The 144,179-nt window shown below is 38.4% G+C and overlaps 2 protein-coding genes and 2 long non-coding RNA genes across 7 annotated transcripts; 2 read left to right on the forward strand and 2 right to left on the reverse strand.

Annotated features, from left to right (window-relative positions):
• Window positions 1–2,449: 2,449 nt before the first annotated feature.
• Window positions 2,450–91,762, reverse strand: DENND5A (DENN domain containing 5A). Of its 3 annotated transcripts, none has more exons than XM_081266379.1 (23): window positions 91,496–91,762; window positions 61,139–61,210; window positions 60,272–60,381; window positions 57,187–57,844; window positions 46,480–46,667; window positions 35,865–36,182; window positions 34,410–34,625; window positions 33,226–33,460; window positions 28,411–28,561; window positions 27,279–27,372; window positions 24,604–24,735; window positions 22,079–22,231; window positions 16,799–16,883; window positions 14,435–14,519; window positions 13,851–13,979; window positions 9,428–9,549; window positions 8,355–8,500; window positions 7,478–7,596; window positions 6,913–7,094; window positions 6,261–6,343; window positions 5,587–5,710; window positions 4,865–4,999; window positions 2,450–3,390 (listed from the first exon to the last, which is right to left on the reverse strand). In XM_081266379.1, the coding sequence occupies exons 1-23, from the start codon at window positions 91,605–91,607 to the stop codon at window positions 3,311–3,313; spliced, it is 3,729 nt and encodes a 1,242-aa protein (XP_081122505.1). In that variant the 5' UTR covers window positions 91,608–91,762; the 3' UTR covers window positions 2,450–3,310. The 3 variants fall into 3 exon arrangements, with proteins under 3 accessions (XP_081122505.1, XP_081122503.1, XP_081122504.1); XM_081266377.1 differs by having other exon boundaries at window positions 4,831–4,999; XM_081266378.1 differs by lacking the exons at window positions 57,187–57,844; window positions 60,272–60,381; window positions 61,139–61,210 and having other exon boundaries at window positions 4,831–4,999.
• Window positions 91,763–105,566: 13,804 nt separating this feature from the next.
• Window positions 105,567–107,665, forward strand: LOC308638330. The gene is made up of 2 exons (XR_014019821.1): window positions 105,567–107,272; window positions 107,312–107,665. It is a non-coding gene; the product is annotated as an uncharacterized lncRNA (long non-coding RNA).
• Window positions 107,323–133,536, reverse strand: TMEM41B (transmembrane protein 41B). Of its 2 annotated transcripts, XM_081275648.1 has the most exons (8): window positions 133,472–133,536; window positions 133,225–133,350; window positions 123,795–123,912; window positions 119,913–120,041; window positions 113,980–114,073; window positions 113,378–113,482; window positions 111,022–111,160; window positions 107,323–108,498 (listed from the first exon to the last, which is right to left on the reverse strand). In XM_081275648.1, exons 2-8 carry the CDS (start codon window positions 133,343–133,345, stop codon window positions 108,329–108,331), a joined length of 876 nt encoding a protein of 291 aa, XP_081131774.1. In that variant the 5' UTR covers window positions 133,346–133,350; window positions 133,472–133,536; the 3' UTR covers window positions 107,323–108,328. The 2 variants fall into 2 exon arrangements, with proteins under 2 accessions (XP_081131774.1, XP_081131773.1); XM_081275647.1 differs by lacking the exon at window positions 133,472–133,536 and having other exon boundaries at window positions 133,225–133,465.
• An 87-nt stretch (window positions 133,537–133,623) lies between these two features.
• On the forward strand, window positions 133,624–142,200 carry LOC308638323. The gene is made up of 3 exons (XR_014019820.1): window positions 133,624–133,782; window positions 139,755–139,848; window positions 141,821–142,200. It is a non-coding gene; the product is annotated as an uncharacterized lncRNA (long non-coding RNA).
• Window positions 142,201–144,179: the final 1,979 nt, after the last annotated feature.

Genomic DNA, 144,179 nt, shown 5'->3' on the forward strand with positions numbered 1-144,179 from the left:
CATGGGGTCTAAGGATACGCTAATGCCATATACTGGTAACATGGTTTAGATTTTTTTTTTTTTTTTTTGCCCGGAGCATGTGTTTATTCATTGTCAGTGCACATCTCCTGAGCACCTGTGTAAGGCCCCTCAAAACCTCTGTCTCTCATCTTGTGGATATGAGGCCTGCAAACCTGTACATCTCCCCAGCTCAGATTCTACTCTGGATTTCCCTAAGCTTCACAACCTGCAGTTACTTTCATATTTCAGGCCTTTGCTCATGCTATTTTCTCAACTGGCAATGTTCACTATTGGAGAGGCCTGACAAGGTCCCACATGGAAGGATGCAGCTGACTCAAGTTCTGTTCCACCCTGAACAGAACTCATCATGGTCAAGACCTCCCTGGTGCCATACTCCCCTATAGCATTTGCCTCTGTGTTCCCTGAGGATGGCGGTCAGGGTCTGGGTCTGAGTCAACTCTATACCAGGACCTGACACAATAGGGTAAAAACTGACACTTTTAGAGCACTTACACACCTGACATGTCCTATCTAGGCAGTTTAATTCTTACAACATCCTTAGGATGCAGGCACTATTATCAACCTCATTGTCAAGTTTGAGGAAGTTATGTAGCTTGCCCTGGCATGTCATAGTAACAGAATAAGGATTTAACCTAAGTGTATAATCTTAACTACTGTCAATTAATTCATTTACTATTACAGGCAGTGGTTTACCATGTGTGACAGACACTATTTAGTGAACAAAGTGGACAAAAGTCTCACCTTTGAAACACATTTGGAATGAACAAATAATTAGTGTAATGCCTGTTAAGTATTCAGGATTAAAACATAATAAAGGAATAACAAGAAACTGATGGGGCCTAGGGACATAACTCAGTGATATAATTCTTGTCTAGCATGTGCAAGGCCCTGGGTTCAATCCCCAGCACCTTAAAAAAAAAAACAAGAGTGACTGATGGGAATCACTTGGTCTTTTTGAGTGGTTAGGTTAAGGTCTCCAAGCATATCTGAGCAGAGACCTGAATCAAATAAATGAGTAGTGGTCAATGGAAAAGCCACAGGCTTGGAGTAAAAATGTTCTGGTAACTGTAAACTGTTGTGTTGCTTTGGACAAGTAGCTAAAATTCTCTGAGCCTCAATTACCTCACTTAGACTATCTAGGATAATTTATACTTACCTTATATAGTTGTAAAGAAAAGGGAGAGGTGAGTCTTAAAGCTCCTGGTTTAAGGTAAGCCCAGACCTAGGCCCACAATATACACAGAGACAGCTAAGCCCCATACTGACCTACCTGCCCAGTCAGGAATCTCCCCTTCCTGCTCCAGAAGCACAGTCCACCCTGTCTTACCCAGTGGTCTGCAATCTCCAAATGAACTGAAGACTGTGTGGCCTTAAGGTAGCTGGCTCACGCCCCCTGCTGACAGGATGTTGCATTGCAGCTCCCCTTGGGCCTCCCTTTTCTCATCTCTTCCAAGAGCCTTCAATGGGTATTCATCACCTGCCAGGCACTGGGATAGATAGAGAAGGACTAGAGGTTCTTTCTTCCCTGTAGGAGTTCACAGTCTATGGGGGAACCCAAAACGAGGCAGTCAAAAGGAGGTGCTAGCATGTAAGAAATTGCAGGACCATAGTGAGGGAGGGGGTTCAGGAAGATTTCATAGTGGGTGACTCCTAAAGTAAACCTTGAACAAAGTTCAGGAAGTTGGTGAGAACAAATTCCAGCAATGAACAGTACATGCAAAACCAGGGATGCACACAAGAAGACACTGAATGGTTTGAGGAGCTCTACTTGGTCATGCTATATTTCTGAAGCTTTCTGTCAAAGCAGCTTGGATGAATATAAATGAAGGAAGCCGATTCCCAGGACCCTCATAAAGCTCTTCTACCTGCTATCCCTAGAAAAGCAAACCCTTCTCTCAAGAAAGGGTGTAAACCTTATCCCACCTCCCAATCCAGGGTAGAGAGGATTCCCTTGTCCTATGTTCCTACATATGGTCTCCTTCGCCCTCTCAAGAAATGGCACATCCTGTTTTGATCAAGTAACAATCTTCATAACCCTGGCCAGGTCTTTTCTCTTCTGTGCCTCAGTCTCCTCCCCTATGATGTGGGAAAAGAACCTTATCCATATCCTTCTCAATTAGCCATTTGAATTAACAGCTATGAAAGCTCCTGACACTGCAGGGGGAAGGACTCAAGAGATGTCAGGCCCTTGGGAGCATCCTGGCCTCAAGTCAACTAGTGAAGAGAGGTGATGCACAGGCTAGTCTTCTAAAGCAAATCAAACTGCACCAATCTGCCCATCCACTGCTCACAAACCCCCATAAAAGTCAGCAATCCATGCCGTTTTATTTCAGGTGTTTTATTAAGTGGGCCATACTGTAGCTGGTTTCTAAGTTGCAAAACAACATAAATTTAACAGTTATAACATAGCCAGTTAGACGGTGACAAGTTTTTCTTTCCTTAAAAAAAAAAAAAAAGAAAAAGAAATACTTAAACACACAATGAAGGGTTAAATAAATAAAGCATAAGAAAAAAGAAAGACTTGTTAAAACATGCTTTTGTTTACTTCTGTGCAACTGTGTGCCAACCAGAAACGTGATTTTCCGCACGATGATAGCACGAAGACACGTTCCGGCATGTCTCCTTCCCAAATAATACTGACAAAAAAAACCCCCAAAAAACATAAAACGGTGGGATTGACTCCTCAGTGCTTGCTTAGAGGCACTACTAAAAATCCCTTTGATTGGAGCATGGGGCTTCCTGCTCAGCACACCTTTGTGTGGCCCACGAAATCCAAATATCCATAATAATGTTAATATAGAAAACATTAGTTTAAAAACGATGTAGAATGGCCTCATTAACGCGGCAGGGCAAGGAAGCAGAACACCCTGCACATGCGCCGGCTCAGTCCAGGAGGCCACAGGCTCCCAGTGCGTGGCCACGCGAGGGAGGGTACCAGCTTCAAAATAAGCAGCACCAACCTCGCTCTCTCCCCCTATCACTCTTTCACATGAAAGTGTGTAAAAAGCAAATCAGCAAATAAACTCTAAAATAGATTATTTTTTTCCAAAAATCCTCTAGTTTTCTTTTTACAGTAAGTGTACATCTCTCTGACCCTACACAACTTGCTTAGGTCCCTTTGGGAAGAAGAGACAAAGCTGCAGGGAGAGTCTTTCCTGGTCCTGCTGCTGGCTGGTGCTGAAAGGTCAGATGTCAATGCCCTTGATGAGGGAGGTCTCCAGCGTGATGTTGAACTCCTGCAACGTCTGCAGCACGCGGATCAAGGAATTGACAAGTGTGTGGTCTTTGATCAGTGCCACATCCTCATACATGTGTGCCGTGATGGGACAATCAGCCAGCAGGGCAATCCAATGGTGCAGGAGGTGATCTCTGGTGGGCAGGAGTGGTCCAGATGGTCAGAGAAGAAAGAGAAATGGAAGAAAGATGGTGGAAGGCCAACGAGGAACCTTGACAAGTCTGAAGCTGGAGAAGCTGATGGCTCCCCACAGCTCCTTTCTCCTCCCTAATAAGGCTTGCTCCACCCGGGGGTTGCCCAGCCCTGGGGTTAACAATCCAATATGACCCAAATTAGCCTTATCATCTGCTCCACCTCCTCTACTTCCCACCTCTCCCTAGAGAACCCCAACAGCAACCAGACACCAGGTTGCAGTCAATACTACTCCCTCCATCTCAGAGCAATCTCTACCAGAACAACTTTCATCCCCACAGCTACCATCATGGGCCACGCGAGGGAGAGTACCAGCACTTGGCATGTGCCAGCACTGTTATGAGAGATTTAACCTTCATGACACTCTAGGACATTGTACCCACTTTACAGATAAAGAAACTGAGGTACAGAGGTTAAATAGCTTGTCCAGTAGTTGATAAGTGTCTGTCCTGAGATGTGAACCTGGTAACTTTGGTTCTGGTTGACAGGTTGGCCTCAAGCAATCCTCCTTCCTCAGCCTCCCAAGTAGTTAGGACTAGAAGCATGTGCCATCATGTCTGGCTTAGTCTATTTTTAACCACTGTGTCAACTTCCTCTTTATGTGGCCTGAACTATGGTCTCAGATTCATTTGGGTTTCATGCTCTCTTACCTGATCTACTGGAATAGCCCTTCACAATCCTGTCCACTACCATATACTCCATCTATGACATCAGACTCATTATTTCAGAGTATATCATTATTTTCAGAGTATATCAAGGGCCACATAATATACTCCCCTGATTAAACAATGCTTCCTAACATAGGGAGAATATTTCTATGTCCCAGGTCCTCACTGCCTCTAGCCTCCTTTCCACTTTTCTATTACTGCCTTTCCCACATTCTACCTGTTATTTCCTTCCACTAAAGGTGCACCTCAAATATTGACTCCTCCATGAATCTGCCTCTAATCTTTCTCCTCTATATAAGCATACCCTAAGTGGGTACTTCTTTTTTGGATTCTCACAACCTTCTGCTTTTTAAAATTAGGAAAAATGAACTTGCAAATGGCAGAGACCTTGCTTGATTCAGCTTTCTTCCACCACTTTCCATAAGACCTAACACATTAAAATGTTTACTGAAAGAAAGTACATATATTCTGCTTCAAATGTCCCCAGTGGAGTTTTTTTGAGCCTTTTTTCCCCCTACCTTCCCTAATTACACATACTCTCTCCTCCACAGATCCCTACACATACACAGGATACATGAAGGAAATGAATGGCCTTTAGGAAGTTCTCCAATGCAACCTGGGCCCAAGGGTACTCGGGCACTAGCTATTGCCCACCCTCCTGTACCACCTCCAAGGCTGGCTTCTGTGCACTCTGAACCCCTGGGGCTGCAGTACCTGGCTCCCAAGCACACCAGCATCTGAAACTTGCCATCCTTGCCGATGTTCCGGGGAGTATTATTGATTGCAGTGACAAATCGACAGAAGTTCCGGGCCCTTGTATGCCAGTTTTCCTCAGGGACTACTTCATTCTGCTCCAATGTCTCATAATAGGTTTGTGCTTTTTCTGTGAAGAGGAGAAAAGTTTTCCAATGATAATGATTATCAAAACATATCAAAATATCTTTGTTCTACAGGCCCTCTAAGACAAGTAACTTCGTGAGAACAATGAATGCTCTGATATCACTGATTACATTTCAAAATGATCCTCATTTTTAAAATTTATTTATGTGGTCCTTGATACAAAGATGATCTTTTCCCTAGACTGAAGATAGAACAAAGCTCCAAGGATGGTTTCTTGCATGAAAATTCTCCAAGTAGGCACCACACAGAGTTTAGGCTCCAATGCTTTCAACTGGCCCTTTGTATTTAAAGGAGAAAATATGAGAACTCAGAACTAAACCCATACTAAATAACAGATATCTAGAAAGGATCTTCTGTCTAGTTCTCAGGATACACAAGTTCATGAGGAGGGAAGAGGGATGATGTCACGCTCATCAAGAAAAACCAAGGCACACAAACCGATTGAATTACAGAGTGGCCTGATTTGGGTTCTGCATCCAGACCCCAGAGGTCAGCACCTATGCTATGTTAGTAAGCAAAGCCCTCCTTCTCTGCAGGTTTTCCTTACTCTCATACCCTAACCCAACTCACCCAGGAAATCCCAAATGAAGACATTTTTGAAGAGCCGAGGTGATTTAAATCCATGCTGGAAAGCTTGTTCCAGGGCCGAGACAAGGCCACACTCTCCACAAAGTAATAATGTCAGACTGCCTCGCTAGGTAAGAAAACAGGGGTGAACAATAGGCTGATCTCATCTGAACTTCCCTCCCATCACCACCACATCTGCAAACCTACAGCCCAGAGCCAGGAGGGAGACAAGAACTCTGTCTGTTCCCCCAGCACCTGGCACAGTGCCTGGCTCAGGGCAGCTCTCAGTGAACACTGTTGAAGGAACAAATGAAAAAAAGGACAATGGATCTGGGTCACACACAAGGAGATTCCCCAATTGGAGGACAAAGCCAGTGTAGTCATCATTTGGGGAGATCCAGGTCAATCCAGAGGCAGACAGGAATAGGCACGGTTTATTAGGGGACCTCAGAGACTCCACTGGGTCATCAGAGTAGAGGGAGAGAAAGAACAACCAGAGGCAAGAACCCCAAAGGAAGGAGTCTGCTGCAGCCCAAACTAGCTTAGACACATATTCTTATAAAACTATGCTATCTATAGCATATGGATCTAGAAGAGCACTACAAGATAACTGCAAAATCAAGATGATTCCATCTTACTCGACATAAAGCCCTGGGGTGAAGGGTAGGAAGGCTCACCTCTTTCTCAGGCTTATGGAAGTGCTTCACAATGCCATTGACTGCCTCCCCGATGGACTCCTGGATCTGCCCAGTGTTGAGCTCTGATAAAAATCAAGCAGACATCCCTAACGAATCTCAGAGGCTGACAGTGTCTTAGCTGACTGAGCAGGAGACTGAGGACATAGGGAGGAGGGCCCATGGGAGAGGCAGGGCAACTGGATCCTGGGAAGCAGACTCTTGCCCACCCAACTTTACTAAGCTAGCTATTTCCAAAATCTTGGAGAAATCGCTAAAGCTAACACCTTAGAGTTCAGTAACCTATGAAATCTGGTAAAGTTTAATTCCATTTTACCTTGGGATTTTGGGCAACTAAAAGAGGGCTAAGACTTGGCTGTGTAGCCTAGAAACTATGAAAAGTAGACCCTTCTTCCTCTACAGATCACACACAAATAGTACAGAGCACTCAGAATGGATTCATGAGCTTTCTCTACGCTTTCCAAGCCTCTAAGGACAATGCCACATACCCCGACAGATTCATGAGAGAAGGGTACCAAAGTTTTGAGGCAGGTTTGTCAGCAGAGGTGGTTCCAGAGGCAGCCACATAAGCTCCCAGAGATCTGCCCATTCCCAGGTTGGGTAGCATGAGGGCTTAGCCCCTCCTCTTACTTACTGGGCTTGTTGTTGGGTGAGATGGTAACAAGCCTCCGGATGACACTGGGGGACTGCTGCAGCGGTGGGGTCCTACATGGCCTCTCATCCACCTCGGGTAGAGATGTGAGTAGCTCTCCAACTAGGACCCGTTCCAGGCTTCCATCGTCCATGCCCTTCCCCAACCACCGGCCACACGGGAACCTGAAGGTCAGGCAATGCCTGTCAGAGCTGCCAGCTCCTCCAGTGTCCTTTCCTTTGCTGATTAGCAAGAGCCATCAACAAAGCTGATTCCTAGAGAAAAGCTATGAACCCAAGCTGGAGAAACCCCCAAGGCCCTGGGGTGTCATCAGAGAAATCACTCGAGTGGCAGAGGTAGCCTGGAACTTGTGGATAGCAATACCATATACTTTCACTTGGAAATCCTCCTTCTGCCTCAAGTACCCGAGACAAAGCCAACAAAAGTTGCCTTGGCCTATCACAATCTCTCAAGGCTCCTTGAGAATGCACATACCCAAGCATCAGAGATAGCCCCTGGTGGTCCACCTTGCTCCACCAGTGCAAGGCAGAGCTGAAGGAACACTTACTTGTAAGTATGTCCTGTGGTCTCATTCCTGACCATCACAAACTCCACTAGCCATTTGGCATACAGCCCAGAATTATCATGACCAATCTGGACAGTAGTGAGCTTCCCCAAGTTCTGGTACTGTGAAAGAATAGAAAAGATGAAACACGTTAGAAAAATAGAAGGAAAAGTGGCAATTCTCAGAGGCACAGATCTGACTGGCTGCCTGCCCCCTCATCATTTGGAGGGGCAGAGTTCATGGATTCACCTACTGCCTGGTCTGGAAGTACAGTATTATCTCTTGGGTAGCCCATGGCTAAGAAAGAAGATGTTGCCACTTATAAGAACAACAGGGCTCAGAAGGCTCTTTTTTGTTTGTTTTGTCTTGGTACCAGAGATTGAACCCAAGAGCGCTTAACCATTGAGCCACATCTCTGGTCCTTTTTTATTTTTTATTTTGAGACAGGGTCTCACCGAGTTGTTTAGGTCCTGAGGCTAGACTCAAACTTGTAATCGTCCTGCCTCAGCCTCCCAAACTGCTGGGATTACAGGCACGTGCCACCACACACAGCTTGGAAGTAGGTTCTGAGGTCTCTTGAAACATGGGCTCAACAGCTGAAGAACCTGGGGATTTCTTGACATATCAGCCACAGGGAAGTAGGCAAATCCAGACAAATAAACACATCCTAGTCAGAGACTGTATGGGCAGGGCATGCTCCCTTTTCTCAGGGCCAACTCTTGATTCCAGCATGAGTTCATCTCAGGATACAGAAGCTGTGCTAATGTGTAAGATTGCAGAGCAGGGCCTCCACAAAACCCTGTAGAAAATACTCCAAAGCAGCTCCTGCAAACCCAGATCTCCATAGAACCTGGGACTGTGGACCCCAGATAGCACATACCTCAAAGGTCATCTCTAACACGTTCCTGGGAATCTGTAAGATCTGTGTCTCACCCAGTTCTCCTGAGATACAGATCCATGGATTGGCGGTGAACATGGAGCCCCCCAGCTTCTTGCTTGGTACAATCAGAATGTGGTATGGGATCACTGTATAGGCAAAGTCACAAAGGCATTGAAGGGGATCAGAAATCCCTCCCAGAACACTTCTTAATCTTTCATGAACCCTATAACAAACATAACAATCTTAGGAGAGGCCACACTGATATTGTATCCCTTTCCCAAGGCAGAGAGGGAAAGAGTTTGCCTCTGGTATTCTAAATTCCAATCTGGTGCTACTTTTGCTAAGCCCACAGTCCTACTCTCTGAGAAGGAAGAGGCAATGGAAACAAGAGTGTGTACTATTGAGGCAGCCAAGGGGCAGGCCAAAGAACTAGCCATGATGCAAATTCAAAGACTACCCCCACCTAGGGAAGAATCCTGGTTTCAGACAGAAAAGGTTCAGAGAGTCTTAAACCATATTGAACTCTTTTCTTTAATCTGAAAATAGGTAGACTGATGTCCACAGCAGGGATGCTGGTCCACCATCTCTGCTCACAGACACATAATGAATTAGGGGCAGAGCCAGCCCATACCTAATGTCCCACTGCCATTTGGATTCCTTCTATTACCTTGGAAAGAGATCTTTCTCTTGGACCTGCTCTAAAATCTGTGATGCTAAGTGGCCTCTCAGGCCAGAAATAAAGGGAGACTCTTCATAGTTATGTATGTAAGGTAGGAGGTAACCTGTACCTCCCACCTCACCCCACTCTACTTTCATTGCCATAGGCTCCCAGAGCAGTGCCAGGAACAACACTGACCACATGATTACCAAAAGCACTGCCCTTCTTGGTTCACGACAAGAACAAGAAGCTTTAGAGAAAGCATAACCTCCAAGAAAGGAGCCGCTCCTCCTAGCAAAAGGCATATAAAAAGTGCAAGGGAAAATATTTCCTTAAAGGAGAGGATAGTGAATATCCAGGGCCAGTGCATAAAAACTGCCTTGAGAAGGCCAATGGGGTTCATAGGGCTACTCACGGATCGTTGTGAAGACATTGGTGAAGCAGAAGTAATCAACAGCATTGAAAGAGAGCAGGTGATAGAGGAACTGCTCCTTCTCATCATCACAGCGCAGGAAGGCATAGCGCTTATACAACTTTCTGTTGGAGAGGAGACAGCACATCAGTCCCCAGCCAAAAGAAGGGAAAAGAAGCTAGAATTATTCAGTTCTAGAAACAGTTAAGGGAAGCATATGGTGTCAAGCCTCAAGTTTCTTAGGGTTACTCTATAAAGTTACAAAGTTAGCTGCTTTGTGGAGAGAGTGCTAGAAATAAAGAAAATTAAACACTACCTGTGCCTAAGGGTTGATGTTATAGTGTCAAAAATGACAGGTCTTGGAACTCCCCTTCCTTAACTGAGGGCTAGAATAAAATTCCATCAGGGAGGACAAGGTCCTCTCAGGCTTCTAGTTAAGCTGTCACTCCGATGTATGGCATTCGAGTAGCAACAGCACAGCAAGAGGTCTGTGATCATCATTCATTACCAGACCTACTCAAACCCTCAGCAGACTTGAGAACCATAACTCAGAACACTACTCTGAATGTGGATGAAAGGCCAGGTCACAGGTGTTAAAGAGCTGTGCAGATCATGTTCTTCTCCACTTTTCAAGCTTTCTCCTTTCATCCACTGCCTATTTACCAAAGGCTACCCTTTGCCTAACATTCCAGGCCTCCTGCAGTTGCAAAGCATAATATCCTCCCCAAGTAAAGGGGACACTGAGAGCCAAATGTGCAGACTCTCATTAAAGAGAAATACACAGAGAACAAAGTAGACAACTGTCCTGATTGCCCAGACTGCAATCACCAAGGCCAGAGATGTATGGGGTTCAGAAGACCTGTGAGAGTCTGATAGATTTATAAAGCACCTTCAACAGGTAATTCACCATTCAAGGGCTATTTATTACATAGAGGAAGTACCTGCCCTCCAATACAGTCTAAATAAATAAACTGGTAGCCACCATGGTATAAGATTACCCATAATGAGTAACCAAATAAAAGGCTCTTTCTGGGAATTTAAAGAATCATGAGGCCTGGGGTTATAGCTCAGTGGAGAGCATTTGCTTAGCACATGTGAGGCACTGGGTTCCATCATGAGCACCACATAAAAATAAATAAATAAAATAAAGGTACTGCTTCCATCTACAACTAAAAAACAAACACAACACACAACAATAACAAAAAACACCATGAACTTCAATAGTCAGTCCTGAAAGACTTTCTGGAACAAGAGGGACCTGAGAGACAGTACACATTTATACAGGTATTATTGTACAGGATGAAGGACAGGTATGGAACCAGTTTGGCTAGAGTTGAGGGTTTAGGGATGTGATCTGTTAGCAGTAAAGCTGAAAAGTTAAGCTATGGTCAAATGAAGAGTCTAAATTTTCAGGCTAAAGACTTTGCAATTTGCTGTTTAGTAATGGGGTTTCTGCAATTTTCCCTAGACAGTAAAGGGAGAGCCATGATCAACTTTAGGAAGTTTGTTCAGGTAAAGGATGAAAAAAAGCATAAAAGGATAAAATAAGGCATTGCAGAGGCTAAGTCCTGGAGACCTGTATGTGAAAGGTAAAAACAAAGTCAAAAACTGACTCCAAATTTGGAATTTATGTAGGGAGGAGTCGGGGAAGAAAGTTCAGAAAGGAGAGTGATGATATTAACAAAAATTGGAGAGAAAAGCAGTTACAGTGAATCTTGCTTTTGTTCTGAGCCACAACCAAGATATCTGAATGGAAATAAAAGCAGGATTGGAGCCAGGTGTGGTATACATGCCTGTAATCCCAGCTACCTGTCTGAGGCCAGCCTGGGCAATTTAGTGAGACCCTGTTTCAAAATAAAAGACAAAAAAGGGCTAGAGTTATAGCTCAGTGGTAGAGTGCCCCTGGGTTCAATCCCCAGTACTGAAAGGCTAAGGGTGGGAGAAGGACTGACACTCCAAATAATCATCAGAAATAGAAGTTTCAGAAGTGGTAGTCACCCGCTTAGAGGTGACAGAAGTGATGAGAACAGGTGAGATCACCAAGTGAGAGAGTGCACACAAGTGAGTCAGTGACAAAGAAAGGGCATGTGTGCAGAGACTGGAGGACTATGGAAGCCAACACCCTGGAAAGAGTAAGGTGAGAAAAGGCTGAAGATTTAAGCAAACTCAGGTGAAAAGTGAGAGAATACAGGACAGAGGATGCTATGTGTATGGATATGGTCTGAGTGTGTCTCCTAAAGTTTCATGTGTTGGAATCTTGATCCCCAGTGTGGTGATGCCAATGTGGCACAATCTTTAACAGACAGGGCTTAATGGAAGGTAATCAGGTCACAGGGGCATCAACCTCAGAAGGGATTAATACTGGTCTCATGAAGGAAGTAAGTTCTCATGAGAGCGGAAGGTTATAAAGCAAGTCTATCCCATGCACTGCATCCCTTCTACATGCAGCCATTTCCTTTTCCATTTTTCCACCATGTTATGACACAGCCAGGGAAGCCCTTACACAGAACAGGCCTCCTGATCTTGGACTCTTAGCTTCCCAAACTATGAGCTAAATAAACCTCTTTTTATGAAATATCTAGGGTCAAATATTCTGTGCCTTTTCTCTCTCCTTGTCCCCCAAAGATACTATGTATTGCATTAAGTGCAGACTTATCTCCCCTGACAGCTACAGCAAAAAAAAAAAAAAAAAACTTCCTTGCCAAAGTCTGCACTCAGCTTCCTGTTGATGAGATCCTTAAGTTCATAGCCCTGGACCTATCCATGTCTGGCCTTCATAAAGTTCTTGTGCTTGACCCCCTCCCAGTTGTCTCTTTGCCCCATCCTCCTGCTGACTACAGTTTTCCCAATAGACAACTCCCACACTGGTCTACAGTAATGACTCCCTATCTGGCCCTGGTGCCTACATGACTACAATGGCAGATCTTCCCCAGGACACAAACTGTCTTCTAGAATCTGGTGTGCAAACATTTCCCTTCCAAATGGTAAGCTTACCTGTTCACTTGTTTTCTCTCAGTTGTCCTCCTGATCTTCAAAATTCTTATTTTTATTTATTTATTTGGTACTAGGGATTATTTATTTATTATTTTGGTACCAGGGATTGATCCCGACCCTTCTTATTTTATTTTGAGACAGGGTCTTGCTAAGTTGCTTAGGCCCTTACTAAGTTGCTGAGGCTGGCCTCAAACTTGCAATCCTCCTGCCTCAGCCTTTTGAGCCACTGGGATTATAGTCATGCACCACCATATCCAGTCCAATCTTCAAAATTTATTCCTAAACATTATTTTGTCCCTTTAGAGAGTCAAAAGAATTGCTCCTTCCCAACTTAACCTATCAAAGTTTTAAACCTGGTTTCTTTCAATGATTTACACACATAATAAACAGTTCAAGATATATTATTCATTTAATAAAACAGATCTTCAAATTTAATCAATTTGCTTACACAAAATTTCTCCAAGATCTACTCCTCTGCGATATCGTTCATAAAAATCACATGATAAAGGACACCTTGAGAGGATGCTTAAGGGGGAAAAAAAAAAGACCCAAAAGGCTTGCCAATGAAAAAGAGCCAAATATATCTAGAAATCAGGGATGATGAAACCAGTGAGACGGTCATCAAGGAAAGATGGAGGGGCTGGGGATGTGGCTCAAGTGGTAGCGCGCTCGCCTGGCATGCGTGAGGCCCGGGTTCGATCCTCAGCACTACATACAAACGAAGATGTTGTGTCCGCCAAAAACTAAAAAATAAATGTAAAAAAAAAAAAGAAAGATGGAAAAGGAAGGACAGCCTTTCTCCCCTCTTCCTCTAATATCTAGGGTATAGGGGGAAAAAATGCAGGGGATTAAAAAAGAAAATCAAAAGAAAGAACTGCAGGTTTAATTGCTCCTGGGAAAGTGAGAGCCTTGGTCACCCTCCCTCTTTCTGGGTAGAAGCTGTGGAGGAAGAAGTTCCCGAGTGTTATCTGAAAGTCCCTTCTAAGCTCCTGCAAGACTCAGAAACCAAACAGGAAGAACAAAGAACTGGTTGCTTTGGGCTGACCTTGGGCTCAGGACAGAACAAGAGATAAGAGAAGTTTCCTTTTAATTCTCTAATCCTTTGCTCTTCAGGACAGAAGACAAAGGAAAAAACCTTATATTAAGAGTTAATACAGGTCACCTGAAGAAAGAAGAATACCTCATTCTTTTTGTTACCTCTTTAAGAAAGCTAGTTGTAGGCATGAAGATTGAGAATAAAGGGAAAAGAGAGCAGAAATACTTTTCTACAGATAAAGATGGAGAAGAATAATGCAAAAATTTCATAGGCAAGCCGAGTTTAGCTGAATGCAGCAGAAATGACATATTGAACACTCCCCTGTTCCATAGTGGGGTTTCCAATCTTTCCCACTTTTCCTGGTTAATCTGGTTCTATTCTGTGGAGTGACCTTACTTGGTGAGCTCGTGGTCTGAAAGAAGCTGTTTCAGGTGTCTGGAAAGTAATTTTTTTTCCATGGACAGTCGCACCCATGCTCTGGCCTTTCCCACATCAGTCTTGATTTCTCCAATGTTCTGGATGTGCCTAAAGGGGAAATAAAAAAAGGAAGTGGAGGGTGGAGCAGGAGATGGACTCACTGCCAATATCTCACATGTAAAGCCAAAGGATTCTGGTAAGGAAGCTTTATCCCATCCCAGGAGACTCCATCTCTCTTATTCTTCAAATTGGAGCAACCATGTGGATTTACCAGGCAGGATCATCATAATTTTGTGGGGAAAAAAGAGAATAGCCCTCAACAAAAAGGGGTGGGGGGTAACCCTGGAACCTTGACATACTCTCATGCACCTGGAATAGTTCTCCAAAAATGCCAGAAAACCAAACAGTTCAAATGTATCATGAAGCACAAGATCAATAAGGAGGGCTTCCTGGATAGCTGAGATGCTATAATAGCCACTGAGATTCTGTTATCTAAGGTGGACACCTAAGCAACAACTGAAAACAGGATTTTAGTGGCTTATTACATGTGAGCCCAGACTGACCTCATATCCTGAATCAGGGAGATTCTCAGGGGAGACATGACTGAGCTGGCATCAGACTTCCTCCGTTCTGAATCAAGAAGTATTCCTAGAACAACAAAGTTGGTTATGTCCAAAGACATCTGAATATCCAAATAGGTAAATTATTCTCCTTCATCTCAAATCACAAATTAATCTTTCTTTTTTTCTTTTATTTTTTGTACTGGAGATTGAACCCAGGGTGTTTTACCACTGAGCTAAATCTCCAGCTCTTTTTTTTTTTTTTTTTTTTTTTTTGAGACAGCATCTTGCTAAATCACTAAGGGTCTGGCTAAGTTGCTGAAGCTAACCTCAAACTTGGGATCTTCCTGCCTCAAGCCTCCTGAGTTGTTGGATTACAGGTATAAACCACTTTGTCTGGCTCAAACCACAAATTTCTATGGGAAACAGATGGTTAATTGGTAATGCCTTAAGAAATCATTTCACCTTAAATGACAAATTGTTTTGACCAGACAAAAATGTGTCTAATAAATTGCCTCCATCATTCTTTTGGGGGAAAAAAGAGCTCATAAATATTTGTTAGGTTCCCACTAGAGATCAGATTTTATATTTTATGCATATTATTCAATTCTCTATTAACTAATAATACAGCCAAGGAAGATATCACAATTTCCCTACTAAATAGCGGAAGAAACTAAAATTCAGAGAAGTTAGCTGCTTTGCCTCGGTCACCAAGTCACAAAGTCAGGATTGGAACACACATCTCCTGGCTCCTAATCACTCATCATAATCCATGGAAGCAGTGCTTCCACTTGAAGCTACCACTCATGTCATGTTCTGGCTTCAAAATACAGCCAAGAGAAGGTGTCAAACACCTGTTGCCAAATATTTATGCCCTCTAGGAGAAGAGAAGCTACAACACCTTCATGTTTGACCCAGTGTTTAAAACTTAGTGGGGTTTCCTTTTCTTCTTCCTTCCCTTCCTCCTTCTCTCACTTCCTTCTTTTCTTTCTTCCTGTCTTTTCTGTACTAGGGCTTGAACCCAGGGGCACTCCACCACTGTGCTACTTCCTTATTCCCAGTACTTATTATTTTGAGACAGAGTTTCACTAAAATGGCCACTAGCTAAATCTCAGTATGGGTATACTGTATGAGTATACTGTATCTTGTTAAATTACTGAGGGTCTCACCAAGTTGCTGAGGTTAGCCTCCAAGTTGGGATCCTCCTGCCTCAGTCCCGAGTCACTGGGATTATAGATGTGTGTCACCACACCCAGCTAAAAATTAGTGTTTTCATCACCAAATTGTTCAGAACTTTTGGCTATAGTTTATACCTCAGCAATAACTTGTACGGCTTTCCTGAGATGACTCTTTGCTCTCATATCCAGAAAGCAGACCAAAAAAAAATTCTCATAAGGCTACCTAGGGAACTCTTGTTCCTGGTTTTCAGTCAATTATCTGCCCACATTCAGTTCAAGGGTGAAGAGTTGTCCATTTCTCACCCCATTTAACTGATCTTTATCATTAAATTAAGAATAACAAAGAAAAGTAAAGAAACTCTAGTGAAAGAGGGGAAAAAAAACATAGTGCCAAGGTGACATGCATCCAAGAAGTAAAAGAAGGAGGGAAACTGTTCTGGAAGAGGTACTGTAGGATGATATAAAGAACACTAGACCAGAAAACAAGAGGTCTGGCTCCTAATCTGGCCTCTTCTATTAATTTACTGCATGATCTTAAGTAAACTCAATTCCCTTCGGGACCCCATTTTTTTCTCATAAAATAAAAGGCCTGGACTATATGATGTCTATAGTCCCTACAAACTTGACATTTTTATTAAACTAGAAACAGAAAGGAAGAATAAAAGATTATGTACACCAGGGTGTTGACTTTCAGTTCTAAGGAAGGACACTGACTTAATAGGAATGATAATCTCAATGTACATGTCAGAGAAATAAAAGACTCTAAAAACCACTTCCTCCAAATATAGGACACCAGCACTTCAGTAAAACCTCAATTCATTCTAAGCCTGGCTTCTTGCTGTTTAATTTTTCTGTCGCTGATCAAAAGGGTGTAGAAGACCTGGGGCTATAGCTCAGTAGCAGAGCACTTGCTTAGCATGTATGAGGCACTGGGTTCAATCCTTAGCTCCACATAAAAATAAATAAATTTAAAAAATTAATTTTTTAAAAAGGGTATAGGAACATACAATGAAAGCAAACCCCATGGCTTTGGTATGTTCTGTGGTTCTGGGAAGTCTGATGGCTCCATATAAAAAGAGCAAAGGCTTCACTGGCCTTAAACAGTTGGCTACAGATGATCGATCACTCCAGTGAGGGGTCGGAAAGTGGATGAAGAGATTTCACCACAATGGTGCAGAGAACAACTTACCTGAGGTACTGAGGCTTCCTGATGTGAGTTTTCTCTGCCGATTTTCCTGATAATGTAACAGGTGAGACCATAATGCTGATTTTCCCTGGAATTAATGTAAGGGACCTGTTAGTTCAGTTTTTAGAGGTTGAGGCTCCCAACATATACATTCAGGCTTTTGCTAAAAAGGATCTGTACAGCGCTGGGTGTGGTGATGGACACCTGTAACTCCAGCTAAAATGGAGATTAAGGCAGGAGGATAGCAAGCTCAAAGCCAACCTCAGCAGCTTGGCAAGACCTTCTCCCAAAATGAAAATTAAAAAGGGTATACATCAGTGGTAGAATGTCCCTGAGTTCAATCCCCAGTATTGGGAGTTGGGGGGATATCTGTACTATTTCTTGTTTCAAATCCCAATATCCCCAAACACAATGTATATACATATATCCCCTTACTAAAAACCCAGGAGAAACAAAAGAATAAAAGTGAACAGAAAAAGGAAACTCCCCCATTAAGAACAGAAAGGAAATGCCCAAGAGAGCCTGGGAAGGGACCAGTGGATAAGAAAGAAAATAAAAAGGTTAATAACCTGTGAACCTCTAAATGATTTCTTAGTTGAAGGTCAGCCTGGGCAGAGCATGATGGTTTATGCACAGAACATACATCCAGAGAATGAGATTTTGTGATAGCTTCTGAATTTCCTGTCCTTACTGCAGACTGGAGATAATAAGTCACCACTATGATGAGGATTTACTATTGAAGGTATAGTTGAAGAAATTTGCAGGAAGGTAGGCTAGCTCTTAAGTGCAAGGTTGAAATCAACTATGATTAATATAATGATTCCTCAGGTTCCCAAGTAGCTGGAATTACAGGCATGTATCACTACATCTGGCTTTTTTTCCCCCCTTTTGTAAAGGGGTTGCTGGAGACTTCAAGGTTCAATACAGCCTGATTGTTGTAGGAATATGGCCATGCATTATACAGCACAAGACTCTTTAAAAAAGAGTTCCTTAAGCACGAAAAGATGAGAACCCTTTTGCATAGATCAGTTCCCAGCAGCTACAAATGACAGCAGCTACAAAAACCAGTTTGAAAAACCAAACTTCACCTCCAATTGCCAGAAAAACACACTAGAGATGGAAGCTCATCTCTTTCACTAAAAGACAAGAGAGTGGTGAGGATAACAGAGGTTTTATGAGATTTGCTGCAGGCACCACTGCATGCAAGCAGACAAGGCTGATAATGAAATTTTAAGAGATCAGCAGTAAACATTACTATTTGGGTTCTCTACTTTCTCAGCAGGTAATATGCGTAATTGCTCAGTAAGATGCCCCCAAACAGATCACCCTCTAAGACTGAATTTAGTCATCATCTGGATGCATGATGGAGGAGAGAAAGGAATAGGATGTGACCTCTGGACCAGAACATGAGTGAAGAATGCTTTAGCAGGAGGAAGGTGGTCTATACACAGGCTAGCAAAATAAAGAACTAAGGAGAGCACGTTGGTACAAATCCAACAGAGTAAATCTCCAGCTGAACAATTATCACTGAGAACATAAATGTCCTCCCAGCAAGCACAAACCACCACTTTCCTCTGGTAGTAGCGTCATTGCTTCATGTTTGGAATTCTAGGGCTAGGACTCAACAAAATGGAACCACAACTATAAAGTCCCTATTATTTTGCATTTGTTTTCTTACCATCTACCAAAATGAGAGAGGAATCAAAAGGATTCCAAAAGAAATGAGTAATGCTATGAGAATTCTTGCAGAATATGCTACAAAGCCTCAGAGGACAGATTTAGAACAAGTAGTGATAAGGTACTATTTCCCCCTCCTTTTTTTTTTTTTTTTTTTTTTGTATCAGGGATTGAACCAAGGGGTGCTTAACCATTAAACCACATCCCCAACCCTTTTTTATATTTTATTTAGAGACAGGGTCTCGCTGAGTCACTAAGTGCCTCACTAAGCTGCTGAGGCTGGCTTTGAACTCTTAATCTTCCTGCCTCAACCTCCCAAGTTGCTAAGATTACAGGTGTTTGCCACCACACCTAGCTTGATAAAGTACTGTTTTCTAAAATGTAGGAAAAAGCCTAACTCCCTAGAGATTTTTATGGTAAATATTAAAAGTTTTTGAGGTTATATGTTTTATTAAAAATCTGGAAGAGATGAAAATAAAAGGATTATATGTACTCTACTCACTTGTTACAGAAGAAAAAAACCAAATGCTTCATAACAACAGCTATCATGTGTAGCATACTCATCACAGGCCAGGTTCTTATTTTTTATTACATATAATTATCACAACAACCCTGGAAGGCAGGTTTTGTTAACTATATACCTCTTGGGGGTTTGGAGAAGAAGCTTACAAATTGCATATCACTTACTTAAAGTCATTTAGTCAATCTACGATTCAAACCAAAGCCTTACTGACTCAATTGTTCAAATTGTCACTACTATACTACAAGAACCCTCAAAATTTTAGGAATTCACTACACAGTTTTTTTAATATTTAAAAAATTCCATGATCACAATATTACCTATAATACTGAAAAAAAAAAAACGGAAAAAAAATTAAATGACCAACAATGGATAGAGAGTAATTAAAACAGACTTTAGAATAACTAAAACATTTTCAGAGAACCTCCCAGAGTTCAGTGCCTCTTTTTTTTTTTTAAGATGTTGATGGACCTTTATTTTATTCATTTATTTATATGCAGTGCTGAGAATTGAACCCAGTGCTCATACATACTAGGCAAGTGCTCTACCACTGAGCCACAACCCTAACCCTGAGCTTAGTGCTTTTTAATTACCTTATCAAATCCCTATAAGAACCCTACAAAGGTGGGCATTTTTAAAACTCTATTGCATATAAGAGAAAATAGGCTTAGAGAATTTAGGTACCTTGCTCAGTTTCATAAAGTATTAAGTAGGAATTATACTTCAAACCCAGATCTGATTTATTGTCTTAAATATAGCTCTTAAATACATAATTATCACCTAAAAATGGTTGGGATGTGGTAAAGATATGAGGTGAAAAAAAAATCAAGTATAAAACATTAGGGCCAGGCAAGGTGGCACACGCCTAAAATCCCAGCAACTCAGGAGGCTGAGGCAGGAGGATCACAGGTTTGAGGCCAGGCTCAGCACTTAGCAAAGTCCTAAGCAACTTAGCAAGACCCTGTCTCAAATAAAAAATAAAAAGGGCTGAGGATGTGGCTCCATGGTTAAACAACCCTGGGTTCAATCTCTGCTACCGAAAACAAAACAAAACACAGTAGGTACAGTATGATCCCATTTGAATTTTTTTAAAACAGCTTTACTGAGTCATAATTCACATTACCATAAAATTCATACTTTTAAAAATGTGCCAATTTCTGCACACACAAAAAATCTGGTTTTTAGTATATTCACATTGTCCAACCATCACCACTATCTAATTTTAGAAAATTTCATCACCCCCAAAAGAAAACCATCTACCTTAGCAGTCACTCCCCATTCTTCCCCTCCTCTAAGTCTCTAGAAATGCTTTATCTATTTTCTATCAAGGATTTGCCTGTTTTGGGTATCTGATATACAGGTTATACCATATATTTGTACTTCATTCCATTTAACTGCTGAATAACATCCCCTTATATGGGATATATCACTTTTATTCACTCACCAGCTGATAAACAGTTGGGTTGTTTCCACTCTTTGGCCATGATGAATAATACTGCTATCAGCATTTGTGTATAAGTGTTTGTGTAGACATTATGTTTTCACTTCTCTTGAGTACATATCTGGAAGTGGACTTGCTGTGTCATATGATGACCATCTTAACATTCTGAGGAACTGCCAGACTTCTAAAGTAGCTGCGCCATTTTACATTCCCACCAGAACTGTACAAAGGTTCCAAATTCTCCACATATTTGATAACATTTGTTACTATATTTTTTACTTTAATAAATGATAATGGTAGGCATGAAATTATGGTCCATTGGATAAGTATACTGCTGCATGTGGATAGGCATTTGAGCACAGAGAAATGTTTTAAAGGACAGATAGGACACACTGTGGCCATATCCATGAGAACAGAAACTCCATGAAGACAGATCTTCTACTTTGTTCACTTGAAAGGTTAATAAAATAGGTACTTGTCACTCTGTTTTTCTATATGCTTAACAAAACACTGTTGAAATCTTGTTCCCAGGATGTACTATCCCCAACTGTGAACTGTTTGCTAATCTTGTTCCCAGAATGTGCTGTCCCCAACTGCCAAACTGCAGGATACACTCCCTCACTCAGTTGCAGGCAAACGGCCCACTCGCCCTGACCCGTCAATGAACTTCCCTCCCTGCCTTCTTCAAGGAAAGTATATAAGCTCTGCTTAAGCTGTTCTCAGGGCTCTCTCTCTTTGCTCTAGTGAGCTCTGAGCCCCAGCATGCTGGTCCCCAAATAAACCCTTTTGCTGTTGCATGAGGCAGTCTCTTGGTGGTCTCTTCCTCCGACGTTTCGCGGGTCCCTTACACACTGAAGTATCTCATGTGCCTACAACAATGTCTGTAAGATCTGAATAAATAGTTTCTAGATACTAAAATTTATTTTCTAACTTTTTCATGATAAATGTGCTTTATGAAAATGTTCAAGCTCCTTTCAAATTTAAAAATAAAAGATAAGCATCTTTTTAAAAAATTTTTAGTTATAGATGGACACAATATCTTCATTTTGCTTATTTTTATGTGGTGCTAAGGATCAAACTCAGTGTTTCACATGTGCAAGGCAAGTGCTCTACCACTGAGCCACAACCCCAATCCAAAGCATCTTGATTAGCAGTTGAAAGTATAGTATTTTGAAATAAGGAAATTCTCTGGGTATTAAGTGGTAAAAATCAAACATTCAACTTCTCTCAAATCTTAACTGGTTAAATCATCTACTTATAAAAGAAATGTTAATTACAAACCTTTTTCCACTGGGAATGTATAATTAGTGAAAGATCCTTAGAGTATGTTTGATACTTTCTGAGCTCCAAGTTCTTTCTCTACCTCCAGGCAAGTACCACTGCTAAACAGGAGCTAACAGATTGGCCTTCACCTTTACTCCCATGCCACTTTTAATGAATGACAAACACAGATTTTTGAAGTTTACTTTTTTAAAAAAAAGTTTGGATCACATTTGTTTGTTCAGCTATTTCATGTCTCATTCCATAAGCAGTATGCACCACTCTTCAAAGCCAGTCAGCTGGAGAAAAGGAGTTTGGAGAGAGGCTAGCAAATAAAGTCAGGAAGATAGTTTGCTCAACAGAAGAGGTTACACACATCCATTACCTGTTTCACTTGTAGCCCATGACTCCAAATCCTCTCCAGGAGGTCACAGAGGCTAGCAATCAAGGTGTTTTCTTCCACCCCAGTGATGTTCACCTCCCCATGTCCTAGCTCCACAGCCTCGCGACCCATCTTCTCCACCAGCATTCTCTTGGTCTAGGAATCAGTTAGTAGGATAGATAATCACAATGAGCAGGATCATGTACAACTAGAGAGACCTGTGGCAGCCTGCACAGTATGCCCACTAGTCTGGGAGGGACAAAATAAATAAGCCTAAGGGACACAGTATACCCATACATGTCAGGTTGCAGGGAGTGCATACTTTAAAAGTTTAGTTAAGAAAAAAAATGAGAACATAGCAATCACCATAGGATCCTCAGCAAGTGATTTCATCACTCTGGATTCAGCTTTTGCATTTATAAAATGGAAAGAATCAAATAAAATCTTTCAGTCATACTCACCTCTCACATCCTGATTCTATTTACATAACCTTAAACAAAACTTCAAGCATACATATAACCTAGAAATATATCTGAAATAACTGTCAAGAGGATTAAAAAATGAGGATAATTAATAAAAATCCTCAAATGCTTATTATAAAACTATACCCCCAAAAAAATCTGTGTAATGATAATCACAATTTTTATTAAATATGTGTTAGGTGCTATAGTAAGCATTACATTATCTTATTTAAGCCTCTCAACAATTTCAAAAGATAACTATTATCATTCTCAATTTACTGATGTATAAATTGCCAGAAAATTTAAGCTACTTGTCCAAAGTCACACAGTAAAGGAGTAGGAGATCTGGCTTTTGAACCCAAATCTGCCTGAATCTTGAGTCCAAGTTCTTAAGTAATATTTAATTATGCTATAAATTTGTAACATCTAAAAATCTAAAAAGCAGGGAAAATAAACACCCCTCAAACTACCCTGAAGAAGCAACAACTCTTAATATTTTGTCATTTCTTTCCAGTGTTACTCATTTTTTATTGTAAAATATATTGTGGGTGTTTATGTGTTAAAACACCCAGGTTAAAAAATAAAACAGTCTTCCAATCACCTTTTCACCCTTGAAGTGACAACTTATACAATGAAACTAAACAAAATTAAGGAAATAATTGCCATGTATATGGGAATCCCTGAACAATATAATTTAGTTTTGCCTGTATTTTTCTTTTATGATTTGGTTTTTCATTCAACTTTGGGTTTATGAAATTCATCCAAGTTGATGGGTATAAATGTCACCTGGTTCTACTGCTGTATAGCATGTATTGAATGAAAAAGCCACAAATCATTTATTAATTGTCCTAATGATTGGCCTTTGTTTTTGTTTTTGTTTTTTTTTTTCCAAGTTTGGGACTATTACAAAGAATGGTGCTCTAAACTTCTTATACCTATCTCCCAGGACACACTGCAAGAGTTTCTCCAGGCAATATACCTAAGAGAAGAATTACTACATAATGTTAGGCTATTTTCCAAAGTGACCGTATCAATTTGTACTTCCAACGAAGATTGCACCTGCTGTTTCACATGCTTGCCAAAACTTGATAGTGTTAAGACTGTTTACTATATTTCTTCAATTCTAAGCACCACATTTTCCCACATAGTACTATGTCTGAAAATGGCATGCCTTTCACAGTCATCATTTATCCAGGCAGTGGACACATAAAGCTGTCACTGCCTGGACTTGCATCTCAAAACTTGCGAATGAGTTTCAGAGACAATGAAGGAACACTCTTTCAAGAAATGTAGCATTACCAATGTTTTGATGGCAGGAAAGATAACATTGCATGGAAAGTCTCAGATATCTGCCAGCATGGTGTCACATGCTTGTAATCCCAGAGACCCTGAAGGCTGGGACAGGAGGATCACAAGTTCAAGGCCAGCCTCAGCAATTTAGTGAAACCCTTGACAACTTAGCAAGATCCTGTCTCAAAAAAAAAAAAAAAAAAAAAAAAAAAAGACTGGGGGTGTAGCTCAGTGATAAAGTACCTGAACTCAATCCCCAATACCAAAATAATAAATAAATAAAAAGACCCTACATCTATCTTTCAATTTTTAAAATTATATATTAAGCTAATATCATGCAAAGCATATTTCCCTCAATGGTATTATGCTATTTAAAACAATACAATTAATTCCAGGTTAACAGGATCTTACAATTAGTTTTTTTTTTATTACAATTAGTTTTATCCCATTGTATAACAGTATTTTTTAAATCAAGAAGGAGTGGTCAGCTAGGCATGGTGGCACATGCCTGTAATCCCAGCGGCTCAGGAGGCTGAGACAGAAGGATCAGAATTCAAAGCTAGCCTCAGCAAAGTGAAGTGCCAAGCAACTCAGTGAGACCCTGTCTCTAAATAAAATACAAAATAGGGCTGGGAATGTGGCTCAGTAGTTGAGTGCCCCTGAATTCAATCCCTAGTATCAAAAAAAAAAAAAAAGAAAGGCAGTGGTCAAAGCCAAGCAATGGTCTCCTTTTGTTGCTAAGGGAAACGACATGCATGCAGAAGCACCAAAGCTCACCTTATTGCGGCACTCCTTCAGCAAGCCCTCTACAAACTTCCAGTTGGTTTGGGCAATGACTGATGGAGAGAGGTTGGACAGTTTGGGCTGGCGGATGGTGCTGCCCATATTTCTGGCTTCCTGGATATACTTCTACATCAAACAGAAAAATAAAAAGCTCATAAGTGACCAACAATGATGGGTGCCTGAAGAGGGCACTATCACCTCACATTTTCTTGCTCCCTCTTCTTGGTTCAGATAAGGTCAGGAGCAGAAAGTTTAAAAGGCAATTCTTGTAACAAATGGAAAAACTGAGATAATACGATTTCTATTTTTGCTGATAAAGAACTACATGAGTACTATATCTGTGATTTAAAGATATAAGAGGCAAAAAAAAAAAAAAAAAAAACATGGCTACAGCATGCCTAGCTCAATGTGCAAATCCAATCAAATCTCAGAATACCTTGAGAAAATCATTTTTTCCATCAAGTTGAGAGAAATTACTCTTCTGCCCATACCAAAGATATCTACTCTTTCTAACCTTCCTAAATTAGGGCCTGTGGGCAGAAAATATAGCTTATTAGTAGAGTGCTTACTAATAGCATGTGTGATGCCCTGGGTTCATCCCTAGTACTCCATATGCTCAAATAAATAAAAAATAAAAATAATAAGTTAAGGCATGAGAAAATAAGACTATACACTCAAAACAACTACTTTTCTACAATATACTGGTGATTTTCCATGTGTTATTTGTTTGGACATAAAATCCACATCAATACAGTAAACTACACAATTACATCTCCTTAGTAACTTCCCAGGTTCACAACCAACATTTTTACCCTATACTTCTCTTCTCCCTTCCCTCATATTTTTCTCTAGCTGCACAATTCTGTCCACTCTGTGTTGTAGCCCCTTAATCTGCCACTATCATCAACCCCCCAAGGTTTGAATTTAATTCCTATCATCTGGACTATTGCTATCCATCTCCTAACTTGCTAGCTATCTTCTGTACCTCTCCCCTCCAAAATATGTGCCCAAAATATTCATACACCAAGCTTTAGAGCCTGTCATTTACTCTTCTCTTCTAACAAGTCTATCAATCTCCAAGGCTTAGAGGTTGATGTAGAAACAGATGCTGGCTCCCACTGCAAGCAGTTTTGTTAGTTGATTACTTGACTTTCCCCCTTAATAAACTGACATTCTCTGAGGCCAAGGCTACCTCCTTGTCATCTTTATATTTCAAAGTGCTTACCTCAAGTGATTTTGACCAAAAAGCACATTCAAATAAATACTGCTGAAAAGAGTAATACAGAGGTGAGATGGAAGACACAGAAGTTTCTGTTTTTTTCTTTTTCTTTTCTCCCTCTTTTTTTTTAATTGACATGTTGAATTCTCAACTGTACCAACAGGGGTCAGTTTTTTTTTTTTTTTTTTTTTTTTCACTTTCACTTTTTTTTTTTTTTTTATTGATTATTTATCGCATTACATAGTTCATGATATATCCTCTTTCATACATTAGACTCAAATTGTGCTTTGAGGGGTCAGTTTTAAAACAACACCAATACTAACATTTCTTATGCCACCTTTACGAAAAAATCTAAGCAAGACTATATCCTGTAGTTCAACAGTTAAACATTCATATTCAAACCTTCCAGTTATCATCTATTCCTTTAAGAAATAGTAAAAGCAGCCATGTGCAGTGGTGCTCACCTATAATACCAGCAGCTTGAGACTGAGGCGAGAGGATCACAAGTTCAAGACCAGCCTTAGCAACTTAGCAAGGCCCTAAGCAACTTAGAAAGACCTTGTCTCTAAATAAAAATATTAAAAGGGCTGGGGATGTGGCTCAGTGGTTAAGTGCCCTAGGTTCAATCCCTGGTAGCAAAAAAAGGAAAAGAAACAGCAAAGGCAAAACATTGTTTTCCTACTCATTGAAGTGACAGACACATGTGAAAACCATATGCTTTATTGGGTTATATCTGTGTAAGATAAAAATTATAGGGTTTTCTCTCAAAAAGAAGTTCCTTGAAATAGGCTTCTAAGGTAAAGCCCCATTTTCACAACTTCTCTGCAACTATGAAGGCAGGCTCTCCACCCTGAAGTTTAGAACTAGAAACTTTATTAGAAACAAATTATAGTAGAGCAGAGAAACCCAGCTTGCAAGCAATGAGGATTCAAGAGGTAAATTTGAGAATCCTCAGTCCCCAAGCACATCATCCCCCTCTTTCAGTCCCCTAAGAAAAAAGGTCAAGATTAACCATTTTAAATTAAGATATCAAAAAAATAGGAACAAGTGCCCTTGCTCCTCAGATTCAGAGATTCGCAGCATTAATCCAAGTTCACTTTCCTCATTTTCACTTTAATAAAATTAACTCCTTTCCTACCACAAAATCAAAAAATGCCTTACCAACTTTAAAAATTTCTTCCCAACCAGTGAGTTTGTATCATGCACAAGTATGGAGAGGATCCACAAGGTCAGTGGCTAGTTGCCATTTACACAACATCCTCCATCCTGAATTATCATAACTTAGGACCAGTATCACATATCAAGAACTAGACCTATTATTAACCTTTCTTTAGGGGAAGAGGTTACTACTAGGATAAATGAATCAGACCAGAGACCAAAGAAGTGATAAAAGAGAAGGTGTGTACAGCAAAATAATAGGGTCATTCTTTGTCATTCTTAAGTATCTTACCTCTCTCTGGTCATTATCTAAACGTAGGTGTTCTGTGTGCTGCTTCTGCCGATCTTTCCGCCTCCACTGGGCAGGGGCATTCCTTTTTGTCCACCTGACAGAATCAAAGCAGGCAATTAACAACATTCCACTATGGGCTGTGGTTGTAACTCAGTGACAGAGTGCCTGCCTAGCCTGTGCAACTCCAGCACCAAAAACCAAAAACAAACACACAAACAAAACACTAAAAAGGAGTAAGGTCAATTGACAGGAGAAAACCTGAATGTCTAGGAGGCCAATGCTGGGTACAGGAAACCACCAAGAAGTCACCAGAGACAGGTCAGAGATAAAAGCAACAACTAATATACAGAAATGTCACAATAAATCCCATTAATTTATATAATTAATATGTTTCTTATTTTAAAAGGACCCAGAAATTACAGATATTTTCTCAGAATAAAGAAATTATACTCAGGAATGGTAGCCTGGAGAATTTGGGAGAATGTTGGTAGCTAATGAGTCAATTTATTACTGAAGATCTCTTTAAAGTAAGATTTCTCTAAGAGCTGACATTTTGGACTTTCTGCTATGTGTTAACTACACATGTGATTACTGTTAAATTGAAAACAGCCTTTATTTTTCTGATAGAACAAAAAAAGGAAGAACCAAGGGAAAGGAAAAAAGCAGTAACTGAATGAGAGAACATCCCAAGGAACACACTTATTTATATTGAAACATCTACAAAAAACTATAGATCCAAAACTACAATCATTCAACTCACACATACTCATCTCTAGAAGTACAGTAATTCAGCTGTTATCTTTTTCAGTTCAGGCTCCAATTATTTCAACCACCACTTATTGAAAACTATATATGTAATCCAGGCATGAGATTATTATAAACCATCTGCAGCCTGGGTTTTTGTGGGTTCTGGACATGTACAGCTATTTCAATTTGCACAGTGGAGACAGGAGCTGACAGACTCTGTCACCTATCTTCTTATTCAAACAAATGAACAACCTACATAGTCCGGTCTTCTCCATATTTGCTTTATAAAATTCTGAGGTCTTTGGAATAGCTCCAGCTCAGATATGAATGACCCTCACTTCTGTGGCTTGGAAGCTAGGTTAGGGAATTTCTGGGGTTGACTCACTTGTTGCTGGTTGGCCCAGTAGAAAGTACATCAGACTGCAGCTTAGGGAAAAAGCCTGGTTCATACTTCCCTTGTCCAATCTTCATGTCAAGTAAGTGTGGGTGAATCGCAGTATGGTCAATTTTTGCCAGACGTAGCTCAATTGCTTTCTCTGGATTAAAATATTTTTTAAAAAAGTCAAGTCAAATATTTTTTTTTTAGAAAGAGTTACTCTTCCACTTCAGCCAAGATGTAGTAAAAAGGAATGATTTTACCCTCCTTCCTAAAATAACAGGAAAAAAGAAACCAGGCAAAATACATGAAAAAATGAATTTCAAAACATTGGGCAGTGCTCCCTGACAAACAGGAAATAAACGAGGTAACTCTTAAAACTGCCCCAGTTAATTGCCTTGACAGTGTTTTCAAGCTGTGGAATAGGAAGGGGAAAATTAGACAAGAGTCTAGTGGTCTCCTTGAGTTAAAGAGACCAAGGTAGCTAGAGTTAACAAGAAATGGTAGCAGAGAGGAGAGAGAACCCAGATCTGCAGGGGGTCCCCCACTTGAGTATTCAGTAGGTTAACTGATTAGTTCAAACAAGTAAAGCAACTACTCAAGGACGGGAAAAGAATCACCTGAAAGTTTAGAAGGAATAATATATACAGTTCATATCCAGAGCTAGAAAACCAGTCTTTAAAACCTCATCATAGGTCTTTAAATCATCTTTAAATAGATCTTTAAGCTATCATTCATAGGTCTTTAAACAGAGTACTAAGAAGAGTCTTGCTTCAGTAGAGGAAAATAATTAGCCACAGACTAAAGGATTCTCTAGTTCTACCAAATAAATATCTAAAGGAAAGCCCAAAAGAATCAAACTATTTCCAAATAAATTATATCCCAGAACAATAATCAAGAATATTTGGGGCTGGGGATGTGGTTCAAGTGGTAATGTGCTCACCTATCATGCGTGAGGCACTGGGTTTGATCCTCAGCACCATATAAAAATAAAATAAAGATATTGTGTCCAACTAAAACTAAAAAATAAATATTTTTAAAAAAAGAATATTTATAGGAAAACAAAGTATCCAGGACTCAAAACTGTAAAATCATCTAATCAAAGATTACCAGGTGTTTTGGTTAAATATTAGGTGTCCCCCAAAACCTCATGTGTAGGGCAATGCAAGAAAGCTAGGAGACGGGATGACTTGATTATGAGAGCTGGCCTTCTATGGACTGACCTCTGAAACCATGAGCCCCCCAAAATAAGCTTTTCCTCCTCTGATTTTTCTTGTTTGGTCTCTTGCTTATAGCACTGAAAAAGCTGCCTAAAACATCACCAGGTGAGCAAAGAAGCCAGATAATGTAACAAATGATAGAAAAAAAACTAGTCATGATTGAAACCAAGACAGAACTGACACAACTGTCAGAATTAGCAGAATTAGAGATATTAACAGTTATGTTAACTGTATTCAACTATGTCACAACATTGTTTAAAAATCAAAAATTACAAAGTGACCTGAGGAAACTTTTTTTTTTTTTTTGAGAGAGAGAGAGAGAAGAGAAGAGAAGAGAGAGGAAGAGGAGAGAGGAGAGAGAGGGAGAGGATTTTTTTAATATTTATTTTTTAGTTTTCGGTGGACACAACATCTTTGTTTGTATGTGGTGCTGAGGATCGAACCCCGGCCGCATGCATGCCAGGCAAGCGCACTACTGCTTGAGCCACATCCCCAGCCCCCTGAGGAAACTTTTGAGGATAATAAGTATGTCCACCAGTTCTTGATGCAAGTGTAAGCATATGCCAGCACTTTGTGTACCAATTATATCTCAAAACTTTCAAAGAGTAAAAATTTAAAAAGCTGGGATAGTAGAGGATAGGAAAGGTATCAGAATACAACAGTTACTAATAGGGCATTATGTAAAATTGTGGATGTGTAACCGACGTGATTCTGCAATCTGCATTTGGGGTAAAAATTGGGAGTTCATAATCCACTTGAATCTAACGTATGAAATATGATATGTCAAGAGCTTTGTAATGTTGTGAAAAAACAATAAAAAATGATAAAAAAAAATTTTAAAAAGCTAATAACTCTCCCAGCATTTTCTAGAGTCATGTAAGAAGAACACCTCAACTTTGGCCTTGCTATGTGTTCTAGGTCAAGTCATCTTCTATCTGGGCCTTCTTTACTTCCCCTTTCCCTTTTCTCTTATTCAACAAAACTTTGAATGGATCATAAAATGAAACATTTTAAAGGATCTCCAATAAGATGTCTTTAGTTATGTTATTACCATTTTCCAATCAAACTGGTTCAAGAAGCTAAGATGTGGGATGGGATAAGATAGCTGTACTACTACTCAAGGTTAAGGATCTGAGGCCAGTGGCAAGAAGCCTGCTCAAGCATATTTCAAGTGTGTATATCTGGTTCATACCTAAGAGATATACCAATGACAAGGATAGACCCAGGATTTCCGGAAGCAAAGTAGATAGCTGCCTAAAGCATCTCTGGGACACCCATTTTTCTGAAATAAGCCTTACAAATGAGGGTTAGTTAACTCTGCATTCCATATTCCAAAATCCACATTCTTTTTCTTTTTATTATTTTTTTAGATGTTAATGGACTTTTATTTTATTCATTTATTTATATTCGATGCTGAGAATTGAACCCAGTGCCTCATACATGTTAGGCAAGTGCTCTGCCACACCCCCAGCCCCCAAAACCCACATTCTAACAAACCCATGACACTAAATGCTCTGGCCACAACTGAGAGTAGAGTGATTCAAATCAGTATGTTGCAGTGTTCAGTGCATAACAGAAGGATTACAAAAGGGATAAGAGGGATGGGGCTGTAGCTCAGTGGCAGAGAACTTGCCCAGCATGCATGGGGCACTGGGTTCGATCTGCAGCATCACATAAAAATAAACAAATAAAATAAAAGCATTCTGTCCATCTACAACTACAAAAAAAATTCTTTTTAATTCAAAAAAGGGGGCGGGGGGGGGGATAAGAACTGATTGCCTCAACCCTATGGCAGATGAGTAGGGCCTCAACTGACTACAGCATCTGTCCTTACAGTGTCTAGCTATAAGCAGATGCCTCACTCTACTCTAGTGTGTCATACTCAAAATACTGTCATTTTCAGTGTACCACAAAATGAAAGGGATTGGAGCCTGATTTGCACTATGATTTAGGAAATGGTATGCTAAATCCAGTTTTTAAAAAAATCTTCATTAAGCTGCTCAGGACCAAAGCCTTAGGCAGGGTTTAGTCTACTTATATGGGTAATGTGCCAAGAGTCATCTTAAATGAAAAACCTGGGAGAGAAGCTATTCAGTAAAGACAGAAAGCTAAAAAATGTAAGGTTGAGCTAGGCATGGTGGTACATGCCTATAATCCCAGCTACTCAGGAAGATGAGGCAAGAAGATCACAAGTTCAAAGCCAGCCTTGGCAACTTAGTGAGATGCTGTCTCAAAATAAAAAGTAAAATGGACTGAGAATGTAGCTAATTGGTAGAACAATCTGGGATCAATCCTCAGTATTATAAGAAAAGAGAAGGGAAGGGAAGGGGAGGGAAGGGAGAGAGGGTGGAGGTAAGGTTGATGAAGGCAGCAAGACTTTGTTCAAACTGTTATCACTTGTATCCTCAAAACCTAAAAACAAAACAAACAAACAACAACAACAACAAACTCAAAGCCTGGCGTATCCATTCATTTGGCAAATATTTGTTGAGCAATTAGCATATGTTAAGCATATATATGGTGGTAGTTATATGGTAAATGAATCAACAAAAATATACAAAAATACAGTAAAGAAACTGATCATCCCATAAGGAAGTGAACCTTAGAGGATAGCTGAGACCATCCTCTAAGTTGATCGAGATGCTGACTCTGTGAACAGAAAGGCATATTCAATCATTTGTGTAGTTCACAACTGTTCATATCCATGTGTGCCAGGCACAATGCTGGAGGACTAAGGTTAAGAAAATGAATAAATATGGTCTCCACACTTAAGCTGTTCCCTAATAATTATAGAACAAAACAAAAAAAGGAAAGAAAGAAAATAAAAAAGAAACTATAGAGTAAAGGGAAGGACAAAGCATCAAAGGGCACAGAGGAAGAATCAACCGACACATCCTAGGGCATCACAGAAGGCTTCAGAGAGAAGGATGTAGGCTAGTTTTGTGACAAATATCAACTTCTTACTCATTCACCCCTTCTTTCTTGATTATAGAACTTCAGTATTGTCAGGGTAACATTACTCTCAGTTCAGTGTTCACTTTCACAGCCTTCCTTGCACTTAAAGGCAGTTAAAAACATGACTCTGGCCTATGACTCAAAAGAGCTTATCAAGAATTTCCAGGAAAACTTTTGTTTTCTGATGAAAGGGGGAAAACACAGCTGTTATCAACTTTTCCCTCTTGTTGGCTTGCATGTGAATATAAAAAGCCTCTTATAACCATGAGGTTATCAGCATAAATCATAAAAGCCACATGCTAAGGAAAGCTGAATAAAATGATAGAATCTCAGTTCTGAGCAGCTGAACACACACCAGCAACCACCAATTTTGAACTTCTTGCTAATTTAAGAAAAATAACCTCCTGCTTAACCCACTGTTGATTAGGTTCTCTATCTCTTACAGCAGGACCCATTCCCAATGGACAGAAGTGTTAAAGGATGACAAGAAGATTGCTAGGCAAAAACAACAAGGAAAACAAACATTGCAGGCAATGGTAAAAACATATGCAGAGGCAGAAACAGAGGAAGAGGCGGGCTGTTTAGGAACCAAGACCTGTTGATGACATAGTCCAAGAGACTAAAATGTATAGCTCCCAGGAGGCCTTACCTGCTTCGTCCACAGTGGTACACTTCTGGTACATGGATGTTCGGAGAGTAGGCGTCCGAACATTCAACAGCCTGATCTTGTCCACCCGAGAATCAAATACCCGGAGAACAGGGTCTTTATCATCATCATCATGACACATGATTTTGTTGTCAATGAAAGATGCAAACATCTGGGTCTCCAGGAATCTTGAGAGGAAAGGCAGGTAGGGCTCAGGCTGATCTGACAAAAAAGATGCCTGGTGGGATCAAAAGGAAAGAGTTATTGACAGGGAAAGAGTATGTCAGCCTTGAACTGCAAAGGCAACATGTCCACCGGATGCAGTAGGCGAATTCTTCCAGAGCTTTCCAGGTCTTTATGAAAAGCAAACAGCAAAATCCCTTCCTTCTTTTTTTTTGGGGGGGGGGTGGGCTGGTACTGGGATTGAACCAGGGGTGTTTACAACTGAGCTATATCCCCACCCTTATTTATTTATTTAGTCAGGGCTTGCTAAATTGCCTCAAACCTGTGATCCTCCTGCTTCAGCCTCCTGAGTGGCTGGGATTACAGGCATGAATCACTGTGCCAGGCTGTCCCTGTGGCTTCTTTTTTAAAAACACTCATACTGTTACAAATTTACTCATGTAACTTTTTGAGGCAACCAATCAATCTAAATGAACACCTTTGCCTTAAGAGTCCTTTTCTGCAGCACTGCACAGAAAGGAAGGAGGAAAAGAAAGGGGGACAAAAGTGGGGAAGAGGAGAGGAAGAAAGAGAAGGAAGAGAGAGTCCTTTGTCTGGGTATAAATCACCTGATAGTAATAATTAGCACATCTGTTTTTAAGCAACACAACCTTCTAGTTTACCAACATCTGAAGACAATAAAACTTGTTCCACCCAGTGAAAGGTTGAGGAAGGAGGATTGCAAGTTCAAAGCCAGCCTCAGCAATTTAGTGAGGCCATAGGCAACTTAGACCCTGTCTCAAAATAAAATAAATAAATACATTTTAAAAAGGGCTGAAGGGCTGAGGATGTGGTAGTGGTTAAGCATCCCTGAGTTCAATCCTCCTGGCTCAGAAACCACCACCAAACCTCCCAAAAATCACTTGTTCCAGTAATATTGCAAAAGAAAATCTCATTTTAGGTTACTTCAAGAAGTAACTGAGTTCTCATTCTAATCACCTCTTCCCCAGCAATATTACACTCACTTTATCAAAGTTTTGCATCTGCTCCCGGTTGGTAAACCAGGACTCCTTATCCTGGCTGGGCTGAATAACAAACACTTCATAATCTGCAAACATCTGAGTAAAACGATTTGCAAAAACTTCCCGGATCTGAATGTTTAGCTGGTAAATTCTGAGTTCTTCTTCATCACACTGAACTTTAATATCCTTATTGTTGCTGGAGTCTTCACGTACTTCCAGCTACAAAAAAGAAACAACAGCTGAGTACAGATACTCTTCATTTTATTCAAAAGAAATGCAAATCTTCTAATTTTTTTTCCAGTGGTTATTTACTTAGCAGCAAAAGAAAGAAGGTGAGAAAAAAATCAGGAGAAATGGGAAGAAAAAATAAAAGAAAGGGATTCTGATCAGGAGGAAAGTTAAAAAGCTCCATTTGAAGGTATCTAGCAATTCAATGAAAGTGAAGATACCATGATAAGAGAGAAATTCAGCCATAGAGGAAACGGTGCTGAATATCTCAAGGGCCAAACAGAAAGGAAGGAATGTAGGAAGTAATTGAAAAAAAACAGTAATACAAAGTATCAAGATTAGACTTTGGTTCTCTGCCTCTTTGGATTTCTTCCCCAAGTCACTTTATGTTTTTCCCCAAGTATTTTCCCTTTTAGAGGACCAAAAAAAAAAAAAAAAAAAAAACCTTTTTAATCTCCCTAATTATCTCTCTGCTTTTTAACAGGCCATTATTTTTAAAAAGAAAACATATAACTTTTACACAAATATAAGAATGGGAGAGGTAAGAAGAAGATAGGTAACAGGGCTGGGGTTTAGGTCAGTGGTGGAGGCTTGCCTAGCAGGCTTGAAGCACTGGGTTCAATCCTCTGCACCACATAAAAATAAATAAATAAGCAAAAGGTATTGTGTTCATCTACAACTAAAAAAAAGAAGATAGGTAACCAAGTACAGAAAGCTTAGTTTCACCAAAGTCAGAAAACAAAAGTTAACTGCATCCCTGGAAAGAGCACAGGATTAGAATTCAAGAGGACCAGTTCTGGCCTCAGCTCATCTATTTGCTAGGCATTGAATCAGGCAAAACCACTTGGGCTCTCTAAAGTTTGCTTTTTTCAGCTATAAAACAATTAACACCTGTCCTAAGTTCCTTAGGTTGCTGTGAAACTCATAGGGCAATGAATTTGAAAAAAGTTCTGATCATTACCACCACCATTCCCTCCAATGGAGTCACTCTGCTATAGTTCTCACACAGAATTGCAGCAGGCTTTCCTTAACATGTGTTGGAGAAGCTATCCAGATTCTGATTTGAGTAGCATTTGCCAGGATCACATTTACTCTAGAGCTGAATCAATCTCTTACTGTACACAAATATGCCTTGTGCTGAACTGGGTGCTTTATCATCCCATATCTTACTCAACAAGGACAGCATTCAAGCACAAATGAAATTTGTAAGACTTAAATTCAGCATCTTACCTTTTCTAAGCTTACCCCAGTCCTCTTGACCAAGGCTTGCAACCGTGCAATAGTTTCATTCTCCTTAAGGAGCTCATAGGAATGCAAAGGGGAACTAGCAATGTTCCCATTCCTCTTGTCAGAGACAAGCTCAGAGGCCCGGAGCCTTTTCAACTTAGAGGCACTCTCGCTGCAATGAAGGTTTCCTTCAGGGGGAATGCCAAATGCCATGAGAATCTCAGAGACTTCCTGGACAAACTCCAATTTGTTGGGAAACTGAGGCAAGTCCTCTGGTAGCTCAATGAAATGGTTATCAACGTCCACAAAGCAGAGGTTAGCCTGGAAATCAAAACAGGAGGAGTCATGCAAACAATTCCGAAAAATCAAGGAAGAAGTTTTATAAAGGATAATGAAAAGAGAGGGAAGAGGATACACCTGAAACAGGAATATATGAGAAGTTGGGGCTCAGATGAGAAAGACCTGACAGTTTCTAGTTGTGAGATTTAAGGAAAGTTACTTAACCTGACTCCTTTTCCTTGGCGATAAAATGGAGATAAAATTAAAAACATTCATGTTAGAGAGTAGTGAGGATATTGTGTCACAGATATTAAGCATCTAACACAGAAATTTAACATGTAGTATATTCTTTTTTTAATATCTTTATTTTATTCATTTTATGTGGTGCTGAGGATTGAACCTAGTACCTCACATGTGCTAGGCAAGCGCACTACCACTGAGCTATAACCCCAGCCCTACATATAGTATATTCTCCTTAAACATTTGATAAATTCATGAATTCTACAGTCAGCAAAAAGAACAACTGCAACCTAGACTTTCTAATGCCTAATGTTTGTGGCTGATCCTGATTATTCCTATGCTTTCTTCTGGCTTTAAGACTGCTTCTAGCCGCACATCTGTAATTCCAGCAGCTCAGGAGGCTGAGTCAAGAGGATTTCAAGTTCATAGTCACTCACCTATAACTCTAATGGGAACCTGCATAAGTCGTATACTTCATTCTTTTTAACTTCTTTGTTCTTCTTTAATCTTTTTGAACATGTCAAAGTCTTTCCTATCTCAGGATCATTACTTAACATGGTTCCCCATTATTCCTGAAAAACATTTTCCCTATACACTGTGTTACATAGTATATACAAATGTTCAACTTTAAAGTAAGATATCTGTGTTCCTAAGTGATTGCAACAATTTATATTTTTACCAGCATTCTAATGCAACCTACTGATTCAAAATCCTTTTAAAACTTGGAATCCTCACATTTTTGAAATTTTGCCAATGAAAGAAGAATAAAATGGTATTGCATGGTACATTTGATTTATACTTCTCTGTTGATGAAATTAAGAAATGTACAGTTTTGTGCAATTCCTATTCCTATTCATATTTTATATCATTTCTCTACTGTGTTGCTCATCTGACCTTCTTAATGCCTTATAATTCTTTTATATATTTTTTGTGGGGGGGGGGTATAACTGAGGATTGAACTCAGTGGTGCTTAGTCACTGAACCACATCTCTAGCCCTTTTTTAAATTTTGTTACAGAGTCTTACTAAGTTACTTAGGGCCTTTCTAAATTGCTGAGGCTGCCTTTGAACTCATGATCCTCATGCCTCAGCCTCTAGAGCCAGGATTACAGGAGTATGCCACCACGCCCAGTTCTTTATATTTTCTTGATGCTAACTCTTCGTGGGTTAGATGTTATTCATATTTTCTCCTAGCTATTATCTTTAAGATATCTTTCTTCTTTATAAGAAGATCAAATATGCCAATCTATTTTATGGGTAGTGATTTCTGTATCTTGTTTACACAATGTTTCTCTATGCAGAGGTCAGAAAGGTATTCACAGACATTTTCTTCTCTGGAAGATTTAAACAAGTGCTTCTGACATTTAAGCTTTAGAATTTTTTAATATTTATTTTTTAGTTTTCGGTGGATAAACATCTTTATTTTTATGTGGTGCTGAGGATCTAACCCAACGCCCCATGCATGCCAGGCGAGCGCGTTACCGCTTGAGCCACATCCCCAGCCCCATTTAAGCTTTTTTAATCCATCTGAAATTGATTTTGTTATGGCATGACGTTATGGCATGAGATAGGAGATATGGATCCTTTTTACTTTCCCCTTATTTTGTTAGTCAGCTTTTGTCACTGTGACTAAAATACGCAACAAAAACAATTTAGAGGAGGAAAGATTTATTTTGGTTCACAATTTCAGAGGATTCAGTCCATAGTTGGCTGGCTTCAAGGAAGAAAGATCATGGTAGAGGGTGAGGCAGAGGAAAACTGTTCAGCAGATGGCAGAAAAAAAATAGAGGGAGAGACAGAGAGAGAGAGAGAGAGACAGAGGGAGGAAGGGAGGGGGAAGAGAGAGAGAAGCAGAGAGAAAAGGAAGAGAGAGGGAGAGAGAGAGAAAGAGACATGCTTATGCACCAAGAATAGATAGAGTCCCCAAGTCACACACATCCCAATCTTGTGACCTACTTTCTCCAGCCATGTCCCACCTACCTATAGTTTTCATCACCTCACAGTAAGTCCATTTAAATTATTAATCCATCAGATGGATTAATTTACTAATGAGGTCAGAAGCCTCATGATCCAATCATTGCCACTCAATCTCTGAACCTTGCGCTACATTGAGGACCATGTTTTCAACATACAAACTGTTAGGGGGGCTTTCTAGATTCAAGCCATAATACACAATTTTTCTAGCATCATCATTAAGTAGTCTCTCCTTTGACATGGTATCTCCAATTGTACATCAAAATGCTGTTCTGTTGATCTGTTTATCCCCGGGCCAATAAATCATATTCTGAAAGAAGAGGCAGGAGGGTAACACGACTAAGACCAGCTTAATATAGCTATTAAAAAACTTTCAAGCTAATTAAAACTGTTATGTTTTATAGGTCCTGCATGTTTCATTCCATAAACATTTACTTAGTCAATAAATTAGTCTGCCTACCAATATACAACTAAAAAAAAAAAATTCTTGTCTCAAAAAATTCAAAGACTAGAAGAATCTTTTTAAGTTTCACTTTCTAAAGATTTACAAGGACAAAACTTTGAGCCCTACCTGGTTAAAGGGTCAAATAAATACTTATTATCCAAAAATTAGCTATTTTTTATTCATTCCTTCTAATGTTTTAAAATAATAAATGTTGTCAGGCCAAGTAATCAAAAAAGATACTAAAAAATAGAATGAACTCATCTTGTCATATCACCTGCCTCACAGGTCTTATCCATACACCTATCAGAACAAGACATTGTGACCACCAGTGAGGCACACAATGCAATCATCTATCCACTTGGTTCTCTTCTCTTTGGAAGAAAAAAAGCAATTTCTCTAACAGGAAATGTGGAGGAAGCTAAAAACTAAATCCATTCAACAATGTTTAGCTGGCTTTTCTCCCATTGCTGTGAACCAAATATACAGTGTCTATAAAGAATTTTATAAACTCCAAATGATGAGTCCACATTTGTGGATATCCCCTGGTCAGAGGTGGCTGAGGTTTCAAGAAAGCAGCTCAGACACATTTCAAAGATGGACTATATGAAAATAAAATAGGAACCTCCAGTAGATACCACTAGTCATCCTTCGCAAAATTGGGTTGAAAGAGGAAGGAGTAAGAAGGCAAACGGAGAGCCAGGATCAGTGGCTCAGGAGGCTGAGGCAGGAGGATCACGAGTTCAAAGCCAGCCTCAGCGATGGTGAGGTACTGAGCAACTCAGTGAGACCCTGTCTCTAAATAAAATACAAAATAAGGCTGGGGATGTGACTCAGTGGCTGACTACCCCTGAGTTCAGTCCCCAGTACAAAAAAAAAAAAAGAGAGAGAGAGAGAGAGAAAGCAAACAGAAAAAGAAGGTCATTTAATTTCTAAGCACATACAAGCCTCATGTTGTTTTCTCCCAACATATAGAGAAATATGGCAAACAGAAGCAACTTATAAACCAATTCCTTGGGTAACTCTTTCCTTAGCTGACAAGAGCCTCGCTCCTGCATAATAGCTCTGGGGAGAAGCAATAGCCTAAAAATGTACTAAACCCCAAGTGTTCAGTTTCCTTCTGTTAATCTCCTTTATTGTTGGAGGAGCCATGGGAAGACCTGGACAACCTGGGGAATTGACCATATCGATTTCCCAAATCCCATAAAAATCTCCCAAATCTCTTCTTGTGAAGGGTCACAATGCCCTTTTCTCAACCCTGAGTTTCTAACGCCAAATCACAATCAGCACCAGGCATACATAGTGGCTCACACCTATAATCCCAGCGATTTGGGAGACTGAGATACGAAAATCTCAAGTTTGAGGCTAGCCTCAGCAATTTAGCAAGGCCCTAAGCAACTTAGTGAGACCCTATCTCAAAATAAAAAATAAAAAAGTGCCGGGCATATATTTAGTGGTAAAGGGCATCTTAGTTAAATCCCTAGTACCCCCCATGAAAAAACAAACAAAACAAAACATAGCCAGCTTCTCCCAATAGTCTATCCTTATGTCTGAAGGGAAGTTCACCATACGGATTACTGGGGGTAAGCTATTTAAGAAGTATTCTAAGAAAGGGCAAGAAATAAAAACCAAGACAGAATACTAATATCTAATATTTACTCTAATATCCTCTGCTTATTTCCCTGACATGGCTGTGGATGACATAACTCCTTCCTAGATTCAGACAATAGAGCATCAAAGAGAAACACAGGGCTGGGGATGTGGCTTAAGCGGTAGCGCGCTCGCCTGGCATGCATGTGGCCCGGGTTCCATCCTCAGCACCACATAAAAACAAAGCTGTTGTGTCCGCCAAAAACTAAAAAATAAATATTAAAAGTTCTCTCTCTCAAAAAAAAATGTTCTTAAAAAAAACAAAGAGAAGCACGAACAAAGGATGCTTCCTCACAAAAACAGCTCAACACTTTCACTTGCTCGGGGTCAGTTGAGTGCTATGTGTTAGTGAAAAGGGGCGGGGGGAGGGCTTTTTTCATACTGCTGATGTGCAAAGATGGGGCAGCAACTGATTAATTCTTTTTAAAAAAAATATAATTTTTTAATATCTGTATTTTATTTACTTATTTTTATGTAGTGCTGAGGATTGAACCCAGGGCTATCGCACGTGCTAGGCAAGCGCTCTACTCCTGAGCCAGGACCCCAGCCCCCACAACTGATGAATTCTAATCTGCGGGGCTAGGAAATGTACACTCTTCATCCCTCTGGAGGAAGTCCCTTTTAGAAAACAAGTTTGTCCTACCTTGCTACCCTGATGATGGACCCTGTCACAAGCCCAGGTGAAATCCTGAATCCTGTCTCAAAGCAGAGTCTAAAGATCCACATGGTTTGCTCTAAGTTGCTAAAGCTGGCTTTGAATTTGTGATCCTCCTGCCTAAGTCTCTTGAGTAACTGGGGTTGCAGATGTGTAGCATTACATCTGGCTAAGATACCACACAGTTTAAGGATGTCCACCAGCTGAGTACAGTGACACACAGCTGTAATCCCAGAGACTTGGGAGGCTGAGGCAAGATGATTATAAGTTCAAAGCCAGTCTCAGCAACTTAGCAAGACCTTGCCTCAAAATAAAAAATAAAAAGGACCAGGGATGTGGCTCAGTGGCTAAGCACCCCTGGGTTCAATCCCCAGTATAAGAAAAAAAGGATGTCCAGCAAATGCTGAAATTAGTTATCTCTGGGTAATAAAATTTGAAATAATTTTATTTTATTGTTGACTTTTTTTTTTTTTTTTTGAATTTTTAATATTTTTTTATTTTTTAGTTCTCGGCGGACACAACATCTTTGTTGGTATGTGGTGCTGAGGATCGAACCCGGGCCGCACGCATGCCAGGCGAGCGCGCTACCTCCTGAGCCACATTCCCAGCCCGATTGTTGACTTTTTTACCATAAACATGTTATCATTTCCGAGATACCTCAAAATTGTATTTCAAAGATACTATCATTCTCCTTTCATTATTGTGACCTTATAGTGTTTCTCTCCTTTAGAAAGCCAGTTCTCTTCTCCCCAGTCTAGGATTTTCCATAGGGACTACACAGATTCAAATATCCCAGAGGTTGGTTATCTACTAAAAATCAAAGTAAAAAGTATCTGGATATTAACTGTTAGAGGGAAAACCTGGGTGAAATGGAACTCCAAGACCCTAGAACTGCTTATGAAGTTCACACTGGTATTCTATCATCCAAATGTCAGCAATCCACCGAAAGCTCATGTAACAAAGGCTATAGTAGTGATGGGGAATGCTGCAAAAATAGTCAAACAGTCCCTTTAAGAAAACTGCTGGTCTCCAAGCACCCTCTTCATACTTCCACATATATGAAGCACACAAAGACCAATGTTGAAAGATCCTAGAGGGAACAGAACTTGCTCCAAGCCAGGCATGGTGGTACATACCTGTAATCCCAGTAGCTCGGGACAGTGCTGAGGCAGGAGGAGGGCAAGTTCAAAGCCATCCTCAGCAACTTAGCAAGGCCCTAAAGCAACTCATTGAGACCCTGTCTCTAAATAAAATTCAAAAAAGGGCTAGTGATGTGGCTCAGTGGTTAAGTGCCCCTGGGTTCAATCCCCAGTACCAAAACAAAAACAAAAACTTGCTCCAAGTATACTGAGAAATTTGCCTTCTTGGTTAATAACCTATTTATCAGATTATGCATGTAACATCCCTCCTTGAACTTCAACTTTCAATCATTTCTTATTATTCCTTATTCTGACTTCACAAAATCAGAATTAAATAAATTAGAAGTAGATATCAATGTTAAATATACATTTGCTTAGAAATAAGCCAATCCCAAAGAACCAAAGGCTAAATGTTTTCTGATATGTGGATGCTAAGTCACAATAAGATGGGGGGTGGGATGGAGTATTTTGGACTAGACAGAGGGGAGTGAAGGCAGGGGAGGGGGCATGGGGGAGAAATGATAGTACAATGAACTGGACATTATTACCCTATGTGCATACATGATTACATGACCTGTGTAACTCTACATCATGTAAAACCACATGAATGAGAAGTTATATTCCATGTATGTATGATGTGCCAAAATGCATTCTACTTTCATGTATAACTAATTTTTAAAAATTTAAAAATATAAAATTCTTTTTTAAAAAAACATACATTTGCTTAAAGCAAAAACTAAAAAGTTCTCTTTCTCCAGTCTTTGATATTATTCTTCATGAACATTATGGATACAGTAGACAAGTACACAAAAAATCCAGTATCTCAAGTCAATAGTTTTCTCCATCATTTAGATCTTTTTTTCTTTAATTAATTTTGTTCTACCCCAAAGAACACAAACCTCTGAGGAGTGAGTCAAAGGAGAAAAAGGAATGGAAATTTTTTTTTTTTTTTGTAGCTACAGATGTACAGCATGCCTTTATTTGTTTATTTTATTTTTTTTATTTTATTTAAGTATATTTCTTTTAGTTGTAGTTGGACACAATATCTTTATTTTATTTTTATGTGGTGCTGAGGATCGAACCCAGGGCCTTGTACATGCCAGGCGAGCGCTCTACCGCTGAGCCACAACCACAGCCCTTATTTGTTTATTTTTATGTGGTGCTGAGGATCAAATCCAGTGCCTCCCACATGCAAGGCACTCTTCCACTGAGCTACAGCCCCAGTCTAAGAAGACATTTTAATTCTAAACCAAAGAAAAGAGGAAAAGGAGCAAAAAGATGCATTTGTTTTAAAGTATCACAGATATGGTCTAATTATCAGGGCATTAATCAAAGATGATACCCAGATGCCCAATTAAGTTTTGTCCCTAAGCAATTCCATGAGAATATTCTCTTGTTTAGAGGTCTCCCTACTCATATTCCACACATATACATGTATTTTTTAAATCATCCTCCCCTCCAAAAAAAGTATTTAGAATTTACTGGGGATACAATTCAATGGTAGAGTGCTTGCCTACCATGTGCAAAGCCCTGGGTTTAATCCCCAGCATGGGAGAAAAAGAACTGGTGGAGGGAGGAAACAAGAGTTATATATACTCCAAAGTCTTCTTCCCAGGCCTGCCTTTTTTAAAAAAAAAAAAAAAAAAAAAAAAAAAAAAACATTCTTTTTCCCCATATTTTTTATTGATACATTATAATCATACATAATAGTGGGATTCCTTGGCACATATTTGTATATACACATGACATAACAATATAATTTGGTCACTATAATATCCCAGTATTTACCCTTTCCCTCCCTTCCTTCTTCCCCCTGGTCCCTTTTTTCTACTCTACTGGTCTCCCTTGGATTTTCATGAGATTCCCCTGCCTACCTTTTCTCTTTTCCTCTTTACCTTCAACATATGAGAGAAAACACATGACCCTTTGGCTTATCTTCCTTAACATAAGGCTCTCAGGTTCCATCCATTGTCCTGCAAGTGACTAAACTTCTTTCCTTTTTTTTTTTTTTTGTTTTCCTTTGGTACCAGGGATTGAATCAAGGGGCACTTAACCACTGAGCCATATCCTCAGCCCTTTTCATTTTTTATTTATAGACAGGATCTCGCTAAGTTGTATAGGGCCTCACTATATTGCTGAGGCTGGCTTTGAATTTATGATTCTCCTGCTTCAGTCTCCTAAGCCACTGGAATTATAAGTGTGAGCCACTACATCTGTTTCATTCTTCTTTTATAGCTAAATAAAACTACACTGTGTATATATACCACAATTTCTTTTTTTTAATATTTATTTATTTATGTATCTTTAGTTTTTAAAATTTTTTTTTAGTTGTTGATAGGCCTTTATTTATTTATTTTTACGTGGTGCTGAGAATCGAACGCAGTTGCTTTTCATATTCCAGGCAAGTACGCTACTGCTAAGCCACAATCCCAGCCCCTATCTTTAGTTTTTTAGGTGGATACATTAGTTTGTTTTTATGTGATGCCGAGGATCAAACCAGTGCCTCATGCATGCTAGGTGAGCACTTTACCACTGAGCCACCACCCCAGCACCCACAATCTTTATCCATTCATTCACTGACAAATACCTAGGCTTGTTCTATAGTTTGACTATTGTGAATTGTGCTGCTGTAAACATAGGTATGCATCTATTGCTACAGTATAATGACTTTAATTTTTTAGGATAAACATTGAGAAGGGGTATAGCTAGATCATATGGTGATCCACTTCTAGTCTTTTGAGAAACTTTGACTTCCATAGTGGTGGTACTAATTTACAATCTTACCAAAAGTGTAAAAGTATTCCTTTTTTCCCCACATCCTCTCCAGCATTTATTATTGTTTGTGTACTTTATGATTGCAATTCTGACTGGAATGAGATAAAAATCTCATTCGAATTTTGATTTGCATTTCTCTAATTGCTAAAGATGTTAAATACAGTTTCTTATCAGCCATAAAATATGAAAAAGTTGACCAGTTCTACTGGTAACTCCAAGAAAATGAAAAATAAAGCAAGCTTATTTCTTTTTTTTTTTTGGGGGGGGGGGGCGGAGGGCTCTGGTATAAGGGAACAAATAGTCAAGACTAGTATCACTGATGCTGGGGATCAAACCTAGGGCCTGGTCCATGCTAGGCAAGTGCTTTACTACTGAGTCACATCTCCTGCTTCCAGATAATCTTTTCTAAACATGCTTAAATCTATTTTAAAATGAAGTAGGAAACAGAAGCAAGAGAGGAAAAGTATTTCCTCAAGCTTTCCTCGTATTGAACTAAGAAATTTTCAAAACAGGCTCAGGACCATAAGAAACACTATGATCAAGATCAACTTCTATAGACCAACTATGGCCTATAAAAGAAAGCCATTGACTTATCAATATGCATCTATTTTCTAAGGTAGTTATTAAATTATATGGGATTTGTTTAAAATTATAGGAGTAAAAGGTAAAATTCAGCGTAACATATGAGAACAATTGAAGCTGGCTTTGAGAACACAGGGATTCACTGTGATATTCTTCTGTGTATTTTAGCTATAGAATTTTACATAATAAAACGTGTCTCTAATAAATGTTTTAAAAGTATGTAAAATATCCTGGGTTTGTAAGGGCTCACCATTAGTCAGGAGTCTGGGGTAGGAAATCCCAATCTGTTTCATTAATTTAGCAATTTTGCTAGACTCTGTTCCAAATTAAAAAATAAAAAGGGCAGAGGATATATCTCAGTAGTAAAGCACCCCTGGGTTCAATAACCATACTGGTAGGAAAAAAATATATAAAGTACCATGTTTGAAAAAAATTGTGTATGATGCTGGGTGAGTAGCATATGTCTCTAATCCCAGCAATTTTGGAGGCTAACAAAGAAGGACTGAAAGTTTGAGGCCAGCCTCAGAAATTTAGTAAGACCCTCAGCAACTAGCAAGACCCTGTCTCAAAATAAAAAAATAAAAGGACTAGGGATGTAGCTCAGTGGTAAAGTGCCCTTAGGTTCTATCCCCAATACAAAAAAAGAAAAAGCATATTAAAAAGACAATTAATTTTAAAAAAAGAGATTATAATATCAGGTAATAAAATATAGTAAAGTATCTCTGGAATAAGTTGAGCTAAATGTCTATTATTTGTACTTTTTTCCTGAAAAGGTATTCATGTCCCCCAAAATAAAATAAATTTGGTGACACCATGGTGGGCTCATCCCAAAGCCTCTGTCCACCCAGTCCTAGATCAGAGGCACCAAAACTCAGGCTCTCACCTCCTGAGGCAGTTCCAGCTTTGACCGGTCATCCAGGCCATTGGAATGCAAGCCCATCAGGTACGGAACAGGAGCATCTAAGAAATGCAGGAGAGAAGCCGGGAGAATAGGGACATAGACATGCTGCCACTGGAAAGGAAACATGAGAGCTGTAATCGTCTCCGCCACAGTCATCAGTCTCTGGTAATCTGGGTCAAAAAAAAAAAAAAAAAAAAAGAAAGAAAGAAACACACACAAATCAGTCAAAAATGAGGTACTTGCTTTTCAAATAGTAACTTAAAACCTTCAAAGCAATTTCACATTACAAAGGATCAGGATAAACTTCAGAAAGGACATGCTCAGTATGACTATTTTGTAGGTGTCAAAGATAACTTAGAGATTCCTACACACACACACACACACACACACACACACACACACACAGGTCCAACTAATAAGAAAATTTAATATGGAAATAAAGAAAAATAATAAATAGCACCTTGATTCAGTACGACCCCCTTCCCACACACAGGCCCAGCTAGTTAATAAAATTTAGTATGGAAATAAACAGAAATAATAAATAGCACCTTGCTCCAGATACTACCCCAGATATGTTGCATGCATACGCTTAAGTACAAACGGATGAGATAAAAAAAAAAGAAAAAAAGAAAAAGAAAAGAAAAGCAATAGTAGTCAGGATCTTCACTCAGCATGGAAGCCAAAACAGTCTCAGTAATAAAGCTTTGAAAGCTGTCTATAACCTTGCTCCTGGGTAATCAAAGTAGAGTATGATCTGTAAATAACTTTTAAAAACCATGATAAATATTTTTTTGGTCTTGATCTCCAGTTCTTCACAAACCCCTGAAAACTTTATATGTTGAGATGACCAGAGGTGGCTGGGATGGGGAAAGCAGGGAGTCACCTGGATAGCATCAGGATGGGTGCTGGTCACCAGAAAAGCCAAGGCTGGGAATTTCATCTTAACCCCAATCTTATGAGAAAGGGGAGGAATTGAAGATTTAAGTTCATCACCAGTGAGCAAATGTTTCATCAATCAGGCCTACATAGTAATAAAACCTCCGTGAAAGATAGTTCAAAGATCTGGTGGCAAACATACTGAGGTGCTGGGAGGTAACACACTGGGAGAGGGCATAGAGGCTATATGCCCCTACCCCCCACACCTTTCTTTATATATCTCTTCTATTTAGCTGTTCCTGAGTTGTATCATTACTCATAATAAATAAAAACCCATAAAAAAGTAAACCACTTCCCTGGGTTTGGTGAGCCATCTGGCAAATTATCAAATACATATAGAGGGTTGTGGGAACCTCCCAAATGTATAGCCTACAGGTCAAAAGTACAGATGGCCCTGACTTGCCACTGATGGGGGTAGTCTTGTAGTCTTACAAGACTGGGCCTTTACGTATGGGGTCTGTGATAACTTCAAGCAGTATCAGAATTTAATTAAACTGTTATGTCTAAAAAGCTGGAGAATTGATTGGTATGAGGAAAACCCTCTTATATTTGGTATCAATAGTATTTTGAGTAGAAACATACCAAATAAGTAATTCAAATAAATAGAAATCAATGACTTAAAATTCTTTATTTAAAACATTTTTGAGGGGCTGGGGATATAGCTCAGTTGATAGAGTACTTGCCTTGCATGCACAAGGCCCTGGGTTCAATCCCCAGCACCACCAAAAAAAAAAAAAAAAAAAAATTTTAAGTCGGGCCCAGCAGCACACACAATAGCAGCTACTCAAAAGGCTGAAGCAGGAGGATACAAGACCAGCCTGGGCAGTTTAGAGAAACTGTCTCAAAACAAAATTAAAATGGGTAAGTCAGTGGTAGAGCACTTGCATATGCATGTGCATGTGCAAGACCTGAGTTCATCCCCAGTACCACCAAAAAAGGAGGGGAAAAAAGACAAATATGTTTTGAGTACACACTGCAGGAAACTACCTATATGCTTCTTTGGGGAAACTAAAGCAATTGACAGATCAGTGATGTAGCCAATCAATGAGTAAAACTGAGCTCAGTGATCCTAGTACTGTGTGCCTACAGTCCCAGCCAAGGATGCTGATGCAGTAAGATTACTTGAGTCCATGAACAAAAAAGTGAAACCAATTTCAAAAAAGATAATGAGCTAAGGTTGAGAACTTGTGGGAGGCCCTGAATTCAATCCCCAGTACCACAAAAATCTATTTAGTGAGAAGGACTGCTCCCCAATAATCTATCTATCCAAGAGCAAACATCTTAAGAATCTTAAATATGTCAATTTATTTTAAAATTCAAAATTAAGGGGCTAGGGTTGTGGCTCAATGGTAATTCAAATAAATAGGAATCAGTGACATGCCTTGCATGTGTGAGGCATTGGGTTCAATTCTCAGCACCAAATATGAATAAGTGAATAAAATAAAAATCCATCAATGTCTAAAAAAATACTTTTAAAAATTCAAAATTAAGATATTTCAAAAGAATGCAAAGGCATGGGAGAAAACCCTCAACTGATATTTAAATACACTTCCACTATACCTTATACACTGAGTCTTGAACACATATCCTAAATAAACATCCCACAGAATAATTCCCTTCTTTCAGTGTACATATGCACAACTTCTAGATTAAAAAACAAAAAGTCATTTTAATTACAAAAAACTTCTTCCTTCCCTCACCAAGTCAGTAAAACAGGTAATAGTGCTTTATGTGGCTGGCATTCCTAACATTTCTGCTTAGGGACAGTAACTTCTCACAGTGCACCAACGGAGTACGACAGTTCCTGAAATGCCATTGTTGTGAGACTTCCTGGACACTGGATATTCTATTCAGTACAGAAGTGCAGGATCTGAGAACATCTACTCCATAACCACAAATCAGGGAAGACTAGAATTTAAAGAGAAGGGCTTTTCTCTGTTCCATAAAAGCAAGTTTAATAGTATAGAAATCTTGTTCTAGTTTTCCTCCTACCCTTCAGGATGACTGTAATCTAGTATTTGAAACTCAGACCACTTGTTTCTGGTAGGGTGGATAATTTTATTTGCTTCAGACTGAAATCTCTGAAGATGCTCCTTGAAATTCTTGTGATGCATTTGGCTGTGGCAATCTCAGAAATAAAATTCTTTTGGGAGTAAAAGATAATACTCCCTCCCTTTCAAGGCTAACCTCATTCCCTGCATGTAAAGTTTGGTTTAACAGATTACAAGAAATTTCAAATTTTCTGGCCTTTTTGGTCTAGTTGTGGGTTTTTTTCCTCTACATTTTTTTTTTTTTAAGCAACATCCCGCCTTCAAGGATAGCTTAATAAATAATGCCCCAGGGATCCAGAAATCTGTGGCATCCACACTAGGAAGCTGAGACTACCAAGAGTTATAAACAAAAGCCTATTTCTTTTCTTTTCTTTTTTTTTTTTTTTTTTTTTGGTACTGAGAATTGAACACAAGGTCACTCAACCATTGAGTCACAGTCCTATTTTGTATTTTATTTAGACTCAGGGTCTCACCTAGTTGCTTAGCACCTTGCTGTTGCTGAGGCTGGCTTTGAACCTGTGATCCTCCTGCCTCAGGCCCCCTAGCCACTGAGATTACAGGCTTGCACCACTGTGCCCGATGCAAAAGCCTATTTCTGTATACCAGTCAAAACAATAAAATCCATACATTCTTTGCCATTGCCCTTCTCTGTGCCCACCAGTCCAATAAGGTGAAACCAATAAATAGGAAGCAGCTCAAGGTCAGCTTCATCCAAAGGGTTTCAGCCAATCAAAATCCACTATAGACACGAGCTCCAGGTAACTGTCTGGATTCTCTCACAGGTCCCGTCTCATCATGTTGTAATAAGCAATTACTTTTAATAAAAGGTGATAACGCAAAGTATATTGGGATCACAACCACCATTATAGTGGTAAGAAAGGAAGAATCAGCACATTTTTGTGACTTGTGTGTATGCAGAGAATGACAAAAGACTTAGGATCACTCTACAAATAAGCCTCCTTAGCAAACTATAGGGCAACTCCTGTATATTACTAACTGAATCATAAACTGCCCTTGCATACAGACACTTCCATTAAAATTATACAAACCAGGGACTGGGATTGTAGCTCAGTAGTAGAGCACTTGCCTAGCATGTGTGAGACATTGGGTTTAATCCTCAGAACCACTTGTAAATACATAAATAAATTAATTAAATAAACGTCCACTGACAACTTAAAAAATTTTTTTTAAATTGTACAAAATGTTTCACACAACACTGTTCTCAGAAAAACAACCTAATCTGTATATACTGACATCTCCATGACACATTATTAAATGCAAGAAGCAAGGTACAAAACAATACGCTCCCATTTGCATTGTTTTTAGGAAGTGTAAATGTTGTGTGCCCATGACTATCTGGAAGGAAACAAGAAACTGTAGCAACCTCTAGGAGGGAGAACCTGAGGGCAGAGGTAAAAGTTTCACACTTCACTTTACACCCTTCTGCAAAGCTTTAAATTTCTACCATAGGGCTGGGGATGTGGCTCAAGTGGTGGCGCGCTCGCCTGGCATGCGCGTGGCCCAGGTTCGATCCTCAGCACCACATACAAAGCAGGGATGTTGTGTCCGCCGATAACTAAAAAATAAATATTAAAATTCTCTCTCTCTCTCTCTCTCTCTCTCTCTCTCTCTCTCACTCTCTTTAAAAAAAAATTTTCTACCATATAACTGAAATACTTTCTTATTTCAAGTTTCATCTTAATATACCAAACATATATCATAATATAAATATATAATTTAAAGAGTGTTAACACTAATACATGTATACTCAACACCTAACAAAAAGTAGTGTCTTGTTTAAAAATATTGGGGAAGAGAGAATTTTAAAAATTCATAGATTTCTTCTCAAGGGTAGGATTCTATGCGGAAGAAAATACAAAGCAACTTTCTCTGCATTCTTTATCCACATATTATTTATTTTTAAAAAAACTATTATCTTTGATAGAGATTCTTGAGAAACTTTATTTTTAGCACCACAGGAGGAAGGGAAATAGATTTCATTTTATTCTATTTGGAACTGTTTTGGATTTGTGTCTTGAATTCACACTGTAATTTAAAAAAACTAGTTTAGGTATTAAAATACAATAGATACCTTACTAACTTCCACTTACCCAACTCACTATATTAATTGATTTTCCCCATTCTCTCAGTAAAGCTTACATTGCTCCCACTCAAATTGCTTAACAAGAGTGGGCTCATTTATTTCCAAACATGCTATGTAAACTTCTTTCTGTATTACAAAATGTAAGCAATTATCAGGTAAATAAATAGTAAAATATGAAGGCAAAAATAAAGGCCAGGTGCACTGGTGCATGCCTGGAATCCCAATGACTCAGGAGGCTGAAGCAGGAAGGTCACAAATTCAAGCCCAGTCTCAGCAATACAGTAAGACCCTGTCTCAAAAAAAGAAGGGGTGGGGGTTGTACAAGAGGAGGGAAAGTAGTGGAGATGGAAATGGAATGAATTACATTCTATGTATGTATATTTATATAATAAAATGAATCCTACTATTATGTATAACTGTAATGCACTACAAAATACATTTTAAAACAGAATTTTTTTTAAAATGTGGTTTAATGATAAAGCACCCCTGGTGCCAAAAAATAAGAAAGAATGTTAGTTCTTTGATGTTTAGTTCTTATTCATATTTTAGTTCTTAAAATATGTTTAGTTCTCTAAACATAAAATTCTTTCAAAAGACTGAGTAATGCAAAGTCGCTAAAAAATATTGTAATTAAACAGGCATACCAAAAGGGAAGTAAGCAAAAACAACTAAGGGAAACTACAAAAAATAGAGGTAGTCTGGTTAAGTTGCATTCCACTTAAAAGCAAATTTATTTATTTATTTATTTATTTATTTATTGAGAGAGAGAGAGAGAGAGAATGAATTCCAATATTTATTGTTTTTAGTTTTCGGTGGACACAACATCTTTATTTGTATGTGGTGCTGAGGATCGAACCCGGGCCGCACGCGTGCCAGGCGAGCATGCTACTGCTTGAGCCACATCGCCAGACCAAAAGCAAATTTATAAAAGTAATTAGAGGGCTGTGCTGTAGCTCAGTAGCAGAGTGCTTGCCTAGCATGTGTGAGGCACTGGGTTCAATCCTTAGCACCACATAAATACAAACAAATAAAATAAAGGTATTGTCCATTTAAAAAAAATTTAAAAAGTAATTAGAAAACCTAGATAACACAGTATGAGTGTGGTTTATATAAGAAAGCAAGGCAGACATCTAATTTATGGACCCTAATCAAGGGAAATGCCTAGACTCATCATCAAAAGATTGGTGACTATGCAGTTACATGTTTTAAGTTAAAATGTTTAATAAATGTATATATCACTTTTAGGGTTCCCAGACTCACTGACTTTTTCAATTGTCCTATGAACAACCCCACTAAGCCATATCAGGTACAGACATTTTGTTCTATATATTACTTTAAAACAACCACTAAGGTCGGGGTTGTAGCTCTGTGGTTGAATACATGCATGAGGTTCTAGGTTCCATCCCCAGCACCACAAAAATAAAACAACCACTAAAAAATAATACTATTAAAAATTTTTCCATGGGCTGGGGATATGGCTCAAGTGGTAGCGCGCTCGCCTGGCATGCGTGCGGCCCGGGTTCGATCCTCAGCACCACATACAAACAAGGATGTTGTGTCCGCCGAAAACTAGAAAATAAATATTAAAAAATTCTCTCTCTCTCTCTTTAAAATTTTTTTTTCCATATGGACCAAAATAAAATATAAAATAGCTTGCACAAACAAACAAAACACTGCTCAAATCTGTCAGTTACGTCACTGAAAGGATTACAGTTAGAATCTTGCAATTTAGCCTGGATTCCTTTTCCCTGAGTAACACTTCTATTCAAAAGGCAATACATGAAGCAGGTAACATTAACTGCAGTGGTAAGGTACATTTTGAACCAGAGGTTTTCATCTACAAAAGGATGATAACTTTGTGGACTGGGGTTGTGGCTCAGTGGTAGAGCGCTTATTAGACTACCATCATATATGCAGTCTGCCACTGACCAAAACATCATTATGTGGCATAAGACTCTATTTTAAACCAGAAGTTGCAAAGTAAAGCCTCAGGAACCACAGTTACCTACAGATGTTTTTTGTTTGACCCGCAATATTTAGCAAGAACACTGCTGTCAACATTTAAAATTCACAGACTTCATGGGGCTGAGGTTATGGCTCAGTGGCAGAGTGCTCACCTCGCACATGCAAGGCCCTGGGTTCGATCCTCAGCACCACATAAAAATAAACAAATAAAACAAAGTTAAGTTACAGATCTCACAATCTGATCATTAAAAAAAAAAAAATCACAGACTTCATGTTAAAAAAAAAAAAGTCTAGGTCCTTGTGAAAAACTGAAAAATTTAAGTAATATAAGGCCAGCATCCCCACAAGGAATGAACTGGAGTTTGTAGCTGTTCATTCTAGATAGGGTATGTGCTCTTTAATTCAACATCACCTCCACTATATCACCTTCGAACTAGATCCAAAACCCCAATCATTTCATATCACTTCATGGCTACCTCCTCAGTTCTGCCAGCATCATCTCTCATCTGGATTACTATAATGGCCATCTAACTAGATTCTTGGCTTTCCTCCATTCCCTCTTTGGGGATATACTCTTAAGACAGTGGCTAAAATATCCTGTTAAAAGTTATTCATTTATTCAGAAGACATTTATTGAGCACTCTTATATACCAGTCACTATTTTAATGCTTAGAATACATCAGTGAGCAAAAGGTAAACCTTGCCATTGTGAAAGTTAAATGTCATTCCTTTGCCCCTGGATCAAATTTCTGGAACTATCTGAGCATCAAAATAAGTATTACCTACTAAACAAAATAAAAATCTATGATTCCATACAATAATAAACAAATAAGGGAGAATCGAATATTCTTCCCTGTAGTAGAATGTGATTTACTAAATATAAATGAAATTAGAAAAACCAGTATTTTTCAATCATCATAGAAATAATTGATTCAGACCAGAATGATTAATAAAACTCTTAGATAAACATCTATGTTCATAGCAGCTCAATTCACAATAGCTAAGCTATGGGAACCAACCTATGTGCCCTTCACAGATGAATGGATAAAGAAAATGTGATATATATATATACACACACAATGGAATATTACTCCGCCATAAAGAAGAATGTAATTATGACATTTGCAGGTAAATAGATGGATCTGGAGACCATCATGCTGAGTGAAATAAGCCCATCCCCAAAAACCAAAGGCTGAATGTTCTCTCTGATATGTGGATGCTAACACACAATGCAGGGGAGGTAGAAGTTCATTAGAATGAGGGTAAAGGAGGAAGATGGGAATGGGAAAAACAGTAGAATGAATCACATATAACTTTCATATGTTCATATATGCATATACAACCAGTGTAACTCCATATCATGTACAACCACCAGAATGGGAAGTTATACTCCATGTATGTATAATATGTCAATGGGCTGGGGTGTAGCTCAGTGGTAGAGCAATTGTCTAGCATGTGTGAGGCACTGGGCTTGATTCTCAGCACCACATATACATAAATAAAATAAAAGTCCATCAACAACTAAAAAATAAATACATTAAAAATATATATTCTGGGGCTGGGGATGTGGCTCAAGCAGTAGCGCGCTGGCCTGGCATGCGTGCGGCCCGGGTTCGATCCTCAGCACCACATACCAACAAAGATGTTGTGTCCGCCGAGAACTAAAAAATAAATATTAAAAATTCTCTCTCTCTCTCACTCTCTCTCCTCTCACTCTCTCTTTAAAAAAAAAAAAGAAATTAAAAAAATATATATATATATATTCTATTGTCATGTGTAACTAAAAAGAATAAAATTTTTTTAAAACTATTAGGCAAAACTTTGAAGAGGAGTAGTAAATAATTTTTTTATTTCCTACATTTCTATAAATTACTTTTTAATTATAACAAGAAAATAATTTTCCAGTTAAGAAATGCAGCAGACACAATCTTAACCAAGTAATGTGATCAAATTAACATCACACAAAATAGGACAATACATGCCTCCTAAAATGGTAAAAATCAACATTATGTGCCTCCTGATAAGAGGCACTAAGAAAACCCCAATATTGCTTCTATGATATTCCACCCCAAAATTACTAGAATCTAATCATGAGGGACTAACTAACACAAAATGAGGAACATCCTACAAAATAACATATCTGCACTCTTCAAAAATGTTAATGTTATGAAATCAAGTAAAAGCTGAGAAAATGACAATTAAAACCAATGCACGTAGTAACTAGATTCTGGATCAGAAATGAAAAAAATAATCATAACAGATATTACTGGACAATAGTGAAATTTGAATATGGTATCAATGTTAATTTCCTAAATTTAATAATTATATAAGAGAATGTCCTCATTTTTAGGAAATAAAAGTTTGAGAAACCAAGAACTATGGTGTCTGTAATAATTCTCAATGGTTCAGCTATATTCACATACATACAGAGTTCTCAGAGTACTAAAGCAAATATAGAAAAATATTAACAACTGGTGAATTTGTGAGTGGGTATACAAGAGTCCTTCGAACATTCTTTGCAACTCTTCCATAAGTTGAAAATTATTTCCAAATAAAGAGCAAAAAAAATTATATCCTCTGATGGCTACATATCTCAAGGTAAAAGCCAAAGTCCTTACAATAGCCTACAAAACCCTATACAATCAGGCCTCCATCTCCTGCTACTCTCCTTCTCATTTACTCCACTTGATCCATTCTACTTTCCTCTTTGTTCTTTGAAGCACATTCTTGTCTTAGATCACTTATCCTGTTCCTTTTAAAATACTTTTCTATAGACATTAACAGGTAATTCAGAGAGGCCTAACCTAATCACCCCATTAAAAACTGGAATTTCTCTTCTCAAATACTATCCCTTTCCTGGTTTATTTTTCCTCAGAGTTTATTAACCACCATTTTGTATAATGTATTTATTGACTTAATCACCACTCTTTTTTCCACTAAAATATAATTTCCACTACAGAAAGAATTTTTATCTGCTTTGTCCACCCCGTATCTCTGGTCCTTGAGACAATACCTGCCATATAGTATGCTCTCAGTAAATATCCTGAATGAATAAATTTTATATTATTTGTGTGGCTTATTAAATAAGCATCTGTTTCCTTCTTTCGACTTACTATTTTTTCCAAATCTGCTGCTCACATTCAACTGACCATTTATAAAACAAATTCAGTGAAACTAACAATGGAAAAAAGCAAAACCTTATTTTTTCAAATACATTTTCTTCATAATTAAAGGATCACCCTTTGTGAATCCTTGGTTTTACTTTCAGGCTGAGGGAGGAGCAAAAATATCCCTGTAGAATGACAGCATAGAACTGATAAAACATCACTTCTGGTGACCATCACTCCTTGCCCCTCTTTTTAACCTTGGTAAACAGGAATGTTAGGAAGTAGGGTTCCCCTCTGAAACTGGAGTGCTTAGCAAAACGGAGTGAGGATCGCCAATCCAAAATGTTAGCCTCCTCATGTTTCATCAATTTTTCATCCCCTACTTACCTGCAAAAGATTTGGGTTTTACTAAAACTGAAACAGCCCTTTAGTCAGTCACACTAACTATAAAATCACTCACTTTTCATGACTATGGAAAGTAGAAAGGCCCTATGCAGGCAAAAAGCTCTAGGAAGCACTGACTTACGCTGTGAATAGAGCAGGATTTGAAACTCCAGAAGGGCACAAGTAAAGAGCTGGAACACATTCTCCACCCCAAGTAGTTCAAAGACCTCTTTGACAGGAAAATCAAATAGGGGAAGCTCATTGGTACTTGGTCTCTGGCAGATTATTGGCCCATAGACCCCTGAAAACTTCAAGGACCGGCCAGGAGGTGGGAGTGGCACCTCATAGAGTACGTTGTATATGTAGCTCTCAAGGGGCAGAGGAGGGGGCTGAGGTGAAGTGACTGCCTGATGAAGTTGCTCCAGCACACGCCGACATGCCTTCATGAAGGACATGGGTGTGATGAGGCAGATACACTTAGAGACATAGAGAGTGTCCCGGCTAATGTCATAGGAGTTGAAGCGCTGAAGTTTGGTCCCAGGAGTTCCTTCACTATCTTCCATGCCACTCTGGTCTCGGCCATCAGCAAGAGGAGCATGTAGGACATCATACTCAGCATTGTGCATATGGTAAAGGGTTTGCATTGCACTGCAGATCTGCTTGCTAGTCACCTCTTCATAAAATGTGAGGGCAAACCCAAATGTTCGAGAGCCATCCTCTCTTGTGATAATAAAGGCATGGAACTGGGGCTCCCTGGGATCAGCCTGGGTCTTGAATGCCAGCCCTTTAGGCATACATAGCTGTAAAAAACAAGGCAACAAGTAGTAAGAACATTCACTGCTGATCCTCTTCAGAACACATTATCTTCATACCTACCTACCTACCTAACACCTATTGTGCTGGATATATACCTATCTGCCCTAAAGTTCAAGACATACAAGTAAATAAAATTATAATACAATCATCAGAGATACACCAAAGTATATACAAAGTGCTAGAGGAACACCAGACAGACAACTCAGTCTGAAAACATTAGAAAAAGCTCAGAAATGAGGTTATACTAAAATTCATCTTAGAGACAATAGAAATAAAGGCATTTCAAGGACAGAAAGAAAATACACAAAGTTACAGAAGTAAAAGAGTGCTTGGCCTGGCACAATGGTGCATGCTTGTAATCCTACATCTCAAGAGGCTGAGTCAGGAGGATCTTAAGTTTGAGGCTAGTTTCAGCAACTTAGCAAGACCCTCAACAATTTAGCAAGATTCTATCTCAAAAATTTTTAAAAAAATTAAAAGTACTGGGGATATAGCTCAGTGACAAAGTGCCTCCAGGTTCAATCCCTTGGACAATTTAGGAAACAATAGGTAAATAAGCACGATAATTATGATACATAATAAAAGGGTTGGGGTTGTGGCTCAGGGGTAGAGTGCTCGCCTAGCACACCCAAGGCCCTGGGTTCAATCCTCGGCACCACATAAAAATAAATAAAGGTATTGTGCCCACCTACAACCAAAAAACAAATATTAAAAAAAGATACATAAGAATGATATTATGCTATAAATACAAATGAAAACCAGACAGAGCAACTGTATACATAAAAATAAAATAAATTTATAGTTTTAGATTTTACCAGATCATAACATTCTATTATCAATAAAATTATCTTTTCACATCAAAAAACATGCTCATTTCATGTAAACCAAGTAGATGACATAATCAGGATAAACCTTTTTCACTTTAACTCAGAATTATATAAAGAAACTTATATAATTAAACTGACCTGAATCAATCAGTCCTCATTTTCCCATTTTATATAAACCTAGCTATACAAATGAAATACTAATGGCCTGGATTAACAAATATAAGGACCTACATTATGTTGCATACATTAGCTTTGAACTTAATTTCCTGAAGCTTATGTGTTTCTAGAATATAGCATATAAAAATGAAATAAGCAATGGTCAAAAAGCTTTGGACTCTAAGACTCAGTTTCCTCATCTGTGAAATAACAAATCTACTCTGTCTACTTCAGAAAAGTTATTGTATGTATCAAACATGATCATCCTCTAAAAACCATAGAATACTATGAGAAATGTAATAAAGGCAGTATAAAGATGTGGTCAAAAGCAGGGTCTGGAACCTAACTGCAGTACTGCAACTCTTATTAGCTATGTAACCTTTGACACATTACTAATCTCTCTAAATCTTAATTTTCCTATTTGTAAAATATGTACATTTGTGTTTGTATGAGTGTGTGGGTGTTTATTTAATATTTCTTTGTAAGGGGTATTAGGATTAGATGAGTTAATTTATGTAATGTAAAATGCTCATTAGAATGCCTGGCACAGATAAATATTTAATAAAGGTCAAAATATTCCAAGTAGTATTCTTGCACATGAGATTTAAAATGCTGTTCTATCTCAAATTATGATAAAACCAAGAGGCCCATTTCTGCCATATTACTCAGATACATATAAATGAGTTAAAACCACTTCAAAATTCAATCAAGTCATCTCAATGAAATAAGCAATCAATAGCTCAGTACTCCAAAATAAATTCATTGACTCTATAATACATATTTGTCTGACACAAAAGAAACATTGTGATTTTTTATATATTTGATATATTGATCAAAATGCAGAATCACGAACACTTTGCATTACAATCTCTTCTTCAAAAGGTACTGATAAAGCCAGGCACGTGGAGCACACCTGTAATCCCAGTGGCTTGGGAGGCTGAGGCAGGAGGATCACAAATTCAAAGCCAGCCTCAAAATTTAGCAAGGCCCTAAGCAACTCAGTGAGACCCTATCTCTAAATAAAATACAAAAAAGGGCTGGGAATGGGTCTCAGTGATTAAGCACCCCTGACTTTAATCCCCTGTAACAACAACAAAAAAAAGGTACTGATAAGCCAGACAGTGTGATGGAGTATCCTGTAATTCCAGTGATTTGGGAGGCTGAAGCAGGAGGATTACAAATTCAAAGCCAGCCTCAGCAATTTAGCAAGGCTCTAAGCAACTGTCTCAAAATAAAACGAAAAATGGGCTGGGAATGTGGTTCAGTGGTTAAGCACCCTTGGATTTAATCCCTAGTCACCATCACCACCCCCCACAACAAAAAAGGTATTGATACTTGGTAAAGGCACTGCTACCACAGCATGGACTCATAATCCTATGATAAATTTAACTGTAAATTATCTTATATTTGTAGCTAACAAATACAAACCATTCCCACTGCATCTTGGTCAAAGGGATTCCATTCTACATTCTCAGGATATCGGGCAAGGACCTTAGACTTGAATGTTCGTCTTAATGGTGTCTGCTCAAAATTTTCTCCTGTAAGAAAAAGAACAAAGCCAATCATTTCTATAAATTCATTTAAATCACAGTTTTATGCCTGTCTGAGCTTGGCAGTCCAGCAAGGTACAGAAATAAAGGCAAGGGGGTTAGTATGCCAACCATCTAAGAATAGGAAGGGCATTAAAGTTATTAGATCAGTAAAGAAGCTGAAAAAGTATAACATGGTTAATAGTGGGCACCACTAGCTGTCTTTGCTTTTCTTTGAAATGAAATTTTTACTACAAAGCCAATAGTCAATTTTCATGGAAAAGAAGGGAGTAAGCACAAGGAATGATAAAGAACTGTATATATTTTTTCTTTCTCTGAAAGCCACATTAATTTGTTTAAAGCCAACTGAAAACATCATAGAAGCAGAATACTTTAAATTCAGAACAAACTACACATTTCTGTGATCACTAAAAAAGAGACTAAAAGATATAAGAACATCAAAAAAGTAGATTTCAGGGTAAATCTCATTAAGCTATTTTGTTTGGAATCATTTGAAATTTCTAAAATTCTCCTTTGTTTCTCCCCTCCCCCTCCTAGCAACAGTAAGAGTATACTGAAATTAAGAATAGTTAAGTAAGGAGGGGAAAAACAAAGAACCCACCACCTAGAGGAATATAAATCTGAAAAATATACTGGTCAAAAAAAGCACAAGAAGGTTAGAAGGTCACAGGGTACAGAATGCCACTGAAGATGTGTAAAAACCACCAGAAAGCTTTGGGTTTTCTCAATTTTGTTTTGTTTTTACCTTCAGTTGTACTCGAAATGAAAGGGCTGGCACCATCCCTGGCTTTAGAAGCCTGTATGTACTGGCATAATGCTATATGATAAATGAAATAACAGAGTATTACAATAAAGCAGTGTTATTCAAACTTTTTTGACCATGACTCCAGTACAAAACACATTATACATCATGAAGCAATAAACACATACATGTATGTGTATATATAAATTTACCTAAAACAAAAATTTCATAAAACAATACTTACCTTTACCATATGTAATGCCCTCTCATATTTTCTACTCTGTATCATTTTTTTAAATGCTGGTTACAGGTTTGAAAAACATTACAATAAGATATAATAAAGAGCTCAACTGATACCAATTAACTTATAATGTCACTGGGATTTTATTTGAAAGAGACCACCCAAAATATTGCTTTTCCTAAGAGGTTGGGGGGTAGTGGACAAATTACATGCACCTAAATAGTTCAAACAAGTAAGTTTAATAGTTGTCACAGAAAAACATGAAAAACATGATCGAGGACAACTGAAGTGAATTCTATACCTATTTTCTGAGTTATCTTGTTATATAAATAACTTAGGTACTGTCATGGATAAAGATGAACCAGACCCAACACTTACCCTCAAGAATCTTACAGTTAGAAAACATTCCTTCTAAAAACAGGAACAACACAGTTTTACCACTCCTGTTCAACATATTCCTTGAAACTCTAGCCATAGTAATGAGGCAAGAGAAGGAAATTAAAGGGATACAAACAGGAAAAGAAGAGCTCAAACTCTGTTTGCCAATGATATGATCCTATATTTAGAAGACCCAAAAAACACCACCAGAAAACTTCTAGAACTCATAAATGAATTCAGCAAAGTAGCAGAATACAAAATCAACATCCATAAATTAATCCAGTTCCTAAATCTTCTAAAAACGGCCATTCACAATAACCTCAAAAAAATAAAACACTTGGAAATCAACCTAATATAAAAGGTGAAGGGGGCTGGGGTTGTGGCTCAGTGGTAGAGTGCACGCCTAGCATGCACGAGGCACTGGGTTCAATCCTCAGCACCACATAAATGTAAAATAAAGATATTGTGTCCACCTAGAGCTAAAAAATAAACATTAAAAAAAAGGTGAAGGATCTCTACAATTAAAACGATAGAACACTAAAGAAATTGAAGACCTTAGAAGATAGAAGGACCTCACATGTTCTTACATAGGCAGAATTAATATTATCAAAATAGCCATACTACCAAAAGCTCCATACAGATTCAATATAATTCCCATTAAAATTCCAAGACATCTTCAGAGAAATTTAAAAAAGCAGTCATGAAATGTTTAATGTTTTAAAAAATTAGAAACCACACTTCCAAATGTCCTAATTTGGGCAGGAAACATTTGACTATTTACAGATTAACCTAAATGGGCAAGCTAAGATTTATGCAGTATTAAATGACCACTTTCAGGCTGACGCTGACCCAAATCAGGGCAACATTATTCTCATTTCCTATCATAAGAAGTCTATATTGAATAGATGCAAATTATTTCCTTTTAAACATACACACATATAAGTTTTTAAAAAGTTCTCAAAGCTTTCTGCCTAGCATAGAAGGTCATCAGGAAATTTCACTAACATGTAAAAGTTGTACTTTTATATTACATGCATTACATCTGTGAAAGACAATGACATTTGAAATGGTAAGAGTGAATATGAAAAGGTATATCCCAGTTACCTAAGAAACATCCACGTGGTGATCCCTTGACCTTTATGATGTACTACACAAAGCTATTCCAGAACATAGCTTAAGTGCTCTGATTTGAGATGTCCCCTAAAAGGTTCATGTTTAGGAATATTAATTCTTCAGTGAGGCAATGTTGAGGGTTGGGGCCAATTGGGAGGTATTCAAGTCATGAATGGATTAATGCTGCTCCCACAGAAATTATTAGCTATTGCAGAAGTATGGCCCCCTTTTCTCTCTTCTGTTCTTGCCCACTTGCCCTTACACATTCCTTCATGTTGAAGCTACACAAAATCCTCACCAGATGTGGCTACTGAATGTTGGACTTCTTAGTCTCCAGAACCATGAGTCAAAATAAACTTTTTCTTTACAAGGTATCCAGTCTTAGGAATTCTGTTATGGCAACAGACCAAGATGCTTAGATTGAAGCAAAATAATCACCATTTACTAGAAAACTGTTTATGAAACACATCTATTATATCTACATCTTACATTATACATATATATAAGATAAAGTATTTCAATTTGGAAGAATTAAAAGACACTTAAGAGGCTTTATATCAAATTTAAAGTGTTTTTAAAAAGAAGCTAAGTCATTCTTATATCTGGCACCTTAGAGGAAAAGGGGAAGATACCTTAAATGTCTGTGAAATTACAACTAAAAAAGTTGATTCTGTCAACAAAATAATTTATACCTAGTTGATAATTCTGTTCTCAGTCATGGCAGAGTAAGTAGCTCCTATCTAATGAACTTTCCTGCAAACAACTATGAACTTTGGAAAAAATACAAAATACAATTACTTAGAGCTGGGGATTTAGCTCAGTGGGAAGACTTCCCTCGTATGGGTGAAGACCTTATTTGTCCATAGGACTGCAAAAAATTAAAAAATACTACTTGAAGATAGTAGAGAATGAAAAGCAGGCAGATTCTGACAGGGGAAGAGTTTGGTCAACACTTCAAAGAAGATAATGACCTGGGTGGCTTCCAGTCAGACAAGTCCCAGTCTGTGCCATGACAAGTGGCTAAAACTCTGATAAAAACCTACAGTATTACCAAATTGAAGAACTAGAGGACAAACTTTGACAAACCTATCCAGACAGGACTCCATCAAGCTACTGCTAGAAAATTTAATAGGAAAGACTACTACCTCAGTCAACACTGCCTTCCATTTAAATATTCTACAGGAACATTTCTATATATTGAAGCAAAGCTCATATTTGGATAATTTGTTCTGTTTAATGAGAAATATAACAAGCTGTCAAAATCATGGTATTTTAGATAAGTCTAAGGAACCCAATTCCATGTTCTTTTCCAATTAAATCAGATAGACACAGTAAGAGTTCCTACAAGCTATCCAAGCACACAGGCAGAAACTGTTCTTAGAAAAGCCCACTACTTCTCTAACTATGAAGTGGCAGAAACCAAATCTGAGCAATGGACTCTATGCTCTCCTCATTAACAAATTTTAAAATAGCCTAAATTAAGTCTGAGTAACTAGCATAGAAAGCAGAAGATAGGATTAAGGTCCTATTTGGCTACTAATTATAAGACTACTGTGTCTTTTGAGTCTCACCTACAAGACCAAATATGGACTAATTGCTGATTTGTTTTTGTTTTTGTTTTTTTGTTTTTTGGTTTTTTTGGTACCAGGAATTGAACCTAGGGTGCTTAACCACTTAGACACATCCCCAGCCCTTTTTATTTTTTATTTTGAGACAATGTCTCACTAAATTGTTTAGGCTGGCTTTGAATTTGTAATCCTCCTGCCTCAGCCTACCAAATCACTAGGATTATAGGCATGTGCCACCACACTCAGCCTAATTGCTGATTTGTAAAGATTTTTATAGCTTGGTCATTCCATGACCATTGGGCCTAGTGCCTGATCCATTAAAGTGAAAGACTGCAAACCGAAGGGTCTTATCTCCCTCTGCTATCTCTCTTCTTCCAAAGCCCCACTAAAATTGCATGGGCCAGGGTGGCACAAACCCACAGAAATGAAGAATGAAGGTGGGGCTGGGGTTGTAGCTCAGTGGTAGAGTGCTTGCACATGTGAGGTATTGGGTTCAATCCTCAGCACTACATAAGAAAAACGTATTGTGTCCATTACAACTAAAGGAGAAGGAGAAGAAGAACAACAACAACAATGATAATGAAGGTAAAAACAACAATTTTTTTCCTAAAAAGCAAATGGATGGTGATTAGTAACAATGGACTTGAGAAAACTTAGATACACCATAATTACAGGAATTTGTAACACTTATGAAAGTAGGAGTATAGATGGAGCTAAAAACAGAGAAGAACTGGTTCAAAGATTATTTAAGAATAGGTGACATCTGATGAATAAATAAAATATAACGCAACCATACAATGGAACATTATTCAACCATAAAAAGGAATGACCTACTATTATAGGCTATGACACAGATGAATCCTGAAAGTTACAAAAAAAAAAAAAAGACCATAAAATGTATGATTTCATTATATAAAATGTCCAGAATAGGCATGTCTATAGAGACAAAAAGTAAATTAGTGGTTGTCAGGAGATGGGGAAAAGGGAAAATTGGGATTAACTCCTAATAGTAATGCAGTTTTACTGGGAAAGATGGAGATATTCTAAAACTTGATAGTAGTGATGGATGCACAACATACTGAACACACACACACACACACACACACACACACACACACACACACCACTAAAAGGCACACTTCAAAATGGTAAAGATAGCCAGGCACAGTGGCGCATGCCTATAATCCCAGTGGCTCTGGAGGCTGAGACAGGAGAATTGCAAATTCAAAGCCAGCCTGAGCAATGTCCAAGGTGCTAAGCAACTCAGTGAGACCCTGTCTCTAAATAAAAAACAAAATATAGCTGGGGATGTGACTCAGCGGTAGAGTCACCCAGGGTTCATTCCCCAGCACACACACAAAAAAAGGTAAAGTTATGTTAATTATATTCTCAAACAATTTAAAAAACAATCAACTGGACCTCATACCCCAAAACCTCTCCCTCCATGTGGCCTCCTCCATTTCAAAAGAAAACTGAAGCTTATTCTTTACAAAAGATAAATGAAAGAATGGGTACTTATACTTGAGGATAACAATTGTATCAAGCACCAGCAGCTGGGAAAACACAGACACAAATGAAAGCCAGGGTATCTCATTCTAAAAACAGGAAGTAAAAGAAATTTTAAATGCTGGAAGTTGAGACCCCCAGTGTTCTAATACGTGGCTCTCAGAAAGGAGGCAGCTAGGATTATGCCCTCAAGACAGAGATCTGGAAGAGTATTTTCTGTGAATCTGAGCAGCTCAAGAAAAAAGATCCACAGATACTGACAATACCTTAGTGAAGAAACTCTGTAACCAGATTATTCTACAGTCAACTTCTCAGTCACCAATCCCACCTATGAACACAAAGCTTCCAGTCAGCTTCTCCGTGTATTATTATTCTTTTTGGTGCTTTTGTTGTAGTGGTGGTGATGGGCTTGGTGTCTGTTTTTGTTACAGGGGAATGAAACCAGAGATGCTCTACCACTGAGCTACATTGCCAGACCTTTTTTATTTTGAGAGGGTCTCACTAAATTGCTCAGAGCCTTACTAAATTGCTAAGGCTAGCCTTGAAATTGCAATCCTTCTGCCTCAACCTCCGAAATCACTGAGATTATAGTTGGGCATCACCATCCCCGGTTTTTTGTTTTGTTTTATTTGGTGTTTTTCCCCCCGCATGTTATCCTTTTTTCCCCTTATTTTTTTTTTAAGAGAGAGTGAGAGAGGAAAGAGAGAAAGAGAGAGAGAGAGAGTGAGAGAGACAGAGAGAATTTTTTAATATTTATTTTTTAGTTCTCGGTGGACACAACATCTTTGTCTGTATGTGGTGCTGAGGACCGAACCCGGGCCTCACGCATGCCAGGCGAGCGCGCTACCGCTTGAGCCACATCCCCAGCCCCCCTTATTTTTTATTTTATTATTTATTTATTTGGGTACAGGGGACTGAACCCAAAGGCACTTAACCAATAAGCTACATCCCCAGCAACCCCCACACCCCCACCTTTTTTTTTTTTTTTTGAGACAGGGTCTTGCTAACTTGCTCAGGGCCTCAGCTGGTTTGAATTTGTAATTCTCCTGCCTCACCTCCCCTGCAGCTGGGATTATAGGCATGCACCACCACGCCTGGCCAATATTCTTAAATGTAAACAGAAAGCCAGAAATTTTGAGACATTGGGAAAAAGACACTAAGATTAAAAAAAAAAAATTAAAAAGTAAAGACATCCATTGCTGGGCTGGGGATATAGCTCAGTTGGTAGAGTGCTTGCCTCAAATGCACAAAGCCCTGGTTCAATTCCCAGCACCACACACACACCAAAAAAAAAAAAAAAAAAAAAAAAAAAAAAATTCAAGCATTGTGTCCATCTACAACTTCATAAAAATTAAAATATGTCCCTTGCTAAATTAAATTATACAGGAAAAAATATTTTTAAAATACTATCTTAGGGACCAGAAACAACATCAGCCTGGTAATAACGAGCACACATCTTAGTCTCTAATATCATTCTCCAATTAAAAAAAAACATCCCTTTGCAAAAATGGCTGCTTCTACAACTGGAACAGGAAACATACAAAACAAGCCTGGAGCATTTTATAGTGCCAAAAAGTAAGGAAATACTAAAAAAAACAAACACAATAACTTGGGTACTTTGATGAAATCAACTGAAAAATCTCACAATGGCCAAAGTTAGAACAACTGAACAACAAAATAAAGTTGTTGAATTATAACTGAAAGTATAAAATAAATATCCACGAGCCTGTACCAAAATAAATATTAGATCAAAATAAAGGAAGCCAGAAAAATCTCATGCAAAAGAATTCCAGGGGCCAGGGTTGTGGCTCAGTGGTAGAGCGCTTACCCAGCATGCATGAGGCACTGGGTTTGATTCCCGGCACCACATAAAAATAAACAAATAAAAATAAAGATACTGTATCCATCTACAATTTAAAAAAAATTCCAAATAATTTATGTAAACACTCTGCTCCAACGAGGTGGAATATAACTTTCTAATCCTTAAATCTTATGTGTACACAGTGACCTTCCAAAGAGTACATCATGGAAAGAAGGAACGAAGAGTTAATTTTACACTGAAGAAAAATCAAACATTACCAAATTATCAAGATTAACATCAACACTGATAAGTCGTGTCAACTATGTATCTTTGATGTGGTAGGAATGGAACTTTATGAGATCTTCTGGCCCTGCAAAATAATAAACCCAATCTAATCATGAGAAAAAACTCATACAACATGTCAACTGAGGGATACTCTACAAAATATCTAGCCAAAACTCTTCAAAAACTGCCAGAGTTGCCAGGCTTGGTGGCACAGGCTTGTAATTCCAGCAACTCAGGAGGCTGAGGAAGGAGGATCACAAGTTCAAGACAAGCCTCAGCAACTTAACCCTAAGCAATTTAGCAAGACCCTGTCTCAAAATAAAAAATAAAAAGGGCTAGCATTGTAACTCAGTGGTGGAGTCCCCCTTGGTTAAATCCCCAGTACCAGGAAGGAAAAAATTAAAATTGACAAAGTCATCAAAAACAAAGTAAGTCTGAAAAACTGTCAGTCAAGAAGAGACTAAGGAGGCATGACAACTAAATGTAATATATACACTGAATGGGACCCTGGAACAGAAAAAAAATATTAGGCAAAAAACTTACAAACTCTGAGTACAAAATTTTGTTGTTAATAATAATAATAATAATAATAATAGGTTCATCAATTGTAATGAATGTACCATACTAATGTAAGATGTAAATATTAGGGGAAACCAAGTGTAAGGTATGTACGAACTCTCCTGCATTATCAATTTTTCTATAAGTCTAAATCTATTCCAAAATAAGATTTATCAAGAATGTTTTAAGGGCTGGGGATGTGGCTCAAGCGGTAGCGCGCTCGCCTGGCATGCGTGCGGCAGGGGTTCGATCCTCAGCACCACATAGAGACAAAGATGTATGTTGTGTCCGCCGAAAACTAAAAAAAAAATAATAATAATAAATGTTGAAATTCTCTCTCTCTCTCTCTCAAAAAAAAAAAAGGAATATTTTAAAATAATATCCCATTTAACTACAATATCTAGATTAAGTAAATCTATAGAAACAGAAACTAGCTTTGTGATTGCCTAAAGTGAAAGTGCCTGCTAATGGGTACCAGGTTTCATTATGGAGTGATGAAAATGTACTAAAATTAGATTATGGTGATGATTGCACAATTCTGTAACTATACTAAAAACTGATGAATTATACACTTTAAACAAATAAACTTTATGGTATATAAATTATACCTCAATAAAGTTATTTTTAAAAGGTAACAACTAAAGAAATTTGGCATGCTAGTAAAACACAGTCTCCTTCTATCAGAGGATGTGTCATTTCCAACAAAATGGTTTTCCCATATACAAAAAAATTATTATCATAAATATCCTCAGAGTCTGGGCATGGTAGTGCATCCATGTAATCCCAGCAACTGGGGAGGCTGAGGCAGGAGGACCACAATTTCAAGGGCACCCTCTGTAACTTAGTGAGGCCCTTAGAAACTTAGCAAGATCCTGTCTAAAATAAAAACCACAAAGGGTTGGGGGTGATTCAGAGGTAAAGCATCTTTGGGTTCAATCCCCGATACCAAAAAAATGAGTAAATAAATTATCCTCAAAGATTTTAAAACAATACTATATACTGTACATGGAACAAGAATAGAATGTTACTCACTCAACCCACGGTACTGGGGATGGAACTGACAGATGTTTTACCACTGAACTAACCCATAGCCTTCTTTTTTTTCCAAGATAGGTTCTCAATAAATTGCTGAGGGCGACCTCAAGTAGCTGGGATTAAAGGCGTGGACCACCATGTAGGATATTTTTGAAGAACATTCAGAAAATAAAAACAGAAAACTTTAAAAATTAAAATGACATTAGAGGGCTAGGAATGTGGCTAAGCTCCCCTGGGTTCTATCTCTGGTCCTCCCTCCCCCCCCCAAAAAAAAAAAAAAAAAAACTTAATAGAAGAGTTGGAAAATAGATTTGAGGAGATATCCTCAGAAATAAGCAAAACAAAATAAAATTGGAGGAAAAGTAAGAAATTGGATTCAAATCCAGGAGTTCTAAAATTCAAATAATAGTATTCTATAAAGAAAGAAGAAGGGGCTAAGGTTGTGGCTCAGTGGTAGAGTACTTGCCTAGCATGCATGAGGTACTGGGTTCAATACTCAGCACCAATAAAAATAAAAACAAATAAAATAAAGGTATTGTGTCCATCTACAATTTAAAAAATTTTTTGAAGAAAAAAAACACAAAAATTTAAAAAAGAAATTATCAATAAAACAATTTAACAGAATTTCTTAGAAATGAAAGACACAAATTTCTGAATTCAAAGTGCTCTCTCAAGCTCTAGCACAATAACTGAAAACAGGCCCATAAGTCACATTATGTTGAAATTTCACAATGCCAAGAACAAAGAGGAAATTCCAGACATTTCCAGAAAGAAAAAACTAATTACAAAGGACAGAGAATCTGAATAGATTGGGCTTCTCAATAGCAACATTGGAAGCTAAAAAACAAAGGAGCAATGTCTTCAAAATCCTGTGGGAAAATTACTGCCAACTATAATTCTATACTCAGTCCAATTATCAACAAAGATTAAAAGAAAAACATTTTCAGATATTTAATCTTTCTTTAAAAAAAAATATGCTCTCCATGAATACTTTCTCAGAATGGATGTGCTTTGCCCAAATTTGAATTAACTAAGAAAGATGTATGTATGGAATGAAGATGTATATATGTAGGAAGCTACATCCATCACAAAAGAGTAACAAAGGATAACTCCAAGATAAAGCAAAGGAATGTTCCAAGATTTCAGTGCAATAGACCTGGCAGCCTAAGTCATCAAACAATCCAGATTGATAAGGCTAGGGCAAGCTTGCATCAGATCATGTGTGTGTATACTCACTGCAGAATGAACCCTGGGCTTCACACATGCTAGGAAAGCACTCTACCACTGAGCTAACAGTGCTTTTGTTTTATATGGTGACAGGATCTCACTAAGTTTCAAACTCACAATCCTCAAACTCACAATCCTCCCACCTCAGTTTCCCAAGTAGTAGCTAAGATCAAGCATGTGTCACCGTGCCCCAACTTGCATCATATTTTCAAAGGGACCCATGAAACAATAACTACTTTAAACCACTGCTTTACGTATCCATCACAGATCTTACACAAGGGAAAACCACAACAGACTCCTTAACAAAAAAAAAAAAATCTCAGATGCTACAAATCTCAAAGGAAAAATTATAGACTAATGATATAAATTAACAGTTTTCCTGACTGGAGATCATCACCTAGAAACAAAAGGAAAGAAAACAGAGTAGTAGTTAAAGCATTCTAGAAGTCTAGTAAATGTAACTCCAGCTGAAGTTTTATACCTTAATACACACACAACTTAAGACATTTGAAGAGACAACAATGGTTTTACTTTTTTTACTCCTACCACAAAAATAAGGTGATATATAAGAAAAATCATACAAAAACATTTAAAGCAGGACAAAAGGTATTAAAAGAAACAGGAGCTGGGATTGGTGGCACATGTTTGTAATCCCAGCAGCTTGGGAGGATGAGGTCAGCCTCAACAATTTAGTAAGGCCCTAAGCAACTTATTGAGACCTTGTCTCAAAATATAAAAAAGGCTGGGGATGTGCTTGGTGGCTAAGTGCCCCTGGGTTCAATCCCTAGTTGTCCCCACAAAGAAGAAGAAAGAAATAGAGATAATTGTCATAGGAGTAGGAAGATGTGATATCTTTCCTCCTCCACCATAAGGGTCATAGCTGACACTAACAAAAGACAAGTTAATAAGAAAAAGCATAACAACTTTATCAAATTTTATGTGACATGGGAGCTTTCAGAAATGAACATCAAAAGGCCCAGGGAAAACAATCTATTTCTATGCTTAGGTTCAATAAAGAATAGAAAGTCGTGCAAAAATGTGATTGAATAAACAGGTATGTAATCTAGCTGGGTGCAGTAGTGCAGTAGTGTACTCCTGTAAACCCAGCAATTCGAGAGGCTGAAACAGGAGGATCACAAGTTCAAGGCCGGTCTCAGCAATTTAGTGAAACCCTAAGTAACTTAGTGAGACCCTGTCTCAAGATAAAAGGAAGGGAGCTGGGGTTGTAGCTTAAGGAGAAAGTAAGCCCAAAACACTCCCTGTGCATAAGAACAACACAAGTTACCCTGAAGGAAGGAACTTCGGACACCTTTACACAGACTAGATTCCAGAATTCAGGGAGATGTGATAATTAGAACTGGCCAGTAGCCTTGGATTTTTAGCATGGCAAATCTCCCTTCCATGGGTAGGATCATGTGCAGTGTAAACTTGAAAATCTGATGCAATCTTGTTGTCAGTCAAAAGTCAAGTGGGCCATTTACAGTCGAATATGCCTGAAATCCCAGAGGTTCAGAGGCTGAGGCAGGAGGATTGTAAATTCAAAGCCAGCCTCAGCAATTTAGCAAGGCTCTAAGCAACTTAGAGAGACCCAGTCTCAAAATAAAAAATAAAAAAGGGATGGGGATGTGGCTCAGTGGTTAAGAACCCCTGGGTTTGATCCTTGGTCACCGTTCCTCCCACCCCACCTCACCCCGCCAAAAAAGTCAAGAGATGGACCTAGGCAGGACTCTCTGGAAACTTCCCTAAGACCTCTATAAAACTGAGGAGCCAGGGGGTGCCGCAGGGGGGTATGTCATCCCTCTGGGCAGGGGGGTATGTCATCCCTCTCCTCTCTGAGAGGATCGACTCTTTCCCTTGAAAGTGTCCCCTTTTTATCTTTTCCTGTACCTTCTAATAAACTCATACCTGCTGAAATCATTCCAGCATGATTGCAAGAACAGGTAACCAAGGATCACTATAGCTGCCTCACCTCCACAGCAGGTCCTTGCTCTATAACAATACTGCCTCTGGAAGGTCAGAGTATAAGTGATTGCTGTTTTTTTCTTTATACTTTTCTAAAATTTCCTTTAATGAGCATGTATAGTCATATAATATATGACAAAAAGTACACTAAAACAACATGAATAACTTAATAGTGCATTCTCTTGAACTGATAAGATTTTTTCTAAACCTAAAATTTAGAATATCAATGTCCATTTATATATTGAAACAATAGTTGATTTAACTATTAAAGTACATAGGGACTCAGAACATCCACCCCAAAATATGTCTTGAGACCAGATATGTCACTCCAAAATATAATTGTTAGGCATATTTCTAGCTGGTTACCTGAAGAAACTACAGACACAGAAAGTAGCTCTGAAAAGCTGCCCTGATGGGGGCTGGGGCTGTAGCTCAGTGGCAGAGAACTTGCCTAGCATGTGTGAGGCACTGGTTCCATCCTCAGCACCACATAAAAAATAAATTAATAAACAAAGATATTGTGTGTCCCTCTACAACTGAAAAAAAAAAAAAGAGAGAGAAAAAGAAAAAGAAAAAGCTGCCCTGATGTAAAGGAAAGTTACATCTATAGAGGTAGATACATTGGTAAAAGTTTCTCAATCAGAAAAAGAGCTGCATGCTAACAAACTACCTCAGAGACATTTTATGTGGATAACAAAGCAACCTTTATTCACTATACATTTTCTCCCCTCACTCTTCCATAACTTGTTTCCATGACACTCCAAAAGCCCAAACCCCTCATTCCCTTCTGTAGCTCAAGATGCTATATAAGTTTCTATCATCTGACCATTCTTCAAAAAGTCTGATGTTTTGTGGGATTCCCATGCATATAAACATTATTCAAATGGATTTTCTCCCATTAATCTGTCTTGTGTCAATTTAATTTCTAGCCAAGCCAAAAAACCTAGGGGGGGTAGAGAAAAGTTATTTTTCCTTTAAGTACAAAAATATAACTCTTCCTATTTATTTGCAACTAAGTAAAAGTTGAATACTAGAATGACACATTGTGTATTTCCATTAAACCACAGCAATAACTAGTTAATTACACAATATTAACAGAATATTTGAAAACATAAATGAACAAAACTTTTAAATTCAACTCAAAGCCAAAATTACTGTAGGAGTCCTGACTCATCACCTGCAAGGGGATTTGCATAGCTATATTATTCTTTGAGGGAATAAACGAAAATACCTATCATGCCCTGCCTTGTTACTAAAAATCTCCCCTGGGAAGAGATAGTATGTGGAATTTGTAACCTAATGCTTTGCAGTACAGAATCTACAAAGACTGGATTTAAGTTTACAACTTGAGTCAGCACTGGTCTCCCTTCCCAGACTACCACAAATGAAGAAACCAAGTTCCTCTCATGAACAAAATTTCAAAATAACAATTACTTCCTTCCCAGACTTTTCATCCAATACCCACTTTCTCTTTTAGTAATATTTCCAAAGAAGAAAATACAGCTCCTTACCTAAGCCGAAAAATTTCACTACCAGAGCTTTCCTTATGTCTACTTTAAAATCTTAGATAATTAAAAGTATTCCTCCTCAAAAGGTCAACATGGCACTTCACGAAACCAATTATGAAAATCAAACATTCTGTAATTATCCACATCTCACCGCATTTTTTTCCTCTCTTTTTAATATATGGAACAAAAAATCCTCCCTGCAAAAGGAAAACAAAATGCACACATATACACACATTCATGTACACATATACACATATACACACATACACCCCACCTGGAATCCATTAAAAACACACAAATATCATTTTACTTAAGTTTCACCACATCCATCCCTGAAATGGGTTTTATGAAGGAAATACCCAGTGAAGATGAAGCAAAAGGGAATTAGAAACTCCTCACCAGAAACCCCAGCTAAGATGAACTTCAGATTTTAGAGCAGTCAAGAAGCATAATTTTGGTGTAAGGAAAACTCTTGAAGAGTAAATCATCTTCAGCAGAATGCTAAAGAGACAGCTGAGCACGGTGGCATACAGCTATAATCCCAGCGACTCAGGAAGATCATAAATTTGAGGCCAGACCCAGCAACTTAGTAAGACCCTCAACAAATTAGCAAGACCCTATCTCAAAAAAAAACAAAAACAAAAAGGGCTGGGAAACACCTCAGTGGTAAAGCACCCCGGAGTTCCCTAGTACCAAGGGGTGGAAAAAAAAAAAAAAAAAAAAAAAAAAGAATGCTAAAGAGCCAGATGGTCCCGAGTTCTCTTCTGTGATACAGAGTACATCCTCAACTCACAGATCATGAAAGGTTCTACCCCAACCAAGGCAACCCAAAAACTCCTGGATTCTTTCATTACATGAAGGATCAATAATCTCCAAACTGCCTTCCCTCCAGCAGTTAACAGGAAAAAGAGCTTTCCCATGCTACTACTGGAATGGTAAAAATGTAGGGAAAGTTGGCAAATAAAGATAAAATGTAATCCCAACCTGCCAGTTACTGAGATTAATAAGAAGAATATAATAAAGACATGAGGTTAAGGACTTCTACCAGTCTTTAGAAGAAAAAACAAGACTAAAGCCACTAATCATAGCAAAAGTGAAAACCTACAGGTTTTTAAAAAATACAAATGCTATGTCAATTCTTTCTCTCCACCTTCTCAATGTCATTGTTCTACATCTCTCATGCCTTCTTGTCTGGACAAACTTTGAAAATGAATACATTTACACCAACAATCCTACAAACACTCTTCTCCTTTCCTTTCATTAGATATAGAAATGCCAAAATGGGGATCCCAGCTGAAGGATTAATAGGATAGTGATTTTCCTAGAACTAGATTATTTATAGAGGTAATAGTGACAACTGATAGTCTCAAAGCTATTAAAGTCAAATATAGTCATCTCTTTTTTGCCCCACTATTCTTTTATCATATAGTCCATCTGGTGTATCTGGTATAACTCTTTAGCCCTTTCTCCCAATTATCGTCCTCTGAATACCATACTTCTGTCCAAATGGGATGTTTCAATATTGCTAAAACATGCCCATGGTTCCCTGCTAACCCATCTTCTACCCATCCCCATTCATATCTTCCTGGTCCAAGAGGCAATAAGAAACCAATCATTGCTGATAAGCAATGATTTCATCAATCAGAACTCAGTAATAAAATCTCTATTTAAAAATTAGCTGGGTGCAGCTTGGGAGGCTGAGACAGGAGAATAGCGAGTTCAAAGCCAGCCTCAGCAAAAAAAAACGAGGAGCTAAGCAACTCAGTGAGACCCTGTCTCTAAATAAAATACAAAGTGGGGATGGGGATGAGTGCCTCTGAGTTCAATCCCTGGTACTTAAAAAAAAAAAAAAAAAAAAAAAAAAAATCCAGAAGATTCAAATAGCCTCTGAGCTGGTAAATACACTGAGGTTCAGGGAGGGCACAGAGAGTGCAGAGTCTCTACACCCTCACCCCCGCCCCCCCATACCTTGCCCTTTGCATCTCTCTTCTATTTGGCTGTTACTGACTAGTATCCTTTATAATAAATGGGTAATAGTAAAGCATTTTCCTGAATACTGTGAGCCATTCAAGCAAATTATCAAACCTGAGGAAGGGGTGTGGAATTCCCTGTTAGATACCCAGTTGTTGAGAAGCATACATGGCAATCTAGAACTTCTGATTGGCACCTGAAATGGAAAGAAGTCTTCTTCTGGGACTGAGCCCTTAGCCTGTGGGATCTGCACAAACTCCAGGTAGTTGGTGTCAAAAACTGAATTAAACTGTTGAACATCCAGTTGGTATCCAGAGAATTAGAGAACTGGTTGATTGTGGGGTAGGCGGTGTCAGAAGTGTCATATGTAGAAAGGCATAAAAGAGCCCTGGGTTCAATCCCTGGTACCAAAATATATATATGAACCTCTTTTCTATAAATCTATTTCCTTACCTATACCATGGAGAAATCAATACCTACCCTCATCAAAACTATTGAGAAGACTGAGTTAACATATATAAAGCAGCCAAAGCAGTGGCGCATACCCATAATCCCAGCAGCTCAGGAGACTAAGGCAAGAGGATAGCAAGTTCAAAATCAGCCTTAGGCAACTTAGCAAGACCCTGTCTCAAAACAATCTGGGATGTGGCTTAGTTGTTAAGCACCCATGGGTTCAATTCCCAGTACATATACATATATATGTATATATAAAAATATATAAGTGTATGTGTAAGTAAAGTATATAGAACATAGAACACAATAGATATTTAACAAATATTAGCTCCTTTCTTCCCCAAAGGACTGTCATATGTACAAGAGTTGCCTCCAAACCTTTAGCCCTAAAAAATGAGACACAGAAATGCCCTGAAAGTTCCTAAATATGTCCCAAAAAAGAAGTCTCTACTGCATAAAAGTGGCAATATAAATATCCACTTTACAGAATGTATACCTGTGAGCCCATGAAAATATAGCTATCTCAAGAAACCTGGTGTGACCTGAATCTAAATTTTAAACCACAGTTTATAAGGGACCATCCAGAAGCCTCTTCTTCCCTACAGAATACAAGGAGATTAAAGAATCTGGGTGCCTCCTATCAGTTTACCCTCAATAGCAAAAAAGAGGGCTGGGGATGTGGCTCAAGCGGTAGCGCACTCGCCTGGCATGCGTGCCACCCGGGTTCGATCCTCAGCATCAGATACAAACAAAGATGTTGTGTCCGCCAAATACTAAAAAATAAATATTAAAATTCTCTCTCTCGGGGCTGGGGATGTGGCTCAAGTGGTAGCACGCTCGCCTGGCGTGCGTGCGACCCGGGTTCGATCCTCAGCACCACATACCAACAAAGATGTTGTGTCCGCTGAGAACTAAAAAATAAAAAAAATTCTCTCTCTCTCTCTCCCCTCTCTCACTCTCTCTTTAAAAAAAAATAAATAAATAAAGTTCCTGCATTCTTTCCATGCTCCCCCCGCCCCCCCTCACCCCCATAATAAAAAAAAAAAAATTCTCTCTCTCCCTCTCTCTCCCTCTCTCTTAAAAAAAATAGCAAAAGAGAAAGTTTCCTTTCTCTTAAACCCTTTTATAGCAATAATTTTTTTTTCTTACAGAGTTTTCTAACCACTAAAATCTTACATATTGGTACTATATCAAAGCACAAAGACTAGCATTTGTTTTACAAAATGTGCATTAAAAGCACTGTATTGGTCATATCAAAGCCTTGTTGTACTTCAGGCCCAGCTGTGAGCAATGGAAATGTTTCTCTTTCACTCTGTAGAAAGCTGAAAAATAGCCAAAAAAAAAAAAAAAAAAAAAAAAAAGAAAGAAAAAGAATGAGGGAGCTTTTTTCCAGCAAGTACAGAGTAGTGTTACAGCATAGTATTTAGAAGGGTTAGCTCTGGGATTACACATCTAAATGTGAAAGGTAAAACAATAAAGCCTTTAGAAGAAAACACACATCTTCATGACCTTGCAATAGCAAAGATACAAAAGGCACTACACTAGAGAGAAAAGCGATAAATATTACAATTCAAAACTTGCCTAGCATGTGTGAGGCACTTGGTTCAATTCTCAGCACCACATATAAGTAAGTAAAATAAAGGTTCATTGACAACTAAAAAATACATTTTTTTAAAAAAAAGAGTGAATTCTAGCAGATCTGAATTTGAATCCCAATCTTTCCTCACATTAGCTGTGTAACCTTAGGCAAGTTACTTAACTGTGCTATACCTCAGTTTTCTTATCTATAAAATGAGAATAATAGAATCTCCCTCATGTAGCTGCTAACAAGCTCAAATGAGATAATGTATGTAGTACTATTATCCTATCATAATTTCCCATCAGTGTCAAAATTATAAAGGAATTTAAATGATAAAAATAAAAAATGTTAGTAATAGTGACAGTTTAACAGATACCATGTGCCAGACACTGTTCCAAACCACTTAGTGTATTGATTCATTTAATCCTTACAAGAACCCTTAAGAGATGGGTTCTATTTCCACTTTAAAGATCAAGAAACTAAAAAGAAAAGGAGATTACCCAAGGTCACACAAATAGTTAAAGGAAGACACTGGGAGCAGTGGTGCATGCCTGTAATCCCAGCAACTCAAAGGCTGAGGCAGGAGGATCACAAGTTCAAGACCAGCTAGGAAACTTAGTGAGACCCTAAGGGATGTGGCTCAGAGATATACTGCCCCTGAGTTCTATCAGGAAAGAAGAATAGATGGAGGGAAGAAAAGAGGGAGAGAGATAAAATAAGGAAGGAAAGATGAAAGGGTTAGGTTTTAAACCCAGGTAACCTCTAGGTTACACTATCTCCATTATCATCCTAGTAAGGAACTTCTACTTTAAAGGGGAAAAACATAAATAATCACAAATCTTCACTTCTTTGTACAGCTTCACATTTTATCATGAAAAAAAAAATCCAGTCACCTAAGAGTTAAGGAACCCCAAATTCAAGACTCAGCTCTGGTACTAACAAGCTGAGAACTTGGACAAGTTACTCAGAACTCTCCCAGCTATACTTTCTTCCTTTGTAATATAAGAGGTTTGAAAATTCTAACTTACTCTTGCTTATCATCTGTGGGGCCTAACTTGCCTATTTTAAAAGAATACAGTATAAATTCTAGGCTTAGAAATGATAGTGACTGCTGATAAGAATAAAAACAGTATCTGACTTTTTCTAACATTTCTATGGCTGTTAATGAAATGCTTTTTATTTTAGATAATAATGTTCTACCCTAGCAGCAATTTGATTTCTTATCTGAGTTGCATGGCTTCTTTCAAATAAATTATATCTAAATCATTTTTATCTACCCTAAAATCTTGTGTCATCTCTGAATACCAAGTATAGTAACCATAACAGCATTGGTAATATTGGGCTCCTTTCTCTTTAACCATTCTTTCTGTAGACTGTCCCCTTTTATTCATCTATATTTCTTGACCACAAAGAAATTCAAGACAACCCTTTAGGCCCTCTGTAATTGGTTAAATGGTAGCTCCCAAAATGTATGACAATATCCTAATTCCCAGAACCAGTCAATGCTATCTTATTTGGGGAAAGGCTAATATAGACATAATCAAAGACCCTGAGATGAGATCATCCTGGATTAGTTGGGTAGACTTAAAATTCAATGTCAAGAATTCTATAAGAAAGACACAAAGAAGAGAAAACACATACAAAGCAAAGAGGAATGTGAAGACACAGACAAAAACTGAATTAGGGTGGTCAGAGATGAAAGAATGGCAAAAGCCACCAAAAGCTTAAAAAGGGGAAGAAACTATTCTCCCCAAGAGCCACTGAGGGACTGTGGCTTTCTGACACCTTGAATTTTAACTTTTGGCCTCTGGAATAGTGATAAAATAAATTACCGGGGCTGGGGATGTGGCTCAAGCGGTAGCGCGCTTGCCTGGCATACGTGCGGCCCGGGTTCGATCCTCAGCACCACATACCAACAAAGATGTTGTGTCCGCCAAGAACTAAAAATTAATACTAAAAATTCTCTCTCTCTCTCTCTCTCTCTCTCTCTCTCTCTCTCTCTCTCCTCTCTCACTCTCTCTTTAAAAACAAATAAATAAATAAATAAATTACCATATTGTTTTAAAATACCCAGTTTGTAAAATAAACAAGTTAATTAATTAAATAAAAAGATACCCAGTTTTGGTAATTTGACATGGAAGCCCATAGGAAACTAAATTACCCTCTAAGTCACATTCATTTATCCTCCCCACTTTTATAATATTCACCAACTTTCTTTTTTTTTTTTAAATAAGCACTCTACTGACTAAGCTATATTCTCAGCCCTGATCTGTAATCTTTTTTTTTTAATATATTATTTACATTTTAGTTTTCGGCAGACACAACATCTTTGTTTGTATGTGGTGCTGAGGATCGAACCCAGGCTGCACCCATGCCACTGCTACCGCTTGAGCCACATCCCCAGCCCCTCACCAACTTTCCTAAGCACAAATGATCAACTGATGAACCCAACCCTTAATTTTAACCTCACTTCTTAGTATATATCCACACAGGTGTGCAAATAAAAACTGATACATAATGTTCACAGAAGTTCTATTCAATAATAGCCAGAAAGGTGAAACAACCCAAAGTCCATCAACAGATGAAGGAATAAACAAAATATGATATATTCATGCAATGGAATAGTACTAGGTCGTAAAAAGGAATGAATTACAGGGGCTGGGGTTGTGATTCAGCGGTAGAGCACTCGCCTCGAACATGCGGGGCCCTGGGTTCGATTCTCAGCACCACATAAAAATAAATAAATGAAAAAGAGGCATTGTGACCAACTACAACTAAAAAATAAAATGTATATTTAAAAAAAGGAATGAATTACTGACACATTCTGTAACAAGGGTGAACCCTTAAAATATACTATGTAAGAGAAGCCAAACACAAAAAGGTCACATCTTGCATGATTCCATTTGTACAAAATATCCATGATGTGTAAATTTACACAGACAGAAAGCAAATCAGTACTTGCCACACGCTTGGGAAAACAGGTAATGTGAAGCTACTGTTTAGTGGGTGGGGTGATGAAATGTTTTAGAACTACATAAGGGTGATGAACTACACAACACTGTAATACCAAATATAACTGAATTATACATTTTAAACTGGTTAAAAATTGCAGATGCTATGTGTATTTTACATAAAAGGAAAGAAAATGACATGATGATACTCCTGATCTTGAGAAAAAAAAAAAATCACATCCTGGGTTGGGATATAGCTCAACTGGTAGAATGCTTGCCTCACATGCACAAGGCCCTGGGTTCAATCCCCATGCACCACAAAAAAAAAAAAAAGAAAAGAAAAGAAAAGAAAGAAAGGAAAAGAAACAAGTCCTTTGACAGTCCTAAAAGTTAATTTTAATGTTTTATAACAAAAGCACAAGTAATCTGCTATAACTTGGAGTTATCTACTTACTGTCCTATAAACCATGGCCTGTGATTATTATATCTAAGTCATTTCTCTTTAATTTTTATTTTTGTTACCAGGGATTGAACCCACAGGTACTTAATCACTGAGCCACATCCTCAACCCTTTATATATTTTATTTAGAGACAGGGTCTCACTAAATTGCTTAGGGCCTCACTAAATTGCTGAGGCTGGCTTTTTTTTTTTTTTTTTAAGTTTCAGGTGGACACAATATCTTTATTTTACATTTATGTGGTACTGAGGATCAAACTCAGTGCCTCGTGCATGCTAGGCGAGCACCCTACCTACCACAGAGCCACAACCCCAGCCCCCTAAGGCTGGCTTTGAACTCACAATCCTCCTGCCTTGGCCTCCCAAATTGCTGGGATTTCAGGCTTGAGCTACTACGCGTGGCTTCTCTTCTGTCTAAATGCCTTTAGAAATCCTAAAATGCCAGGCACAGTGACACACGCCAGTAATCCCAGAAACTTGGGAGTCTGAGACAGTAGGGTGACAAGTTCAAGACCAGCCTCAGCAAGTTAGTGAGACCCTAAGCATCTTCAAGACACCCTATCTCAAAATAAAAAGGGCTGGATATGCACTTCAGTGGTAAAGCACTGGGCTCAATCACCACCAACAAAAACAAAACAAAATTCCACAAGTTTCTTGGTTGCTTCTCATATCCTTTCACTACAAAGAATATGGCTAATTGAAAGTCACAGACTCCAAACTACAATCACAAAAAAATGTGAACTACAAAACTATACTGAGAGCCATCCTAGCAGCTCGGGAGGCTGAAGCCAGAAGGATTTCTAATTCAAAATTAGCCTCAGTAAAAAATCAAGGCACTGAACAACTCAGTGAGACCCTGTCTCTAAATAAAATACAAAATAGGGCTCAGGATGTGACTCAGTGGTTTGAGTGCCCCTGAGTTCAATCCCCTATACCCCTCCCAAAAAATAAAACTATACTGAGGAATTTTTTAGGTTAGCAGATGCAAATCTTTTTTTTTTTCATCAAAGAAACATACCACAGGCAAAAAGCATTAAACAACCTAATACTACCACAAAAAAATAAGAATCAACCTTAATTACATTTCAAAAAAATAAGTGCCTGACATCATTATACAAAGTACATGTATGAAGACTTGAATTGGGTGTCAACATACTTTATATACAGAGATACAAAAATTGTGATATATATGAGTATTAAGAATTGAGGGGCTGGGGATATGACTCAAGCGGTAGCACGCTCACCTGGCATGCGTGCGGCCTGGGTTCGATCCTCAGCACCACATACAAAGATGTTGTGTCCACCAAAAACTAAAAAATAAATATTAAAAAAATTTTTTCTCTCTCTCTCTTTAAAAAAAAAAAAAGAATTGTAATGCAAAAAAAAAAAAACACACAACAAAGTACATGTATAAAGGCATAAATTGACATAAACATACTTTATATACAGATATGAAAAATTGTGCCCTATATGTGTAATAAGAATTATATTGCTTTTCATTGCTGTCATGTAGTTAAAAAATAAGTAAATAAATGGGGGTTATCCAATAAATAAATAAATAAATAAGTGGCCTGTCTTTTCTACTGCAAAATGTACTGGGGATTGAACCACTAAGAAGCCACTCCATTCCAAGCCATATCACAACACACTCAAGATGCAATAATTAAGCCAATTGCTTCAGTTTCCCTATACCTATAAGAAAAAAAATTTTTTTAATTACAAAAATCACATCAATAGATCAATAGTGAGCAGACAGAAGACTTGAATTCTAACTGTTCCAACTTGCTAGGTTTTACTGGACCAAAAAAAAAAAAAAAAAATTTTTTTTTAAAGAGAGAGAGAAAATTTTTTAATATTTATTTTTCAGTTTTCAGTGGACACAACATCTTTTATTTTATTTTATGTGGTGCTGAGGATCGAACCCAGAGCCCTGCGCATGCCAGGCGAGCGTGTTACCGCTTGAGCCACATCCCTAGCCTGAAAAAAATTTTTCAATATATATTTTTTAGTTTTAGATGGACATAACACCTTTATTTTGTTTATTTATTTTTGTGTGGTGCTGAGGATTGAATCTAGTGCCTCACACATGCTAGATGAATGCTCTATCACTGAGCCACGACCCCAGCCTCAATAGGGCTGAAAAATTTAAATGGATTTAAAAGTATACTAAGAAGCCAGGCACAGTGGCACACACCTGTAATCCCAGTGGCTTGGGAGGCTGAGGCAGGAAGATCAAAAGTTCAAAGCCAGCCTCAGCAACCTCAAAGCACTGAGCAGCTCAGTGAGACCCTGTCTCTAAATAAAATTCAAAATAGGGCTGGGATGTGGCTCAGTGGTTGAGTGACCCCGAGTTCAATCTCCAGTACCAGGGGCTGGGGATGTGGCTCAAGCGGTAGCGCGCTCGCCTGGCATGCGTGCGGCCCGGGGTTCGATCCTCAGCACCACATACAAACAAAGATGTTGTGCCCGCCGAAAACTAAAAAATAAAAGATTAAAAAAAATTCTCTCTCTCAAAAAAAAAAAAAAAAAAATCTCCAGTACCAAAAAAAAAAAAAAAAAAAAAAGAGCATGTATATATATATGTGTGTATATATATAAAATATATATATACACATTAAAAAATTTTAAGGTCATCTACAAAGATTAATCATTGTCATCTGCTGCCAAAAGCAGCAACTAGACTATCTCTGATATCTAGCTCTGACATTTTTTGATTCTGTGACCAATATAAATGAATGCACATGCATACTGTATTTTGCCAAATGAAAATACTTTAGAAATCAAGGAATCCCACACTCACTGGGGAATGAAACTTAGCAAGAGGAATCTCCAGACTTTTTCACTGCTCAGGCATTCTCTCAGCATTCCATAGAAGCACTTTGTACTTACCCAGCTAGTTCAGTCCACACAGTAGACCACAGATGGCCTAGTAAAATTTGACCTGACTTATCCATCACACTAATAAACAACAATCAAGACTAACCTTTCACAAGAAGCTACAAGAGGGTTGTGGCTCAGTGGTAGAGCGCTTGCTTAGCATGTGGAGGCACTGGATTCGATTCTCAGCACTGCATATAAATGAATAAAATAAAGGTCCATTGACAACTAAAAAATATTAAAAAAAAAAAAAAGCGGCAGCAGCAGCAGCTGTAAGAGATATTCTAAGTATAATATTTGAGAAATGTAATAGTTGCCATCTTATCTCCTAAAGTTACATTTGATTCCCTAGGAACATACTGAAAACACCTTGAGATCTGGCATATACTCCCTTTGGTCATTACAGGACCCTGCCACTCTTAGAACTCAGCCCTGTGGTTCTAAATACTCCAAACTGAAATCAACAATCATGGAACAACTGAAATGTAGGCATTTGACTAATATCGGCCTCACTTAATAACTTTTAAGAACTAAATCTTAAAATCTGGCAAAGGTAGGCTGTGTTTAATCACTGACTTCCAAAGAAGACAAAGCTTCTGAGAGGCAAGTCATTCTCTCACTAGATCCTATGTCATATCCAGCAGGAACATAAAACAAATCAAGTATAGGTTCCCTAAGGTGAATGCAGGTCCCTGAGAGACCTCTAAAGTCATCTGACTGTAATTCCAATCCAAGGACAACAAAATAGGAATTGAGCCAGGCCAAGGCCAAGTACACCTTCCACCAGACTTGGCCAAAAAAATAAGTTTATAAAAGGATATAGACCTGGAAAAGGTGTACCAAAGGAGGCCTTAAGCAAAGTAAACTTTATTTTTAACCTAGGAAGGAAGGAAGGGCTAAACAGAGTCTTAAGAATTTGGTTTAGGGCCAGAGTTGTGGCTCAGTGGTTGAGCACTTGCCTAGCATGTGTGAGGCACTGAGTTCGATCCTGGCACCACATGAAAATAAACAAATAAAATAAAAGTATTGTGTCCATCTACAACTAAAAAAAAATTTTAAAAAAAGAATTTGGTTTAAGCACCAAACACTGTGACCAGGATTTCCTCACAAAAAGAGGAGCAGAGGGGCTGGAGTTGTAGCTAATAAACAACAATCAGTGGTAGAGCACTTGCCTGGCATGTGTGAGGCCCTGGGTTCAATCCTCAGCACTGTATATAAATAAAAATAAAAGATCCATTTACATGATTCTTCGGTTCTTAAGTGTGATGATTGGGTGTTCATGCTCTTGTGTGAGATATGCCTCCCTCTAAACCTTGTTATGACATTGTCACATTACCCATTCTGACATGAAGGGAAAAAAAAAAAAGATCCATTTACAACTAAAAAATATTTTTAAAAGAGAAAGAGAAAGAGATAGGGGAGCAGAGCCTCAGTGACATTAAAGTAAAATCCATTTATTTTCAATGTGATCTTTCCTACCTGAGGGGAGTCAAATGGGATTCTCTTACATTCTAGGAATATAGGGTCTCTCCAAGTAAATACAGCATTTGCTTTAAACTGTCTTGGGCTACTCTGTATTTCCTATGTGCTGGTTTCTTCTCTTGACTTCTTCCTTGTTCTACCTTACAAAAGAAAACACAGGGCTTAACTTAGGAAATCTCCCTCATTACAGCAGCCTTGACTCCTGACAGTATCCACACATGCCTGAGGTAAATCAGGATTTGAGTTCTACTATAGTTAGTAATATAAGCTTCAAAGTAGAGATGACCATGAGAGAATTTGCCCAGAATTGACCAAACTGGCAAAGGAATATAAAAATTTAAATTTAGTTCATATTGAATACCAGTTTAAAACTGGCTCATCACACTTTTCTTTCTTCTTCTTTTCTCTTTTTATTTTTTCAGTGCTGGGGATAGAACTTAGGACCTTACATATGATACCAAAGCACTCTACTAAGACATGTTCGAGTCCCTTCACCTCCATAAAATGAGGAGAAACAGGTTTTATTTCTGGGTGGTTTTTTTGTTTGCCTATTTGGTTGGTTGGTTTTTGGTTTTGGTAATGGGATTGAACTCAGGGGTGCACTACTATCACTGAGCTATATCCCCAGCACTCTTTATTTTAGAGACAGTCTTGCTAAATTGCTGAAGCTGGCCTCAAACTTGTGATCCTCCTGCCTCAGTCTCTCCAATTGCTGGGATTACAGGTATGTACCACCATGACCATCTTTTATTTCTTTTAAATAAAATATCCTGTTAGGGATGGAGGTTTAGAGTTTAGAAGAAATGGGGAGTGGACTGGGGTTATAGCTAAATGGCAGAGCACTTGCCTAGCATGTGTGGGACACTGGGTTCAATTCTTAGCACCACATACAAATAAACAAATAAAATAAAGGCATTCTGTCCATCTACAACTACAAAAAAGATTTTTAAAAGAAAGAAAGAAAATGGGGAGTAACTGCTAACTGTCAGGGGCTTCAAGGTCAGAGTGATTATCACTCTATCTAAAATTAACTGTAGTGATGACTAAACCACTCTGAATATACTAAAAATAATTGAACTATGCTTTAAATAGGTGAATTGTATGGTATGTGAATTATATCTCAATACACTGTTTGTTTTGCCTATACATAATATAGGGGGACATACATATAAGTGACAAAGAAAATGGGGCAAAATGTGAACAGTGAATGTGGCTGAAAGATGAGACAAAGCATGGTGGCATATGCCTGTAATCCCAGTACCTCAGGCTGAGGCAGGAGGATCTGAGTCTATATTTAACACAGCAATTTCCCATGCTAACTGGTGTAAATGGAGAGGAAAGAATCTTTTTTTTTTTTTTTAAGAGAGAGTGAGGGGGGGGGCAGAGAGAGAGAATTTTAATATTTATTTATTTTTTCTTAGTTCTCAGCGGACACAACATCTTTGTTGGTATGTGGTGCTGAGGATCGAACCCGGGCCGCACGCATGCCAGGCGAGCACACTACCGCTTGAGCCACATCCCCAGCCCCGAGAGGAAAGAATCTTAATCCTTCCCAAAACCAAAGGAACACTAAGCATCTTTGATTTACTTGTTCTGGATATAGTCTTCAGAGTTCAGAAACTGGGTGAAGTATGTAACTTATTTGCTTGGAGAAAACAGACTCCCCAGTACCTCTCTAGAGAAACTGGGCTCAATTCACAACTTCCTGTAGTTTCACTCATAATGACATCATCACTTTGGGAGGTATAAGAAAGGCAGAGGAGAGAAAATGCACCCTGGAGAGTCTCAACTGGATGAGCTATTTGGATTGTTTGTTTTATTCAAAGATTCCCTCTGGGTAGTCCAGATTACTCTTATTTACCCATAAGAAATGAATAAAGGGGGTAAAAAAAATCCTTCAGTCAGTATCTATTCTAATAAAAGCCACCTACTTATAGATGATCTTCGCATTCCATTTGTACAACCACATTTTGGGGGAGAGGGGTACTGGGAATTGAACTCAGGGGCACTCAACCACTGAGCCTCATCCCCAGCCTAATTTTGTATGTTATTTAGAGACAGGGTCTGAGTTGTTCAGCACCTTGCCATTACTAAGACTGGCTTTGAACTCCCAATCTTCCTGCCTCAGCCTCATGAGCTACTGGGATTTATAAACATGTGCCTCCACACCTGGCTGTGCAACTATATTTTAAGAAAATGCCCTGTCCTTCCCCCCACCCATTCCCACCTGCGCCACAATGGGTACTGAACCCATAGGTGCTCTACCATTGAGCTTTGTGCCCAGCACTCTTTATTTTTTTGACTCAGGGTCTTGCCTCCAACTGGCAATCCTGCCTCAGCTTCCCAAATTACTGGGATTATAAGCATTATAAGCACCACCACGACTCATGAAAATAACCTTCTTTACACATTTATACAACTCACCCCTCTATCTTTATCCTCCCAATAAGTTTACACAAAGATATAATTTTAGCTTGTTGAAAAGCCAGGAAATTAACAAATATTCATTAAAAGAGAATAGCTGGGTGTGGTGGCACATACCTGTAATCCCTGCAGCTCTGGAGGCTAGGGCAGGAGGATTGTAAATTCAAAGCCAGCATCAACAATTTAGTATGACCCTGTCTCAAATAAAAAGTGCTGGGAATGTAGCTCAGTGGTAAACTGCCCCTGGTTAAATCTTAGTACCCCCTACACACACACATACACACACCAAAAAAAGGGAGGAGAGAGAGAGAATAATATTTACATTCACTTTTCCCTGGCAGGGTTATTGACTTTGCCCCCAGTCACAGAAATAGTAGCACAGCAGAAATATCAGACCCCAAAACTCATGGCCTCACTAACAGTAACTTCCTAGCTTCATTCCTGTTTTACCATTTACAAACCACTATCTTCATTTTCTAAAACCAGTGTCTATACAATTTATCAGATGCTGAAAGCACAACATAATAACATTGGTTTATTTCATCTTTAAATTTCTTTTATTGAGAATAACTGTTATTTTTAGTACTGTTTTTTTTAATATTTATTTTTTAGTTGTAGTTGGATACAATAGCATTAATTAATTAATTTTTATGTGGTGCTGAGGATCGAACCTGTGCTAGGCGAGGATTCTGCCGCTAAGCCACAACCCTAGCCCCTGTGCTACTGTTTTCTAAAGACATCCAGTCAGAGGCAGATTCAGTGGTACATGCCTGCAACTCCAGTTAGCTGAGGTAAGAGGATCCTGAATTCAAGCTGTAGGTAACCTACGGAGACTCTTTATCAAAATTAAAAAAAAAAAAAAAAAAAAAGCTAGGGATGTAGTAGTAGTAGAGCATCACTTTTTTTTTTTTTTTTTGGGGGGGGGAGACCTCCATCCAGGCCAATGAGATGCAATTTAGTATCATGAGAAGAGCACCAGACTAAGAGTTAAAAAATGACCTAGTACGATGTAGGCCTTACTGTGCTTCCTGGGCCTCATTTCCTGAGTCGCTTCCAGCACCAATAACTTGAACTGAATTTCAACAACTATATCATCCCAAAGTCACAAAATATAATACAAAGGAATCAAATAATCAATTGATCTGTTATAAGAATTTGAAGACCTAAAAAAGTAAACTTGAGGGCTAGGGTTGCGACTCAGCGGTAGATCACTCACCTAGTACGTGTGGGGCTCTAGGTTCAATCCTCAGCACCACACAAAAATAAAATAAAGGTATTGTGTCCAACTACAACTAAAACAAAAATATTTTTTTAAAAAATGAACTGGAATAAACAAAGCTAACCAGTTGGGTACAGTGCATATGCCTTTAATTCCAGCCACTCTGGAGGCTGAGGCAAGAGATCACAAGTCCAAGGCCAGCTTCAGCAACTTAACAAGACTTGTTTCAAAATTAAAAAATAAATAAAAGGGTTGGGGATCTAGCTCAGTGGTAGAGCACCTCTGGGTTCAATCCCTGGTAGCAATAAATAAATAATTTCATGATTTTTTTCTAGTTTCATGATTTTTTTCTCCACCTGCTATTAATCTGGGGAAACAGCTTGTTATTCACCTTGATAAATGACAAATTTATCATATTTTAAAAAGACAAATTCACTTTTGTCATTTGTGATGTGAACTTAATTTTTTTTCATAAAAAACACTGGAATGGAGCTGGGGATGTGGCTCAAGCTATAGCAAGCTCGCCTGGCATGAGCGCGGTGCTGGGTTCAATCCTCAGCACCACATACAAATAAAGATGTTGTGTCCGCCAAAAACTAAAAAAAAAATAAATAAATATTTAAAAAATTCTCTCTAAAAAAAACAAAACGAAAAAAACACTGGAATGATTCTGGTGGCAAGAAAAAGAAAGAAAGAAAAGAAACTGTCCTGTTATCTCTGAAGCAAAGTAAAATTAGTCAACAAGGTGAACACTTTCAAGAGAGAAACGTGGCAGGTGATGGTGGCCCGTGCCTAAAATCCCAGCAAGTTCAAAGCCAGCCTCAACAACTTAAGCAAGGCTCTAAGCAAATTAAGGAGTCCCTGTCTCAAAATAAAAAAAAAAAAAAAAGTGGGGATGGGGGGAAATATAGTTCTTACAATTCAAAGACTTGAATGACAATAGGGTGGAATTCACGGGGATTTTATAGTTCTGACACACTTCCCACAGTGAGTTCCAAATCTGATCAGGGCCCCACGGCCACTCCCCTCCACCACTTCCCCCTTTGAAAGACGACTTGAGAAACAACACAGCCACCCCAAGTAGGATGACACCCTTTTATTCACAAATGATCCTGGACTCATAAAGGACATAAATTACTTTTCATAAAAAGTTATGGCCCTGGAGTACAAGCCCTTTCAAGTGCCATGGGGGTTCCCATATACTTGGTGGGCCCAAGTTCACTTCATTACTTTATGTCCCAGACAGGCAGAATTGCAATCCGTCGGAAAACCCAGGCGGGTTATAACGGTTTTTGAGGAACTGGTGTTGCAGGCATCTTGGGAAGAGGCCAGATAAAGCCACCAAGTTTTTGTTTTGCTTTTTTTTTTTTTTTTTTTTTTAAGTCTGAGTGGAACTTACTTTCACTAAGACACGGGATGTCTTCTTCCCCCCCTCCTCCCCAGAAGGGTATTGGAGGACAAGCCTCCCTTTATTTTACACTAAGTCACTCAACCTACACCAGTCCACACGACCCTTTCCCTCTTCCCCCTAGCGAAGTGCCCATGACGCAAAGGGCCGGAGTGACGGTTGGGACTCCTCCCGGCGCAGGGCCCCTTATCCGGTCCCCCTCCTCCAGCTCGACGCCCCCTTCGTCCGCGCCCGCCCTGCGTCCTGTCCACCGACCCTCGCCCGGCTCCCGGGACAAAGCGGGATGGGAGAGGCTCCTCCGGGGTCCCCCGGCCGCAGTCGGCGCGGGCAAGCGGACAGAGCTCTGCGCACACTCACCCGACAGCTCGTCCGGCTCCAGCCCGGTCTCGGTGTCCAGCCCGCAGATGACAAAGTAGTCGGCGAAGCGACTGGGCGCCGAGCCCCCTCCTCCTCCGCCGCCGCCGCTCATGGCGCCGGGGCCGAGCCAGGCCGGGCTGTGCGGAGCGGCGCGGAGCCCCCGCACCCGGGCGCCCGCCCGCCCTCAGGCCGCCCCTCCCGCCGCCGCTGCCGCTGCCGCTGCCGCCGCCGCTACCGCGGCTCGGGCCGCCGCCCCCGACCCTGGCCCGGTCCCCGCGGCCGCCGCTGCCGTGACGGGGCAGAGGGGTACCGGGCCGCCCCGCGCCGCATCCTGGACGCCTTCGCTCTGCGCCGCCGCCGCCAGCCCAGAGCGCCGCGGCCCGAGCGAGCCTGGAGAAGGGCGGAAAGCGCCGGGAGAGCCCCGCCGCGGCCACCCCCCCTCCCGCCGCGCCTGCGCAGGCGCCGTCGGGGAGGGGGCGGGCGCCTGGCGAAAAAGATGACGTGATGTTCTTGGTTCCCCCACCGGCTGCAGCTTCCCGGGCGGTCGCCGCAGCGCGGTCGGCGGCTGCTTGGCCACCAGTAGCCGGCATCCCCGGAGACTGCGACTCCGGTTGGGAAGGCTGAGGAGGTGTGAGGAGATGGGCGCATCCCGCAGTGCCACGACCCTGGCCCATATGCCCCCATTTTCTACCCATTAGAGGTCTGGAGATTTAGGCCAGCCCTGTCACCGGGATAGGATGGCAGGACTGAGCTCCGAAGCCCACCCAACCCTGTGGCCCTAGGCCCCACACTGCGCAATCTCCCTGCCCCCTCTCCTTGGCCTTTTCCCCAGCAAAACTGAGGATGCCCCTTCTTTCGGCGGGTATCAGCACTGTCTTATATTTATCCTTAATTTACAAATACAGAAACTGAGGCTGGGGGAGGAAACAATGACTTGGCCAAGGTTACATTGAGTTTAAGAGACCAAAACGTGGACTACAATCTCGCAGCCTACTCGCTGCTCCCCACCCACAACCAGGCCTTTTCCCACGCACCATGCTTTCCCCGCTTTCTCTCTAGGAGTCTTCAGAGGTTCCTGCCACTTGGAAGTTCTCCTTCCTCTTCAAACTGTGAGAATATTCCATGCATCCTTGAGCCAGCGAAAAGCTGATGGATAAGGCAGAGGGAAATTTACCTCCTGGTCCTTGGTTTAGGACCATCTGATTTTATTTACCTCAGCTAGCAGATGTGTCTATTGGAAATGAAATCAGAGGCCAAGAAGGCACTACAGCATAGTGGTTACTAGCATAGGCTCTAGAAATAATGCTCATATTTGAATTCTGACTTTGTCATTTGACCTTAAGCAAGTTGGTTAATCTCCAGGTGCCAACAGCCAATTTGGCGCACTCCTGTAATCCCAGTGACTCTGGAGGCTGAGGCAGAAGGATCCCAAGTTCAATGCCAGCCTTGGCAAATTCGAGGTCAGTCCTGGAAATTTAGGGAGACTCCTCGTCTCAAAATTAAAAAAGGGCCGGGGATGTAGTTCAGTAGTAAATCACCCCTGAATTCAATTCCCAGTTGGGAGAGGTGGGGGTTGGGGGGTTGAAAGATTACATAAGACAAATGAATATATAGGTAGTGAGAATAGTGCCTGGAATATAGAGCATTCAGTAAATATTACAATTATTATTGTTCCAGAAAGGTCTGCTCTAGCAGGCTGCCACTAAGGGCAATAGAAGGCAATTGACTTCCCTAAGGGCTGAGCCTGGGCATTCTCCTGGGTTCTCTCCTTGGTACTTCTATCAAGTACTGGTTCCCTTGGGGAGATTGCCTGGAGGTCACAGGCGATATCGGTGGAAACCATAGCACCAGCTCCTCCCTGAATCTAACCTGCCCTAACTGGTGGGAGAAAAGTGGAGAGGAGAAAGTAACTTAATAAACTCCAGTCAAGGTGATGTACACCCTATGCTGCATGCTGGGGACATAGAGACAATGGAGGGGGATTAGAGAGCTAACTAGTGAGAGCAAAGTAGAAAGGAGGCATCCCTCTGAGTTGGTGCAAGGTCAGGGAAGGATTCCAAGAGGATCCAACCTGAGATCGGATTTTGTGAACAAGAATCTCTAACCTGAGATCTGGAATATGAACTTTCTCTGGTTAAAAAAAAAAAAAATTAAAATTTTTTTTAAAAGGAGGGAGAAAATGTTTAATGCAGCATGTGTAACATCAGGGAATGACAGATAAAATGGTGTGTTTACACAACAGCAAGTAATTCATTAAAATAAAAAGGGATGAAACAAGGAAGGGAGGCCAGGGCAAGAAAGACTTCAAATGCCAGGCTAAAGACTTTATCTTATCAGGTGTGCAGATGGGATAAATTAAAGGAATTTAAGCCAACAACTGAAAAGATCTGACCCACATCTTAGAATGATCACTCTGGGGGTGATGTGGAGAAGACCTGAAAAAGAAACAAATGCCCTAGTTTAAAAGTCCAGAAACCTTTTATCCACTGTGTCCTGAGTAACCAAGTGCTAGAAGACCTATTATACTAACTCAACTCATAAAACACAAGTAAAAACATAAGTATGACTGTATTAATTTGCTCTGGGAAATGTAACTGCTCAGAGGCCCAGAATACTCAACTGTAAAGTGATCTCCTTTCCAACAGGAAATATGTTTGGCAGAGTGATTACTTGTTAAAGAGCCAGAGGAAAAACAGAACTGAATGCTCTTATGATTTAATATTTCAATCCCCACTCCCACTTTTAATACCTATGTAAACTAAGACATATCATTAATCTCTCTGAAATGAGATTAGTCATTCTTACCACTCAGCAGATTACACTGAAGATTCATAAATTAATTTTAAATTAATGAAAAGGAGAATTCTAAATATCTAGAACATAATATATTTTAATAAGTGGCAATCCAGAGTACCCATTTCAGCATAAAGGACATGAGAGAGCAAGTGAACATCTGAGGGGAATTCCAGGAAAGGGTGTGAGGCAGAGCAGGCCCAGAGTGTTCATGGGGCAATAAGGAGGCTGGAGAGGATTAGGATTGGGAGGAATGGTAGGAGATAGTAAAAGGTGTAGTGGAGTTGGCCTGTAGTTCATCAAAAAATAAATCATGTTTCTTCTTCCATAGTGTGTGGAACTGTCTCTAGGAGGCAAGTACCACCAGTAATTTAGAATATAAAAAGCTCAAAGTGAACCAGCTTATTTGTTCTCTTCCTCTGCACCTCCCCTTCCACTTTGTTTCCACCGATTTATGTCGGCAAACATACAATACCTTCTTTCTCCCTGACCCTACCTGAGCAACCTAGTAGTTCAGGTCTTAGAATGGAGTCCTTCCTAGAAGGAAGAAGAGTTATAAGGATCCAAGAATGCTTGAGCCAATGACTCTCTCTCACCTGGAAAATCTCAGGAAGCAGGAACTTCCTCATCTTTCATATTGGGTCTACCCTTAGTCTAAAGGGAAAAGAGCAGTAGGACACAGTGTTAGGCAAAAAGAAAATCCTTTTGCTGCCTATCACATCATATAGGCATTGAGGCTGGCATATCCACTCACCTCTTCATGTAATATTTTTTTAGTTTTTTAGTTGTCAATGGACTTTATTTATATGCAGTGCTGAGAATTGAACCCAGTGCCTCACACATGCTAGGTAAGCGCTCTACCACCAAGCCACAACCCCAGCCCTCCGGTATTTTTATTCTAACCTTAGTTAAGGGAGGATAGAGACAAAGACAGATGCCAGGCTAAGACCAGATTAATTCCTGTCTTTTACCCCTACAGACTCTGCTGGAGCCCCACCTCTTCTAAGAGTTCTCCAGTGGAGACTCCTGGAGCCCTCTACATCTAATTGCAGAGGGCCCTAATTCCAGCTGCTCAGTTCCCTTCCCCAAAGCAATATTAATAATGCTTTATCTTATTCCTCCTTGAGATAGTCCATACTTATACTACTGGGATTACAGTTCTGCACCACCACAATAATAGAATGGGTGCTTCTTCCAGTAAGACCTGGGTCAGCCTGACTCCATCCAGGAAGAACTTGCCTACTCCCAACTCATGGAACAACATTCAAGAAAAATCAGCCAGCTGGATAGGCTCAGTGGCACAGCAATTTGGCAGGCTGAAGCAGGAGAATCACAAGTTTGAGACCAGCCTTAGTAATTTAGTGAGACACTGTTTCAAAATAAGAAAAAAGCTGGGGATGTAGCTCAGTGGTAATGTGCTTGCTAGCATGCACCTAGGCCTTGGGTGAAAAGATCAGCCAATGAAAGCACAAGTAATCAAAACCTTCCTGTCCCATGCTCAATGAAGAGTCCAGTTTATGCAAACTGAAATACATCCCCTCTGATCCTACAGAAAAACAGGTCCTCCATAACCAATGGTAATACCCACAACCATCTATAATCCATCTTGACAAAAGAAGTCACTACATCCACTACCCCATACCCTACTACTGTATCACTAGCCCACAACAGTTTGCTTGTAACCAGGCTCCTCATGTCATTTTCTGAATGACACAGCTCCCTAAATTGGTTAAAAATCAGCCACCATAATCTACAGCAACATAAAAGCCCCAGAGAAGAGTTAACCTCAGGCTTCCCCATGCATGAGGAAGTATAAAATTAAGCAAGAGGAGGAGTTCATTGCTGATAATGTCCCCAAGGGATGCAACCTTCCCAAAAGTACTGAGAGAACATATGCAAGTACGTATCTATATTTACATCTATTTCTATGTGGGTGAGCAATTGTATATAGGGGTGATTGTGTATGTACATAATTATATATATCAGATGTATGATTGTGTAGTTGCAAGCATAAATATTGATATAAGTGTGTGTGCTTGTCCTTTTATCTAAGGAAGCTGAGGCAAGGTGGGGTGGTCAAACACAGGAAGCAAAGTAGTACCTTTGGGTTTCCAAGACCAGGAATGACTCAGCTGGTGCATCCCACAGCCCCTCTCTCCTCCTCTCTGTGTCCCCCTGGATTGAGAGCCTTCAGAGTCTGGACAGATGGCCTTATATGTGCTACCCCCAGCCTTCTCCTTAGACTGTGAACACAGAGGCCTCCTTATTCCCATCAGCCTGGGGCCAAGAGCTTCCTGAGAAAGGCTGATGGTCTAGTGAGGGGAATTGCAAGGCCCTTGGATCAGATCCCCAAAGGAAGATATATTTAGTTGTAGCTGAGCTCACAAGGATTTGGGGAAGTGATGAAATTGTTGTACATCTTCATTGTGGTGGTGGTCACACAATTGTTTGTTTGCCGAAAGTCACAAGAACTGTACACTAAAAATGGAAAATTTTACTGTATACAAATGATACCTTCATAAATGGTGAAAAAATGCAACTGATAATTGAATATTTTAGTACTTTTTCGTGTTGATTGTAAAAGTAAAACATATAAAACCATAGTATCAGTTTTCTAGATTGCATCAATCTGCCTTTGATATAACAGAAAATACATACAATAATTGTTATATGGAGAAAGATATTTAATTAACAAATGATTAAATTTATAATAATGAATTTTATTTTTTTAAATTTTTTTGTTATAATAATGAATTTTAAAGAATTAAGTATGGGCTGGGGATGTGGCTCAAGCGGTAGCGCGCTCGCCTGGCATGCGTGCGGCCCGGGTTCGATCCTCAGCACCACATACCAACAAAGATGTTGTGTCTGCCGAGAACTAAAAAATAAATATTAAAAATTAAAAAAAAGAATTAAGTAGCACAAGAGTCTTTCTTTATTTTTGGTACTGGGGATTGAACTCAGAGTCACTTAACCACTAAGCCACATCCCCAGCTCTTTTTTGTATTTTATTTAGAGACAGAGTCTCATGGAGTTGCTTGGGGCCTCCCTAAGTTGCTGAGTCTGGCTTTGAACTGGTGACCCTCCTGCCTCAGCCTCCCAAGAGGCTAAATTACAGGTGTGTGCTGCTGGGATTACACCTGTAGACACAACCAACTAGACTTTTAACATTTCAAGAATTAACTGGGTTACTAGAAATGGTGGTTCTTATGAAAGAATTAATATACTTTAATTTTTTTGTTTGGGTATTGGGGTTTGAACCCAGGGACGCACATCCCCAACCCTTTTTATCTTTTGAGACAGGGTCTCACTAAATTGCTAAGGCTGGCCTTAAACTTGCAATCCTCCCTCTCAGTCTCTTGAGTCACTAGGCTTATAAGCGTGTTCCACCACCCCTATTTATAGTGGTTAAATACGAGATATTCACAATGTACAATCATCTTTTGGCAATGTTTTTTTTTTCAAATTTTTTATTTTTTTTATTAGTTGCTCATGACAATACAATGATCTTGACATATCATACATTTGATTATCTTTCGGCAATGTTAATATCTTTTCTTCCTATGAGTCTGAATAAAGGCTCATAAAAGTTCAAGAGGAAGAAGGAGGAAGAGAGAAGCAGCTGCCTACTCTTGGAAGATGAGAAAGTTTCTGGCTCAGAAGCCAGGAAGCCTGAGTTAGGATCCTAACTTTGCAGTTTATTCAGATGATGTGACATTGGGCAAGACCCTGTCTCTTAAATCTTTGACCTAACACCTCCGTGAAGAAGGGTCTGAATATAAGAAGTAGTTTCTACCACTATCTGCATCTTTGAAAGTCATCTTATTGCCTTCCCACCCCAGGTACCCTATAAGAAAGATGTTGTCTCTGAAAATAAACTAAATTTATAGTCAGTTTTCTTATATTTATTACTAAATTATGCATTATCTAATGCTCAAAACTTTTAATTAGCATAAGATATGTGGACTGCAGAGTTACTATAATTCCAGTCAAAAGCAAAAATAGACTTTATTGTTGTTGGCCCTTTTAATCTTCTCCTAGATACAAAAAATTATTCCACACAGCAGGCCTTGTCAAATGTTGGAAGTGGCCATAAAGACCCCAGCACAACAATCTTCATGGGGTGCTAGGATCAAAACAATATAAAGTAAGGAATCACTAGTTCTGATATTCAACTCACTACCTCTGTGGCTGGAAGTTAGGGGTGTGGTGGGGATCCCTCCTGCCACACACTGCTAAATTGCTAAGCTCAGGATTCTAGTTATGAGCATTCATGCCTCTGGCCCTGGGTACTCTGAGGATAACAGGAAGGATTGCTACTAACACTTAATGTAGTCATTATTAGTTAATATAGTTATTATGACAGTTTTCCAACAGATGGCAGTAAAGTATCTGAAGAAAGGAGCATAATTTTCTAGTTCACTGAAAGCCACCATGATCTAACAATAGTTGCACATCTTTATATTGCCCAGTTTGGGGCTGATTAACTACAGGACACGGGACTTGCAGGACTAGAAAGTCAGCATCTGATGTGCTCTTTCATCACATGGCTTCCTCAGTGCCTCTATATCTTTCTCTCTCACTTATGTTTACAAGCAGTCTCTACTGGATATGGTCAGCATATCATGTTCCTCCTTCTTTTGTGTCCAGAACTGTCTTGGTTGTCATTCCACTTGTGCACATGCCCTGTGCTCAGAAGAGCCACACTTGCTTTAATGCTCTGTTGTTGCTGTCCTGAATTTTTGAATAATCTTATTTTTGAATTTGTTTTCTAAGTGACGTCTGGTGGGACAAAGGATCATGTACACAACTGAAGGTCTATGAGCTATGCATGTCCACTGTTCCTTATTGCCTCCATTCCCTTATGTTTGCAATCCCACATGAGCAGAGAATTCCAGTGCATGTGATAAATGGGACCTCAGAGAGACAAAGCCAGGATAAGCTGTCTATATCTACAACTGCATCAGCTGGGACTCAAGACATTCTCAAGGAATGCTTTACCTTTTGGGAGCTGAGGGTATAGCTCAGTGGTAGAGAGACTGCCTAGAATGTGGGCCATGGGTTTGATCCATTCAAACTAGCACTTACAACATCAAGAAGGCAATAGTGTTCTATCACTTTACTTTTTTTTTTTTTTTTTTTTTTTGTACTGGGGAGATTGAACACAGGGGCACTTTATCCAGCCCTTTTGAATTTGTGATCCTCCTGCCTCAACCTCCCGAGCCACTGGGATTACAGGCATGTGACCATGCCCAGCCCCCCAGCCCTTTTTACCTTTTATTTTTTTAATATTTATTTTTTAGGTGTAGATGGACACAACACAATGCCTTCATTTTTATGTGGTGCTGAGGATCGAACCTGGGTCCCGTCCATGCTAGGCGAGCACTCTACCACTGAGCCACAATCCTGCCCCTTTTATTTTGAGACAGGGTCTCACCAAGTTGCTAGGCCCTCTCTGGCTGAGGTTGGCCTCAAACTTTTGATCTCAGTCTAGAATTACAGGCATGTGCCACCATGCTGAGCTATCACATTTTTATTTGCATGACTTCCTCTATTAATGAATCATTTGCTAAAAATACAGGAAACAGAAAAATGGGGCAGCCTTTTCCTTTTAGTACTTTTTTTAAAAAATATATTTTTTAGTTGTAGTTGGACACATTACTTTAATTTTATTTATTTTTATGTGGTGCCAAGGATCGAACCTAGGGCCTCACACATGCTAGGTGAGCACTCTACTGCTGAGCCACAACCCCAGCCCCTCGTTTTAGTACTTTTTTTAATATTTATTTTTTAGTTGTACACAATATCTTTGTTTATTTATTTTTATGTGGTGCTGAGAACGGAACCCAGGGCCTCACACGTGCTAGGCGAGCGCTCTACCTGCTGAGCCACAACCCCAGCCCCTAGTACTTCTTTATTCATCATTAAGTTAAAAGTACAGGGTGTTGGTAGAACATGTACATATAGAGAAGTGAAATAAAGTCTGGTACGGTGGCACATGCCTGTAATCCCCAAAACTCAGGAGGTTGAGGCAAGAGAATCACAAGTTCCAAACTAGCCAGGGCAATTCAGCAAGATCTTGTCTCAAAATAAAAAGGACTGGGAGCGGGGGGCTGTGGTTATAGCACAGCAATAGCACACTTGCCTTGCACATGTGAGGCACTGGGTTCCATCCTCAGCACCACATAAAAATAAATAAATAAAATAAATAAAGATATTGTGTTCATCTTTAAAAAAAAAAAAAGGACTGGGATTATAACTCTGTGGTAGAGTATTTTTGTTTACCAAGTGTGAGGCTCTGGGTTTAATCAACAGTTGGAGTTACATTTTTCAGCATTTCCACTATTCTAGTAAGAATATGTAAAAGCTACAAAATAGAATTGTGTAATTTCAGCAATTCCACAATGTAATTAAATACTCATATTTAAATGTGGCTTTGGGGCTGGGGTTGTGGCTCAGAGGTAGAGCACTTGCCTACTATGTGTGGGGCACTGGGTTCGATCCTCAGCACCACATAAAAATGAAATATATTGTGTCTACCTATAACTAAAAAATATGTTTTTAAAAAGATAGCTTTGTAAAATATAAAAAGTAAAATTCAAGTAATTATGTAAAATCTTAATTTTTCTTAGAACACTAAGTAGAAAATAAAAATACATGACAAGTCAAGAGGGAGACTGGATGAGGCCAGGCACAGTGGCACATATCTGTAATCCCAGTGGCTTGGCTGGCAGAGGCAGGAGGATTGTGAGTTCAAAGCCAGCCTCAGCAAAAGTGAAGTTCCATACAAAATTGGACTGGGGATGTGGCTCAGTGGCTGATTGAGTGCCATTGAGTTTAATCCCCAGTACCCACCCTCTGAATTTTTTTTTTTAAAGGAGATTGGATGAAAGAAAAAAATATTTATCTTTTAGTATCTTTTTTTTTGGTACCAGGGATTGAACCCAGGGTGCTTAACCACTGAATTACATCTCCAGGCCTTGCTAAATTGCTGGTATTACTGGCATGCACCACCATATCACACTATCTCTTAGTAACTTTAATGGCACTATTTTTTTTTTTCTTGTTTTTCAAATATGGACTCTGGGCACCTTCATTGTGCACTGGCCCTATACATTGTATATCTGGACCCAATTATTCTGTACTGCATTGCATAAGCTGGAAACTTATAAACACTTAAAAGTTAGAATTCTGCATACAAAGTAGGTTCCACAATTACAAGTACTTGCAAGAGATTTGAATGGAAAAACAAGAAACAGGTAATTCCCTGCTACTTTAGGCAACATTCCTTAGGCAAATAGGGTTGCAGAGATACCAATATCCATCTCCAATTTTGTTGAAGATATGACAAGAATATTGCAGTGGCCAAGGCAGTAAGCCTTCACTCTTCCAGGGCATCAATGGTTGCTATGATAGTTTAGATCCTGTCCTTCTGAGCCCTGAATCACAGCTACAGTGTGGAGTTCTTGAACACAGTTACTGGTAGTCTGGAGTTTTTACAAGTCATGTTTTAATCTTCAGCATAAAGCCTACTCCAATCTTTCTAATGATTTTTGTAAACACCTAAAATCCCCATGTTGAATCCTTTTCTGCCTAATATACCTGGTATACAGTTGCTCAAAACTGTCTCCAAAATGTCAGATATTATAATGGGCTATCTGTCTACTATACCCCCACCAGTAATGATAAAATTAAGCTAAATGCCTGGTCAATTTAAAAACCACAACACACAACTTGTATGTATTTATTAAATCTTTATTTTAAACAAACCTGGGACTGGGGTTGTGGCTTAGTGGTAGAGTGCTCTTGGCACTGGGTTCAATTCGCAGCACCACATATAAATACATAAAAGTAAAAAAAATGAACAAACCTGGAGTTTATTTGACCATATTGATCACTGTCATGACTTTCCCAACTTGGATTTCTAGATTTCAAATTCATGACTTATTCTAACATCACTTCTATGTTGTCAATGTAAATTAGAAAACTTGAAATTCCATTGCTCACAATCTTGATTAGGTTTCAGATTCAGATTTTTACCACTAAACAGAAAAGCTCCAGGCCCAACTTCTCCCTAAAGCTACTAGGCACATAGTTGAATCTCTAACCCCACTCACTCTCCCCTCCCCTGGTCCCTTTACCCTTCCTTTCCTCAAATACCAATTGGTGGGGACATCATAAACCCTCCCTCTCATTAGCCAAGTTCCTGTCCTCCAGGAGCTCATGGTTAGTTGGGAGAGACAGAAGAGTAAATAAAATCCAATCACATTGTAAGCTTTTTATTCCATTAGCAGCTGTAAAGATTCCTGGGGCAGGCACAGTGGCGCATGCTTGTAATCCCAGTGGCTTGGGAGGTTGAGATAGGAGGATCCAAGTTCAAAGCCAGCCTTGGCAAAAAAGTGAGGTGCTAAGCAACTCAGTGACCCATCTCTAAATAAAATACAAAATAGGTCTGGGGATGTGGTTCAGTGGTTGAGTGCCCCTGAGTTCAATCCCTAGTACCAAAGAAAAAGATTCCTGAGGGGAGAGGCCACCTTGTGGTATGAGGATAAGATTCCAAAGATTCTAAGATGGTGGGTCCTATTAACTGAAGAGCCATTTGAACATGTCCAGTGGTCCGACTAAAACATGATTTTGGTTTAGTTTGTTTATGTGTATATTTTAAGTAGTCCTATATCAACTGCAAATAATGGGAGTTTTCTCTTTCTCTTCAAATCTTCACACCTCACATTTCTCTTTCCTTTCAGCACTGAGCAGGGCATCTCATGATAGCAGGAACCCTTATTTAGATCCCAACTCTAGAGAGAATGCATTTAAAGTTTTTCATTAAGAATGACATTTAGCAGGGCATGGTGGTGCATGCCTGTAATCCCAGCAGTTCAGGAAGCCAAGGCAGGAGAATTCTGAGTTCAAAGCCAGTCTCAGCAAAAGCACTAAGCAACTCAGTGAAACCCTGATTCTAAATAAAATACAAAATGGGGCTTGGTTCAGTGGGCAAGTACTCCTGAGTTCAATCCCCAGTAGCCCCCCACCCCCCAAAAAAGAATGACATTTAGCTGGTCATGATGGTAGACACCTGCGATCCCAATGACTGGGGAGGCTAAGGCAGGATTGCAAGTTAAAAGCCAGCCTCATTGATTTAGCCAGACCCTGAAATAAAAAGGGCCAGGAACATGGCTCAGTGGTTAAATACACCTTGGTTCAATTGCTGGTATCAAAAAAAAAAAAAAAAAAAAAAACTTGCAGGCATGGGTAGAGTACATGCCTACCATGTGTAAGGATCTGTGTGTGATGCCCCGCTACACACACACACACACACACACACACACACACACACACTTTTGCTGTGGGTTTTTGGCAAACCACTTATCAATTAAAGAAATACCCTTTTTTTACTGACAGTACAATTTTATCATATATCATCAATTTTATCATATATAGGTGTAACTCTTATTAACTTTTCCCAAATCTACAGAAATATTATTTTCCTCAACATGAATTACACTGAAAAATATTTTTTCTGACATTAAATCACCCCTATTTTTTTTTTTTAATACTAAGGATTGAATCAAGGAGTACTTTACCACTGAGCAACATTCCCAGTGCTTTTTATTTTGAGACAGCCTCTAGCTAAATTGCTTAAGGCCTGGATAAATTGCTGAGGCTGGTCCTTTGGCCTCAGCTTCCTGAGTTGCTGGGGATTATAGATGTGAGCTACCATGCTGAGCTAAACTCTTTATTATTGTAAGACCTGGATGTAGACATACACTGTTAGGATTTTTGCACCAGTGTTCATAAGTGAAATGAGTTTATCTTTTATTGCATTATTTTCACTAGATTTTGAAATTAAAAATCAGCCTGGGGCTTTGTGAAGGGGAGGTGCCTGATTACCTTTGCAATTTCACTATGTATTTTATTATATTTAAGCTTCATATTTTTTTCTTATACTAATTGTGTCATTGTGTACTTTCAATATTTTTCCCCTAGGAATTTTTTTGGGGGGGTACCAGGGAATGAATGCAGGGGCCACATTCATAGTCCTTCCCTGCCCCACCCGCCAAGTCCTTTTTTGTATTTTATTTAGAGGCAGGGTCTCACTGAGTTGCTTAGCTTCTTGCTTTTGCTGAGACTGGCTTTGAACTCGCAATTCTCCTGCCTCATCTTGAGTGTCTCACTAAGTTGTTTAGAGCCTTGCTAAATTGTTGAGGCTGGTCTCAAACTTTCAATCCTATTGTTTCAGTCCCCTAAGCCATTGGGATTATAGGTGTGTGTCACCACATCCAGCTTAAAACTTTTGAGACAGAGTTTTGCTAAATTGCCCAGGTTGGCCTGGATCCTGTGATCCTCCTGCTTCAGCCTCTAAAGTACCTAGGATTATAGGTATGTGCCACCATATCCAGCTATTTCATTAATATCTACTCTTCAATCTAACTTTTTACTTTTCAAAGTTTACTAAAATCTATTCCAACTTTCTGCATTGGGTATTTATGTAATCTGTTTTGTTTCTAGTTAAACTTCATCTGTCAATAATAATAGAATTATTTGTAGTTCTAAGAAACAAGAAAAATCCATTTAAAAATCCGGTGGTAACATCTTCCCATCTACATCTATTTATCCAGATACATATATAACTAAGAGATGATATCGACACAAATACAAAACAGTGTGTCCACAAGGATTCATGTCTTAAATTTAATTCCCACTGTGAGATATTAAGAAACTTAATCCAACTATGGTGCTTAGAGGTAAGGCCTTTGGGAAGTGATTAGGATAAGGTCATCAGGGTAGAATATGGAATACTAATGGCTTTGTAAGAGAGAGACCAGAAGGTATCCAAGTATACTCTTCATCTCTCTACATGTGATATCCCATGTCACCTCCAGTCTCTATTAGCAAGAGGCATATCACCAGATTCCCCTTGGTCCCGGACCTCAGAAACAGTGAGCTAAATAAACCTCTTTTTTTTTTTTAAAGGTTTTGGACATTTTATCACTCACTCCTTAGAGGTAACCTCTTTTCTTTATGCATGTATCACTGTGACTGGCTCAGTTGTTTCTTTTAAAATTAAAAGGTTGAACTAGGGGTGTATGTTGGTAGTAGAGTGTTTGCCTAGCATGTGCAAGGCCCTGTAGTTTGATCCTCAGCACTGGGGAAAAAAAAAAAAAAAAAGTAAAGGTCTTGCAGTTTTTTTTTCTTAGTGGTAAAAATGTACATCAGAATTTGACATCAGCAGACATGGTGGTATATACATGTTATCCAAGAGACTTGGGAGGTTGAGGCAGACAACTACAAATTTGAGGCCAGCCTCAGCAGCTTAGCAAGACCCCATCTAAAAATAAAAAATAAAAAGGACTGGGGATATAGCTTAGCAAAATAGCACCCTGGATTCAATCCCCAGGCCAAAAACATCAGTAACTTCAAGAGAATATATTTCTATTCGAATGAAGTTGTTTTTATTTTTTAAAACATTTATTTATTTATTTTATGTGGTGCTGAGGTATGAACCTAGGGCCTCACACATGCTAGGCAAGTGCTCTACCACTGAGCCACAGTCCCAGCCCCTGAAGTTGTTTTAAATATAAGTACTTCCATAAAATAAATCCCAAGGATGACATTTAAGTTTCTCCAGTACAATTTATTTTATTATTATTATTACATTTTAGTTTGCATTTATTAAGTATCTTAGATATATTACACTCAAAGTAACAGAGCTCTAGAGAGAGAGACCATTAATTAAGAAGAGAATAGCCTTAGTGTCTTTTTTTTTTTTTAATTTCAATATTTATTTTTCAGTTTTTGGCGGACACAACATCTTTGTTTGTATGTGGTACTGATGAGGATCGAACCCGGGCTGCATGCATGCCAGGCGAGCGCGCTACTGCTTGAGCCACATCCCCAGCCCGCCTTAGTGTCTTATTGTGTCAACTTTCTATTTATTTAACTCACTCACCTTCCATTGCAGATGCTTGCTCTCTTGTGGCCACTACTACATAACGGTCTTTCAGATGTGACCAAAGGGGCTGGGGTTATGGCTCAATGGTAAAAGCACATGCTTAGCATGTGCAAGGTCCTGAGTTCAAACCCCAGCACCAAAAAAAAAAAAAAAAAAAAAAAAAAAGTGTTGGGGTAGATGGCTGAAGCTTGAATTTACATTTGGACTTAGGCCAAGTCTGTGACTCCATGAATACAGGCCACCAAGTATATTTGGGGTTTAGCCAGATAAAGTCTCTGATGAGGAAATCTAGAAAAACTGGTAATTCTCTTAGGAGAAGAAAATATACCACCATCTAAATTGACAGCTATAGTCTTCTAACAGGAAAAATAAATAGCAAAGCGAAAGGGTATATAATAAACATGGAGAAAACACTCTGATAATAGAGTAAGTACAATGTGCACATACCAGAGTAAATGGGCTTCTCCCGAGTCCAAGCTCTTACTTTTATTTTTAAAAGACTGATAAAAATTTGCTCAATTACATTTTATATGGTAATATTTAGTGAACTTTGTCCCAAAAGGCTATGTTTTAATTCATTTGTAAAAATAACAAAAGTTTATCATTCAGACTCTGGTCAATAAGAAAGAAAACATTGCTAGAAATAACAATAAATAATTCTGCACAAAAGGCCAAGTGACATAAGACTTACTATATTAACCAATATATTTTCTTTGTATTTACAATAAATCCATTTGTTAATACTGTGATAGAAAAAAATAAATCAGTCCACATCATGTAGTAGAAACAGGCTTTAAGGATGATCTTATCTTCTCACAATGAAAACATAAAAGGATTTAACACAGCTAAAACACTTTTCTACATAATGACAGTCTTGGGATGAAGCTAAAACTGACACAGTACTTTAGAATGGCTGTGTCCTGGATACAAGGAACCAAGGGCATTACCATTAATCAAGCAGCAAAAAGTGGTTTAGTTTTTCCAAAACTATTTAAGTACAATAGTTACCACATGAGAAGTTACTTTTTTGAGTTAGAAAAGTAAAAACTCAAAAAAAAAAAAAAAAAAAGAAAAGTAAAAACTCTAAATTGGGAAACTGCATTAATCAAAAACAGTCCCAAATAAAAAAAGCCATCACAGGAAAACAAGGCATTCTTCTAGGTGTATCATGCATAAAAGGGATAATTACGTAATAATTAATGACCAGACTAATAAATAAATGAGGTAAATTTTACAGTCATTAGAACAAATAAACTACATTTAACCACTAGTGCCATGCTGCCATTGTTTGTTTCAAAATATAAAATAATTATTCTAATGTCTAAAAACTATAAGCTTCAGAGATATTAAAGAGACACTGTAACAAAATATTATCTAAATATAAATTATCAACTCCAATATGATAGTTATCATGTAATTCTCATTTTTTATATGACGGTGCAAACATTGTAAAAGGTAGAAAAAAGGATGAAAATAGACTGGCCAGAATCTAAATTACCAGACTAATCCATGATAAAAGTCTATAAGAGAAATAAAAATAATATTAACAAAATAGGTAACCTGATATCCTTTCTATATTCAGTGGTCTATGAGGATATAACCTTTAAACAAATTCATTACATCAAAGGCAAAAAGAGAAAAAACAAATCTCTTTGAAACTTTAGTTATCCAGCTTAAGCTCTGAAAGAAGGCTAATATTACCAAGAATTGCACCACTATCTATTTTAGTCATTAGATATGAGAAAAATATTAACTTGAATGAATCAGTTATACCAAGAATTCCTACCATGCTATTATTATAGTATCTACCTATAGGTACCCTTGGTACAATAATTTATGTGTATAATAACTATTGATGACAGTACTTTTCATAGTATATCAATTTCCATTTTTACTTTCCTCTTTTACCTTGACACTTATATGCATTTATTTTATGTCTGATAGGAAATATTATTTTACAAATTCCTCATTTCAATTACTGAAGAGGTGATTTAAAAACATAAATGGATGCACCTGCTAATCCTGAGATGATAATGATGGTGATGATGATGATGATGATGAAAGCAAACCCAAACCCAGATGATTTTTCACTCAAATTTTTGCTTTAGTTTTTTTTGGAAGATGGCTGGCAGAATAGAAAGAACGGCTAAAATCATCAAAATAAATACTGAGTTCCAGGAAACAGCTTCTCCTGCAGTTGTAAGCTGGTACAGTGTTGTTCCTGCTTTAATTGCTACAAAAGAGGGGGGTGCAACACCTAAAATAAAATAAAATAAAAGCAAAAAGTAAAAACCATGAATTTTTTTAAATTAAGAATTTTTGTGTTCACAAAATTTCTCATAAGAATACATCTATTTCCATTTGGAGAGACAATCATGAAGCATCCAAAGCTGCCAGGCACAGTTGCGCTTGCCTATAATCCAAGCAGCTAGGGAGGCTTAGACAGGAGGATCTCGAGTTCAAAGCCAGCCTCAACAACGGGGAGGCACTAAGCAACTCAGTGAGATCCTGTCTTTAATAAAATACAAAATTGGGCTGGGGATGTAGCTCAGTGGCTGAGTGTCCCCAAGTTCAGTCCCTGATTAAAAAAAAAAAGAATCCAGAAATCCTCAAGTTTATTCCTACATAAATTAATCTTTCAAAAATTACCTCTTTTTTTTTTTTTTTCAAAAATTACCTCTTAAGTATAATGAACAACAAAAATCAAGAAGAGTTTCATAGCTTTTATCAATAGTTCAAGAAAAAAAACAAGGAAGCCAGACCTGGTGGTACAACTGCTTAGAAGGCTGAGGTAGGAAGATCACAAACTCATAGCCAGCTGGGCCACTTAGTGAGACTGTCTCAAAATAAAATAAAGCTCTGAGCTGGGGATATAGCTCATTTGGTAGAGTGCTTGCCTCACATGCACAAGGCCCTGGGTTCAATCCCTAGTACCACCAATAAATAATAAAATAAAGCTCTAGGTTCAAATCCCAGTACCACACATAAAAAAGAATATGCTCTGATCTAGCAATTTCAAATGTAGGAATATTAATGTATATGAGCAAAAATCAAGTTTTAAAGAATGATGCCTTATAATAAAAATCTGAAAATTATCTAAACCTTCAAAGATAAGGTTGAGGACCGGGGATGCAGCTCAGCAGTATAGCACTTGTCTAGTATGTGCAAGGTCCTTGGTTTGATCCCCAGTATTAAAAGAAAACAAAATAAAATTGAATAAATTAAATATAACTAATTAAGAAACATAAACATATTGAAATGTAAAGATATCTAAAACACTGGTAGAAAGAGCAGGTTATGCAAGAGTACATAAGGAACTTAGCTTAGTTTGATCCCCAACACCACAAATAAATACAGGTATTGTGTCCATGTTATTTAAAAAAAAATAATAATAAAACAAACTAAAATTTCTATCTATTTCATCTGTAAAACAAGGGGATGAGATACCCATTTGATACAATTGCTGATGAATTTTTTATAAAAGTAGCAACAGGATGCAGCTCAGTGTTAGAATTGCCTAGTATGAGCAAGGACCTGGGTTCAATCCTCCAGATCAAAAAACAAAATTAAGTTAAACAAAAAGTAGCAATAAGGGCTGGGGTTGTGGCTCAGTGGTAGAGTGCTTGCCTAGTACCTTTGAGGCACTGGGTTCGATCCTCAGCACCACATAAAAAATAAACAAATAAATAAAATAATAGTATTGTGTTTATCTACAACTAATAAATATATATATATTTTTAAAAAGTAGCAATTCCCAAAATCTAAAACAAAAAAAAGTAGCAATAAAAAATTGATTTTGACAATCCCCTAGCACACACAAAAATTTTTATTGTTTCTTCAAAAAGGTCTAATTTCATTAGTATTAAGCTTTAACAGATATTCAATATGAAACATCTACTCATTGTATCTAAACAATTCAATTTAAATTGGAAAGAAAGTCAGAGCACTCTTACTAAAGAACCACAAGAATTCAAAAAATATGTATGCATCTTCATGTCCATTGATTAATTTCAAAATCAAGTGGTCAGTTCCTTGAAAGCAAAAATGTGTGTCACTCTTGCCTTTGGAAATCATTTTGGTAATACCTACAATAAATGCTGACTTCAATGAAATAAAAACTAGGATCAATCCACTACTGAAATTAAAAGTTCAATACTTGTTAGAAGACAAAGATAGGGGCTGGGATTGTGGCTCAGTGGTAGATCCTCAGCGCCACATAGAAATAAATAAAATAAAGGTATTATTTTTAAAAAAAGAAGACGACGACGACAAAGAGAATACAAATCACGTTCTGCTTAGATTAGAGGTATGGCTCAGTGATAGTTCAGCATGAGCAAGGACCCAAGGGTCAATCCCCAGCACTGGGAAAATAAAAAAATTCTGCCTAATTCTGTATTATTAAAGAAATATTTAGTAGAAAGTGGTCTTTAAAGAGGTAATGCAGCCTGAAGCCTGAGGCAGTATAGCAAGTGCAAAGCCAGTCTCAGCAACTTAGTGAGACCCTGTCTTAAAATAAAAAAAAAAAAAAAAAAAGAAAGAAAGAAAGAAAGAAAGAAAGAAAGAAAAGAAATAAAAGCACTGGGGATATAGCTTAGTGGTAAAGTGTCTCTGGGTTCAAATCCCAATATCAAAAAATAAAATTTAATAAAAACATAATAAAACAAAGAAGTGACCCAAAACACTTAAATCAAAACAAACATTTCTGAGTAATCTATACAGGCCAGGCTTTGTAACCAAGAGTTATACTGAGCTCTAACACAACATGAACTAAAGGCCTTACCTAGAAAAGTGCCAATAAAAAAAACTTTCAATGGCACATTTATCACAGGAGATGTAATATTAATAAACCAATTAGGCAGAAATGGCGTTATTCTCAAAAATATAATATAGTTAATGAGATGTTCTCTATGACGTTCAACCTGTCATAAGAAAAAAGATAATTAGCATCAGATAAAGACAATTTTAAAAATAAGTTGCTTTATGTAGCACCTTATTTCAAATTCTTGTCCCTAATATTTCAGAATTTATCCAGTAGAAGTGATTAAAATAGGGCTGGGTTTGTGGCTTAGTGGTAGGGTGCTTGCCTAGCACATATGAGGCACTGGGTTCAATTCTTGGCACCACATGAAAATAAACAAATAAAATAAAAGGTATTATGTCCACCTACAATTAAAAGAAATTTTTTTAAAGGAAAAAAAAGTGATTAAAATAGAATTTGCAAATGACAAAACTGTATACCAAATGCTCATTACCATAGCTAAATAACATGAGTTTTTTTGTTTTTAAATTGTGCTTACTGATCAATGTTATACCACTCATGTCCAACATCAGCTTTATGATGGCTCAATGATATTTGACACCTAAAATGCCAAATTTAAGCGTATGAAAACTAGATAAAGCATACAATTCAAGTGGCCAATTTTTAATGCCCCTACCTTTCTACAATGTAATGAATTACTATATCACAACAAATCAAGCTCTGTGTGTTCTGTGTTGCTGATGATTAAACCCAGGGCCTTACACTGGCTAAGAAAGCACTCTACCACTGAGGTACACTTTCAGTCCCTAGTACCAATTTTTAAAAAGTCCAGATAATCACGAGTGAACTCATTCATTGTTGATAAATGAGATTAGATTGGTGCTGAGGATGGAACCCAGTGCCTTACACATGCTAGGCAAGCGGTCTGCTGCTGAGCTACAGCCCCAGCCCAAGTGACTGACTTTTAACCTTACACAAAATAACTATTCCAAAGAAAAGCTTAAATAGTAAAACTACTTTAATTTTCATTACTGATATAATGAAAGAACACTATACTAGAAGTCTAGAGACATAAGATTCTAAACCATTATAATTTTAGTGATCTGGGGCAAAACATTAAATTGTTCTTAATTTCCTAATCTTTAAAAAAAGGGGGGGTACAGCAGGATAATCTCAAATTCCTATGAGATACAATAGTTTATTCCTTCTGATTTTTTATAAAAATAGGATTTGCCTCACAATATTATGTTAGCCTTCTCTGTGTAGCAAGGTTTGTATTTGCAGGGATCCTGACTGAAGATAACAAAGTGTCTAATTATGTGGATACCTTCATACTGACCTGAACTTGTCTGCTGATTAAATTTATGAAGACAAAGAATTAGTATTATCATTCCAGAGGATCTAGTGGTATAACTCAGTGACAGAATTTATGCTTTTAATGAGGAGGTCCTGAGTTTGATCCTGAACACCACAAATAAACTGATAAATAAAATAATCACTACAAGTAAAAAAAAAATTTGCTTACAAAATTATTGTCAGGAAGGGCTAGGGATATAGCTCAGTTGGTAGAGTGTTTGCCTCGAATGCACAAGGCCCTGGGTTTAATCCCCAGCACCATTAAAAAAAAAGAAAAAAAAATCATTGTCAGGAGCAATGATATACGCCTGTAATCCCAGTGATTCAGGAGGCAGGAATATCTCAAGTTCAAGGCTAGCCTCAGCAATTTATCAAGACTCACTCTCTCTTTTTGGTACTGGGAATTGAACCCAAGGGAACTTTACTGAGCTATTATCTCCAGCCCTTTTTATTTATTTGAAACAGGGTCTCACTAAGTTGTTTAAGGCCTTGCTAAGTTGCTGAGGCTGGCCTTGAATTTGGAATCCTACTGCCTCAGCTTCCTGAGTCACCAGGATTATAAACATGTGCCACTATACTCAGCTAAGATCCTATCTCAAAGGTTCAATTTCCAGTACTAAAAAAAAAAAAAAAAAAAAGCAAATAAATAGATAGATATTCATATTTGCATACCACTTGATGTTGTAGATATTCATATTTGCATACCACTTGATGTTGTTTGGGTGAAAAGATAATTCTTATTATCTAAACTACTTTTGTGCATAAAGTTTTGCTATTTGATTTAATACATAAATTTATGTACTTTCTACATAAATTAAATTAATATTAAACTTACATAGGACTACACATTGACCTCTCACTTAACCAAAGTTATATTACATAATTTGAAATAACCTGGACACAATTACACACACCTGAAGTTCCAGCTAAGGCAGGAGGATCACTTGAGCCCAGTCTAGTTAACATAGCAAGATCCTGTTTCAAAAAACAAAACTAAACAAACAAACAAATACACATTTACCTGCTGTGACCATTTTACTGCTTTCTCTGTTAGGTATTTGTACACAACTGGTCTTCCAACCAAATAGGAGAGCATATAGCAGAATGAGGCACCAAGTCCAGAACACTGAAAAATAAGCCATAAGCATTTTTTTTCCATCTTATTCACATGGATATATTTGCCTGAGGAAAAGCTCAACTCATTAGCTTCTTTGGGGGAATGGGGTGGCTACATTGCAAGTATTATAATTCAAATGAGACCACCCAAAACAAATTAACACTTGTGGTTAAACTTAGTGGCTAGAGCCAATTAATTAACGTTATCTTTTAGCCTAAGAATACAATTTCAGCCACCAATTTTTTTGTCAACTGCTATGCTTAAAAACACTTCCCCCATCCCTGAGACCTAATTCACTGTGCCCACCAACATTCTTAAACTACCTGAACTCACAAAACAATAGGAAAAAACAAGTCTAAAACAGCTTATAAATGTTAATAAGTCTATAATAACCCTGTTTTAGAAAACAATCCATAACACCTCTTTAATGAGGGTTTTAACACATACCACTTAAACTCCTCTTAAATTAATGAATTTATGCTTAAGCAGTCCAGTGGGATACTTACCAAACAAACAAGAAATAAGGCTAGTGGAAAGGGATAAAGAAACCCTGAGAGTATACTGAGAAATATAGAGCCTGGAATAGCAAATGTTTGCAAGCTGTTAACTTTTAAGTTAAGGATTAAAACATAATTAAGTGAAATTTTAAAAAGACAAACTCAGCATTTCAGGAAAAAGTATACAGAAATTATCATGTTAATGAGATTACATCCATATTTCAGGTAAGGTTAAGAATCCCTTATCCAAAGTGCTTAGGACCATAAGTGTTTTGGATTTTTCCAGATTTTTAAAAATTGGCACCATACACATCTCAGAGATAGGAACTAAGTCTATAGACTTAACAATAAAGTTCATTTGTTTCACATTTATATTATACACATAACCTGGGAGTGATTTTACACTAATTTTAGTGTGCCTATGTTTTGACTAAACCCTGTCACTAGAGATCAGATGGGGAGTTTTCCACTTATGGTATCACGTCAGCACTCCAAAAGTTTTGGATTCTGGATCATTTTGGATTCTAGATTGTTTGGATTAGGGATGTTCAATCTGTATTAAAAGACAAAATATGACTCCTCAGCTATAATGCTTCTAAGTGGATAATTTACTAAACAATAAATACCAAACTACAATTAATAAACGCAGTGCTAATAAAATTGTGCTACTAAAAGAAAACCAAGATTCAAATGTATGAATTGCCAATATCATTGTAATGTCATGTGTAGCTAATAAAAAAAAAAAACATTCATTTATATAATACAGAACTATATCTCAGCCGAGCCATTGAACATAGAAACAAAAGTCGAATATAAAATTTCTCTATTTTTCCCAACAATGTTCATTAGAGCATTGTTTTGTTTATTGTTTTCTCTGTGTGTGTTTTGAGTTCCGAATCTGATAAAAGATCATTCATTGCAAAAAAAAGAAAGGAAAAAAAAAAAAAAAAGAAAACCAAGACAAGTATCCAACATGTACCAGAGAGAGAGGAATTTAACAAATTTGGCAAAAAAGAGAAAAAAAAGGAAAAGTCTTTAGTAGTCTTAAATAACATGCTTCTCTAATGCATTTGTTTCAGGAAACAAGATTTCTGGCTGGAAATCTAGGTATATATAAGGTTATTAAGAATTTATTTAAAATTTAATTATAACAATTACCTCAATTAACTTAAAGTTACCACTCATTAAAAAAACTAATAGGGATGGCTGGAGGCAGTGGCACATGTCTGTAATCCCAGTGGTTTGGGAGGCTGAGGCAGGAGGATCATGAGTTCAAAATCAGCCTTAGCAATTAGCAAGGCCCTAGGCAACTCAGGGAGACCCTGTCTCTAATAAAATATAAATAAAGGGCTGAAGTGTGGCTCAGTGTGTAAGCACACCTGGGTTCAATCTGGTACTTAAGAGAGAGAAAAAAAAAAAAAGAATAGGGTAGGGATGATCAAATACAGTAAAAATCAGACACCTTGTTTTTTAAAATAGGTAACACTTTTTATACTGTCTTCTGATTCCCAGTTTTGGTTTGGACAACACTGGACAACATTGCCACCCCTAAGTGTGTGTGTATATATATATGGGGGCTCCATAGCCATAATGCCTCTCTTTGTGTGTGTGGTGCTGGGGATTGAACACAGGGCCTTGTGCATTTGAGGCAAGCACTCTACAACTGAGCTATGTGGCCAGCCCCTGCCTCTAACTTTTCTTTTTTTAATATTTATTTTTTAGTTGTAGTTGGACACAATACCTTTATTTCATTTATTTATTTTTATGTGGTGCTGAGGATCGAACCCAGGGCGTCGCACATGCAAGGCAAGTGCTCTACCGCTGAGTCACAATCCCAGGCCCGGCCTCAATAATTTAAGTGAGGCCTTAAGCACCCGAGTGAGAGATAAAAAATAAAGAAGGAGTGGGGTGGTGGCTCAGTGGGTAAGACTTTATTATGGAAAATTTCAAATATCTGAAACTAGTATTAATGATGCCCAATATTAACTTTTCACTGTCATAAATATCTAGTCTGTGTTTGTTTTAATTTCCAAAATGTCTTTTTTTTTTTTTCAGTATTGGGAATTTAACAACTCAGATGGCTTTAACATTGAGCTACATCCCTATCCCTTCTTAATTTTTATTTTGAGATGTGGTCTCACTAAGTTGTCCAGGCTGGCTTTAAACTTGCAATCCTTCCACCTCAGATTCCAGAGTCCTTGGAATTATAGGCCTGACCACCACACCAGGCTTGCATTTTCTTAATAGTTATCTTTTTCAAATCAGAATCTAAAAAAGGCTCACATATTCTATTTGTTCAATATAGCTCAAGTATACCATACTTTTTTTGTTTCTTCCACTTTATTTACTGGAGAAACTATCATTTGCCACTTTTTGGATATTCTGTTGTATCTTCAACATATTCTGTCCATTACCTTATGGTGATAGTTACCAAAGTATTTTTCTTTGTGCATGGGCAAGTGACTTGAGCTTAATTTTCTAGCTATTTAGAATTAAATTCCTCTTTCCCCAAAAATCTTGGCTTTTTGTTTGTTTTTGGTTTTTTAGTACCAGGGATTAAACCCAGGAGTGCCACATTCCCAGCCCTTTTTAACATTTTTAAATTTTGAGACAGGGTCTCACTAGGTTGCTTACTGTCTCATTAAATTGCTAAGGCTGGCTTCAAACCTGCAATCCTCCTGCCTCAAGACCCTAAAGCTACTGAGATTTATAGTTGTGTGCCACCATGCCCAGCTAAAATCTTGGTTCTTAATGACCTTAACATAATTAACCGTTTGCTTCACAATTAAGAATACATAATACAGGGCTGGGGTTGTGGCCAGTGGTAGAGCGCTTGTCTAGCATGTGTGAGGCACTGGGTTAGATTCTCAGTACCGCATATAAATATATAAAATAAATGTCCATTGACAACTAAAAAAAATATATTTTTAAAAATACATAATACTGGGGCTGGGGCTGAGTGGTAGAACACTTGTCTGGCATGTGTGAAGACCTGGGTTTGATCCTCAGCACAACATAAATAAAATAAAAGGGTACTGAATCCACCTATAACTACAAAAATTTTTTTTAAAAATACATAATACATTAGCAATATCATACTGAAACTTTTCCACATTGTAAATACATGAGTAACAATATTATTACTAACAACATGAGTACTAAAAAAAAAAAATCTAAAATTTCTTTTAAGTCTTTCTATTTATATGAATTTGCCCATTCTAGGTATTTCTTATTTGAAATTAGGTTTTTATTCAAGAAGGTATTAGCACTGCACTGCTGAATACAGTGACCATATACTGCTATTAAGACAATGAAATACAGCAAGTCTGAACTGAGATGAGCTATGAATATAAAATACATACATCTCAAAGAAATAATATGAAAAAAAAGATTTGTTAAAGTACCTCAGAAATAAATTTTTTAAAGCCTGGTGTGTAGCTCAGTGATAGAGTACATGCTTAGCATACGAAAGGCCCAGGGTTCAATTCCTAGCACATCCACATGAAAATTTAGTGATTATATGTTGTAATGATAAAACAACATTTAATACATTGATTCAAGTAAAATTATTTGAAAAATTAATTTCAGGTGGTCCACTTTTTCTAATGTGCCTACCATTAAATTTAAAAATTAAACCAGGCTTCCACCTATTTCTATTAATCAGTCATGCACTAGTAAAACAAAAACTGTTATATATGCCCAAAGATAAAGTCTTTCCCTTTGTTCACTGAGTTTAAAAACATTAAGATCAAAAGTATAGGGCTGGGGTTGTGGCTCAGTGGTAGAGCACTTGCCTTGCATGTGTGAGGCACTGGGTTTGATCCGCAGCACCACATATAAATAAATGAATAAAATAAAGATCTATCAACATCTAAAATAAAAATATTTTTTAAAAAGATCAAAAGTATAAAGAATGTTATAAGAAAATACAGATTTAACAAATTACTTATTTTATTAAAAAATCAAAACCTGAATTAAGGGGCTGGGGTTGTGGCTCAATGGTAGAGCGCTCGCCTAGCATGTGTGAGGCACTGGGTTCGATCTTCAACACCACATAAATAAAATAAAGATATTGTGTCCAATTACAACTAAAAAAATATTTTAAAAAAACTGAATTGATACTAACCAGTATCTTACTTAAAATTTTATATCAAACCTATGGGCATTTTACTACATCTCCAGCCCTTTTTGCTTTTCATTTTGAGACACTAAGTTGCTTAGGGCCTTGCTAAGTTGCAATCCTCCTGCCTCAGCCTCCTGGTTGCTGGGATTACATGCATACACTAACATGCTTGGCATTTAATAGATTTCTTAAGACAGTGTGTATACAATTAAATAACTTTCTAAATAGCTTCCTAAAACAGCCTATCAAAAAGAAAGGTGCAGGCTAGGGTTGTGGCTCAGTGGCAGAGCACCTGCCTGGAACATGTGAGCACTGGGTTCAATCCTCAGCACCACCTAAAAATAAAGAAAATAAAGATAATGTGTCCATATATAACTAAAAAAAAAACTGTAAAAACCTTTTCCAAAGTTTATACTATACTGAATATATTGTGTTGCTTGAAGTAGGAAACTGTAATAGTCTAAAAAATTAAAAGAAATGTGCACAAAATTTATTCCCAACTTTCTCCAGATTTTAATTTTTCAAATAGGGAGGATAACAATAAAAGTACCTACCTACAGAACACTACCTAAATACAAATCCATCTTCACCATGTAGGTAAACAATTAATGTTTCCATTGGCAGTAAAAGCGTTTGTAAACATATTTACTGTTAAATTGCTTATGCTAGAAGTAACTTCTCCAATATTTTTACATATATACTCAAAACTATTGCATAAGGAGATCAGTTGTAGAAACATGTAATACCCAATGCAATATAAGTCCAAGAAAAGAAATGTTGTAACTCCACATCAAATACAGCCACAGAATGAGAAGTTATACTCCACTTATGTATGTTAAAATACATTCTCCTGTCACATACAACTAACAACATATTTAAAAAAGAAAACGCTATTAAATTTCATAGGACAAAAAACCCAACAATCCAAAATTAATTCAGGAAATAAAAAAGGAAGTAAAAATACAAATACCTTAAGGGAACTAACAACATAGTTAATTTGCCTTTTAAAAAAAGCTATTTTAAAAACTTTCACAGACATTTGCCACTATGCCTGGAAGTTATGGATTAATTGACAAGGTATATACAATTAAATAACTTTATAAATAGTTTCCCAAAACAGCCTTTTGTTGTTGTTAAGTAACATTAACAAAATCAGGAAGTAATCTTTCATTAATCAAGAAGATTTGGAAAGCAGGCTGTATAACAATAGGCTGGGGTTGTAGCTCAGTGGTAAAGTGCTTGCCTATCACATGTAAGGCATTAGATCCTCAGCACCCCCCCAAAAAAAATAAATGAAAAAAAAAAAACCAACAACATACATTTCCATAAAACAAAGAAACTCCTTTGAATATTTATTTTCTTTTGAACTTTTGCAAAAGAAACTTCTAAATGGAAGGGAAAAAACCATGAACAAAAGAGATTTATAAGATAACATCTATAAAGCAAATGATTAAAAGCCAATTGTACAAACCCACTAGAATGTTTTTAAAAATGATATAACTACCAACGGAAAATAATTTATTTTTAAAATTTATAAAATAATTATAAAAAACCCAAATAGATAAATATCCTTAATAATAAAGGGAAATATTTAATTAGTGACAAAAAGAATATAAAAAAATTTGATAATAGTCATAAAAATAAATGAGTTAAAATTAAGGTATAATTTTACATTTTCAAATATTTTATTTAGTATTATAACACTGTATTAACAATTTTTAAAAGGAAAAATAATTTACGATTACACACAACTAAATGACAGTTCTTTTAAGCCCTTTCTTGAACAAAACTACAAAGCATTTTTCAGTTAAAAGGATACAAAATATATGTAGCAAAATAAGCTACAAGTACTTGTACATAAAAGGTGTCCTTATATTTGGATAAAACTTTTCCTAGAGCCTTGGCATCATCCATATCTCTGGGAACCTTCATATTCACTCTTTCTTCTCTGAAGAAATAAAATTAAAGTGAAAAAATTTAAAACAGAATTTTGCCATAATAAAACCAAAGTTAAGATCAAAACATGGAGTTTTAGCCAAAATGATTTGATGCCATGATCTCTGTTGAAGGCAAATTAGTAATTTTTTTAATGTTCAAAAGTCTGTAAATTATTTGTTTTTAAATTTTTCAAGATGTAATCTATATATGAAAGTTTAGAATGACCTAAACTGAAGGTTAAAAACATGAGCTCCAATAATTGCTTTAAATTTTTAAATTTACCAATAAAAAATGAACCACTGATGTTAGCATATTAAAAACAGATTTAACATCATTTTGGTTAATCTTCATGATAATCTGAAGTCAGCAATCACTCAAAATGGAAATTAAGTAAAGCTTTCAACAAAGTCACCATTCACAATTTTTCTGAAGTATTACAGCTCAAAGTTCAAGAAAAACGTTAAAACACTTTTCCTTTTCTATTAATTTTATTTTAAATTTGGTGCCTTGTTTGGATTTCTTACTTATAAAAGCCTAAATAGTCATCTTTGTGACTTGATTTGGGTTTTTTGTTGTTGTAGTTTTAATGGTACTAGAGATTGAACCCAGGGACACTCTACCATTGAGCTATATTCTCAGCCCTTTTCTTTTGTGATAGGGTCTTGCTAAATTGCCCAGGCTGGCCTCAAACTCCAAACCTCTTGCCTCAGCTTCCCAAGTTGTGGTATAAGCCAGAAACCCAGGTTCACCTTTACATTTAACATATACTGTACTTATTTGTGCAACTGAAGAACAATGTTAGAAGGCTTTTTTATTTTACTTACTGACTGCTGAGACAGGTTCTTACTACTGTTGCCAGTTGGTCCCAAATTGTGGAGTCAAGTGATCTTCCCACCTCAGCCTCATGAGTAGCTGGAACTACAAGTGTGCACTACGATGCTCAGCTGAATGCTGTTTTATTAAGTTCTATAAAAATATCTGATGTCTGGTGTGGTGGCACATACCTGTAATCCCAATGTTTGGGAGACTGAGGAAGGAGGGTCTCGATTTCAAAGCCAACCTCAGCAACTTAAAAGAGACCCAAAGCAATTCAGAGAGACCCTGTCTCTAAATAAAATGTAAAAAAAAAAAAAAAAAAAAAAAATGAGCCCTTTGATGGCACACATCTGGAATCCCAGCAGCTCAGGAGGCTGAGACACTAAGCAACTCAGTGAGATCCTGTCTCTAATAAAATACAAAATCAGGCTGGGGATACGGTTCAGTTGTTGAGTGCCCCTGAGTTCAATCCCTGGTACACCCCTGCCCCACCAAAAAAAGTAAAAAAGGACTGGGGATGTGGCTCAATGGTTAAGCACTTCTGGGTTTAATCCCCAGTACCAAACTAAATAAAAAAGATTCCACTGGCTTATGTATGCATAGGCATGCATGTACGTAGAGAACAATAGGCAGAATGTACAAGGTTTGTAATGATAACAAGTAATGTTATCATTCTTAGAGAAGATTGGGAGCAAAGACAACCTTATTAATCTGGAGTCTGTTCTTTGTGTGTGTGTGTGGTTCTGGGGATTGAACTCAGGGCCTGCATGCAAGGCAAGCACTCTACCAACTGAGCTATATCCCCAGCCCTGGAATCTGTTCTTTTCCTCTTTCAATCAACTCTATTTCTTACTCCTTGATCAAAAAGTAGAAAGTATCTAAAATTAAATCACAGTAATACTAACTTAGCATGGCTGGGGTTGTGGCTTAGTGGTAGCCATGTCTAGCATGTGTAAGGCACTGGGTTTGATACTCATCACCACATAAAAATACACAAAATATTAACTTAGCAACATATCATGCCACCATCCTAAAAGCATTTACAATGAAGTAGGAAAATAAAATACTAGAGCTAGGGCTGTAGCTCACTTATAAGAGTCCTTGCCTATCATGTGCAAGGACCTTAGTTCAATTCCCAGTACCACACAAAATTAACATGGAAATAATTAAGTTTAACTATAAAATTTCAAGCATAAATAACTGTAAATAAGGAACTGGGAATGTAGCTCACTGGTTTAACATCTGCCTAGCATGCACAAGGCCCTGGTTTCATAACCAACAGGAGGTGGGATGGGGACAGACTGTGAATAAAAGTAACTAAGAGAGCACATAAACTTTTTGATGCCTTGAAATCCCATTTCACAGATATCCACTACCATATCAGGCTGACCATGGTTGAAAGTCTAAACATATTTTTATAATTCTTTATATAATCTATTATTATACCAGGGTGGTATTACAGTAGTAAAATAGCCCTGGGATATTTTGACCTCCTAAAATATGTTTCAGGTCCATAATCTCTTTCCTAAGATTAAAAAAATTCTGAAAACTAAAATTTCTTTATAATTTGTCAGCAAAAACTTGTCAGTGAACTTAGTCTTTTATCATGTTTAGTGTTACCATGTAGGCTTTATTGCATAGATATTAATGTATTGGATTATGAGAAGCTACTTTAGATCTGCTGAAGGTATCACATAATATTATGTTATCCTTCCAAAGTGGAAAATTTCTAAATTATGAAACACATTTTACCAAGGTTTTTGCTAAGAAATTATGGATGTGTATTAGATATAGTCTCTTACAAGATAAACTTCTCTGTGAAAAGTATCTATTCAGGCTGGGGATATGGCTCAAGTAGTAGCGCGCTCACCTAGCATGCGTGAGGCGCTGGGTTCGATCCTCAGCACCACATAAAAAATAAAATAAAGATATTGTGTCCACCTAAAGCTAAAGAATAAATATTAAAAAAAAAGAAAAGTATATATTCAGACCAGATGACTTCCATAACATAGGAGGAAAAAGCTAGAAGATGGAGATGTAGTAAAAAGGAAATGTATGAATAAAAGCAGACAAAAACTGAGAGCAAGGAAGAGTAAGTACAAAGGGAGAAAACAGGGACAGAAAAAAAGAGAATACCATTTTATTCAAACCACAGTCAATATCTAGGATAAACTATAAAAATAAACCTACTTGGTCACTAACACTAAACAATAAATGAAACAAATAGAAAATATTACAACCATCATCTATTTCATAAAACTTCATTGTTGTTATTGCTATGTTTTCCATTCTGGGGACTGAAACCAGGGCCTTGCTTATGCTAGACTTGCACTCTGTCACTGAGCTATATTCTCAGCCCTACTTAATTTTAAATATTTACAATTGTAGCCAGGTGCAGTGGTGCATGCCTATAATTCCAGCAGCTCATGAGGCAGAAGCAGGACAATTAACCAGTCTGAGGCCAGCCTCAGCAACTTAGGGAGGCTTTAAACAACTTAGTGAGACCCTCACTCAAAATAAAAACAATTAAAAAGGCTGGGGGATGTGGCTCAGTGGTTAAGTGCCCTTGGGTTTTAATCCCTGGCACACACACACCCCATAATATACACACACACAATTGTGAGAGACAGAGAGGGAGAAGGCTCAAGTGCAGGGTTGTGATATTAAAATGTCTTTCCTGTTATAGTTATATTTTTAAAAATTTTTGGAAGCCATTAGAAAGATGAGGTCTTAATTAGAAAAACAGTGCTGTAAAAACCTTGCACAGAAAATCAAGAAGAAAATTTGGAAACAAGTATTTACATAACAGTGCTGATATGAACTTGCTACAAGCTATGAGAGCTGACACATTCATCATGATGGGTCTGTTGCTTAAAAAGTTTAGCTTTTAATTCACTTTCATCTCACATATATCTAGACATTTTCAGTTCTCTCTCAGTATACTTACTCACTAAGCTGAGGAAAATTTTTATATACCAAAAACATAACAAATGCTGCAGATAAGAAAATAGACACCAATATAAGGAGTGACATTCTTGCTGACCCAGCTTCTGCCCAGGCTTTTTCTGGAAGAAAGAAAAAAAGTATAATTAAGATTCATATTTTTGCCCAAAACACTGGGACATTAAATCATCAATTGATCTAAGGACACATTCACTAATGTAACTTTAGAATGTGAAGTCAAACATCAAAATATTTTGAGTGGTTCTCTTCTATGACTCCAAGAATGGAAAAATGTTTACATCTCCTCAAAAGGTAGTCTCTGTTATCTTAAAAATTATATGCAAGGGCTGCGGTTGTGGTTCAGTGGTAGCGCACTTGCCTAGCATGTGTAAGGCACTGGGTCTGATTCTCAGCACCACATACAAATAAATATAATAAAGGTCTATCAACAACTAAATATCTATATTTTTTAATTATATGCAAGATAAAAATATACAATGAGATCCAATAGAGATTCAGTAAAGATCAAACAGAAAAATGAGCAGATCAGTTTTGCCAGTTTGCAGTCAATAGTGGTAAGAGCAGAATAGCTTAACACTTAGGCTCACTGGGTAAGAGGTAGAAGTGGGTGACTTAATTTTTCACTGCCTTCATTTACCATTATCACAGTATAACACCGATAACATGGTATTTTAAAATATGTGGGCTATAATTAGGATTTGTGATTTTTAGTCCTTGAGAATGGATCCACCACACATCCCCTTCCAACTACTGGCCATGCAGCTTTCATGAAATATCTTAAACAAAAGTGCTGAACTGCCTGGACTCCTCTAATTTAGCAAATCATTTTTATAAAAGTTTATATTAAAGTATATTAGACAGGTATCATTACCTGTTCTACCCACATTCTCCTCCTCTAGAACTAACAACCTTCCCTGGTCACCCAAACGAGCCAATCTCAGCAGCCTAATCTTACCAAGTGATTCTAACATTCTCTCCTCATAAACACAGAAGGCTGTCCAGCCTAAGCTTGGACATCTGATCCAAGTGGAAACACTTTATTATTGGCTGACTATATTTTCCCCTTGAAATTTTTGAACTAAGAAAAAGAGTTATTGTTTATAAAAGGTTAGTGAGTGTTAGGGCTTAAAGGTCAAACAGTGGAAGACATAGTCAATAACATGGTAAGGAAGACAAGAACCACAAAATGTAAGAGGTTGTAATAGAAACCCAGAAAAGAAATGAGAGATATACATAATCAAATTTGTTGATTTCTAACTTTCCACTTCCCTTGAAGCCTGGCTATATTTCATTTCTTATTCATGGATGCCACTGAAATTGTCTCATTTTTATTCTAATGACAGCTTTCTAATACTTTTAGTTGTAGATGAACACAATACCTTTATTTTGTTTATGTGGTGCTAGGGATTGAACCCAGGGCCTCATGCATGCTAAGCAAGTGCTCTACTATTGAGCACCAATCCCAGCAGGACAGCTTTCCTTTTTATTTGTGTTGGTTTAAAGTGTTTCTGTTCCTTTTAACCAAAAAGTCTTGACTAAATGACTATAATTTTTGTTTTTGTCTTGTTTTGTTTTGGTACCAGGGATTGAATTCAGGGACACTCAACCACTGAGCCACATCTGCAGCCCTTTTTTGTATTCTATTTAGAGAAAGGGTCTTACTGAGTTAGTTGCTTAGCACCGCACTTTTGCTAAGGCTGACTTTGAACTCACAAGATCCTCCTGCCTCAATTGTGTTCAACAGTAACACAAGAAAACAACTAAAAGAATGCAAAAAGAATGAGTGACAATTGAGGCTCTTCTTTCATGCAAACTAGCAAAAAGGGAGTGTTGGTACTTATGATTCAATAACCCTTCCATATAATTCTAATAAACCCAGAGATTAGAATTTAATTCAATTATAGTTTTTAAAAAATATTTGTTTTTTAGTTGTAGATGGACACAATATCTTTATTTTATTTATTTTTATGTGGTGCTGAGGATCAGAACCAAAGGCCTTGCAAAAAAAAAAAAAAACTTGCTAGGCAAGTTTTCTACTGCTGAGCCACAACCCCAGCCCTCAATTACAGCCCTATACATAAAAGTTATAAATTTTGTTTTTATAATTTACATCTAAATTTATAGCCTACATATTTATGTGTCTTCTTATGCCTGCATTAGAAGCATGTGTCTTTAGCATTTATAGCTACTCTTCCTGTTATTTTATATTCATTAACTTCCAAATCTTCCATCATACTAATTCCTAGTCTGAATTATCCTATTATCTGCTTTTTCAACCCCCTTGGTCAAAGGTCTATTAGAAAAAGTGCATATGCCTTCCTAGCTTCAGTCAGGGTTATCAATGATGAATCCTTTTATAGCATTATCCTAAAAGATTATTCTAAGTCCCTTCAGGCTATTAATTCTACCTTTCTCTACCTGCAACCAATGATACTGCCTTCTACTTTAGTGAGCTCCCCGATGTCTATCTGTTAATGAAATTATCTTCCCTTGTCTGTCCTCCTTTCCTTTTCATTAACTGTCAACACACTTCACCACAGAAACTCTTTCCATTCATCCAACACATTCAGTATTTCTCTCTCTTACATGCACCTTTCCTCTTAACTTCTAATATATGTAAATCTATCCTGGAAACCCATAAATTAACTATTACCCTCTAGCAGCTCTGTAATTCTCTCCTTTCATATTAAAACATTTTAGAAAGCAAAATCTTCCAACACCAACAAGATCTTAGGAATGGCTCTTACTGGTCATCTAGCCCACTTGTTCTCAACATTCAGTGTTTTCTAGAACTACTTGACCCTACCATGAAGGAAAGAAAAGATTCATTTTTCTTCAGGACATAAGTGCACAGACTAAGACATCTTTGAAGGTCACAGAATACACTGTAACATTGTTTGAAGTAAATGCTTTCAAGGGCTTTAAATTTTTAAAAAATTAGTAAGATTTGAAAGTTGTATCACTTTAAAATATAAATGTAAATAACTAAAATAACTATAAGATACAAACCATCAGTTTTTAAATAACACACAAAGCATGTTTATAGGCAGTAGAAACATCAGCACTCCCAATCTTATTTAAAAGCTCATTCTTTAGTCTTAATCCCCTGCAACAGTGCTACCATCCAATCTACATACCCTCACTCACAGTCATCTACCCATTTTCAAGTATATCTTTCCATTTACTAAAAACTAAGACCAAACCTACAATAAACTTCTCCATAATCCCAAAATATTTCACTATTCATTTAGATAATCCACTCTGCCTCATAGATTTTTTCTTTCCTTTTTTTATTTTCCAGATACTGGGGATTGAATTCAGGAGCACTCTACCACTTAGCCACATACCCAGCCCTATTTTGTATTTTATTTAGAGCAGGGTCTTTCAAGTTGCTTAGTGCCTTGCTGTTGCTGAGGATGGTTTTTTTTTTTAATTTTTTTTTTTAGTTGTTGATGAACCTTTATTTTATTCATTTATTTATATGTGGTGCTGAGAATTGAACCTAGTGCCTCACTCATGCTAGGCAAACCCTTACCACTGAGCCCCCCCAGCCCCAGCCCCTGAGGCTGGCTTTGAAATCATGATCCTCCTGTATTGCAAGTTCTAGACTGACCTGAGCAAATTACCAAGACCCTATCTCAAAATAAAATTAAAAAGCCAGCATTGCCAGGCGTGGTGGCAGGCATGGTGGCAGGCATGGTGGCACATGCCTGTAATCCCAGCAACTCGGGAGGCTGAGGCAGGAGTATTGTTGGGTTCAAAGCCAGCCTCAACAGATTATTAAGGCACTTGGCAACTCAGTAAGACCCTGTCTGTAAATAAAATATAAAAAAGGGCTTGGGGAGAGGGGGGATAGTAGGGGATAGGAAAGGTAGCAGAATACAACAATTACTAATAGGGCATTATGTAAAATTGTGGATGTGTAACCGACGTGATTCTGCAATCTGCATTTGGGATAAAATTGGGGGTTCATAACCCACTTCAATCTAATGTATGAAATATGATATGTCAAGAGCTTTGTAACGTTGTGAACAACCAATAAAAAAAAATTAAAAAAAAAAAAGGGGCTTGGGGAGTGGTCAGTGATTAAGTGCCCTGGGTTATATCCCCAGTACCAAAGCAAAAAAAAAAAAAGGTGGGGTCTCAGCAGTTTGGGAGGCTGAGGCAGGAGGATGGTAACTTCAAAGCCAGCCTCAGCTATTTAGCAAGGCCCTAGGTAACTTTTGCTGGACCCTGTCTCTAAACAAAATACAAAAAGGGCTGGGGATGTGGCTCAGTGGTTAAGTGTCCCTGGGTTCAATCATTCTCGGGCACAAAAAAAAAAGACTGGGGATCAGGCTCAGTGGAAGAGCACCTGTGGGTTTATCCCTAGTACCATAGAAATAAAATGAATGAATTCCAACATTCCATTCCTTCATCACTTCTTTCACCACTTTTTTTTTTTCTTTCTTTCTTCAGGGCTGGGGATCAAACCCAGAGCTTTGCACAGGCTAAGCAAGCACTCTCAGTCCTATATCACCTTTTCTCTTTTTATGGTTTTTCTCTCTTGATTTTCTCCCTTTAGCTGGACTCCTCTTCTCTTCCCTCCATACCCAGCCCAGACACCATGTATCATCTGAATCAGCATCTTTGACTGAAATTCTTATCCTTTCCTTAATATCTTTCTGATACGGTTTGAGCATAGTATGAGTGTCCCCCAAGGGTCCACTGTGACTGAAGGCTTTGCCCACAGGGTGGTGCTACTGGAAGCACTGGAAACTTTGGAAGGTGGCACTTAGTGGGAGGTCCTTAGGTCACTGGTGGGGGCATTCCCTCCAGAGATAGTCTTTGCCAAAGAAATGTTACAAAAATTTGATTTTGGCCCCACCCAGTCCTCTGTGCTTCCTGTCTCAAGATGCGATTGCTCATCCCCATTCAAGTTCCACCACTGACATCCTCCATGAGGTTCTCTCCAGAATTGATCTGATACAAGTGCCATGTGCTTAAACCCGAAAAGCTGTGAGCTAAATAAACGTTTGAACAATACTCTCTTCTAAAGGCAATAAAACAATCCAGGCAAGATAGTATACGCCTGTAATCCCAGAGGCTAAAGCAAAAGGATCTCAAATTCAAGGGTAGTTTTAGCAATTCAGTAAGACCTTCAGCAACTTAGCAAGATCCTGTCTCATAATAAAAAATAAAAAGAACTGGGGATGTTTTTCTGTGGCTAAATCCCTAGTACCAAAAAGGGGGGGGGGGCAATAAAACCAACTTCAAGATAGTGTTTCTCAAACTTTTTATTTTATTTTTATTTTTTTGTGTAGTACTGGGGATTGAACCCAGGGACTTATGTATCCTAGGCATCCGAGGCACCTGTTCTACAGCTGAACTCTATTGGTAGCCTTTTTCGTTTTGAGACAGGGTCTCACTATGTTGCCCAGGTTGGCCTGGAACTTGCAATCCTCCTGCCTCAGGCTCCTGAGTAACCAGGTCCAAGTTTCTAAAACTTTATAGTCTTTCTTGGTACCAGGAATTGAACCCAGAGGCACTTAACCACTGAGCTACATATCTAGGCCCCCTTCCCCTCCTTTTCTTTTAATTTTATTTTACTATCCATTTTTTAAAATATTTATTTTTTATTTGCAACTGGACACAATGCCTCTAATCTTTAATTTATTTACTTTTATGTGGTGCTGAGGATCAAACACAGGGCCCTGCATGTGCTAGGCCAGTGCTCTACCACTGAGCCACAACCCCAGCCCCTCCCCCTCCTTTTCTGGGATAGGGTCTTGCTAAATTGCTGAGACTGGCTTTGAATTTCTGATCTTCCAGCCTCAGCCTCCTGAGCCCCTGGGCTGGCCCTTTTTATTCTGACACAGGGTCTTGCTAAATTGCTTAGGGCCTCAATAAACTGCTGGTGTTGAACTTGAAATTACAGTCCTCCTGCCTCAGCCTCTTGAGTCACTGAGATTATAGACCTGTGCTACCAGGCCCAGCTCAAATTTTTCTGACTATATTTTACAATAAGCAATAATTTTTATATCATGATCTGATGCACACAAAAATCTATGTAACTGAAAAAGATTTTTTAAAAAAATTTTTTTGGTTGTTGATGGACTTTATTGTCTTTTTTTTTTAATGTGGTGCTGAGAATTGAACCCAGTGCCTCATGCATGCTAGGCGAGCACACTACCACTGAGCCACAACCCCAACCCCTGAAAAGGATTTAAAAAAATACTTGATCCCTACTACAAAGCACTGATATTTTCTATTCCATTCTTAAAATGCTCATTATCTTTTTTTAAAAAAAAATATGTATTATTTAGCTGTAGTTGGACACAATGCCTTTATTTTATTTATTTATATGTGGTGCTGAGGATCAAACCCAGGGCCTCACACGTGTGCTAGGTAAGCACTCTACCGCTAAGCCACAACCCCAGCCCCTTAAATGCTCATTATTATCTATAAAATTGATTTCATACCCTTCATAGGGGTTATGAACTATTTACTAAAAAACATAGTCCTAAGAGTTCTCTTAAATTAAAATGGAGAACTGGCTAGTTAAACAAATTAGTGAGGGCAAACAATGCAAAAGAGAGTAACATACTCCAGTCCAGACACTCTGAGTTTAGAGCCTAACTGGTTCTCTCTTTTTTTTTTTTTTAATATTTATTTTTTAGTTCTCGGCGGACACAACATCTTTGTTGGTATGTGGTGCTGAGGATCGAACCCGGGCCGCACGCATGCCAGGCGAGCGCGCTACCGCTTGAGCCACATCTCCAGCCCCTAACTGGTTCTCTCTATTGTGTGTTCCTCACCATGAAAGAATCATACTTTCAGTATTATTTCCTTGATCAAGTTTTCAAAGTAGTCCACAGACTATTAGGCTCAAACCTTAGAGACCCGACTCACAGCAAGAAATCCATTAAATGCACCAAATACTGCAGGTAGAAGGTAAAATATTTCAAAACTACACATGACAACCCTTTGTCAAAGTTATGTAGATGTGTCATGTAATAAAATATAAATTCATTCACCGCATCATGGAATTAAAGAAATATTTTATTACTGTGTATTTCTTTTTTTATTCTTATTTTTTTGTAGTTGTAGATAGACAGCACGCCTTTATTTTATTTATTTATTTGTTTGTTTTTGCAATGCTGGGGATTAAACACAGGGCCTTAAGCATGTGAGGCAAGCCCTCTACCAACTGAGCTATATCCTCAGCCCCTATTTTATTTATTTATTTATTTATTTAAAGTTTTAGGTGGACACAATATCTTTATTTTTTCTTTTTTTCTTTTCTTTTTTTTTTGGTGCTGAGGATCGAACCCAGTGCCTCATGCATGCTAGGCAAGCGCTATACCACTGGGCCACAACCCCAGCCCGTTTTTATTTATTTTTATGCAGTGATAAGGATCAAACCCAGTTCATCAAATGTGCTAGGCAATCTCTCTGCCACCCAGCTACAGCCCCAGCCCTACTAAGTCTTTCTTAAGCAAGAGTTACAAAAATTGGAGGTTGGGGTTGTGGCTCGGTTGGTAGAGCGCTTACCTAGTACATGTGAGGCACTGGGTTCAATCCTCAGCACCACATAAAACAAAACATAAACAAAATAAAGGCATTGTGTCAATCTACAACTAAAAAAAAAAAATTAAGAGTTACAAAAAATTTATCTCTTCTTCAAAACCTTTCCTTCTTTTGAAGGCCTAGTTACCAACTGCAATTACTAAAATGCTGTCTTCAAATCCTGGAAAATCGGTTGCTAAGTAGCTACTAATGCATCAGCAAGTAAACCAAACCCCATCATACATGAGGTCCCCAAAATCTTTTACCTATAAACAGAACTCTAATGGTAATTAGAGAAAGAAAAGGAAAAAGAGGAAAAGAAGGAAAAGAAAAAAACTGGGACTCATCAATAAAACAGGTTGGATCAAAAAACTTCCTTGCCTAGTGTAATCTCACACCATTTAGAATAGGACCTTGATCTCCTACTATAATCCAACAGAAACCATTCATTAGTGACAATTTTATCTCTTCACTGACATGCATAAAGGATTCACACAGACCTTTAAGTCTACTGTTTCCCAAGCCTAACATCCCCTTTCCTTCTCCCTACTTATCTAACCCCTATTCTCCACAGAAGCAGGTTTTCACATCTCTTCTTCCCTTTGTCTTCTGAGATTTACATTCTGCAGGTCATTCCATAGCATCATAAAAAAAGTAAGTGTGCCAAATGTATTGTTCTAATAATAAGATAAATCATTTTAAAAGCACCTTGGGAGTTTCCAGGTTTTATATTCTGAATAGCTTCAGGTTAAAAAAAAAAAAAATACTGATCACCATCTCAAGCCAAATGAAAATCTTTCTTAGAGTTACTCTCAGCAGTACTCTTCAAAACACAGTTCCTTTAATTTAGAGCAAAATTACACTTTAATAACATTTCTAAGTTTTTTAAATTTATATAAAGTTATTAGACTCCATGTCTATAAGTTGGAAAAAATACCCAAAGCTTACTGAGTCAAATTAGACTGTTGAAAACACTTAAAGTTATTTTAAATACATTAACATTTTCCATTGCACACTCTTGAAAAAAAACTCCTTAGCCATCTTACTGGTGGAACATACCAGTGTGAGGGAGCTACTGACAATTTAAAAGGTCATATGTTAGAAACACTTTAACTTAAAAGAGTTTAATCATTTCAACTGCTGAAAAGCAATGCACAACTTCATAACAAGGTACTTTCTCCTTGCGATAATATTTAAAGCCTAAGAAATTATAAGATGGTGTAGTGGGAAAATAGCTTTGGAATGAGTGACCTTAACTATAATTGTACTTAACATTTACTTAGACCCCACTTTATATAAGCCAAGCATTATGTGAATTATTTCGTTTAACTCATGCATCAACCGATTAAACAGATACGTTATTCCCATTTCACAATTCAGACTGAGCTTTTTAAAGTTAACAAGTCCAAGGTGCCAAGTAAGTAACAGAATAGGGACTCAAATCCAGGTGTTCCTGCACGAGGAAGTGACACCTAGAAGATCAAGACCTTGCTACTAATCTGGTTTTAAGACTCTGTACGTACAAAGTCACGTACCCACCTTGGGCCTCAGTATCTTCATCTGTAAAAACAACGCAACCATTGCTAAAGTTCCTTCCAGATCTGGCTAGCATCGTTATCAACCTTGCAATCGTCAATGAGCCGGCGTTATTCCTTCTTTCAACTGAATTCAATAGACTCATCTACTAAGCGTTTGGCCTTGAGCTGCGCAGGGAGACCAAGCCCAAGTACCCCATTCTCTTTTTCTCGTCCCTAGACGTCAGCAGACTCCTTCTTACTCCTTAAAACCCCTTTCTCCTCCGGAACCCCTCCCGAAACACAGGTCTCTAGGCCAGTCCCTCAATTCCAGATGCCGGGTCCACTCACCTTTTACATGGTCTCTGCCCCCCGGGGCCGCAGGGCCCCGCGTCCCCGCGTTCCCGTCCCCCACTGGGGTCGTCTGGAGTGCTCCAGTCTGCGATCGTTCGGCAACTCTGCCTTTCGCCATGGCTGCTGCAATGGGAAGTGGAGACAACTGGGTGGTGCCGCGTCCCCTTAACAACAAATCCCCGCGCAGGCTCGGTACAACATAGAGGCGCCTCGGCCAGAGCCACTTCCGGCGCGACCTCCTCACCTGAGACAACCCCAGCCCCGCCAACACAACTATGCTCCACAGAGACCTAAGGCGACTTCACGGGCTAGGCCCCGCCCCGCCCCCGAGCCTCGCGCGCTCGCGCTGGCCCAGTAACCACGAGACAAGTCAGAGGCCCGTCCCGCCCCATCCAGTGCCCCGCCCCGCCTCGTGCCTGCGGGAAGCATGCGCACTAGCGTTGCCGAGTCACCCGGCTGCGGCTCACGTACTGACATCTAAGACATAGCTTTAATTATCCGGAAGTGCGGTCCCAAGGACTTCAAACTCATTGTCCTGGCCTTCCGGAAGTACTTGTGAGTGATTACTTGGCGTTCTGTGGGTGAATGTTCAGTCAGTTCTCTTGTAAACCAGTTTTTACAAGTTGCTATTGAATTTGGAGGGGTTATAGAATGTTTGGCCTGAAGACGGTGGAAACCTTGAAACTGAGCCAAATCTACCCAAATTTTAAGAAACTAAGACTCAGGAAGAAATACAACCTATGAGGGTCATCGGGTGGCTAAATGCCTTTAGAATTCAGGTTTTCTTTTTCACAAGCAAATGCCTTGTCATCTCCTTGTCATTCCTCACTGGTAAACCTGGTCAACTCATTACACTTAGCTTTTCTTTTTACTGAGCCCACACAGGGCTTTTTGACAGATATGACTGGTCACACTTTACAGAGCAATTATTCAGGTCACTCTCATTGGTGAGTGTATTGGAATTCCCGCTTTAAAAAAATTTTTTTTTTTTTTTTTTTTGCTTTAGATTTGTTTTGGTTGCTGGGGAACCTGATTCAAAGCCTTGTGCCTGCAGAGCATGTGCTCTACCTACCATTGTCCAATATCTTGGCACCTTAAAAAAGTTTAACTGATATATAAAAAACGTAAAAATTGTACATACTAATGGAAAATTCCCTCTTGAAAGCAATTTAGCAGCATATACGACATATTCTTATTATTTAGTATTATACTTCTAGGAAACTATCCCGTACACAAGTTGTTCCTAATTACATTTTTTTTTAGTATAATGGTGAAAAAGTAGAAGCACTGAAAATTAAATCCTAAAGCAAAAAACAATGGTTAAGTAAATTGTGGGAGACCCATTCAATGGAAATGTATTGCTGTTTTCAGCGCTGGGGATTTGAATCTAGGGCCTTATGCATGCTAAGAACATGTTCTATCACAGAGCTATATCCCAGCCCAAAATGGAACTGTTTTACATGCATATCTTTTGCATTCTTCTGTTAAGGCCCTCAGTAACCACTATAAGAGTTGTTTCCCTATTTTATTTTGTTCATAATCTTTATTATTGTCTCCTGCTACATCTAAAATGTAAACTGTATTCAAGCCCCTGAATGATGGATGGGTCATACCCTATGATCCCAAGAAAGAGTGCCAAAACTTAAGTGACCATTCAATAAATTTGTTGAATTTTTTTTTTTTTTGCAGTGGTGAGATTTGAACCTAGAACCTCCCATATGCTATGCATCCACTGAGGTACATCCCCATCTCTTGAATAAATTTTTGACCATAGAAAATCATGTCTGTGAAAATCTAATAATGTAGATGATGCCAATGCAAAAACATTTCAAGAGATAACTAAAAAACAGAACAGTGCTGGGAATGGTGATCCTAGTGACACAGGAGGCTGAGGCAGGAAGATCAAAAGTTTGAGGCCAGCCTCAGCAACTTAGCCAGATCCTAAGCAACTAAATGAGACCCTGTCCCAAAATATAAAATGAAAAGGGCTGGGGATGTGACTCAGTGTTGAGTCCCCCTGGGTTCAAATTTAAAAAAGATTATATAAGTTAATAAACATAACTTACTGTAAAATGGATCCCTCTGAGGGAGACACAAATTGTTTTTAAAAATTTGGTATATTTTGCTATATAAAAAATTTTAAAATGCCAGGCATGGTAGTGCATGCCTATAATCCCAGTTACCCAGGAGGCTGAGATAGGAGGATTGCAAGTGCAAGGCCCTCCTTGGCAATTTATGCCCTACCTCAACAGAAAAAAGACAAAAGACTGGGGATATAACTCGGTGGAAGGGTGTCCCTGAGTTCAATCCCTAGTGTGTACACACACACACCACACACACAGAAGGAATACCAGGAGGAGGACAAGAAGGAAGAAGAAGGTTGTGTTTTGGCTCAGTTTTAGAGATTTCAGTCCATAGTCAACTAACCCTGTTGCTTTGGGGAACAGTGGGATTGCATGGCAGAGAAAGCAGTTTGCGTCATAGAGGACATGAAGCAAAGAGACAAACAGCCAGTGACCCAATATCCCTGTAAAGAGCACACCCCCAATGACCTAACTTCCTTTCACTAAGTCCTGACTCCTAAAGGTTTTACCACCTCCCAACTGGGCAATGGTAGGGGTGGGGGGACCAAACCATCAACACGTGGGCAGGGAAATTTTTTTAATATATATATATTTTTATTTGTAGATGGACACAATATCTTTATTTTATTATTATTTTAATGTGGTACTGAAGTTTGAACCCAGTGCCTCACACATGCTAGGCAAGTGTTCTACCACTGAGCTACAACTCCAGCCCTGAGGAACTTTTAAAATCCAAACTATAGAAGTATTAAAGCTTTAAATTTAACACATAAAACTATGAGCCAGGCATGGTGGTGCATGCCTCTAATCCCAGCAGTTGGGGAGGTTGAGGCAGGAAGATCTCGAGTACAAAGCCAGACTCAGCAAAAGCAAGATGCTAAGCAACTCAGTGAGACCCTATCTCTAAATAAAATATAAAATATGGCTGGGGATGTGGTTCAGTGGTCAAGTGCCCCTGAGTTCAATCCCTAGTAATGGAAAACAAACAAACAAACCTATGAAAATACTAGAAGATAAAATAGAAAAATATGGGTTTTTTAATCTTGACATAAAAAGATCTTCTTTAGTATAACCTGTAGGGTAGTCTCTTAATTTACTGTATATGTAATACAGAACATATCACTTTAACACACACCTAAAAGAAAATCTACTCCAAAAATAGAGTTTGCTGAATTGTTTGAAAAGATAAACATTTGATAATTTCCTTTAGGCATTTCTGTTCTTCCTGCCTCTCTTGTTCTCTTCTATATATATATATATATATATATATATATATATATATATACACACACACACATATATATATATATATATATATATATATATATATATATATACACACACACACACATATATATATATATATATATATTTTTTTTTTTTTTTTTTTTTGTACCAGGGATTGGACTCAGGGGCATTCGACCACTGAGCCACATCCCCAGCCCTATTTTGTATTTTATTAGAGACGGGATCTCACTGAGTTGCTCAGCGCCTCGCTGAATTGCTGAGGCTGGCTTGAACTCACAATCTTCCTTCTTCTGCCTCCCAAGCTGCTGGGATTTCAGGCGTGAGCCACTGTGCCTGGCCTTTTCCTCCTAATATTAAGAAAAAAATATAGTCCTTTATTTTATTTAGCTGTAGGTCAATAAAATACCTTTATTTTATCCATCTGTATGTGGTGCTGAGGATTGAACCCAGTGCCTCACATGTGCCATCATGGCAGAAAGGGTGTGGAATAGGAAAGCTGCTCAGCTCATAGCAGCCAGGAAGCAGAGTGTATAAGAGGAAGAGGTTGAGGATAAGAAATACCCTTCTAGGACATGCCCCCTAGTGACCTTCCTCCAACCATAGCAGGTCACAGTTTCTAGCATCTCCAGTAGTAGATATTCAGGATTACTCTACTGCAGAGATCATGAGAGCCCTCACTTATCAAAGGCCTCTAAACATTGCTGCACTGGGAACCCTCAACACTTGACACTTTGGGAGACAATATAGATCCAAATCATAACACATAGCAAAATATCTAATAAAAGTTGATGCACAAGCTCCTGGGTTTAATCCCCAGCAATGTAAATAATAATGATTAATAATAATAAGAAGAAGAAAGAGGAGGAATAAGAAGTAGTAGTAGTTGAAAAACATTCTTGAGAATCTAAAATTAGTGTTAGTGGTTAGAGATGTAACTCAATGGGTAAAATACTTGCCTAGTATGTGCAAGGCCCTGAGTTTGATTCCTAACACTGGAAATGAATAAACAAAGTTAATATTAGAATAAAGAAATAATTTGTTAACATATGCTATATAAAAAGAAAAATTAAGCCAATTGTGGTGACACACACTTATAATCTCAGTGGCTTATAAGGTTAAGACAGGAGGATCACAAGTTCAAAATCAACCTAGCAACTTAGCAAGACCCTGTCTCAAAATAAGAAGGGCTGGGGATGTAGCTCAATGGTAGAGTGCCCCTGGGTTTGATCCCCAGTACTGTGAATGAACATAATAAGCCAATATGAGTTTTTGCCTTCTGGCCATGACAAAGCAATGTTCTCTCACTGCAGACAATTAAAAACCTGGTCAAAATATCTGAAACAGCTGTCTTCAGATAATGAATTAAAATATCCAGTCAAGGAATGATCCTTGAGAGAAGAGAAACAAGGTTAGTCTGATGCTCACCCTCACTTTCTGTCTGGGGGCACTTTCTGGAGCAGAACACAAAGAAGAATTGACCAAAGGGAACACAGTGCTATTCCTGAAACAAGAAAAAAAGAGATTATAGACCAAGGCAACAAGTATGGCTGGAATTCACAGTGCAGAATCCTAAAGAAGAAACATCTTTAAAAAGTGGGGTGGTAGGGGTGGGTCTTCTTGGATATTTGGTTAAAAATATTCATAATCCAGGTAAGATTACATGAAGTAGAGCAGTAAATGAATGCAGAGAATAACAATCCCAATACTGGAAAGCTGTGAGCTGAATGAAGATTCCAGAGCTGGCATTATGGGTAGAAGACATTCAAACTCTAATCAGCCAGAGTGTCCCCTAAGAGCAACCATGTTAATGCAAGGATATTCAGAGGTGATTAGATTATGAGAGATGTGACCTATTCAGTTCATCCTAGTATGACTAAACTAACTGGATGGTATCTATAGGCAGATAGGGCATGGCTAGAGGAGGAGAGTAACTGGAGTGATGCCCCAGAAAGGTTTATCTTCCCTGTGGCCCCTGCTTCCTGACCACCATGAAAAATTGGAGCATGACTACTCCTCCACACCCTTCCACCCTGATGTCCTTCCTCGTTTGGGGCCCAAAGCAATGGAGTTGGCCAACATGGACTGAACCTCTGAAACTATGAGCCAAAATATGCTTTTCCTTCCTTAAGTTGTTCTTTTCAATTATTTTGGTCACAGTGACAAATATCTAACACATTGGCTCACAAGGCAAGCAGTTTGCTCCACCATATGGTCCTGTGGATGTGATGCCTTTGCCAGAAGCCCAAAGTAAGGGGGCCACTAGATCTTGATTGGAACCTCCAAAACTGTGAGCTAAAATAAACCCTTCTTTTTATAAATGAATTATTTCAGTTATTTCATTATAGCAATGGGAAGCTACCATTAACTTCCCATTATTAACTACTAGGACTTTCAGTACTCAGCATGTAGTCATATTTGTGGCTGATTTATTATTATTTTCCAATAACACAAACCAAAATCAGCAAAGGGAAAGACACAAAACAAAGTTCAGAGGAAACCAGGCATGATTTTCCAAAAGTTCTCTTCTAGTGAAACCATATAGGACATGCTTCATTCCTCTTGCAAAAAGTTGCAACTACATAAATGTCTATTGGAAAGCTCATTAAACTTCATACCCAAGTTTTTTTAATATTTATTTTTTAGTTATAGGTGGATACAATATTTTATTTTTATGTGGTGTTAAGGATCGAACCCAGTGCTTCTCCCATACTAGACAAGTACTCTACCTCTGAGCCAGAATCAGCCCCATACCCAAGTTTTTTATTGGGGGCTGATCATATAGGCCCTCTCAGGGTAGCATGTACTAAAATTCCAGACTTCCACAAGGAAAGCAGTTCTTTAGTATAAGCCATATTTTTTATACACAATTTGATCACAAAGAGCCACTCTTACCAGTATGGGGATGGTTGGAACATCTTCTGAAATCCAAAATCCAAGTTCGTAGATGCCAGCCAAGGTTCTTTGAAAGCAGATCTTTCTTTCATTGTTTTAGTTGTAGATGGATACAGTAACTTTATTATTTATTTTTATGCAGTGCTAAGGATCAAACCCAAACCCAGTGCCTCACACATGCTAGGGGAGCACTCTACCACTGCACAACCCCAGCCCTGAAAGTAGATCTTTCTAAGGATAACAGGTTCAGGCCTGCTACATTAATTCTTTTTTTTTTTTTTTTTTTTTTTTTTTGTACACTAGCTGACAAGAGAAAGTCCAGCTCAAAGCAGATTTCTAAACAAACCAAGAAAAGATGAGAAGAGTGTCCACACGGAGAAATGATGGCACTAACCTAGTACAAGAAAACAGACAAAACTAGATGAAAAATACATCTACATAGGGCAACCTGTGCATGGTGTTCAAGTGGGAAAAGGTATCTGTGCAGGAGAGAAAAAAAAAAAAGGTGAAGCAATAAGGGATTGGTTACAAACTTGCAGATGGATTAAAAAATAAGTAACAATATTAAGAATAATGGGAACCTGGAATTTTCTTACCATTAAAGAATTAGAAACTGAAAAGGGAGAAAAGTAAAATGAAACCTATGATGTTGGACTGAAATTGGAGGGACAGCCAGGCATGGTGGCACACATTTATAATCTCAGCAATTAAGGAGGCTGAGGCAGGAGGAGGGCAAGTTTGAGGCCAGTGTTGGCAACTTAGCGAGAACCTAAAAGTAAAAGTGAAAATGGGCTGGGGGTGTAACTCAGTGGTATAGCACCTCTGGGTTCAATCTGCAGTACCATTAAAAACAACAACAACATATAATTCACAATGTAAGAGCCTGGAGTTTAGTTCAAGCTCTTTCCAATAAATCTCTGATCCCAAGGATAAAGCGTTTAATTATTCAGGGTTTTTTTTTTTTTTTTTGGTGGTGGTGGGGCGTTGTACTGGGGATTGAACTCAGGGTCTTGTTTCATGTGAGGCACTCACTCTAACAATTGAGATCTAGCAGCATCCCCACTATTCAGGTTCTTATTACTTGATTTGTGTTGAACATAAGGTTTTTTGGTGGGGAAGTCTAGCAGGGATTAAACCCAGAAGAACACTGAGCTACATTCCCAGCCCTATTTATTTATTTAGTGGTACTAGGGATTGAACCCAGGGACTTGTGCATGTGAGGCAAGTGCTCTACCAACTGAGCTATATGCCCAGCCCCATTATTTTTTATTTTGAGACAGGATCTTTCTAGGTTGTTTAAGGCCTCACTAAATTGCTAAGGCTGGCTTCAAACTTGCAATCCTCCTGTCTCAGCCTGTGGAATCCCTGGGATTACAAGCATGTGCCACTCAGCTGAACATAAGATTTTTATATGAGGCATATGCAAGACAAACATAGATTGAACAAAGTTCCTTGTACACTGAAAGCAAAAGAAATAAAGAATATGTTTTTGGATGGGTGAATGGATGGATGAATATAAGTGTGAGTGAATATGTAAACAGCCCTAGGGATAGTGAGATTTAAGAACAATGATCATACTTAATGTCAAAGTCTTGGTTTCTAAATAATAATCTCTACTGAAAAGAAAGGACTTGCAGAAAAGGCTGATTACAGGACTGATGTATGAGGAAATGATAAAACTGGAACATTTTGTACAAGAAACAGGGAAGTGCTCAAAGAATAAGACAAAACAAAAGGACTCCAGAGCCAGACAGAAGAGGCTTCAGTGGCCAAATAGGGTACAATTTGGGCTGTAAAAATCATTAACAGACTGTAATTGATTGAGTAAAATATGAAATCATGAATTTGAATTAACTCAAGATAGGTCAAAGGCCTAAATGTCAGACCTAAAAATATGAAATTCTTAGGAGATAACTGTAAGGATGGCCTTATGGCTGAGCCTAAGCAACTCCAGTTTGAAACCTGAAGTCTCTGGCTCATCAGGTATGGCCCTCAGGCACAAACAAGTCACTTCCCCTACCCTGGTAAACTCAGAGTGAAGCCTATGGCAGGCTGTCTTCACCTGATAAAAGGGAAAGGTGCCTGATAAAAGAGAAAGTTGAAAAGATCAGGGTGGGGACCACCAGACCAGATGTTTTAACCCCAGGGTAAATGATGTCACTGAGAAATCCATTGGTAGCTAATAAGGATTGAAAGAGGGGTCAAAAGCCCCAAAATGTAATATAAATAATAGAGCAAATGAACAGACATTCAACCAGCCGACACTGATCCACACAAGCCTGAGAGTCTGATGAGGACCTGGACTGACGTTCCCAACCATTCTCATCTGCTTGAACCTGTGTTGTTCTCATCACTTTCTAACTCTACAGCCACATATTGACCCTAGTGAGAGCCACAACTTTTCCCTAGGACCACCTCCTCAGCCTGCCATCAGCTCCACCCCAGGAGAAGCCTGCCTTGGTTCCAGACCTGGTCACAGTGTTCTGAATGAGTGTGCATCTGCTGGACTTAAAGCCTAAGGCTTGAGACTTTTGATCTGACACTTGAACTTAGCATGCAGAGGGAATGTCTGTCATTAGCCTGTCGTGGTTAAATGTGTGTGTAGTGCTTAGAATTAATCTAGAATTGTTTGCTGTGAATTGTCTATTGCAGTGCCTAGCATTAAGGATTGTCGTTTTCTTGATTAAGAACCTATAGAGTGAAATTGTATTGAGTGATTTGAGTGAATAAAGCATTGAAAAGGGCAGAAGCATGTGGACATTCATTATTTCTTCTCCTCAACTGCATAAGTCACACCTTTTGCCCATAGTGACAACAACATACGGGAAAATCTTTATAAAATTGGTTTAGCAGGACTGGGACTCTGGCTCAGTGGTAGAGCACTCTCCTAGCATGTGTGAGGCACTGTGTTCGAGCCTCAGCACTACATAAAAAATAAATAAATAAAGGTACTGTCCATCTACAACTAAAAAATAAAGATTTTTAAAATATTTTCAGTTACAGATGGACACAATACATTTGTTTTATTTGTTTGTTTTTTATGTGGTGCTGAGGATCGAACCAGTGCCTCACATGTGCTAGGCAAGTGCTATACCACTGAGCCACAATCCCAGCTCCAAGATATTTTTTTAAAAAATTGGATTTAGCAATGATTTCTTGGATGTGACAATATAAGCTCAGGCAATAAGCCCCCTTCCCCCCCCAAAAAAAGAAAAAGAAAACAAAAAAATTGGACTTCTTCAAAATTAAACTTTTGAACTTCAAATGACACTGTCAAGAGAATGAAAAGATAATTTACAGAATGAGAGAAAATACTTGCAAACCATTTGATAAGAAAATACAGAATAGATTTTAAAAAACTTATAATTCGGGCTGGGGATGTGGCTCAAGCAGTAGCGCGCTCGCCTGGCATGCATGCGGCCTGGGTTTGATCCTCAGCACCACATACAAACAAAGATGTTGTGTCCGCCGAGAACTAAAAAATAAATATTAAAAATTCTCTCTCTCTCTCTCTCTCTCTCTCTCCTCTCTCACTCTCTCTTTTTTTTTTTTTTTTATATTTATTTTTTAGTTCTCGGCGGACACAACATCTTTGTTGGTATGTGGTGCTGAGGATCGAACCCGGGTCGCACGCACGCCAGGCAAGTGCACTACTGCTTGAGCCACATCCCCAGCCCCTCTCACTCTCTCTTAAAAGAAAAAAAAAAAAAACTTATAATTCAACAATGAAAAGAAACATACCCCGATTTTACAAGAGGAAAAGGATTTGGAGGGCTGGGGATGTGGCTCAAGCGGTAGCGCGCTCGCCTCGCATGCGTGCGGCCCGGGTTCGATCCTCAGCACCACATACAAACAAAGATGTTGTGTCCGCCGAGAACTAAAAAATAAATATTAAAAATTCTCTCTCTCTCCCCTCTCTCTCCTCTCTCACTCTCTCTTTAAAAAAAAAAAAAAAGAAAAGGATTTGGATAGCTATTCAAGGAAAAAGCACAAATAAAATTAAACACATGACAAATTCTCAATATCATTGTCATAAGGGAAATATAAATCAAAACCAAATGAGTGATCTAGAGCACTTGCAGAGCATGAACAAGGCCCTAGGTTTCCTCTCCAGCATAACATTGCAAAAGAAAAGAAAGAAAGAAAAGCAAAAAAGAAAAGAAAAATTTAAGGGGGCTGGGGATATGGCTCAATAGTAAAGTGCTTGTCTAGCATGTGTGAGGCCCTGCCTGAGTTCAATCCCCAGACCTGCCCCCCAAAAAGAAAAAAGCTCTCTCTGATTTCCAACATGTGAGGACTCAGCAAGAAAGTGGCCATCTGCAAATCTAAAAGAGGGCCCTTGTGGGAGACCAACCTCGAATGTGACTGAGTTAACTCCCCTGCTAGGCGATGTGGCACCTGTGCTGCTAGACTGCCTGGCTCTTCTGGGGTTCCAGTGACTGTCTTCGTTCCAGGGAGGGCATGTATTGCTACAGCCCCATGGGTGGAGCTATGCTGACCTGTTCTTTTGTAATATAACCCCTTGCCCTGTTTAGGATAGAATGGTCCATGGAAGTGCTTTGTGCGTGTCCCCCTTTCTTACTGTGCCCTTGGGTGTGGCCTACCTAGATGTCAGTCAACCTGCTGACAGTGGACATCATGAAGATAGATTCAGCCCCCTGAAACCTGATCCCTTGCCTCATTTGAATAGCTTCTCCTCAATAAAAGGGGTCAGTGTGTACTCTCTCT

This window comes from Spermophilus citellus (assembly GCF_964194105.1).
Source record: "Spermophilus citellus genome assembly, chromosome: 2".
Taxonomy (NCBI): Eukaryota; Metazoa; Chordata; class Mammalia; order Rodentia; family Sciuridae; genus Spermophilus; species Spermophilus citellus.

Bases quoted from the DNA above. Each gene is read 5' to 3' on its own strand.
- DENND5A (XM_081266377.1), bottom strand. From the start codon at position 91,607: ATGAGCGGCGGCGGCGGAGGAGGAGGGGGCTCGGCGCCCAGTCGCTTC. The intron at 14,520-16,798 runs GTAAGTTGTTCT...TTGTTGTTCTAG, and splicing joins AGGAAGCCTCAGTACCTCAG to GAATACTTCTTGATTCAGAA. The intron at 6,344-6,912 runs GTAAGTAAGAGG...GATTTTTATCAG, and splicing joins CTCACCCAACAACAAGCCCA to AGCTCAACACTGGGCAGATC.
- TMEM41B (XM_081275648.1), bottom strand. From the start codon at position 133,345: ATGGCGAAAGGCAGAGTTGCCGAACGATCGCAGACTGGAGCACTCCAG. The intron at 123,913-133,224 runs GTGAGTGGACCC...TCTTTCTTCCAG, and splicing joins GGGCAGAGACCATGTAAAAG to AAAAAGCCTGGGCAGAAGCT. The intron at 113,483-113,979 runs GTAAGTATCCCA...CTTATTTTTCAG, and splicing joins CCTTATTTCTTGTTTGTTTG to TGTTCTGGACTTGGTGCCTC.